The 121,084-nt window shown below is 44.0% G+C and overlaps 9 protein-coding genes, 2 long non-coding RNA genes and 1 pseudogene across 14 annotated transcripts; 2 read left to right on the top strand and 10 right to left on the bottom strand.

Moving 5' to 3' along the window:
- Positions 1-12,561: 12,561 nt before the first annotated feature.
- Positions 12,562-14,262, bottom strand: LOC127766303 (anthocyanidin 5,3-O-glucosyltransferase-like; annotated as a pseudogene).
- A 3,806-nt stretch (positions 14,263-18,068) lies between these two features.
- On the bottom strand, positions 18,069-18,530 carry LOC127753079 (UDP-glycosyltransferase 13-like). The gene has a single exon (XM_052278575.1). It carries the CDS (start codon positions 18,528-18,530, stop codon positions 18,069-18,071), a length of 462 nt encoding a protein of 153 aa, XP_052134535.1.
- Positions 18,531-21,482: 2,952 nt separating this feature from the next.
- LOC127755492 (anthocyanidin 5,3-O-glucosyltransferase-like) lies at positions 21,483-23,345 on the bottom strand. The gene has a single exon (XM_052281168.1). It carries the CDS (start codon positions 23,298-23,300, stop codon positions 21,825-21,827), a length of 1,476 nt encoding a protein of 491 aa, XP_052137128.1. The 5' UTR covers positions 23,301-23,345; the 3' UTR covers positions 21,483-21,824.
- Positions 23,346-38,178: 14,833 nt separating this feature from the next.
- Positions 38,179-39,914, bottom strand: LOC127763359 (anthocyanidin 5,3-O-glucosyltransferase-like). Its single transcript, XM_052288411.1, has one exon. It carries the CDS (start codon positions 39,787-39,789, stop codon positions 38,353-38,355), a length of 1,437 nt encoding a protein of 478 aa, XP_052144371.1. The 5' UTR covers positions 39,790-39,914; the 3' UTR covers positions 38,179-38,352.
- A 5,901-nt stretch (positions 39,915-45,815) lies between these two features.
- Positions 45,816-48,754, bottom strand: LOC127765378 (anthocyanidin 5,3-O-glucosyltransferase-like). Its single transcript, XM_052290266.1, has 2 exons — positions 46,149-48,754; positions 45,816-46,053 (listed from the first exon to the last, which is right to left on the bottom strand). Exons 1-2 carry the CDS (start codon positions 47,574-47,576, stop codon positions 45,889-45,891), a joined length of 1,593 nt encoding a protein of 530 aa, XP_052146226.1. The 5' UTR covers positions 47,577-48,754; the 3' UTR covers positions 45,816-45,888.
- Positions 48,755-56,488: 7,734 nt separating this feature from the next.
- LOC127773830 (respiratory burst oxidase homolog protein A-like) lies at positions 56,489-68,901 on the bottom strand. Its single transcript, XM_052300022.1, has 14 exons — positions 68,079-68,901; positions 67,828-67,987; positions 67,661-67,709; positions 66,393-66,506; positions 59,796-60,218; positions 59,160-59,543; positions 58,980-59,075; positions 58,790-58,905; positions 58,468-58,635; positions 58,222-58,381; positions 57,870-58,067; positions 57,634-57,762; positions 57,393-57,471; positions 56,489-57,056 (listed from the first exon to the last, which is right to left on the bottom strand). Exons 1-14 carry the CDS (start codon positions 68,722-68,724, stop codon positions 56,947-56,949), a joined length of 2,832 nt encoding a protein of 943 aa, XP_052155982.1. The 5' UTR covers positions 68,725-68,901; the 3' UTR covers positions 56,489-56,946.
- On the top strand, positions 61,730-64,592 carry LOC127773838 (uncharacterized). Of its 2 annotated transcripts, none has more exons than XR_008017645.1 (4): positions 61,730-61,865; positions 61,944-62,054; positions 62,132-62,242; positions 63,270-64,592. It is a non-coding gene; the product is annotated as an uncharacterized LOC127773838 (long non-coding RNA). The 2 variants fall into 2 exon arrangements; XR_008017646.1 differs by having other exon boundaries at positions 62,126-62,242.
- A 9,953-nt stretch (positions 68,902-78,854) lies between the features above and the next one.
- Positions 78,855-80,582, bottom strand: LOC127763186 (uncharacterized). The gene is made up of 2 exons (XR_008015684.1): positions 80,029-80,582; positions 78,855-79,062 (listed from the first exon to the last, which is right to left on the bottom strand). It is a non-coding gene; the product is annotated as an uncharacterized LOC127763186 (long non-coding RNA).
- A 2,067-nt stretch (positions 80,583-82,649) lies between these two features.
- Positions 82,650-86,733, bottom strand: LOC127769290 (probable WRKY transcription factor 24). The gene is made up of 2 exons (XM_052294829.1): positions 85,824-86,733; positions 82,650-83,190 (listed from the first exon to the last, which is right to left on the bottom strand). Exons 1-2 carry the CDS (start codon positions 86,408-86,410, stop codon positions 83,013-83,015), a joined length of 765 nt encoding a protein of 254 aa, XP_052150789.1. The 5' UTR covers positions 86,411-86,733; the 3' UTR covers positions 82,650-83,012.
- A 9,126-nt stretch (positions 86,734-95,859) lies between these two features.
- LOC127760798 (NADPH-dependent diflavin oxidoreductase 1) lies at positions 95,860-101,416 on the top strand. Of its 3 annotated transcripts, none has more exons than XM_052285094.1 (12): positions 95,860-96,181; positions 96,282-96,359; positions 96,450-96,554; positions 97,163-97,254; positions 97,431-97,612; positions 97,702-97,793; positions 98,359-98,433; positions 98,531-98,641; positions 99,011-99,136; positions 99,251-99,370; positions 99,522-99,738; positions 99,936-101,416. In XM_052285094.1, exons 1-12 carry the CDS (start codon positions 96,029-96,031, stop codon positions 100,463-100,465), a joined length of 1,881 nt encoding a protein of 626 aa, XP_052141054.1. In that variant the 5' UTR covers positions 95,860-96,028; the 3' UTR covers positions 100,466-101,416. The 3 variants fall into 3 exon arrangements, with proteins under 3 accessions (XP_052141054.1, XP_052141056.1, XP_052141055.1); XM_052285096.1 differs by having other exon boundaries at positions 96,165-96,181; positions 96,431-96,554; positions 97,163-97,222; XM_052285095.1 differs by lacking the exon at positions 95,860-96,181 and having other exon boundaries at positions 97,163-97,222.
- Positions 101,417-102,338: 922 nt separating this feature from the next.
- On the bottom strand, positions 102,339-105,019 carry LOC127760799 (BURP domain-containing protein 3). Its single transcript, XM_052285097.1, has 3 exons — positions 104,888-105,019; positions 104,217-104,325; positions 102,339-103,734 (listed from the first exon to the last, which is right to left on the bottom strand). Exons 1-3 carry the CDS (start codon positions 104,924-104,926, stop codon positions 102,593-102,595), a joined length of 1,290 nt encoding a protein of 429 aa, XP_052141057.1. The 5' UTR covers positions 104,927-105,019; the 3' UTR covers positions 102,339-102,592.
- A 6,097-nt stretch (positions 105,020-111,116) lies between these two features.
- LOC127760800 (heat stress transcription factor C-1b) lies at positions 111,117-112,482 on the bottom strand. The gene is made up of 2 exons (XM_052285098.1): positions 111,977-112,482; positions 111,117-111,867 (listed from the first exon to the last, which is right to left on the bottom strand). Exons 1-2 carry the CDS (start codon positions 112,223-112,225, stop codon positions 111,364-111,366), a joined length of 753 nt encoding a protein of 250 aa, XP_052141058.1. The 5' UTR covers positions 112,226-112,482; the 3' UTR covers positions 111,117-111,363.
- Positions 112,483-121,084: the final 8,602 nt, after the last annotated feature.

Here is a 121,084-nt window from a genome sequence, read left to right as displayed (position 1 = left end):
TCAAAAATATTAACACAAGATGAGGCCATCACGTGCTGCTTCTCGCCACCTCGCTGCAATGGAGGTTGCGAACTCGGGGGGGGGGGGGGGGGGCTAGATTCTGAACCGATGACCTACGCTACGGCGGGGATCCGATGTGCCAACGCGCCACCAAGAAGCTTCGTCGCCGTTGCTCGGTGGGGAAGGCCGCTGCCGTCATCGCCTGTTGGAATAGTCGCCGCCGGCGCCATTGCTTTACGAGAAAGAAAGAGAGAGAGAGAGAGCGTGTTAGGGGATCGAGAGAGAGAGAGAGAGAGAGAGATTTTAGGGTTAGGGTTAGGGTTACGGGTATTTATCTAGGTTAGGATCAATCGAGCCTGTTCATCAGATCGGACGGTCCATGCTCCTCCCACGTCGGGCCGGGCGACGTTTTAGGTCGCCGCGCTATTGGGCCAACCTATAGGGCCGACCGCACGTGCGAAGCATAGAAGGCCGCTCTATTGGGTCGGGCTTAAATCAGTTTTTTCTCTCTTATTGATTTTAAGTATTTTTGTAATTTTCAGAAATAACATTAATACCATTTTAATTGTTTATGACTGTTTATTTTCAAAAAAATATTCTTTTTTATTTTGAATTTCAATTCTTTTTTTTAAATTGTATTCCTATACGCACTCTACCCTCTTTTGGAGAATATTCTAGACTTCTCATCCAGTATAATTTATAATTTCTATTATTTCTAAATTTTATTTCTATATGAACTCTAAACCCATCTTTCAATATTTCTTATATTTTTAATTCCAAATTTCATTTGTTTTTCTAAATCTTTCCCGTTGCAACGCACGGGAATTTTTTCTTAAAAAAATATACTAACTCCAACTAAATAATCTATTTTTATCTGCATGTGCATTGTTCGTCCATCCATTTTTTCCCATGCTAAAAATCATCCAAACTAAACATCATGTATATTCCGCAAATATAAAGCATATTATTTATCTAAAAACAAACAATTCTTTTTTACCATATTAGATGTCTAAACCAAACAACACTTTTTGTTCACTGTACACACTTCGTAATCACCCGGTGCAACGCACGGATATTTTTGCTAGTAACTACTTAAAAAATCCATAATTTTCTAATCGTCACCACTCTTTTTTGTCCACAAGTCCGAGAATCCCGTATCACATTTTCTATTTTTGTTTCGTCCGTCGTTGCTCATGTCGTCGCGCGCATCATCACGTGTTAGGCATGCAACATCCGGTTTCCTTATGGCGTTAATTCACGAACCAGGAAAAAATGGTGTTTGATTTAGAAAGGAAAAATACACGACCAAAAAATTTCGCCACTTGACATATGTATATGAAAATTTTAAAGTAATTGAACTGAACATATCCGAACAACAACTCCTAGGCGATTCAAAATTTAAGATCTTAAACTCCAATAATATGGTGATTGGAAGCGGTAAAAATAGGAAAAAAAATAAACGAAATTGAGGGGGAAAACCTAAAGCAAATAACAAGATTAAATAGGATCCAAGATTAGAAAAATTAGCAGCAAACCTAAATCAAAACGTTAGAACACCGCTTAGCTCCTCCTACTTCTTCGAGGAATGGGAACGATGTGGGACGATGTTCCAAATGTGGATGGATCATGTCCCGACATAAGGAGGTAAGAAGAAGGAAAATCTGAAAAGGGTTAGCTTTAGGAATGGGGAATGCACCGAGATTGGTACCGCAACGGATGAGCGATGTTGTTGCTCCCTCCTTCCTCATTGCTGTTGCGCCTGAGAGCATGGAGCGGTGCCACCACCGTCCCGCTGAGGATGGGGGAGCGTGGCCGTGGTCGTGCCACGCGCGGGGGGGGGGGGGGGGGGGGGGGGGGGGGGGGGGGAGAGGGGGTTGGGGGAGTGTAGTCGTCGTCACGCCGAGGGCTTTGGGGGAGCATCGTCGACGCCATTTGGCCGAGGGGCTTGGAGAGCACCGTCACTGCCGTCGTGCCTGGGAGCATCATCGCTTTCATCACCATTTGAGTGGCTGAGAACAACTGGATTCTTTCCATCGATCAGATGAGACGGGTGTGTTTGGATAATGGAAAATGAGAGGTGGGATTGGGATTGATAAATGAATGAACGGCCTGCTTGGTTGGAGGGAGTTTTTAGGAGGGATTGGGAGTTTAGAGGAATGAGGCTATTAAGTGTTTTGTTTGGTTGGGAGACATGGGAATTTTGGTGGATGGGGATGGGGAATTGAGGAAGTAACTCTCTCCTTTTCAATACCTGGGTAGGGGCAGGTATTTGGGAGGAAATTCCTCCTTTACTTTGTCTAAGCAAATCTCATCCATCCGTTTTTATTAATGATCTAATCTCCAACTAAACTTCCTATCAACTTCCATCACCTATACTAAACAAGATATTGGGATTAAAAATCAAATTCTCATCTTAATCTCGTCATCAATTCTCTCGTGTAGGCCTGTTTGGTTGGTGACCTGAGCACCACGCCTGAAGAATTTGCACGCCTGAGAGGCATCCAACAAACTCATGGGTTCTACCTGACCAGGCAGCCCGACGAGTTGCTTGTTTGGTTTGCTGTTGCTGCCTGAGTAGATGATTACTGCTAACTCAAGTATTAGACGGGAAGAAAAAAAATCTCGAGAAAATGGCTTGGCGTCTCAGGAAAAATCTCACAAAATCCATATGCTACCTAGCTTTCCATTAATAAATCAATCACCTATACGAGGAAAATAATCTCCAAATCGCTTCTTTCCCCCCAAAAAAGAAAAATCCCCAAATCCAAACATCCAGCAAATTGCACGCATACAAACAACAAAGTCACAACAATGATCCGCAAAAATCAGCAGCATCAGGCATCAGCGGAAGCTTCACTCTAAGCTGGATCTGGCAAAGGGGATCGCGCGAAGCTTCACACAAACTCAACCAAGGCGGGGACTTCGCTCGATGACGACCACGGCAGGGGCTTCGCTTGCCGGCGGTGGAGGCTTCGCGCGACGGGCGCGGTGGCGGTGGATGCTTCGCGCGACGGGCTTCACGCAGTGGCGGCAGGGGCAGCCTCGGGCGATGGCGGCAGGAGCTCCGCACGGTGATGGGCTAATGGCTATGTACAGTTGAGATTTTGATGGTAAGCACGCATTTGTTGCGCCTGGAGCCTCAGGCGACCCAAAACGGTCGCCTGACTCAGGCTAATTGCATGCCTGTATCCGTCAGGCCAGGCTAGTGGAGAATAGTCTCACGGTAGCAACCAAACAAGACCTATATTTGGTCAGGCTTGTCTAAGGCCAGGCATGCTTCTCTTAGGGTAGCAACCAAACAGGCTCTTAAACTCCCAATCCCTTTCCCTCGAGTTACCAAACAAGCCGGAAGGGTTAGGATTAAATGAAAGATGTAGAATAAATGGTTAGGATTTAAATATGTCTTTTTTGGGTGGGAAATCATTTCCCTATCCCATTAGCTAGTACTGCCTGGGTGTATAAGGATTCATTTTTTTTCATTTTAGCCCTTTGACTTTGTGAATATTACAATAAGTTCCTTTTTAATTGTTTTCCCACGATGAGACGTGAGTAGATAAGTTTCATATTCTTTTAGTTTAGCCCTGTAACTTTTTTAATATTACGATAAGTTCCTTTTATATTGATTTTTTATATAAGCCCCCAAACTTTATATATATATATAGGGAATATTCAGTACCGTTTGCATAACAATGGCTTTCTAAATTCTACTAATGGAACGTGTTTCGTCCTTCGAACAAATGTTTTAGGTCTGATATTTGCAGCTCGTTAGTGCGCCAACAGAGAGGGATTCTATACCATTATACCACTTATTACACAGTTGAATTCTATTTTTTTTACATATAGAAGTGATTTAAGATTTTGAGTCTTGACTACATCTATCCATCTATGTCTACCTACACAAAAGTTGACACTAGAAGATTCCGCATCAATCAGACAAGCCTAGCATTAACACTTACGTCAGTCATAGGTATTTGATGTTCAACCAATATTCGGTTAAACTTAGAGAAATCTGATAATCAATTTTATAATAAAATAAGTTCATAAAATCTAATTAATTTATTATATTACAATAGTACATTTTGATGCAGCTGTAGATATACCATATATTTTGTTTGAAAACTTAGAATTAGAGAAATTATTAATGGTTGGATTTCAATAATTCGACCTTGTCCTAACATCGAATATTTATGATAAGAGGGAGTAGAAGAGACCCTGTTAGTTACAAATTTATTATTGTTATTTTGAAATGGATTAATAAGATAATAAATTGATAGTTCAAAACATGGACAACTTTATATTTATTATAAGATAATAAAATGTTATTCTCTAATAAAATACCAGTTTTTGGTGACGTTCTCTAATCATGGTACATTTTTGCAATGACCATCAGCAAATTACATAAACTATAGTGAACTTTAAGTTTGCACATATGAGAGACTAGGCGATATATCTTGATATTCATGTACTAAGGCGGAGGCTCAAATTCAGTGGACATGTCCCACTACAAAGGAATTTTATCGACAAAGCTAGCTTGATAGTACTAATTTTAAATCATATGAATTTTGTTGAGTTGTGATCCAAATTCATTTGCACTTAATAAAGGCCAGCTTCTGCCGTAGCGGAGCGAAGGCTGAAGCTGGCCCATTGGGCTGTGCGCCTGGGGACGCCTGGGGGTGCGGGGGCGGAGCCCCCGCGGTACGGATCATCATCCCTTTTTAGGGTTCCACTATATATATACCTCTTGTAAGCTGCCGTGCGGTGATGTAACCTCACCTCAGATATAGTGAAGATATTTTGCTGGCTGGCGCCCGTGGTTTTTTTCTCTCCTATTTTGGGAGGGTTTTCCACGTTAAATCTCGTGTCTTTTGTGATTGATCTATTGTTCTTTATCGTTTGTTCGCCTATCGTTTCCTAACAAGTGGTATCAGAGCTGGTTCCCAGATTAGGGTTTCGCGATGGCGTCGATGAAGTATGATCTACCGCTGCTAGACTACAAGACGAGATTCTCGCTGTGGCAAGTCAAGATGCGGGCTGTTCTGGCGCAAACTTCGGATCTTGATGAGGCGCTGGAAAGCTTCGGGAAGAAGAAAACGACTGAGTGGACCGCTGAGGAGAAGCGGAAAGATCGTAAGGCTCTGTCGCTAATCCAACTTCATCTATCTAATGATATTTTGCAAGAAGTGTTGTAGGAAAAGACTGCCGCAGAACTTTGGCCGACAAGGAGATCGGTCTTCAAGGAGATCGTTGCCGACCTAGTGTCGATGGAGGTACAGTTTGATGATGAAGATTTAGGTCTTTTACTGTTATGCTCACTGCCTAGTTCATATGCAAATTTTCGTGACACCATACTTTTAAGCCGTGATGAACTAACCCTAGCGGAAGTTTATGAGGCGCTCCAAAATAGGGAGAAGATGAAAGGTATGGTTCAGTCTGATGCGTCGTCCTCTAAGGGCGAAGCATTGCAGGTCAGAGGTAGATCTGAGCAGAGAACCTACAACGACAGCAATGATCGTGACAAGAGTCAGAGTAGAGGCCGTTCTAAATCCAGAGGTAAAAAGTTCTGTAAGTATTGCAAAAAGAAAAATCACTTCATTGAAGAATGTTGGAAGCTGCAGAATAAGGAAAAAAGGAAATCTGATGGTAAGGCCTCTGTTGTTACCAGTGCTGAAAACTCTGATTCAGGAGATTGTCTTGTTGTTTTTTGCTGGTTGTGTTGCTAGTCATGATGAATGGATACTTGATACTGCATGTTCGTTTCATATCTGCATTAACAGAGATTGGTTTAGTTCTTACAAGTCTGTGCAGAATGGAGATGTTGTGCGCATGGGAGATGATAACCCACGTGAGATCGTGGGCATTGGCTCCGTTCAGATCAAGACTCATGATGGCATGACACGCACGCTGAAAGATGTGAGACACATACCAGGGATGGCGAGAAATCTCATCTCTCTCAGCACACTTGATGCAGAAGGATACAAATACTCCGGTTCAGGTGGAGTTATAAAGGTATCGAAAGGTTCTCTTGTTTACATGATTGGTGATATGAATTCTGCAAACTTATATGTCCTTAGAGGAAGTACATTACATGGTTCTGTTACCGCTGCTGCTGTTACTAAAGATGAACCTAGTAAGACTAACCTGTGGCACATGCGTCTTGGACATATGAGTGAACTTGGTATGGCAGAATTGATGAAGAGGAACCTGCTGGATGGCTGCACTCAGGGTAACATGAAGTTCTGTGAGCACTGTGTTTTTGGTAAGCACAAGAGGGTAAAATTCAATACCTCAGTTCATCGCACCAAAGGTATACTTGATTATGTACATGCTGATTTGTGGGGGCCTTCTCGTAAGCCCTCTCTTGGTGGTGCTCGTTATATGCTTACCATTATTGATGATTACTCTAGAAAAGTGTGGCCCTATTTCCTGAAACATAAAGATGATACATTTGCTGCTTTTAAGGAGTGGAAAGTTATGATAGAAAGGCAAACTGAAAAGGAGGTAAAAGTACTTCGCACTGACAATGGTGGTGAATTTTGTTCGGATGCTTTTGATGATTACTGCAGGAAGGAAGGCATCGTTAGGCATCACACCATCCCGTACACTCCACAGCAGAATGGTGTAGCTGAGCGCATGAACCGAACCATCATCTCCAAGGCTCGTTGCATGCTGTCCAACGCTCGCATGAACAAGCGTTTTTGGGCAGAGGCTGCTAACACCGCCTGCTACTTGATCAACAGGTCGCCTTCTATCCCACTTAATAAGAAAACTCCCATTGAGGTATGGTCTGGTATGCCTGCTGATTATTCACAGTTGAGAGTTTTTGGATGCACTGCTTATGCTCATGTTGATAATGGAAAATTAGAGCCTAGAGCTATTAAGTGTCTATTTCTAGGTTATGGTTCAGGAGTAAAAGGATATAAGTTATGGAATCCTGAAACTAACAAGACCTTCATGAGCAGGAGTGTTGTTTTCAATGAATCTGTTATGTTTAATGACAGCTTGCCCACAGATGTCATACCAGGTGGTTCAGATGAGGAGCAGCAATATGTTAGCGTGCAGGTGGAGCACGTGGATGATCAGGAAACTGAAATTGTTGGTAATGATGTTAATGATACTGTTCAGCACTCACCTCCTGTTTTGCAGCCTCAAGATTAACCTATTGCCCATCGCAGAACAAAGAGGAGTTGTGGAGCTCCAGTCCGTCTTATTGAGGAATGTGATATGGTTTATTATGCTTTTAGTTGTGCTGAACAGGTGGAGAATACTTTTGAGCCAGCCACATACACTGAAGCTGTTGTTTCTGGAGACCGTGAGAAGTGGATCTCAGCTATGCAGGAGGAGATGCAGTCTCTTGAGAAGAATGGCACATGGGAGCTTGTGCACTTGCCAAAACAGCCTGTTCATTGTAAATGGATCTTCAAGAGAAAGGAGGGTTTATCTCCTAGCGAGCCTCCAAGGTTTAAGGCAAGGTTAGTAGCAAAAGGTTTCAGTCAAATTGCTGGTGTTGATTATAATGATGTGTTCTCTCCGGTTGTAAAGCATAGTTCAATTCGCACATTCTTCAGTATTGTTGCTATGCATGATCTTGAGCTTGAGCAGTTAGATGTGAAGACAGCATTTTTACATGGAGAGCTTGAGGAGGAGATATACATGGACCAGCCAGAAGGGTTCATAGTACCTGGTAAGGAGGATTATGTTTGCAAGTTAAAAAGATCTTTGTATGGTTTGAAACAGTCTCCTCGTCAATGGTATAAAAGGTTTGATTCATTTATGTTGTCACATGGCTTTAAGAGGTCTGAATTTGATAGCTGTGTGTATATTAAATTTGTTAATGGATCACCTATATACTTGCTGTTATATGTTGATGATATGCTGATTGCTGCCAAGAGCAAGGAACAAATCACTACATTGAAGAAACAGTTGAGTAGTGAGTTTGATATGAAGGATCTTGGTGCTGCTAAGAAAATTCTAGGTATGGAAATCACTAGAGACAGAAATTCTGGTTTGTTATTTCTTAGTCAGCAAAGCTACATTAAGAAGGTTCTTCAGCGTTTTAACATGCATGATGCAAAGCCTGTTAGCACTCCTATTGCACCACATTTTAAATTATCAGCTTTACAATGTGCTAGTACTGATGAGGATGTAGAATACATGTCTAGAGTTCCATATTCTAGTGCTGTTGGTTCTTTGATGTATGCCATGGTTTGCTCCCGGCCAGATTTATCTCATGCTATGAGTTTGGTTAGTAGATACATGGCTAATCCTGGTAAAGAACACTGGAAAGCTGTTCAGTGGATTTTCAGGTACCTCAAAGGCACAGCTGATGCTTGCTTGAAGTTTGGCAGGACTGATAAGGGGCTTGTTGGATATGTGGATTCTGATTTTGCTGCAGATTTGGATAAGAGAAGGTCACTCACAGGTTATGTGTTTACCATTGGTAGTTGTGCTGTGAGTTGGAAGGCAACATTGCAGCCTGTTGTTGCCCAGTCTACCACTGAAGTAGAATACATGGCTATTGCTGAAGCATGTAAAGAATCAGTTTGGCTGAAAGGATTGTTTGCTGAGCTTTGTGGAGTTGATTCTTGCATTAACTTGTTTTGTGACAGTCAAAGTGCTATATGCCTCACCAAAGATCAGATGTTTCATGAGAGGACAAAGCACATTGATATCAAGTACCATTATGTTCGTGATGTAGTCGCGCAAGGTAAGCTAAAGGTATGCAAGATAAGTACTCATGATAATCCTGCTGATATGATGACAAAGCCTGTTCCTATTGCTAAGTTTGAGCTTTGCTCAAGCTTAGTTGGTATAGTGGTTTAGCCCGAGAGGCTATTTGGCGCCGAAAGTGGTTTTTTGTCTTTGTTGTGTTCAGGGTGAAGGATTGATTCATGTTACAAGAAGGAATTTGTCTCAAGGTGGAGTTTGTTGAGTTGTGATCCAAATTCATTTGCACTTAATAAAGGCCAGCTTCTGCCGTAGCGGAGCGAAGGCTGAAGCTGGCCCATTGGGCTGTGCGCCTGGGGACGCCCGGGGGTGCGGGGGCGGAGCCCCCGCGGTACGGATCATCATCCCTTTTTAGGGTTCCACTATATATATACCTCTTGTAAGCCGCCGTGCGGTGATGTAACCTCACCTCAGATATAGTGAAGATATTTTGCTGGTTGGCGCCCGTGGTTTTTTTCTCTCCTATTTTAGGAGGGTTTTCCACGTTAAATTTCGTGTCTTTTGTGATTGATCTATTGTTCTTTATCGTTTGTTCGCCTATCGTTTCCTAACAAATTTAAATTGTTTATTATTAGACACTTAAAAATAAAATATAGGTGTAGTAAGTGTAATATAAACATGCCACATGGGTTTTGGAATAGGACAACAACGTTTGAATTCTACACTAGCCGGAAAGTTGGAATTCCAAAACCCGTATCGTGGTAATATCATGGAATATTCGAAAACATGGAATAGTACCACGATAGCAACATTGTACTGGTCCAAAGTTCATAATTCCAGCAGGTGTCCTGTTCACAGTCGTTGTCATCCTATTCCAAAACCCATGTGTACTGTCTATATTACACTTACTACATCTATACTTTATTTTTAAGTGTCTAATAATAAACAACTGTCCATAGTCCAAAATGTATATGACGTTTGGAAGGTGACATGCTGGAATTTTGGACTTTGGACTTTCCGCTAGCTAGTATACTGGTACATAAGAGTACAAACTACTACTATTACTATTACTATCAGTTTGTAAGTGAAAATCACGATCACAATATGTACTACACCTACTAAGCCGTAACACATATTAGCAATCCAAAAGTATTTTTAAGGTAAAACTTATATATTTTATATGTCTTCTAAAGGCACCCACAATGTAAGTAAAAAATAGTTCTTATAGATCCATATGAGTACCTTTACTATTGTAAGAAGTGGCATTAAAGATCACCCATATGAATTAAAATGTATTATCTCTCATCTTTCTTCTCTCTGCGTGAGAAAACCATGGCACTTGGATGTGATTTTTTTAGATGTGGGTTCTACCTTGATGTCAAGTACTATCTTTATACATTGTGACAATTGGAATAACAAATTCTCATATATATCTACTTAGTCTATATACATTATTGATTCCCTAAGCGACTTAAAAGCCAAATCTTGAAAATAAACCATGAAAAAAATACATTCAAATCAACTCTAAAAACTAGTAAGGTGAGGAGCAAATGGTGGAGTATTACTTTTGAAGAGCTCGATTCCTCAAAGTTACATCATAGAGTCACTGTGTACAACATAAGGAGTGAATAAGTAAATCTTTTTGCTTAATTTAGACTAGTCTTATTACTCCATCTGTCCCATTTTAAAATACAACTAGTTTCTGCGTCCAACTTTAATCGTTTGTTTTATTTGAAAAATTTTTGGAAAAAATAAAAAATATAAGTTACGCATAATGTAATATTTATTTTTTATCATTTAATAACAATAAACATACTAATCATAAAAAAATTTAAATAAGACGATGATCAAAGTTAGACAGAGAAACTCATGACTGGATTTAAAATGAGACGGAGGGAGTACTAAACATCTGCAGTTTGGGCTAGTGGCCCCGCACATCATTTCCCAAAACTCTTCTTCCTTTTTGGTCCTTATTACCAGCCTCTCAGTTTTTCCACGCTACTGGTGATGACTCTTCTCCTCCGCCACATGGAGATATTTAACTATTTGTAGATTTTGGGCGAAGCAGGCAATGGCGGAGCTCAATAGCACAGGGCTCCACGGCTTGAACGGGACTGCCTCAAGGTATGAAGGGAGCTAGAAAAACGAGGATACGGAGTAATACCGAAGAGATGGCACGTCTCAGCCGGCGGCACGCTACTGCAGAGCCTACCGGAGTAGCAGAATCCGATGGTACCATCCGCCCGCCCATCCCCACGCGCGCGTCGCGAGCTCGATCTCTTCTTGTGCCAACTGCCAACCATGTGGCTAGCGTATTGCAGACATCATGGCGAAAGGTGGGTTAGTTGTACCGGCAAAGGCATCTTGTGGGCGTTGCGAGATGAGCAATTGCCGAGTTGACGATGCAAACAAGCATGAACATACGCTGCTCATTGCCAAGGACCAACTTGGTCAGGTTGTTACCATCTCCTCCCAATTCATAAATCCATAACAGCTAGCATAGACACGAAGGCTTAATTGATGGTTGAATTCTACTCATGCTCCTTTGGATGGAGGAGCAGCACGCGGCTGCCCTCACTGACTCTCCAAGTTCGCCAAGAGAAGAAAGAGCAAGGAGAGGACTAAAGTGGTGTTTAGTTCACGCCAAAATTAGTAGTTTGGTTGAAATTGGAACGATGTGATGCAAAAGTTGAAAGTTTGTGTGTGTAGAAAAGTTTTGATGTAATGAAAAAGTTGGAAGTTTGAAAAAAAAAGTTTGCAACTAAACAAGGCCTAACACTGGTGGAGAAACCATCTTTGATCGGTCGTCCCAAATCTACAATAATCCCGGTTTCATTAAAAACTGGGACTAAAAACGATTTTTAGTCCCGGTTTATAAGAACAACAGGACTAGATGATCTTTATTCCCGGTTTGTGTTACCAACCGGGACTAAAAATCACCTCTAGTCTAACCTACCAACCGGGACTAAAGATGATTTTTAGTCCCGGTTGGTTCAATGTCAGACCGTGTTAGGCGCCTAGGATCTTTAGTCCCGGTTGGTGTTCCGGGACTAAAGATCTAACTTTAGTCCCGGTTGGTGTTACTAACCGGGAATAAAAATCAACACATACTATATAATCCCTATTACTTATCCTCTTCTCTCATCCACGCAACAAACTCTATCTCTTTCTTTCTTTCTTCCTCTCTAACTCCTGCCTTATCTCTTTCTTCCTTCCTCTCTTTTTTTTTGGATCGAGCGAGATCGAGGGCCGGGCGGCGGGCGGCGCGGCGGCGACGCGCAGGGCCGTGCGCGGGGCGGCGGCCGGTGCGGTGGCCAGCGCGGCGGCACGGCGGCGGGCGGCAGCGGGCGGCGCCGCGCAGCGGTGACCGGCTGGCGCGGAGAGGAGGCGATAGCGGCCGGCCGAGCGGCGCCTATGTGGTTTTTTTCTTTTTTTTTTTTAGAATTTGTGATTTATTGCATGATTCTGTGATGTATTTGATTTGTGTGCGATGTGAACTTGTGATGTATTTGCGATGAATTTTGTAGAACTTGTGATGTAATTTGATTTGTGTAATTTTTTTTAGGATTTGCGATGTATTTGATTTATGTGTATAAGTAACTTAAATATTTGTGATGTGGATTTGGGATGTTAATTTGATTTGGGATTTGGGGATATGCATGTCACTTGATTCGGGAGAAAATAAAAAAGAAAAAAAAAGGAAAGAGGACCATCTGTACTGCTGTTATTCCCTCTTTAGTCCCGGTTGGTAACTCCAACCGGGACTAAAGATAGGGATCTTTAGTCCCGGTTATTTCACCAGGGACTAAAGATCTCTATCTTTAGTCCCGGATTCGTAGTCCCGGTTGGACAACCAGGATTAAAGGGGGGTTACAAACCGGGACTAAAAAGCACTTCTCCACCCGTGTAAGCAGAAACCTTTTGCAAGATTACCCGGTTAAATGTTGAAAATATTGTGTTACCTCTAGTCTAAGCTACAACATTGATAAAAATAAATGATCCAGCATGCAATTCACTCCAACTTAAATATTCTACAAGGATTTTGACTACTCTGGCGGAAATATACTATAGTATGACCTGGTATGTTTATTTTGGACCAAACGGTGCAGAAGGCTAGCCCGTTAACATTACTGTTCATCTCCCTATCCGTCTCCTTTCAGTCACTTTTCCACTGGCTTACGAGTTCTAACAACGTCATTTTGGACTCACCTTTGTCACTTGGCGCCTCTTTCACCTCTCGCATGGCCGCCAAAGTCCGCTCCCGGAGCTCTCTTCCACCGTCAGAATCCATGAGCCACCTCGCCTTCTCCTGAATCTCCTCCGCCGTAACGATTCCTTTGTCATAGCCTTCCACCCCCACGGCCAAGCGCATCTCTTCCACCAAGAACACCTTGTTCATCCTCTGCTCCGCGTACAACGGCCATGCCAGCATGGGCACCCCCGCTGTGACCGCCTCCAACACCGAGTTCCATCCACAGTGTTCACGAACCCGCCCACCGCGCCGTGCTCCAGCACCTCACGTTGCGGTGCCCACGATATGACCACGAGCCCCCTTCCCTTGGTCCGGCGTAGGAAGCCTTCCGGGAAGATGAGCGCGTCGAGGTCAGGCCCGGTTACGTGCTCCAAGCCAGGCGGGGGACGCACCACCCACAGGAACCGGTGCCCGCTCGTCTCTAGGCCGACGGCCACCTGCTTGATCTGCTCCACGCTGAACACGCCCAAGCTGCCGAAACAGAGGAACAACACGCTGGCCTTGGGCTGCGCGTCAAGCCAGGCGAGGCACTCGTGGCGCTCTGCGCTGTCCTCCTCCCGCGGCTTTATCAGTGGCCCTATGCAGTGCAGCGGCGGCGTTCGACGCCCTGGGAACGTGCAGAGACCGGCGACGATGGCGTCGGCGGCGCGCCGCTCGAGGGAGTGGCAGCTATTTACCATAACACCGTGCGAGTTGCACACCTGTTCGGACAACGCGAGGAAGTGCCTGCTGCTCACGCTGTCGCGGTCTAACTGAGACATGGGGAGGTGATCTGCCGGTATCGGTGGGATACCCGGCGCGTGCACGAGGTCACCACTGAGATCTCTGAAGCTCATGGTATTCTCCTCTTGGATGACTGGAAGGTACAGCAGAAAAGCGAGGCTAGCGATGCAAGTGGTGAGGAAGAAGTACGTCGGGATGCGGAGCTCGGCGCCGACGTCGAGGGCGCTGTAGCAGAAGAAGTCGATGATGAGGACGGCCGGGGAGGTGGACCGGAGGAAGTCACATAGATCGGGGCCGGAAGCCCGTGCAAACTCGAAGACCCGAGACACGTAATCATCAGCGGGCACGTTGCAGGGGAGCGTGGGTTGCGGGAGGCGGTGGAAGGAGAGCTCTGGGTTGGTGGCGGCGGCGTCCGCTAGGAAAGACGCGGTAGCAGCGGCGCCCCCGTCGTCCTGGCCGCCGAGGACGATGGTGACATCGATGCCGTGCGGCACGAGCAGCTTGCCGAGCTCCACCGTGGAGACCAGGTGGCCGATCATCCCCGGCGGCGGGTAGATGACAGCCAGCTTCTTCGGACTCATTTCGGGATAAGAGCGTGGACTCCGCGACTGCGATGAGAGGCTGCAGTCTCCTAACTAATCCATCACTCAACGGCGGCTCAGCGCACTTAATTTCAGCCTAGTGTTTTTTTTATATAAAATCTATTTGAAGAGGCCTCTCAATTTTGTCTTATCTAGCCACGCCTAAACATGGAGAAGTCTAGCTACTGCATGGTACTACATGCATGCTTTTTTAATATATATGTACCTCTTTTTCCTCTTCAAACAAAGTTTTCTCTCAAATTACTTATCCGATCTATAATCCGATTACACCATTGTGTTCGTTACAATTAAATCTTCACAACAAGATCTTACATGAATATATTACGATGAAAAATATTTATATTTGTAAATTACTTAAGTTATTTTTATCATATATATATATATATATATATATATATATATATATATATATATATATATATATATATATATAGTTACTTTTAGAGTTGACTAAATTACTTCTTAGACATATAAAAGTAAATTTAATAGAGTTTAAAAGTAATTTACACACACATATATATATATATATATATATATATATATATATATATATATATATATATATATTATAAAAGTAACTTAAAACAAAACGGAAGTAATTTTGTCAGGACGTTAGAAGTAAATTTGTTGTAGGGATAAAAAATATGACTTTATCTAGAAATTAAATTTAATTAGCACAGATCAACACACATAATAAGTTTAACAATTTTTTAAAAGTAACTTCAATATTAATTGGAAGTAACTTTTGCATAGTTCAAAAGTAACTCTCTATAAATCTGTTTAATCATCGATTTTTTTTCTTTCATTTTTATTTTTCATGTAGAATGAGAAAAGAAGATACTATTGTATTTTTCAAGTTGAAAGAAGATACTAGATGGAGTACAAACTAGCTACCACTAGCTGTGTAGTCACATCAAATTAAAAAAAAACATTCATTAAAGTTACTTTCTTTTTGTTACAAGTTACTTCTATAATATATGTAAATTACTTTTAGGCTTCATGAATTTACTTTTACATGTCTAAGAAGTTATTTAGTGAAATCTAAAAGTAATTTAGATATATTATAAAAGTAATTTATAATTTTATCAGAATATAATCATGTGAGATCTTGTATAAAGATTTAATTGTTACAAACACAACGGTGTAATCGGATCGTAGATCGGATGAGTAGTTTAAGAGAAAATTGTATTTGAAGTATTGGTGGATAATGTCTCTCATAGATGGAGTGGTAGCTGGTTTAGACAAACTAGTTACCACTAGCAGTGTAGTCACGTTCTTTTTTTTAATACTCGCGTGTCGCGTGTGCTTCACTCTAATTGGAACCTCAACTGTTACAGTCTGCTCTCGGTTCCCAACTCTCTCTTTTATTTTTCGCGCGCATGCTTTTTAAACTAATAAACGGTACGTTTTTTAAAAAATTTTCTATACGAAAGTTGTTTAAAAAATCAAATTAATTTATTTTTTTAAAAAAAATTAGCTAATACTTAATTAATCACGCGCTAATAGTATGCTCCATTTTCCGTGCGAAGAAAATGGCTTCCCAACCCCAAATTACAAACACAGCTAAACCAATCTAATACTGAGGCCATGTTTAGTTCCTCCTCTATTTTTTTTACCTATACGGACGCACATTTAAAATATTAAACGTAGACTAATAACAAAACAAATTATAGATTTCGTCTATTAACTGCGAGACGAATTTATTAAGTCTAATTAATCCGTCATTAGCAAATATTTACTGTAGCACTACATTGTCAAATCATGGCGTAATTAGGCTCAAAAGATTCATCTCGCAATTTACATGCAAACTGTGTAATTGGTTTTTTGTTAACCTTTAATGTTCCATGCATATATATATATCCAAACATTTGATATGATGAAATTTTTGGAAGTTTGAAGGAACTAAACACACCCCACCTAAATGTGATTTATTTTAGTATTATAAATCTGAACATACATCTATTCAAATTCATTATACTAGAATATGCCATATGCAATTCTATATATTCGTTTTTTTATCAGAGATGTCCCGACTGGCCTAGGAATGAACTTCTCTGGTCCATGAATCGATTGCCCAAGGAATGAACTGGGTCTGGTCCATGATTCGTTTGGCCAATAGTAAATGACTATTATTGTTTCGACAAAAAAAATAAATGACTATTATGACGCGGCCACGTGACTGATGGGGTCTGGAGGAAGACACGGCACATGAGAGAAACAAGCGTTCTGTTCTGTAATTACACGTATGAAAATGGAAGAGTCAACTGGCAGTTGTGGACTCGTGGTGCAGCACATGACACGTGATTATTTACTATTTCGGATTTTACCTAATCTCGTGTTGTGTCCTCTGTGATCTTTTCTTTAAAATATTTTCATTATTTATCTTAAATTTAGATATTTCTAAATTGTATTTCTACTTAAACTCTTATTTCTATTTTTCTAATTCCAGAATTTACTTATTATTTAAACTTTTAGTTAATATCGTCTTGTGTTTTACATGGACAGTTGTTTCAATATTTCTTGTTTATTATTCTGAATTTTAGTTAACTTTAAATTGTATTTCTAAGAAAATTCTTATTTTCTTTTTCTAATTTTAGAATCGTTTTATTTTAAATTTTAGTTAATCTTGGGTTGTATTCTAGATTGTATCATGTTTCAATATTCTTTTTTTATTCCGAATTTTAGTCATTTTCTAAATTGTATTTCTAGTTGGACCCTTCTTTTTATTTTTTTATTAATTTTGGGATCTTTTCTATTTTTATTTTAAATTTCAATTAATCTCGTATTATGTTCTACATGTTGACAAACTATACCGCGTACTGGACTTGTACGGTACGGGAATTATTGGAACTATGGTGTACACAAGATAAAGATAAATAGAGATGGGGGATATGGATTTTTATATAGGTTCGGACACCTTAACTGATAGGTAATAGCTCTAATCCTATTGGTCGAAGCCGGTGTTTCCTTTATATATCAGTATCACATGAGTACAATACTTGAGATGACCTAATCCAATCTCTATCGGCTTGGCAACATGGAGCTCTCATACGTAATCGACGGGTAGTATAGTATTCTCCCTCGAATATGAACTCGGCGAGATTGGAGTTATCTCTAGATTCCTCATGCCAGTCCCTGTGGCTCCTACATTAGGTTTGGTTAGATCTGTATTGGCTTGTGTTGGTCTCTCCCCTCTTTCTAGAGGGTCTAGTATTTATACCTCCCCTTTTCGAATAGAACTACGGAGACAAGTGCAGATACAATATATCCGAGCTGTCTTTGTAGTGTCCGAATAAAACTCTGCTTTTCCTTCCTTGTCCGGAATAACTTTCATAATTGAGACATGATTCCGTATAAAACTTGATATATGGTGGGTCCCGCCAAGTCTAATCCAAGATTATTGGGTCTGTCTTATTTATAACGCTAACACTACATTAGACATTTTTAATTATTCCTTATATTTTATTCTAAATTTTAGTTATTTCTAAATTGTAATCTTACTTGAACTATATTTTTTTATTAATGTGGGAACTTTTAACCTCAACAACAAACGTGGTGTCCACTTTCAAGTTTGTTTTAATAATACCATAGATAGATAAATGATATAACATGCAACTCACTCTAATTTAAATGTGCCACTATACTCTACCATACCAATTGTATTGAATTTTACCACCCTCGTAGAAAAGAAAGCTAAAGCGAACTACTGTAACATGTAACATATGACCTGGTCTGTTCATTTTAAACCAATTGGTGGAGAAGGCTAGCCCATGAACACCACTGTTCATATCTGCATCCTTCTCTCTTTCATAAGCTTTTCTGCTGACTTATGAGTTATTGTAGTTTTTCCACTGACTTGTGAGTTGTAACAACGCTATTTTGAACTCTCCTTTGTCACTTAACGCCTCTTTCACCTCCCACATGGCTGCCAAATTCCGCTCTCGGAGCTCTCTTCCACTGTTTGAATCCATGATCCACCTCGCCTTCTCCTGAATCTCCTCTGCTGTAACGACCCCTTTATCATACCCTTCCACCGCCACGGCCAAGCGCATCTCTTCCACCAAGAACACCTTGTTCATCCTCTGCTCCGCGTACAACGGCCATGTCAGCATGGGCACTCCCGCTGTGAGCGCCTCCAGCACCGAGTTCCATCCACAGTGTGTCACGAACCCGCCCACCGCGCCGTGCTCCAGCACCTTGCGTTGCGGTGCCCACGACATGACCACGAGCCCCCTTCCCTTGGTCCGGCGAAGGAAGCCTTCCGGGAAGGGGGTTTTTTCCACGCGCATGCTTTTTAAACTAATAAACGATACGTTTTTTACAAAAATTTTCTATACGAATGTTGTTTTTAAAAAAATCAAATTAATTCACTTTTGAAAAAAATTAGCTAATACTTAATTAATCACGCGCTAATGATATGCTCCATTTTCCGTGCGAAGAAGATGGCTTCCCAACCCCAAATTACAATCACAGCTGAACCAATCTAATACTGAGGCCATGTTTAGTTCCTCCTCCATTTTTTTACATATACGAACGCACATTTAAAATATTAAACGTAGACTAATAAGAAAACAAATTATAGATTTCGCCTGTAAACTGCGAGACGAATTTATTAAGCCTAATTAATCCGTCATTAGCAAATATTTACTGTAGCATCACATTGTCAAATCATGATGGAATTAGGCTCAAAAGATTCATCTCGCAATTTACATGCAAACTGTGTAATTGTTTTTTTCGTTAACATTTAATGCTTCATGCATGTGTCCAAACATTTGATATGACGAAATTTTGGAAATTTGAAGGGAACTAAACACACCTGAATGTGATTTATTTTAGTACTATAAATCTGAACATACATTTATTCAGATTCATTATATTATAATAGAATATGCCTTATGCAATTCTAGATATTCGTTTTTTTTAACAGAGGTGGCAACTAGACCGACTGGCCTAGGAATGAACTTCTCTGCTCCATGAACCGATTGCCCAAGGAATGAACTGGGTCTGGTCCATTAATCGTTTGGTCAATAGTAAATGACTATTATTGTTTCGACAAAAAAATAAATGACTATTATGACGCGGCCACGTGACCAAGCGTTCTGTTCTGTAATTACACGTAATGAAATGGAAGAGTCAACTAACAACTGGCAGTTGTGGACTCGTGGTGCAGCATAGGACACGTGATTATTTACTATTTCGGATTTTACCTAATCTCGTGTTGTGTCCTTTATGATCTTTTCTTTAAAATATTTTCATTATTTATCTTAAATTTAGTTATTTCTAAATTGTATTTCTACTTAAACTCTTATTTCTATTTTTCTAATTCCAGAATTTATTTATTTATTAAACTTTTAGTTAATATCGTCTTGTGTTTTACATGGACGGTTGTTTCAATATTTGTTGCCTATTATTCTGAATTTTATTTAACTTTAAATTGTATTTCTATGAAAATTTTTATTTTTCTTTTTCTAATTTTATAATCTTTTTATTTTAAAATTTAGTTAATCTCAGGTTGTATTCAAGATTGTATCATGTTTCAATATTCTTTTTTGGGGCTGCTATATAACGGTATCCCGTTTTTGAACGGGATGATCCACGTTTCAGGTATCAGACGATTCTACACACGTTTCAGGTGATACCTGCAAGTATCATGTGATACTTATCAGGTATCATGCGATTTTCTACCACGTATCGCGTGATACTCGCGAGGTATCATGTGAAACCTGTCAGGTATAAGATGATTTCAACCACGTATCGCGTGATACTCACGAGGTATCATGCGATACCTGTCATGTATCAGACAATTTTTACCAATCACGTGATACCCGCGAGGTATCAGACGATTTCTATCATGTATCACGTGATACTTGCGAGGTATCGGATGATACCTATCAGGTATCAGGTGATTCCTACTAGAAATAGTTGGGCATCCCGTTGGGGGAGGAGCACCCCGAGGACGGTGACGGCGGCGGCAGAGGACGAGCGCAGCGGTAGCGGGGACGGGCGCGGCGGCGGTAGGGGATGGGCGTGGCGGCGACGGCGGCGGCGGCGGCGGCGGCGACGACGGCGGCGTCAACGGGGGATGGACGCCGCGGCGGCGGCGGGGGACAGCGACGGCGTCGACGGGGGACGGGCATGGCAGCGGCGGCGGTGGAGGAGGAGGCGACGGGGACGGGCGCCGCAGCGGAGGGGGGACGGCGACGGCGGCAAGTGAGTGTATGGATAAGAATCGCGTGTGGAGAGGAGCTATCCCGTCCCCTAGCATTGCTGTTCTTTTTTTTTATTTCGAATTTTAGTCATTTTCTAATTTGTATTTCTAGTTGAACCCTTCTTTTTATTTTTTTATTAATTTTGGGATCTTTTTTATTTTTATTTCAATTTTCAATTAATCTCGTATTATGTTCTATATGTTCACAAACTATACCCGCAAACTGGACTTGTACAGTACGGGAATCGTTGGAACTATGGTATACGCAAGATTGCAGTAATAGAGATGGGGGATATGGATTTTTATATAGGTTCGGACACCTTAACTGATAGATAATAGCCCTAATCCTATTGGCCGAAGCCGGTGTTTCCTTTATATACCAGTATCACATGAGTATAATACTTGGGATAATCTCTATTGGCTTGGCGACATGGAGCTCTCATACGTAATCGACGGGTAGTATAGTATTCTCCCTCGAATATAAACTCGGCGAGATTGGAGTTATCTCTAGATTCCTCATGCCAGTCCCTGTGGCTCCTACATTAGGTTTGGCTAGATCTGTATTAGCTTGTGTTGGTCTCTCCCCTCTTCCTAGAGGGTCTTGTATTTATACCTCTCCTTTTCAAATAGAACTACGGAGACAAGTACAGATACAATATATCCGAGTAGTATTTGTAGTGCCTGAATAAAACTCTGCTTTTCCTTTTTTATCTGGAATAACTTTCATAATTGAGACATGATTCCGTATAAAACTTGATATATGGTGGGTCCCGCCAAGTCTAATCCAAGATTATTGGGTCTGTCTTATTTATAACGCTAACACTACATTAGACATTTTTAATTATTCCTTATATTTTATTCTAAATTTTAGTTATTTCTAAATTGTAATCTTACTTGAACTATATTTTTTTAATTAATGTGGGAACTTTCAACCTCCACAACAAACGTGGTGTCCACTTTCAAGTTTGTTTTAATAATACCATAGATAGATAAATGATATAACATGCAACTCACTCTAATTTAAATGTGCCACTATACTCTACCATACATACCGTATTGAATTTTACCACCCTGATAGAAAAGAATGCTATAGCGAACTACTGTAGCATATGACCTGGTTTGTTCATTTTGAATGGGTAATTTGGAACCATGCCATTATAATTTTTTAAAGTTTGAGATATGCCATCGGTATCTCAATGATATATAGGACCCACACGAGTCAATGACATGTGGGTCAGGATGACATATCTCAAATTTTACAAAATTATAATGGCATGCTTACAATTTTCCCTTAAATCAAATGGTGGAGAAGGCTAGCCCATGAACACCACTGTTCATATCTCCATCCTTCTCTCTCAGAAGCTTTTCTGCTGACTTATGAGTTATTGTAGTTTTTCCACTGACTTGTGAGTTGTAACAACGCTATTTTGAACTCTCCTTTGTCACTTAACGCCTCTTTCACCTCCCGCATGGCTGCCAAAGTCCGCTCTCGGAGCTCTCTTCCACCGTCTGAATCCATAATCCACCTCGCCTTCTCCTGAATCTCCTCTGCTGTAACGACCCCTTTGTCATACCCTTCCACCGCCACGGCCAAGCGCATCTCTTCCACCAAGAACACCTTGTTCATCCTCTGCTCCGCGTACAACGGCCATGCCAGCATGGGCACCCCCGCTGTGACCGCCTCCAACACCGAGTTCCATCCACAGTGTGTCACGAACCCGCCCACCGCACCGTGCTCCAGCACCTCGCGTTGCGGTGCCCACGACATGACCACGAGCCCCCTTCCCTTGGTCCGGCGAAGGAAGCCTTCCGGGAAGATGAGGGCTTCGAGGTCGGGCCCGGTAACGTGCTCGAAGCCAGGCGGGCGACGCACCACCCACAGGAACCGGTGGCCGCTCGTCTCCAGGCCGACGGCCACCTGCTTGATCTGCTCCACGCTGAACACGCCCATGCTGCCGAAACAGAGGAACAACACGCTGTCCTTGGGCTGCGCGTCCAGCCAGGCGAGGCACTCATGGCGCTCTGCGCTGTCGTCCTCCCGCGGCTTTATCAGTGGCCCTATGCAGTGCAACGGCGGCGTTCGACGCCCTGGGAATGTGCAGAGGCCGGCGACGACGGCGTCAGCGGCGCGCCGCTCGAGGGACCGGCAGCTGTTCACCATAACACCGTGCGCCTTGCACAGCTGTTCGGACAAGGCGAGGAAGTGATTGCTGCTCATGCTGTCGCGGTCGAACTGAGACCTGGGGAGGTGGTCGGCTGGTATCGGCGGGATCCCCGGCGCGTGCACGAGGTCACCACCGAGATCACTGAAGCTCAGGGTATTCTCCCCCTGGACGACGGGAAGGTACAGCATGAAAGCGACGCTGGCGATGCAAGTGGTGAGGAAGAAGTAGGTCGGAATGCCGAGCTCGGCGCCGATGTTCAGGGCGCTGTAGCAGAAGAAGTCGATGATGAGGACGGCCGGGGAGGTGGACCGGAGAAAGTCACGTAGATCAGGGCCGGAAGAGCGTGCGAACTCGAAGATCCGAGACACGTAATCATCGGCGGGCACGTCGCATTGGAGCGTGGATTGAGGGAGGCGATGGAAGGAGAGCTCCGGGTTGGCGGCCGCGGCTTCCGCCAGGAAAGACGTGGTAGCAGTAGCAGCGGCCTCCTTTTCGTCATGACCACCGAGGACGATGGTGATGTCGAGGCCTTGCGCCGCGAGCAGCTTTCCGAGCTCCACCGTGGAGACCAAGTGGCTGATCATCCCCGGCGGCGGGTAGATGACAGCCAGCTTCTTCGGACTCATTTCGGAACAGGGGATGGGACTCCGCGACTGTGATGAGAGGCTGCAGTCTGATGCGCTCATGGAATTGGGAAAAGCTTGTCAGCTTGCGTTGACTCTCCTCACGGCTCAGGCGCTCAGCGCAGTGTGCTGCTTAACGATAGCGTAGTGTGTTTCCTCTTGTAGTCTCATGTGCTTCACTCCGAACCGCAAACGTTACCTAACCTGGCAATCTGCCATCAAGACCGACTGGCGGCCTAGGAAATGACCTACCCTGCACTACAAGAAAAAACATTTTTTCAGACGGTCAAAAGCAATTTTTGTAGGCGGAGGAGAGGACCGCCTGCAGACTGACGACGGTGAAAATCATCCATTTTTGCAAGCGGGCGAATGGCCCGCCTGCGAAAATCCAATAAAAAAATCGCCTCCCCCGGCCTCCCTCCGGCCGGATCTGGGAGGGGATGCCGGAGAGCCGCCGCCGCCGCACCAGGAGAGGGCCGCCGCCGGAGGGGAGTCGCCCACGTCGCCGCCGCCGCCGCCGCCCTCCCCCGGCCTCCCTTCGGCCGGATCTGGGAGGGAGGAGGGAGGCCGGGGAGCCGCCGCCGCCGCGTCCGCATGCGCCACCGCCGCCGCCCTCCCGCGGCCTCCCTCCGGCCGGATCTAGGAGGGGAGGCCGGGGAGTCGCCGCCACCCTCCCCCGGCCTCCCTCCGGCCGAATCTGGGAGGGGAGGCCGGGGAACCACGTCGCCGCAGCCGCAGCCGCCCTCCCCCGGCTTCCCTCCGGCCGAATCTAGGAGGGGAGGCCAGGGAGCCGCTGCCGCTGCCACACCGGGTCGCCGCCGCGTCCGCGGCCGCCTCCGCCGCTGGTGGAGGGAGGGAGGGGAGGGGATGGGGTGCTGAGAAGCCGGTGGTAGAGGGAGAGAGAGTTGAGAAGATAGAAATGAGTGGTGGGAAGGGGGTTGGAGCAATAGATAAGGATCAAAGTTTTTTTTTTGGTAGGTATGATTTTTGCAGGATTTTCGCAGACGGACAACGAATTTCACCCCGATTTATATTTTTGTTGGCGGTCATTTGACTCCCAGGCTCATGTCCGCCTGCGAAAGAAAGACTCCTACGTTAAAAAAAATACTTTTTTAGTAGTGCTGGTACGTGAATTAAGGCCGGGAAATGACTATTATGACGCGGCCGCGTGATTGTATCGCTGTCTGGAGGACGACATGGTAGAGGGGAGAAACATGCATGCCTGTGCTACATGAAATGAGGCAGTTATGGACTTGTGGTGCAGTCTTTGACACGTGATAATTAACAAGTGTCCTTTGTCCACCGTTGTTAAATCGAGATGGAGGAAATCGAAATAGTGGTGGACTCCAGTTTTAGGATATCTCCAACCCAGAAACTATCAATTAGTTTTCATATTTACCATGTCACATAGATATTATGTGTAGAAATTATATATTCAATGGATAGTGTTTTCAAATTAATTTTCATCTAGTTTCCTCTTTTCTCTCTCCTTTTATCTATTTATCCCTTTATTTTCTTTCTTGATTCTTGTGTAGATATGGTTTCTTCTTCTTTTTTTTTACCCATCTTCTCATTAACTTTCTTGCCATTGTAACAATGTATTTAATGTTATGGACACTAGATGACATGGAGAACTGGGGATGTCGCCCTTAGTCCTTTACGGTAGTAGAGACAAGGAGAATCGAAACATACGCCAATGGCAGCAGCATCGGTGTCGACATCATGTTATTACACTGTAACTATCACTAACTCAGGATTACTCGCAAATATTTTTTTAATTAAATTGCACCTAACGTTACAACAATGTATTCCTTCCAAGATAAATCCAACTATAGAGATGAATATGGACACGAGTAGTAGATAGGGGTAATCTATTAAATTAAGAATTTTACTATAAATGCAATAACTTAGCAAATAGACATGTTTTAGTTAAAAGAAAAAACTTAACAACTTAATATTTGGTACAAGAATTTGGCTAGATATGTGTTGTTCTTGTTAACAAGTACTAAGTGAGATTTTTCACGATGTCAATATACCATCACACAGAAATCATATGGATATTAATCCATTACAATATCTATCTATCTATCTATTATATTATTAAAACAACCTTGAAAGAAGTCACTACGTTTGCTGTGGAGGCTAGAAATTACCACATTAATCGGAAAAAAAAGGAAAATATACACCATTGAATTATGATATATTGATAGATCTATAATTTAACCATTGTGATTGATTGGACAAATATAAGTAAGAGTCCTACTCAAACTTTGTGAAAAAAAAACTGTGCAGCAAAAAAAAAAGTCCAAGTTCTATTCAGACTCTCAAGTCCCAACCGGACAACACTGACATCTAACACGTTCTTTTTTAAAAAATCAGAGAAGCTCAGTAAAACAAAAAAAAAATCAATCCTCTTGCTTGGCAGTCTGCCAAATATTATATACGGACATAAAAAAAAGAAAAAAAATCTGCTCCAATTCATGGTGGACATACCTTATCTTTACTATTATAAAAATTGAATATGTTTTTGCCGAGATTTTGGTACGTCATCCATGTCTGAGTTAGTTTCTAATCTCTACCATTATAAAAATTGAAGATGTTTTTGCCGGTACTTTGGTATGTCATCCGTGTTTGAGTCGATTTTTTAATTTTATGTTATCTACTAAAATTTACGTTGTCTGTTAAAAAGAAAAAAAAATGTGTCCGACTCAAAAGCGATTAAAAACAACCTTCTGTCGTCACTCGTCAGTAAAAATAGAAAAAAAAACATCTAGAGTCCGACTTCGGTAAAAAGTTTCGCCACTTGTATTTTTCCGACTTTTTGCATGCGAAAGAGTTTTTTTTTCGCACGCACTTAGGCTCTTGGTTTTTTTTGTCCGTTTTTTAATCCGATCGCGCCTCACGGGCGCTTTTGTTTTTTTTTTTGTCAATTTTTTATCACCGGTTTTTTCTCCCGTGCGATTTTTGTTTTTCTCATCTGGTTTTTTAATCCGATCATTCGCCGCACGCCACCCGAGTTGAACCCTGGCGCCGTGCCGCCACCATATCGATTGTGCGTTTTCTCCTCCAATTTGATTGCAAAAATCGATTCCTCGTTCCTCCCTCATTATTTTCTCTATTATTTTCCCTTTCGATTTGGTTTTAATTTGTCGGATTTAATCTCCTTTAACAATTGCTGATGATGACGGCGATCTTCCCCCATCATTTTTAGCCCGAGTTTTGCACTATGATTTTAGAAAAAAAATGAAAAGAGGAGATCGTGGATAAAAAAACCTCAACCAATTTTGGGTGATCGAGAAAGATTCGGCCGGATTTCCGGATTTGATGGGGAAACAAAGAGTTTTACACTCTGATTTTGGAAAAAACGGGAAGAGAAGATCGAGTGGATTAAAAACCCTCGATCAATTTTGGGTGATCGAGAAAGATTCGACCAGATTTGATGGGGGAGATTTGCTCCGGCAACCGTACGACCACGGGACTAGCAACCGTACTGCCACGGGACTATCTTCGGGAGACTGGCCTAAGGCTAAAATGGAAGGAAGGCTATTGACCCTAAACCCATGAAAAATTTTCATTAACTTTTTCAATTATAATGTATATAGCGATCCCAATATTTCAATTTATTGCTCAGCTCTTAATATATTAGTGAAAAAACGTCTTTACCAGTTGCAACGCACGGGCATTTTTTCTAGTAATTATTAAGATTGATCATTGCCCAGAAATAAGTACCGGGCAAATCCTACTCACAAGTGGTAAAAATACTAGAAAAATATAAAATAAAACCCAAGAACAAAACATGAATCTATCTATTTGAACTCCCTATCGGGCAAAGACTGACAACTGACAAGCTCTTCTTTTTAATAGTATCTAGTTATTTTTAAAAAAACATATTAATTGTATTCAAGTATGAATACAATTTACAAATAACTGAAATTTAAAATAAAAAATAGAGTAAATTACGAAATTATAAAAATAAAAATAAAAGTTCAAATAGGAATAAATTTATAAATAATTGAAATCTGAAATAAAAATTATCACATTAATTGAAGGAAAAAATAAAGTTTAAGTAGGAATACATTTTTTAAAAATAACTGAAGTTCAAACTAAAAATAAGAAATTAAATCATAGTCTATCTAGAGCATAACATGATATTAATTAAATTCGAAATAAAATAAAAATAAAAATTAAAAATAGAAAAAGAATATAAAAGTTCAAGTACGAATACAACTAAAAATAACTAAATGAGAATAAAAAATATTGAAAGAAAACTACTATGATATAGAATAAAAGATAAAATGAATTCTATTGTATTATAAGAGGACAAGACGAAGCTGGCAAAGTATATGGGCACCGACGGCTAGCAAGACTTCTATAAACTATAGAAAGAAAACCAAAGAATAATCATGTTCGATTTTTAAAATCCCAATAACAATGAAGAGTTCTAATAGGAATAGAACTTAGAAATAATTAAAATTCGAAATAGAAAATAATGCATATTGAAAGAATAGTCTAGATAGGGTACAACACGAGATTAATTAATTAGACCCCGATGATAATCATATTTGATTTTCAAATCTCAATGACATTAAAGAGGGGAGACAGCGGGCAAGCCGTAGAGGATTCCAGTGAAAAGCCGCTGATGGTTTGGCAGGACTTCTAGAAAGTTAAAAATGAACCCAAATGGTTTGATTTTAAAATTTTCAATAACAATAAAGAGAGAAGGCAGCGGACAGACCATAGAGGAGTATAGTGACGCATTTGACAGGACTTCTAAAAATAATAAAAATGAAACTCAACGAAACAACAAACAATAAAAACTATAAAAACTACAATGTCCAATTTTTAAAGATCCTGACTTCTAAAAAGTAAAAAAAAAAGACAATGATAATCATGTTCGATTTTATATATTAACGACAATAAAGTGGGGAGGCAGCGGGTGAGCAATAGAGGAATACAGTGGCAAAGTCGCTAACGGTTTGGTGGGACTTCTAGAAAGTCAAAAAATGAACTCAAACTATAATTATATTCGATTTTTAAAATCCCAACGACAATAAAGAGTAGACAGCGGACGAGCCATAGAGGAGCATAGTGGCAGCGTTTAACGAGACTTCTAAGAATTAAAAAAAAACCAACGAAGCAATAAACTCTAAAAACTAAAATGTTCATTTTTAAAGATTCCAAGGAGAATGAATAGAAATAGTAGTAGATCAAGCAAGCAAATAAAGAAGGGTGACGGGAGTAAGGGGTAGCAACTGGTATGACTTTTAAAATCTATAAAAGTAGAAACACGGGGATGATAAGGTTTGGCCTTTGAAAATCTTAACACAAAAGATAGCTATTGGAAATTTTTAAGTAAAAAATAAATAATTTTGTATGGGTGCTAGCCACGCAATTGCCAAGACACCCAATGTAACATCCTGAAAATTCCTGACAATAAAAATCACTAAAATTTTGAACTTTTTAAAACTTTTTCATCATGCTGGTTGTTATGAGTGCTATTGCTTGCCAATCCGTAAATGATCACAAGGAAAGTAAAGAAAGGATCTACATTTAAGCAATAAATATAATTTACGAGAATATGTTATTTATTATTAACCATACAAATATTAGTGTGCAAGAAAGCAAGCCAAATCAAGTATAAGTCAAATATTAGTTTCTATTATAAATTACAAATCAGACATTAAATGTTCGAACCATGGTTGATAGCTTGATATCACAATTAGCTAAAGAAATAGCAAGATTAGATCTAATTCATTTGAATCCAATCTCACATAAAATATAAGAACACATGAAATGATGATCACCACTATAATGATCGTGTTTATAAATAAGTAATTCACCGGAATATATAGGTTGATACTTACAACATTTCGCCGAGTTCCTCGTGACATGAAAATCACTCATATAAAATAATGGTCGTATAAACAAATTAAGCTTTAAGCTTTATATATAAATAAGAATGCGTTGGTGTTTAATTAAACAATTATATTAATGTTGTACTGAGTCTCAATTTATGTTTATAAAATAAATAGATTCAACCTATCCGTGTAAAATATATTGCTATGCAAATAAGTTCAACCAATGTGCTATTATGTCAATATGGATCACATTAAAATATTTTAGTTAATTCTATAACTATTAAAGCCTAGGAGTTATATAGGATAATTCTAGGATAAATTAATTGAAAGCAAATTCATTTAGGATGAAACAAATAAATAAATAAATAAATATTCAAATAAAATATTTGAATGCCCAAAACCAAAATGTATAGATTGCATCTCAAATCAAAATTCCAATCCAGCAATTTTTCACTTTGGCCCCTCCATCTTTCCCTTTTTCCTTTTTTTTCCTTTTTCCCTGATTTTCCAGCCGATCACTGTTCATCGTCCGCCATCTGCTCGATCTGGGCCCAACCCGACCCAGCCGCATCCGCTCTTGCCGCATCATGTGCCGCATCGTGCCCGCGCGCGCCGTCGCCGTCGCCCTCGCCGTCTGACGCTGCGCGCCCGCCGTCCCGTCGCCGCGCCGTTCCATCGCCGCGCCGCGTGTCGCGCGCCGTCGCCATCGCTATCGCCGCACCGCGCTGCTACCGCCTGCCGCGCCGTCACCGTCGCCGTCGCATCGCCGCGCGCCGTCGCCATCACATCATCTCGCGCCCCGCGCCCGCGCGCCGCTCGCCCATTCCATCGTCGCCTCGCGCCGCGCACCGCCGCTGCCCGTCGCGTTGCCGCTGCCGCGCCGTCTCCGTCGGCCGTCGCCGTCGCCGCTCGCCCGTCGCATCGCCGCCTCGCGCCCTGCGCCCCGCCGCGCTGCACGCCCGTCGCGTCGCCGCCTCGCGCCCCGTGCCGTGCCACGTCGAGCCCCGCGCCGCGCCACCCCGCCCGACACCATGAGGCCGCCGCCCCTCCCCGCGCCCTTATAAAGCCGGCCCCACCCCTTCTCCACCCCACACCCATTCCCCTCCATCTCTTCCCCTCTCCTCCTTCTCCCCCGCGCCGCCATTGCCGTGCCGCCGCCCCGACGCCTTTGTGCGCCGCGCCGTCACCTTGAAGCCGCCGCGCCATGCCAAGGGTGGTGCTGAGCGCCGCCGCCTTGAGCCGCCACCACTGCCGTCACCGGTGAGCCGTCCTCTTTTTCCCCCTCGCGTCCACCGCCGCCACCGTCCGGGTGGGAGGGAGCCGAGAGAGAGGGAGGAAGGAGCCGGGAGGGAGAGAGAGAGAAAAGAAAAGAAAAGAAAAGAAAAGAAAAGAAAAGAAAAGAAAAGAAAAGAAAAGAGAGAGAGAAAAGAAGAAAAGGGAAAGAGAAAGGAGAGGAGAGATTAGAGTGGGCCCCACGTAATTGGTGAATAGTAATCCCCTTCTTAATCTTTATTAGTTGTGTCTATTACATGTGGGTCCGGGTGGTTAAAAATCTAATTGTAGAAGTTTTATGGTCTCGAGTCTATGACATGTGGGCCCCACTTGTCATTAGCTCTTCCTATTTCTCCTTTAGAAAATAATTCGGTAGGAAAAAGAAATAAACCTGGGGTCCCACTTGTCAGTTGGTACAAGGATGTGGATATGTCTTGGATTAAAAATAAATCGTTTATGAACAGTAGCTTTTCGCAATTTCTCGGATTAATTCAAATTTGAATCTTTACACTAGCATAACTTATTCATTTTAACTCGGATTTGAGTGAAACTTGAACCTAAATTCATCTAAATTCATAAGCTTTCCAATGATATATAATTCACTATTTAATAAAATATATTTATAATTATAAATTAATTCATATCAAATGATTAGATAATAGTTAACCTAAATAGTGTGCCAATAAATAAAAAAATGGATATTGTACAGTAGCATAATTATCTTTAATATGTCTTGTCACTGTAGCAACCAAATAAATTAGTTATAATCAACCCTTCAAACTAATTGGTATAAAGGAAAATATTAGTGCCAATTACTAGTCTATGTCCAAATATAACTAAATCCATGACTTATAAATTATTTACATAAAGTTTAGCCTCATATTTTGTAACTAAAATATAAACACACATAGATGAATCTTTAACCTGTTTAGGAAAATAATAACAGAGCTAGATGTGGAGGAATCACTAAGTAAATTAATCGATGCAATACCATATAGAATAGCATATATATGCCTAAATTGATTACCACTTATTAGTAACCCAATAGAACCAGTGCTTAAACTTGTCGCATCACATATACAATATCACTCATAGAAACTAGCTAAGGTATAATTAAACTACAATATATTCAGAATCACTTGGAGCATTGGGTAGTACACGTTCTAAATAAGCTCATGTACAGTAGGCGACTAAAACCTTATACGTTGTTGCACACATATATTGTACATCCCATTATAGTTATACAATTAATTTATCTTTTTCATATATTAAACTGGGGAGTATATAACAAACATGAATAGTAGATAAGTACTAATTATAAATCTTGACCTCATATGTTCATAGTTCAATTGTAACTCCGGATTGTTCATTAAGAGATAATCTGTAACTATAATATTATAAACTTCCCGAATTTAACATATAGAGCATGGATAATTATTAGCCCTTTTATAATTTATAATGACAAGTAAAATACGTTCATAATTAAAGTAAAGCTTCCATCAATAAAATAATAATACAAATAATTCACTGTAATTGTTTGATTGATCCTAAATCCATCTAACAACAGAACCTCTAGTATATAACCGTCCTATTTAGATAGATGCATACATAACCATAACCCTTCCATAGCCATTTGATAGACTAAACCACCGATTAGCCAAATATATATGTATCTCATAAATGCTATGTTGGTTAACTCCTAAATAGGCCACGAGGACAATAGAAAGATTAAGAAACTTTAGCCTTAGCATGATTGGGATCCATTAGCAAACACGAATAGTACATTTTGTTGCGCATATTTGATTGTTGTTTGAATATTGGTTTTTCTCGCGTATTATAGACCTTGTGTATCGGTTAGTCGTGAGGCAACGTCTGCAACTTCCAGGAGGTGAAGGTTGATCAAGATTATATCAATAATAAGGATTATCCTGAGCAAGGCAAGTCATCACTATTCCTTGAACATGTTGATCCCAATTGCGAAACTGTTTTGTTTACAAATAAAATTGCATGCAATGATGAACATCCCACTTGTGATTATGCCATGCCTTGATTTTTTTTTTACCCTTAAATCTTTGTAACCATGTTTACGTATGAGTCCCTAGTCAACTATGACAATTGCTTAGAAATGCTATTCTAGAATCATGCATACTCATATTTATCAAATGCTATATGCTTGGGTAATTACCTTTGGGAAGGTAATTGAGATGCGGCATGTGGAGACATGAGCGCCATATTGCCATGAAATTGATGACATGAATTGTGAAAGGAAAATAAAGTGAAAACAACTGTTTTCGACTGGGGCGGACGGAGGATTTGGGTGGTATCTGGAAAAGGCTAGTACCGTCCCCGGTCAATTAAGGACCGAGCCATGAAGTTAAGCATGAAACGACCCCCGTACAACCGTACTTCTCGAATGGGTATAGACCTAGCGGATTAGATAGCCGAGCAGAGGCAGTATCCCTGCATAGATGGTTCACCCCTGAGTGAGGCAGGTGCGCTACGATGGGACAGCCGTTGAGGTAGGGCCGAGAGGCGTGCCCTACATCGGTGTCGCCATTGGTAGGACTGCCATGAGTGTGTGTGAGAGAGAGAACTTAACTTGAACTATAATTTAATATGTGTGTGAGACTCCTCTTTCCCGGGAGCGCCAGAACTCCTCTCACTGCTAGAAACATGGACGCCTAGAGTGCATGAGGATTTAAGTTCATGGAGCGGGTACTGCCAATGCGAGGTTATCAAAAGGCTTTGCCGTGGCGCGTCTCATGTGTTGGGACGAGGCTCATGTGTTGGGCAGTCGCGGAGTGCGGGTAAAGTGTACATCCACTGTAGTGTGAGTAAACCAAATCTATTCGAATAGCCGTGCTCGCGGTTATTGAGCACCGGGACATGTATTACACTTGGCTAGACTCTAAAATCTTAACTTGTGTGGGATGGGATATTGCATGATGATTTTTATGCTGATGGAGCCACTTCCCGAGAGGAGGGAAGGTGGACGTCCTCAGAAAACCATGACGACTCAATAGCGGGAAGCTATCCTTGGGATCATAATGGATGGTGGACAGAACCGTCGTTGTTTAATGTGAACACTGGAACTAAAATTTGATCAGTCTATGATAGGTCTTAGGCTTGTGAAAATATTTGCAAAACTTAGCTTTATGCAAAAGAACCTGAAGCCATTCCTTGAATACCCTTTATCATATGCATTGTTGTTGTGGTGGCTTGCTGAGTACGGTTGGTACTCACCCTTGCTATTTATATATCTTTTAGGGGAGTGTTGAAGAGAAGCCCTTGTCGGTACACTTGCGTATCCAACAAGATGATCGGAGTGCGGTCTTATTCTAGGTCTCGTTTCCCCAGTCGACTGCCTGTGGCATGTTAACCGGGCCCTTATATTATTTTGTCTTCCGCTGTTGTTCTCTGATAGTTGTTGGCCTACCTGGCCCTAATGTAAGTATTTAACTCTTTTAGCCTGAATCATTCGTGATATGTTGTGATCCAACTATGTATGTGTGTACCAACTACTGATCCAGGGATTGGTACGGATAAACACAGAAGATTTCCGATTTCCAAAATCGGGGGTCTACACCCAACTAGTTGAATTTAATTAATCTATAATAATTATGTTGCTTGTCAAATTTTTATCATTGGTTTGGATATTTTTCTTCACCTTCTTAAATCTTACCAAATTTTCTAGTAAATAGTAAAATTTAATTTATTTTTAATTACTACAATGATAAAACAAATTAAATATGTTTTAGTAAATTTGCAAAACTATATGGAAAAAATAGGAACTTAAAAACTAAATGTGTATAGAAAAAAACTCAAAATAACTAAGTTGTTGCAACACATCATAACTTACTATATCAAAATCACGCACACCTTACAAATTTTTGCATCTGTATGCTCACTAATTAAATTATTCTACTATATTGCACTCACTTGTTAAGTTGTTGTACTAGTACGCTCACTTTTTAAGTTCTTACAGTAAATTACATCCTCATATTAAGTTGTTGTATCACAAATATAATTTACTCCGGAAAATGCTATAGGACGGTATCCCGTTCGGACGGATGATACATCTGAGGTATCATATCCTGATACCTAACCGGTATCAGGTGATACTTAGCATTCCCCTTTACTCTTTTATTTTAAATCTTATAGATTTTGCACCGTTAGATCCGTGCCGAAATTAGTGCCTAGGCTCCTTGTCCTCCAACTCCGATGAGTTCCTTCTATTCTTCGACGTCAACGCCCTAACTTTGGCAAAGGACATACATGTTACGGTTTAGGATTGGGGTTAGGGTAGGAGGAGGAGGAGAGAGGAAGAGGGAGGTTTTGCAGTGGCCTAGATGGATGGTCGTGGGTGGTGCAGAACCAATGGTGGGCGAAGTGGACATGGACGGGTGGTGAGGTTTCCCTTTCTATTTAGAGGAGGGTTATCGCACCCCCGCGGTAAGGCTGTTACTGTGGTAACCATGTGAATTCGTCGGCAAACATTTGAATTCAAAATTTGGCGGTTTCGCAGTTTGATAGCGGTTATCACACGGTTTAACGCGGTAATAGTGATATTTATACTGTAACCGTAAGTTGTGTTGCTAAACAAAACAATGCTAAAAAAAATCACTTAAATGTGTGTAGATATTAGAGATAATTAGAAAAAAATATATAGGATACTTGTAAACCTAACTTTTGGATGTCAAAACACAAAAAATGGGGCTTAGGAGATATTTTCTCCTCTATTGGGCCTCAATGGACCGGTTGCAGATGCAACTTAAGGCCCAATTTTTTTTCTTTTTCCCATTTTCTTAACTATCATCAATTTTTCCCTAAAATTTGATTTTATCTTACTCTTTTTCATAAAATTTCTTCACCATCTACCATTAAAATCAAGAACTATGTTCACGATTATTTTTTTTTTGGAAATTTTGAATTTGGTCAAAATTCTTCAAACTCTATTGCAGGTAACTATTACCGTACCCCGCGGTAATCGCGCGGTTACCGGTGGTAAGGAAAACTATGGTAACGAGGTGTTAGAGTCGTATGGTCGGTGTCAGTAGCAAGGACAAAGAAGTGCAACTGGTTAGGAGGCAATGGTGATGATGTATTTGATGACAGGAAGACGACGTGGATAAATGTTGGATAGTATAGGGAGGAGAGGAATACTGTGAATATTTGACACGTTGTATTGAGCCTCGGGGACCGATGTATATAGGAGTACATGTATTGGATCTTAAGTAAACCCAGAAAGTCAGAGAGATAGAGATGGAAACTAAACCTATCCTACCATAACAAACCGGATACGATACGATCTTATCCATATACTCTAACATCCCCCCGCGGTCTAAACGTGAGCAGCGCAGACACTTGGACTGGAGAAGAAACTAGCAAGAATGCTTAATACGGATGATAGCCCTTTGTGCCATAGTCGATGTAGCCAAAGCGAAGGATGTGAGGGACCCGTGGTCAATGAAGCCTGTGTAAAGTAGCCATGATGGATGTAGCCAAAGTCGAGGTTGTCGAGCCGCAGGGCGCGCATGGGGTGCCGTAGAGTGGTCGTGGATGCACGGGAGGGCGTCATGGACCAAGGTGCGCGAGGACGCGCTGGAGACAATGACGGTGACACTATCGTGACAGTCGTTGAGGAAGATGACGCTGAAGAGCCGATATAGTCGAACCGTGAAGGATGAGACGTCATGCCGGGTTTGCCAGACCCGGGGACAACTTGGGATGAACGCTCGTGCCGGTGTTGCCAATACCGTGTGGGCGAGGCAGGGACCACCATTAATCATAAGCCAATGTCGGAGGAGACTAGCAGAGAAGGCCTCCGGGATGGTCGCGGCGTGAGAACGGAGTAGAGGGAGAATTGCCGGAGCAGCATGCGGTTGTCGGAGAAGAGCATAGTGTAGTCGAGAAAGATTCGGCGACGTTGGCAATAAGGCATGCTGGACGAAGACGAAGTAGTGGAACCAACGGCCTGAACAGCGACGTCAGTAGCCATGTAGAGGTAGCTAAACCACCAGCCTAGAGAGGCGACGGTGGTAACTTGGAGACGCGGCGGCAATGCTCAAAGTAGACAAAGAACCCGACAGCTAAAGATGACTGATGCAGAAGATGAGGGTGTTCAAGCGCGAACGGTGATGAAGAGGACGAAAGCGGTGAAGCGGCGGTCTGAGAGGACAACACAGCTGCAGCTCCATGTCGATGCAGTAGCGAGAAGTCCACCGGTGATGTAGCCATGCTGAGGAGGGTGTCTCAACACTGCAACAACTAGTGGAGGTGTGGACCACAGGCAGCGGCATGCGGCCAGAGAGGGCGACGCAGTGGCAACCCGAAGCTTGATGACGTAGATGCGTAGTCGAAGACGATCGGCGGCAAGGTGTCATCGTAGCCGGGCGCTTGAACAGGTGATCAAGCCGATGATGCGCACGACAGGACGACGAAGTGGAAACCGAGTCGATGTCGATGTTGGAGACATGCAGATGCCGACGAGGCGATGGGGGACGCAAACCCAATCTCTGATCGGGGAAAAACACACACACACAGATACAAGCGGTAGCACACAGTAGCAGCAGTCCACGCCAAAACGACACAAATACCACCGAAACTCCATGGCCCAACCTCACCAGTCCACCCCTGCAGCCACATGGGAAGAGGAGATAGGGGAGAGGCAGAGGACAGCGGGCGTGGAGAGGGACGACGGCCTTGACGAGGACTGGCGGGGTCGGGGGCGTCGTGAGGAGCGGTGCGGCATTGGGACCCAGTGGTCGGCGGGCGATAGGCTCCATGGGGTGACGCGTAGGACGGCTTCGGCGGTGGATGGGGAGCCGGAGGTAGGGCCTTGGCCTGGCGGCCGCGTCGGAGGCGGCGCACGGAGGGAACGACGACCTCGGCTGCCCACCGGCGATGAGATCCCCCAGGTGACGACGTCCCAAGCGGCGGAGACGAGTCCGGCCCAATGCCGCGCCGACGACGAGGACCCGCGGTGGAGAGGAACCGGAGGGAGGTAGTGGTGGTGGCCGGTGCCGGCGGGGTCGAGCCCCATCCCTCCGGCGGCGACGTTCAGATCGGGAGCCGGGAAGCGACGCCGACCGTGAACCCTGGCACGGTGAAGAGGCGGGCGATGAGGTCACGAGCGTCAGCGTCGGTGGGGCCGCACAAGCCGTCGGCGCCGCCGCAGCGGGAACCGAGGCGGGCGGCGAGGTCCTTGGCGAGGAGGCGGGCGACGGGTGGGGTCCCAGATCCCGACGGCGTCGGCGAGGCCGGGGCTGAGGACAACGGCAGCCTAGGTCTCTGCGTGGCGGGGGGTCCTGGGTGGCGGGGCAATGCCGACGAAGAGCCGGAGCAGGCCGGGGGTTGGCCGTGGGGCGCCGCTGGCCTCGACGAGGTGCTTGTGGCGGCGGCCACCTAGTGCAAACCGATTTGCTACTGAAGCTGCTTGACGATGACGACTCGACGAAAAACGGTCGTGAAGTTCGATATCTTCAAAACAACGAGGACAGCGATGAGGAAGAAAACAGAAAAACGGGTGGCTGCCCTCAGGAGCGTGATCGCCTCCCAGAGGCGACGGCAGCAGAAGCGGTGAACGGCAGCTGTATGTCGCCCGCTCCGATATCATGTTAAATGGTATAGGAAGAAGAGTAATACTATGAATATTTGACACGTTGTATTAAGCCTTAGGGCCGGTATACATGAGTACATAGATTAGATTTAAATTAAACTTAGAGAGACAGAGGTGGAAACTAATTATATTCTACCATAACAAACCATACAATACGATTTTATCCATATACTCTGATAATAAAGACAAGGGATAAATATCATCGCGGCCATTCTAGTACGTTGCTTTATTAACAACAAATAAGGTACACAAGTAGTTCTTAAATGATTATCGTTGAAAGGGCCCCCGGTCCCCAGGCAAATAAAGAGCATCTGAGAATTTTCGTCACTTGTGGCCAAGATGCTGGGCATCTGCAAATTTTCGTCAGTTAGTTCTGGACAAGATTCTCCACATCGGACAGGAACTGGACGAACGCAGCGTGCGACGAGCCCCCTTCCTCCAGCGCCGCCTCTGCCTCCTTTTTCCGCGCAGCCGAACGAGCCCTGAGCTGCTTCCCTTCCTCCGACTCCATCACCAGCCTCACCTTGGCCTCCAACTCCTCCGCTTTGACAAAGTCCGAGTTGTACCCGTCCAGCTCCACCCCGACGCCCATCTCCGCCGTCATGAACACCTTGTTCATCTTCTGCTCCGCGTACTGCGGCCAGCACAGCATCGGCACCCCCGCCGTGATGCCCTCCAGCGCCGAGTTCCACCCGCAGTGCGTCACGAACGCGCCGGTCGCCCGGTGGCGGAGCACGTCCACCTGCGGCGCCCACGTCGTGACGATGAAGCCACGGTCCTTGGTACGCTCCACGAACCCATCCGGGAAGAGCGCGTCGAGGTCCGGCGCCGCGCGTTGCTCGAAGTACTTCTTCAAGCCTTCGGTGGTTGTCGGCGGCGTGCGCACGACCCACATGAACCGTTGCCTGGAGTTCTCCAAGCCGACGGCGATCTCCTTGAGCTGCTCCGCGGAGAACACGCCCTTGCTCCCGAAGCAGAGGAACACGACGCTGTGCTCCGGCTGAGCGTCGAGCCAGACGAGGCACTCGTGCCTCTCGGCCGCCTCCTCCGCGCCGCCGCCGACCAAAGGCCCGACGCAGTAGATCGGAGGCAGCACCTTGCCTGGGACGCAGAGCGGGTCGTCCCTGAGCGCCTGAGCCGCCCGGCTCTCCAACGATTCGAACGAGTTCACCAGGACGCCAATGGTTTCCGTGTTGCGCTCCCAGCGGTTCACCATGGCCTTGCACAACTCGTCCTCCGGATGCTCGAGCAATTCCTTGACGAGATGAGACGCCGGCATCGGCGAAACACCGAGGAAATCAAGCGGCGTGTCGCCAAGCTCCTTCAGGCCCGTCTCCCTACCGGCAAGAAACGGTGGGAGCTGGGTCAAGACGGACAGCACCGAGACGCCCGAGGCGAAGAACGTGTACACCGGCACGCCGAGCTTTGCGCACACGTCGATGGCGTCGACGCAGAACATGTCGATGACGAGGGAGTGCAGGCGCTGTCGAGGGATGGAGAGGAGGAAGCTCTCGAGCCGCTCGTTGTACTGGCGCAGGAGCTGGATGACGAGGAGGAACGGGTGCTTGCCGAAGCTGGCGAAGTCGGGGGCGGGGAGTGGCGGGAGGACGTGGAAGGAGACGGAAGGGTTGGAGGCGACGAGGCGCTCGACGGCGAGGGCGCCGGAGTCGGACGACTTGAAGGGCGGCTCCAGCAGCACCATGGTGACGTCGTGCCCGTGCTTGACGAAGACCTTGGCGAGCTCCAGCATGGGGACGACGTGGCCGACGCCGCCGCCGGGGTACAGGACGACGGTTTGCTTCATGACGCCCAAATGGCCGGAGGTGTGTGCAACACTGGAACAGAAAGTAATGGTTGGAGGTGTGTCAACTTCAGATGTCGCGAGTCGTGACTTCAGTTTGGCTGGAAGGCTGGAACAGAAAGTAATGGTTGTGGCCGTACTTAAATAGGCGTCATGCCTTGCCGGGGAAGCAGTGGACTTACTTCGAGTCGCGGGAATCAAAGTATCCCTCCGTCCAACGGTATATGGATTTTGAGTTTTTGTCTGTAAGTTTGACCATTCGTCTTATTTAAATTTTTTTTTGCAAATATAAAAAACGAAAAGTTGTACTTAAAATACTGTAAATAATAAAGTAAGTCATAAATAAAATAAATAATAATTTTAAAAAATTTTGAATAAGACGAATGGTTAAACGTTACAGGCAAAATCTTAAAATCCCTTATATTTTGGGAGAGATGGAGTACTAATTAAAAGTCAAGTGCGGAGATACGTGTGGAGATCTGCCTCGGATGAAGCTTGATTAGATTGTGATACCTTGTGGAAGAAGACTACACTTGTGACAACGAGTGGCAGATCGAATGGCGGTGCGGTGGGAATGCGTACTGTAGGAGTTTAGTACTCTGTCGGAGTATTTATCTTGTCCGGCTGATGCCTCTGTCGGACATTTACTGCTACCCGGCTCTTATTGCTGCTTTAACGTGGGGGTGTGTCTAGTTCACGCTTAGAAGTTTAATTGAGGGTATATTTAGTTCACGTTAAAATTAGAAGTTTGGTTAAAATTGGAACGATGTGATGGAAAAGTTGGAAGTTTATGTGTGTAGGAAAGTTTTGATGTGATGGAAAAATTGGAAGTTTGAAGAAAAAGTTTGAAACTAAACACGGCCTGAAATTGGAACGATGTGACGGAAAAGTTAGAAGTTTGTATGTTTAGGAAAGTTTTGATGTGATGGAAAAGTTAGGAGTTTGAAGAAAAAGTTGGTAACTAAACCAGGCCGTGGTGCCAATGTCCTCATTTATCTAAGGCTGTGTTTAGTTCACACCAAAATTGGAAGTTTTGTTGAAATTGAAACGATATGACAGAAAAGTTGAAAATTTGTGTCTCTAGAAAAGTTTTAGTGTGATGAAAAAGTTGGAAGTTTGAAGAATTATTTTGGAACTAAACACGCGTAAGATTTTCTACACCTAGAATCGTACTCCCTCGTTCCTAAAATAAATTAACCTATTATGAAACATGATATATTTATAAATCTGAATATTCCATCCAGATTCATAATACATGTTAAAGATATGTCATATCTTATAATAGATTAATTTATTTCAGAACAAATAAAGAATCTACATAGTACTCAATCATAGAGACTATTAAATAAAGGATATAAGATGTTTTGACCTTGGTCAAAGTCAAACTGCTATAAGTTTGACTAAATTTATAGACAGAAATAGTACTTACTTCGTTTCATATTATAAGACTTTCTAGTATTGCCCATATTCATATGGAGTAGATGTTAATGAATCTAGGAGTAGATGTTAATGATGCCTAGATTCATTAACATCTACTCCATATGAATATGAGCAATACTAGAAAGTCTTATAACCTGAAACGGAGGTAGTAATATTTTCGACCCAAGATAAATTTATTATAAAAATATATTTAATTATTAATTTAATAAAACTATTTTGGTAAAATAAATATTATTATTATATTTGTCTAAAAACTTAGTCAAACTTGAAGCAGTTTGATTTTGATCAAAGTCAAAACATCTTATAACCTGAAATAGATGGAGTATCTATTATTTATATGTGCTTGCTCCCTTACTAGACGAACCTACCGTGTGTTCATGTGTTGCTGCGGGTATAATCGTGGGGTTTATGATTATGCTTTTATTGACATAGGTGTGTTTAGTTCACGCTAAAAATGGAAGTTTGGTTGAAATTGGAACGATGTGACGGAAAAGTTAGAAGTTTGTGTGTGTAGGAAAGTTTTGATGTGATGGAAAAGTTGGATGTTTGAAGAAAAAGTTTGGAACTAAACTCAGTCATGCTCACAAAATTGTCTATTTCCACATTTAGGCTGCGTTCGGGAGTGCTAGTTCCCAACCCCTCTCCCTCGTTTTCCGCGCGCACGCTTTTTAAAACTGCTAAACGGCGCGTTTTTTTTGCAAAAAGTTTCTATACGTAAGTTGCTTAAAAAAATCATATTAATCTATTTTTGAAAAAAATTAGCTAAACCTCAATTAATCACGCGTTAAACGTTGCTTCGTTTTGCGTGTCGGGGAGTGAGGGTTCCCGAACATAGCCTTATTAGAAGATTTAGGCCCCCTTTGAATCATAGGAATAAAAAAACGGAGAAATAGGAAAAACATAGGATTCTGATAGGAATACAAGTATAAAACAAAGGATTACAAAACGCAGGAAAAACATAGGAGGAATGACCATTTAATTGAGCCATAGAAAAAACAAAGGAATTTGAGGAGAGATAAAGACTCAAAGGATTCTTAACATGAGGTTCTACCTCATATTAAATTTCCTCTAAAACTTACATAGAAAGAGACATTCCATAGGAATTTCATATAATTTCATTGAATTCATTCCTCTGATTCAAGAGGCTATTCACGGGGGGGGGGGGGGGGGGGGGGGGAGGGCTTACATTGCAACTGAGTCTGAAAGATAAAAAGGAGGATCTATGAACCAATACACGTGTTCTTTATTTGCACCATGTATCTTTCCTCACTCTTTCCCCTCCATATCTGTTCTATGATTTTTCTACGAAGAATTATTTCCCTTCTCTCATCCGCATGTTAGTACCATTGCTACTTTTCTTCACCGCAGCCGACTCCCGACTCCCGAGCTTTTACCGTGCTTAAAAGCTTAGTCTTTGTTTGGTTTGAAGGGATTAAAGAAAAATAATTTCACATCATAATATATGTAGAATAAATCCTCTTTAATCCTCTCTTTTGAGGATTAACTGAATATGGCTTGAAGAAAGTATTTCTTGAACATTGTCCATCCAACAGGATCTTGAGAGGGGAAATGTTCATGGCCGCAGCCACCGGTCACTTGCCATGAGGACATGTACAAAGGTAGAGTCAGATATGAGCTCTACATTATCTAGAGACAAGCATCCTACCACAGTTAGAGACAATATAGTCTCTAATCATTAATGTATCAAAATACTTTTTCTTACTCTTCTTTACTTTCTTTCATCACCATGCAACAAAATCTGCTCTAATAAATGCTAAGAGTCGACTCTGAGCCGTTGTCATGTATAACAACCATACTCCTTTCTCTTTCTTCCATGCCATCAAATTTACTTGCATGGCAATAGAGAGATACCACTAATAAAGACCGTTGTACTTGCATGTCAAATTTACTTGTTGTCTTCCTCATCATGGTGGAGACTCAAATTTTAGTGATTTAGAGATTTCGGTTTGGAATTCATATAGAAACCAATTGCTAGTTTTTCTATTTTATTATTTCTTAACTTCAATTAATCAAGTGAACTCTTCATTAAATATTAGTTATTTATTATGTATTTGCAAACAATGATTTAGGGGTGCAAGTGGGTTTACCCGCGAACCCGCTTATAGGTAAAAATAGTGCGTAACCCGCCGGTTTGACTAACGGATTAACTATGAATTTGATTTATAGATGGGTTTATAGATCGATTCACTTGTATATTTAGATGTGGCAAACCGGGCCACGATGTGAAAACCCATAAATTATTATTTAAATAAACTCGCGGGTCGGCCCGCTTGCACCCCTACAATGATTCACGACTGCCTTTGGGAAACCAAGCAATGACGTCCGTCCATTGCTGCATATGTTGATCTAGGATGAGTCTCCCTTCGGTACTATTCTCTGACCTGAGTCCTGACATATAGATTCTTTGATGTGGGTTCCACATGTCAGCTACTCAAATTGAAAGGACAGTATTGTAGACGATTTGTTTCCGTTGATTTGTGCATTCTGCGCGTGCACGGTGCTTGCTTTCAATCTTCTTTTATATTGTTTAATTTTTAAATCCAAATTTAGCCATTTATAATATTTTTTTTCTATATAGGCTCTTTTGTTCACTTTACACAATTATAATATGGATTAGATATTTTTCTCTTTTTCTCCGATCAATATGATAATTTTTAGATGCCTTTTTCTCTGGCATGCCAATGTGTGTAGGGAATCCACATAACATTTTCTTTTTTTTTTGACTATTTTCTTTCCTATTTTGGATGTGTACATTTTGAAGTCGAGCACACATGATCTCAGTAAAAGTAATATATCAGCCCTAAAAATGTATACAGCTTTATGTGTAAAAGCTTTATATATAGGAACACGCTTATACATACATAGAAATATCTGGTATATAAAACTTCACAAATATAAATTTTCGACATAGAAACTTATACCTAGAAACATTTGGTATAGAATCTTTATACATATATTTGACATAGAAATTCTATACATATAAACATTCCATATAGAAACTTTACACACATAAATGTTTAAATTAAATAAAGAAGAAAAGAATACACAAACACTTAATTAGGCCACATGTTTAGCCTAAATTAGATTTGGACCCAACACATGCTAGAAAGAAGGTAGCAAATCAACCCCACAAAGGAAATTTCCTTGTGTCCAATCTATGAAAGTCACAAACAGGTTTCGATTTTACTTAGAAATTGCTAAAATAGAAAGTGCTGATAAAACACCTCCCAAGTAGCCAAGCAGGGATAGATCCAACGTGGGCGTTGTGGGGACTCAAGTCCCCTCTGCCCCACTAGATCACTATTGATAGAAGGAGATCCGAAGGGGGAAACAGAGTATGAGGTAAGATCATCTCCAACAGTCTCTCCATCAAACTCTCCAAGTTAAATTTTAGCAACTTTAGTAGAAAATAGCACTCCAACAGACTCTCTACTCGGATGGCCAAGTTAAATGACTGGCCAAACTCCTCTCCCAACTAGCCAAATTTGGCCATCCAAACAGACTAGCCAAACATGGGCCCCACCATCTCTCTCCTCTCTCACGCCCATCCGTGGGACACGTCGCTCCCTCTCCATCGTCGTCCCCAACTCCGCCCGTGCCAGCCATCGCGCCACACGAGGCCGAGGTAGGGGAAGCGACAGCGGATGGGAGGAAGGAGGCCGAGGTGGGGGAGGCGGCGGCGGATGGGAGGAAGGCGGCCTCTCCTCACCGGCGATGGGGAGCCCCCTCCTACTCCTCCCTGCGTGTCGCTTTCACCGAGGTGGGGGAGGCGGCGGCGGATGGGAGGAAGGCAGCCGCTTCTCACTGGCCTTCCTCGCTCCTTCTTCGTCAGCAATAGGGAGCCCCCTCCTCCTCCCCGCGCGTCGCTGTCGCTGCCGGAGGAAGGAGGCCGAGGTGGGGGAGGCGGCGGCGGATGTGAGGAAGGCGGCCACTCCTTGCCGGCGATGGGGAGCCCCCTCCTCCTCCTCCCCGCGCGTCACTGTCGCCGCCACCGGCTTCCCATCCACCGAGCACAACACCGAGAGAGGGGGAGAGAAAGAGTAAAGTCTGACTTGTGGGTCCTGTTGTTATAGACTTCAAGTAGAGAGTGTAGATAGAGATGCTGTTGGAGTAACCTACAAGTTTGACTCTTCAAATCAATTAGAGAGTTGGCTATATAGGTGTTTGGAGAGTCAGATTTGGGTAGTCTATTGAGATGCTCTAAAGAGGAAGAATGGGAGGGGCTGAAGGAGAAAGCAGCATAGCATATGAGTCTGTCCTATAATGTTTTTATGGATCCGCTCGTGCTCCAAGGAAAAAAGAAAAGGAACCTGATAAAATCAATCTGCGCTCAGGCACACATACATCCACGCGTTAGCCTTTTAAGTTCGTTTAAACATACTCTCTCCGTCTCAAAATATTAGAGTTTGCTATGATCTTTAAGATGTTACTTTGACCAACAATATATTTTTATAAAAGCAAGATGTTTTAAATAAAAAGAGTTACATATCACTTGTTAATGATAAATCTAGTAATATCAATTTTACATGATTGATCTTTTTTTATTTTTTTGCTCCAGCCAGCGAGCGTAAGAATGGAGCGAGCGAGCCAGCTTAATAATCAAAGTTAAAAATGTTTAACTTATCACTATGCTAAAAATATTTATATTTTGGAATAGAGAGAGTAAACAGTAGAAACTACACAGTACACACTTACATGGATGACTATGCCGAATGTCCACCGATAACAGTGTACTCTTACATGGATGACCATGCTCAGTGCCCACCGATATCTCGTGTTATCAGAAAGAACATCCATTATCCAATCCTAAGAGAACCATACAGTACTCAAATTATGTTGCTCACTGTCGCAGGTAAACACAGTGCCCGACAAATTACCATGGCTCGAAATCATGCACTAACCATGCCTCTGGAGACCTGCAGCGGCAGGTCCTCGAGGAACTTGAAAAACGCGGCATGAGACGAGCCCCCTTCCTTGATCGCCTGGGCCGCCGCATCCTTCACCGCGGCCGCGCGCTGCCTGAGCGCCTGGCCGCCCTCGGACTCCATCACCCACCTGACTTTCGCCTCCACCTCCTCCGCCACCACCACCTCCTCGTCGTAGCCCCTCATCTCCACGCCAAGCTTCATCTCCTCCACGACGAACACCTTGTTCAGCCTCTGTTCCGCGTACAGCGGCCAGCACAGCAGCGGCATCCCCGCCGTGATCCCCTCAAGCGTCGAGTTCCACCCGCAATGCGTCACGAACGCGCCGGTCGCCCTGTGGCGGAGCACCTCCACCTGCGGCGCCCATAGCTTCACCACGAGCCCTCTCCCCCTTGTCGCCTCCATGAACCCGGCCGGCAGGAGCGCGTCGAGGTCTGGCTCCGCCAGCGGCTCGAACACGTTCTTTTCGTCGATGCGCGGGCTCCGCACGACCCAGAGGAACCTCTTCTCCGACTTCTGCAGGCCAATGGCGATCTCCTCGAGCTGCTTCTTGCAGAACCTTCCCAAGCTCCCGAACGAGAGGAACACCACGCTGTTGTCCGGCTGCGCGTCCAGCCACCGGAGGCAGTCGTGATCCTTGTCGCTGCCACCGCCACCCGAGACGATTGGCCCGATGGAGTAGACCGTCGGCGTGGCACGGCCGGGGACGCAGAGCCCGTCCTCCAGAGCGCGCAACGCGCGCGTCTCCAGCGACTCGAATGTATTGACAAGAATTCCTCTCGACTCTGGATGCCGACGGAACATCAGTAAGATAAGCCTGGATGCTTCGTTGTCACTGAGAATATCTGATGGTAACTCTGAAGCTTTGAACGGAGGACAGCCCGGGATGTGGATCATGGAGTCACCGAGCTCCCCGAAGCTTGTGTTGATGCTATCTCGCATGCTGGTTAGGTGGAGGAAGACGGCGAGGTCGCTGGCGGCCGAGGTGAAGAAAACGTAGACCGGTAACCTGAGCTCGGAGGCGACGTCGAGAGCGTCCGTGCAGAACATGTCGACGATGAGCGCGTCCACGGAGGGCAGCGAGCAGAGGAAGTCGCGGAGCGGCGCGTTCATGGCGTTGAGGAACCCGAGCATACCGACGATCGGGGACGCGGACTTGCCGTCGGAGCCGGAGCCCACGGGCGCGGGCGGTGGCGGCGGCGGCGGCAGCACGTGGAAGTTGATGGCGGGGTTGCACTCCGCGAAGCGCGCGACAGCGGCGGAGAAATCGGGAGAGTCGAGTGGCGGCTTGACGGCTGCCACGGTGACCGCGAGGCCGTGGCGGAGGAACACCTTGGCCAGCTCAACCATCGGCACCAGGTGGCCGACGCCGAGGCCGGGATACAGCACCACGGTTCTCTCCATGGCGTGGCGTGACTCCAACGCGGCGCCGCGCGCTCAGTCTCCGGGTGACACGCCCGCGAGGCCGGGGCCGCGGCCGGGATGTGGTGTGGCGGAGATTCGAGTGCCAAACTGCCAATCGAGATCTTGAGGATGGAAGGCGCGATCTTATCCCCGAGCGACATAAACGTGGTGTTGGTGACGAACTGACGACTGGCTACGTATGTGCGAGTATCAATGCATGTTTGGCTACGGGAGCCTGTTGGACTCAAACGACTCGACACCACATACGGAACGAATGACCACATACGGAACGAATGAACCAGCTCACGGGAGCCTTTCCAACGACGCTAAGGCTATTGACAGTGCGTCTCGAATTTTTGCTCAGCCTGGAGTGCCACGTGGGATGAAGCTCCTACAAAGCAACTCATCCCACAGTGCAGTTACTACTAATGGGTCCCACCACCAAACACTTTTTCCATCCCTCCTCTCTCGCACTCCCTTTACCTTTTCTCTCACTCCTTTTACCCTTTCCAAATCCACCCCCACACGGCCACACCAACCGGCGCCCCTCTCTGACGACGGACATGGCCGGAGCTCCGGTGGCGGTAGACATGGAGCTCGGGCGGCAGAGGTCGTGGAGGTCGCCAACTGACCTCGTCTTCCTCGAGGACGACGGGTGGGAGCACGGTCGTCCTCGCGGAGGTCGCCGCCGAACGGACTCGGGCGGAGGGGCGGCTCAAGCAGCGTCGGCTGGGTAGCCAGATCCGGTCTCCACCGCGGCCATCCACCTTCCACGGATCGACCTCGAGCTCAAGCAACGGCGGCTCAAGCAGCGGCGGCCGGGCAGCCAGATCCGGCTCAAGCAGCGTCAGCCGCGCTGACATGAACAGTCGGCGACGGCGAGCTTTGGCCACGTCTCCTCTCGCGTGTCCCTGCCGCCTCGTCCGCGTCTTCCTCGCGCGCAGCCGCCGCCGCCTCGTCCACGTGGCGACGGCTCGTCGGGGCGCGGCGCAAGGATGGCCGTGGTCATGGCTTCGTCACCGCCGGCGTGGTCGTCGCCGCACTGCCCTCCTCGCCTGCGCCGACGAGTCCCTCCCCCTTCTCTCTCTGTCCTGCTTTCGCCATGGGTGTGGATGTGATTCTCTGATTTCTCTGTGAAAAAGCTGTTTTCCACTGACGAGGTACTCGGAGCCAAACGCGAATCTGGTTGAGCCATGGGCCCCACCTCCTTTTCCCCTCGACGTATGTAATCTGGCTAGTTGGAGAGTTGAGGCCAAAATGCCATGTAGCTGGTGACTTGATGGAATGGGACAGACATTGCTACTTGAATGGCGTGCCTGGAATGGATTGCTGGAAGACTCCAAAGGACTCGCATTTGGTCCTGGCAGGCTGGCAACATCGTACTTCCTCCGTCCCACGAAGGTTTTTTTAAATATTTGTGTCCTATCGCCTATCTTACTTAAAAAAATATAAAATACTATTTATATTTATCATCTAATAATAACAAAATATTAATCATAGAAAATTATTAAATAAGACAAAGAGTTAAATATTCTATAAAAACTGAAAAATGAAGTCTTCGTGGGACGAAGCGAGTAGCAAACATGCAGAGGGATTTCTGTTCGAGAGGATATCTTTTCATTTTATAGAGGACAAGAACAAAAACTATAAAATCATAATTTTTTATAGAAAAGATAGGGGGATAGAGCAATGTATATTTTATTGAACATGCAGACTCAAATTTAACTGGTAGAGATAGAAAAGAAGTATTAACACGACGGTGTGAATTTGATGTTCACGATTGAATTTAGCATTTTGGTGCTTTCTTTTCATCATTCAATGACTGAAATTTAGTCTGGCATATTAATCATCCATCTATATTTGTCCTTCCATCTACAAATTGACGCTAGGGAAAGTCTGCAGATCTGCTTAAAATCAATCTCTCTTGGCTCTAAAATTTATCCGTGAACCGAAATACCAGATATAGCGCGCCCTTCAACTCCTTAAACCAATGCAAACTTAATTCCAATGCGGTTTGGATGATGGTTTCGGCTGGCGTGACATCTACGTGGTTAGTTTGACTGGATCTTCATCCCACGTGGCACTTGCAATCTAAAAAATGGTGGGACCCACATGTCAGTGAGTGTCTAGTTATAGTTAAAAATAAAAAAATCACAGTGGGGCCCACTTTGAGGCGGAGGCGCCCTGCAGCCCCAGAGGTGCTGCCGACACAGCAGCGAGGGTAGGGTGTAGTGAAGCGAGGCGCTAGGCAGGAGAGGTGGTGGTAGAGGAAGGAGGACGAGACGAGAAGGTTGGGGCACAATGGCGAGGAGGAATAGGAGGTGCACGACGGGCTATCGTCGTGTGGCGTCCTCCTCCTCCCGAGCTACCAATTGCTAGCCTTGGAGACAACCTCCTCGCTCTGCCCATCCACCCACCATCACGTCACCGCCCATCGGTCTTGCTCGCCGCCAGCATCCCCACTATCCCGACCAGGGCACCACCACGCTTAGCCACGGCGGCCCCCGATGATTCCTTCTCGTGCCACCTCTCTAACGCTCCCCACCGCCATTGCGACCGGCCGCCTTGCCACGCTGGCATTCTCCCTGAACACATTAGCGAGAAAGGAGAATTGGAGAAGAGTTGAAGAGAATGAGGAGAAGAAGCAAGAAAGGAGAAAATAAAAGGAAAAAATAGAAGGAAAGAAAACAAAAATAAGATGGGACCCATTGTACTTTTTTATTTTAATCGGATAATCATTGACATGTGGGTCCCACCATTTTTATGATTGTAAGTGCCACATCAACGCTACATGGAACGAGGATCCGGTAAAAAAATAGCCATGTTAGCCGAAACTGTTATCCAAACCGCCTTGAGATCAAGTTTGCACTGGGTTTAAAAGTTGATGAACGTGTTATATATATGATATTTCTGTTTAGGGATAAAATTCAGACTGTGTCAAGTTGAGAGATCTAAAGTGAACTTGTTCCTTGGAAGAAAGGCCTTATCAGTTTTGCATGTCAGCTGCCAGACCGCCACCAAAAGTGACCCATCGCACCTCATAGCCCCATGGGCGTGTCCACACAGCCACCGCGTCACCGTCACGCCCCTATTGGCTATATACCAATCGCGTCCGCACTTTACCCCCCAGGCCCCAGCCGCCGCACCGCCCTCATCTTCTCCGGCTCTCCGCGCCACAGTAGCGTCGTCACCGGACTCGCCGCACAGCGCCGCGGCGCCGGTCCGTGCTGCTTCCTCTTCGTGCTGAGGCGGAGCACCACGGCAGCCATGTACGCCGTCTCATCTTGCCCTATCTCGTGTCCTGTGATTCTCTACTCTTTTTTTTGCCGGATCGGCGGAAGAAACGCCATCTAAATTTCATTAAAATTGGAAGAAAATACATGAACCTTGACATTAAACTGTCCAGTCAAGGCGAGAAGCCTTGAAAACAAAGCAAAAGGAAAAAATATGTACATAGGCAGAAGCTCTAAAGTCTATTCCTCGATAAACTGAAAAATACCAGCAGCTTCTCCAGACCATCACTTCCTCTTTGATGTCTGCAACCAACAGCTCCACAGATTTCTCTTTTTGGTCAAAACCTCGAGCATTCCGTTCCTTCCAAACACGCCAGCAAACCAGCATGAAGAAGGAATAAAATGTGCTCCTGTAGCTGGACCGACAACAGGCACGCACTTGCTGCCACCAGCAGGAGCGAAGCCAGGATAAATGATCGCCGGGGTCTACTAACTAATGATACTAACAATAGACTATAGCTTGTAATAATCTAAGGTCCCGCTCTTTTCTCCAAGAAAAGTTTGATGAAGATTAAGATTTTCGTGGCACACTTTTCAAACTGCTAAACGGTGTGTTTCGTGTGAAAACTTTCTGTATGAAAGTTGCTCTAAAATACCATACTAATCTATTTTTCAAGTTTGTAATAATTAAAACTCAATCAATCATATGTTAATATCACCTTGTTTTGCGTAAAAAACTTAATCTTCATATCATCTTCAGAAGAAAAAAACACCAGACTATACATAAGATGGTACAAAATCAATTATGGCATATTTTTTTTTTAAAACAAGTCTTGGTTCGGTAGCGGTTACTTACAAAATCTTGTCTACGCCTCCAAATTCATCGCAATGGAGGAATACTGGAATATTACATCAACGCAGGGGAATTTGTGGAGACGGCTGCCAGCCTTGTGGGCTCACATCCAAACATTGTCTCATTACGTGGGCTGGGCTGGCATATAATGCATACGAGCTAGCTTAGCTATTTTCTGTTTTGTTGTGTCATTCTTTGTTGTTAATCACAATTGCCTTTAACTAGTCAATCTATCGAGGTCTAATGGTATTCTACGATTTTGCTAGATATTTGTCATTAAATTTCTCTCCTAATATTTGTCGTTTTTCTGACCGTAGGATTTGCGCTACGATTCGTGCGCATGCGGGGGTGGGGATGCAGCTGCGTCACATGTAATCAGACAGCGCCTGTAGTCAAATGTGGGCCATCCCTCTCAAATTTCGGGCTCCGCGCTTTTCTGTCTGTACTCCGTAGCCGTTGTTTTTCCTCAGCTCTCTTCTCGCTCTCTTTCCTTCTCTCTTTTTTTCTTTTCTCTTCATTGTTTTCTCCGGAGAGAGAGAGAGAGTCATCTCGCCGCTGAGTGAGAGCTGGCTTGCCGGCGCGCGCGACAGAGAGGGCTTGCCGGCGCGCGAAAGAGAGGTAGGTCGCCGTGGTGATTCAGCTCGCCGGAGAGTTTTCTGCTGATTTTTCTCTCCTTGTCTCCTATTTGTTTGCATCATTAGTTGATTTTTTTTTTCAATCTTATTCCGGCTAGGTTTTGATGCTTCAGGTAGCTCTTAATGTTTGGATCTGATGCTTGTTTAACTGTTTTAGATTTTGGAATCGGTAGTTTTGGTTTAGTCCCCTGATCTGTTGATTTCTATGTCATGGAACCTGAACACGCGGAGCACTTCCGTCCTGCCCTTGTTTTGATTAGTCCCCTGATCTGTTGATTTCTATGTCATGCCGATGAGATTGCCTAGCTGTTGATTTTTTATTTTGTTAAGTTCCAGGTGAGTAGTGCTCTGATCTGTTTATTTATAGGTAAAGCTACACACTATTTGAAATTTTCTAGGTCTGATCTGTTTTTTAAGTACATCTGCTTTGTGTGATTTGGGAATAGAATAAATTGTAACCACCAAACTAGCCAAACTAGCCATCGGTGGAAACGATGGCTGGATTTTTTTTTTTTTGGTCTTGTCACTGAGCTCGATTTTGTGTCTGGTAGATGGGGATTTTTTTTTGTGTGATTTGCATTTTTCGGAGTAAATTGGACATGCTTTTGGCAGATTTACAGGTTTGCTAGCATCTTTTCCCCCCTCTGTTTTGTTCTGTCCTGTACAGGGGATTTTGTTTTTTCCCTCTGTTCTTAACATGCACGTCTCCTTCTGTGTTTGTTAACAATAAATTGTAAATGTGTCCACCTTAGAATAACAAAAGCTTTTATCATGTTCTTTGTTTTATGAAACAAAGCAGTGTCAATTATACACCTAAATCTTGTTTGAATGGATCACCTGGTTAAGTTGCAAGCACCTTTAGAGCTCCATTCATTGTGTCCTATACGATAGAACCAATGAAGATCCCTTCTACAATACAATCTTGACTGAGCAACCCTGTGCAGGTTGCAGCAAGCTTACATCTAAACTGTGCGTTGATTAAAGATATATGTTGTGTTCAATTTGCAAAACAAGGTGATGTATGATTTCCATGTGCTTCTGTTACAATTCCCTTCTGTTATTGTTCTATATAAAGTTCAGATGTACTTTCCTTCATCATTCAGAACATCAGCAGCATTCATGCTTGCATATTTTTTATTCTTTATTATGAATGAACCATTGCAATATTGTACTTACTTGGTAAAGATTGATAGTTGTATACACTAGTTACGTGAAGCTTGCCATTTTGCTAGCCCCACACCCATATACTTTCTCCTGGAAAATTAATACAGCAAAAGTGATTTAAGTTTTTTCAGCAATTAGAAGTTATTTTTGTCCTTTTTCAGTATTTTTAATTCTTTATACTTGATTTTTTGCTGATGTTGTTGCATGAGTAATGAATTTTTGGAGAAAGTTAAGCATGATTCCAGTTATAGTCCAGTTACAGTCCATATGCACTATAGTTACAGTTGTAACTTTTGTAGTTTCTCACTGTAACTGAATGTAGGTAGTTAGATTATTTTTATTTATTACATGTGTCATGACTAATTTTTTATATATAAATTTGTGCTAGATGAAATTTTCTACGAAGATCAGATATGATGCATAATAATAGGTAAGCATGATATTCTAACCTTCAACTGTCCTTGTTACTTGAGCCTTTGTTCTATCAACCCCTACATGTAATTTAACACAAGTATGGTTGGTGTATGTAATTGAAAGCATTAGAATCATGTTGTAGACTATCTAACTTAAATATTTTGTGTTTTATGCAGTATGAAATTATAGTAATTCTAACTTAAAACATACTTAGAGTGCAACTCATCACCATTTACAGTGCAGTTACAGTCGAAATATACCTCACTTACAGTTGTAATTTCTGTTATACCTCACTGTAACTGACTGTTGGTAGTTAGATTTTGTAATTGATTGACATTGGTTTATTACTGATTTGTGTGAAAACTAGGACACTTGTTGTTTGGGAACCCTAGGGACTCCTTTTGTCAGTTGTGCATGCAAAAGTTAGAATATGTGTGAGTTTGCGCTGCTTCCCCTTGTGTTGTAGGTTTTTTTCCAATCAATGCTGTGTAGGGTCATCATCCATTTTTGAATTAGTTATATGTTTTTACTGAAATTAGCTAGGCTTCTTGCGTCATTGCAAGTGTGAGGCCACTTCATTTATGTTGCCTGTTAGTGTATGCAACCAACATTAACTTTCTTTTCTTTGTCTTTGCGTAGATTCTGCTTGATTTTTGCATAACAAGTGTTGCCTGGACATAACTCTTATGTGTCTATTAATTCCTTTCATTCAAACAGAAAAGGAGAACTTGTGCCTTTTATGGTTTATTAGTGTTTTTTTTTATTTCTTTTGCAACGTTTAGATGTTTTCTCTTAGGAAAATACCCCAGAAAAAAATATCTCTTGAGGCATTTGAATGGCTGATCTAAATCTGTATTTAATGCCCTCTTCTTACATCTGGTGATTTAGTTAAGTTTTCAAATGGTATTTTTAGTTATGAATTTTGTTTATCAGATGAAGTCAATACTTTAGGTTTCATGTAGTCTTAAAACACACTTACAGTACAACTCATCATCACTTATAGTGCAGTTACAGTGGAAATATACCTCGCTTACAGTTGTAATTTATGTTATCTCTCACTGTAACTAACTGTTGGTAATTAGATTGTAACTTTTTTGATATTGGTTTTATCAATGAATTGTGTGAAAACTGAGGGACTTGTAGTTTGAGGAACCCTAGGCATCTTCATTTTCTTAGGCACAAACTTGTAGTTTGAGGAACCCTAGGCACAAACTTGTTTTTGCTAGTTAGTAATGTAGGCCAAGTTTTGTACCGTTATTTTCTATTATCTGTGTTGCCTTGTGTTTCATGCAGCACCATTCATCACTAGTATAACTTAGATCATACTTACAGTTCAACTCATCACCACTTACAGTCTAGTTACAGTGGAAATATATCTTAGTTACATATGTAATTCTTATTATTTTTTTCTTGTAACTAACTTAGCTATTGGTAGCTAGATATTCATTTTTTCTTGTAATTGAACTTGTCACGGTGGAATGTCTATGTTGAATCTGGGGAGGCTGATGCCCTGCTAGATGGGCATTTTTATAGTTATTATGAATTTTTAGTTCAGAGTTAATTTTGGCATAAAGGATTATATGATTTCAGTTCTTTGGTTCACAAAGAAAATTTCGTGCACAAAGAAAATCCCCATTTTTGCAGATATCTCGTTGTATATCCTAGCAGTTTACTGATGCACTGTTTTCTGCAATCGTGACATGTGCTGTTCAGGCAGAAGCTGAGTTTCATGGTGGCATTTCAAGCTCAACATATGAGATGTGCTCATTTGATCAAATCGGTTGTTAAAGGTATTAGAGAAAATATCACTGATTGATACATGTTTTCTCTGCAGTGATTTCTGCAGTGAAAATATTACTGTTGAATCTGTTTTCTACACTAGTATAGAGTTTTTTTTTGGTTTGTTTTTGTATGGTTCCGACCATTTGTATTGTGTCAAAGTTTTGAATGATAATTTCGTGTCTAATTTCTATTGGGCTCTGTGTTTTGGGCTTGTTTTTCAGCCTAATTATTGTTTATTTTTGTTTCCTAAGGTCCAGACGGTAAAAAGTTTGTTTGTAGTCATTTTTTTCTATGCATTGGATCTAGATCTAAAGGCTGGAAAAATGTGGGTGATTTTGCCCCAAAAACCTGTCGACAAACAGATATGCAGTTCCGGTATTCTATACCGAGGTCATGGCTGGTAAGATAAACGGGGTATACAATGGTTGTGGAAAATCGTCGGGGTCTACTGACCCCGACGCTTTGCTGTAGCTTCGCCCCTGGCCACCAGACGCCCAGTTCTTCCCCATTGCGCCCAGGTAAATCAAAACTGATTCTCAGCCATGTTCTCAGCAGAGACCAGACCCTGTTAGTGTAGAGACATCGGGTGAAAAGATGGTTGCAATCTTCAGGTGCCTCGCAGCTCATTTCGTCGTGAACTGAATGCAGTATATGTCGGTATATGCTTATACGGGCACATTACGATCCTCAGTTTCTTTTCCCGGTCAGCACTGACTCACAAATCACAGGAATGAACAGAGCCGAAATGATGTGGTTGGTGCGCGGTGCGCCCAACCTGGAGCCAATAAAACTGCCAATGCACTGTATAAATTACAGATTACAAACACTCAATTCGAGTATACCTTTCCCTTTTCACTTTTTTTTCTCGTTTTCTGTTATGTATAAATACAAAAGTAAAACGTGCTTCTGGCCTTAGCCAGACACTCAGCTGCATGAATAATATACAGTTAATTAGCCTTGTGACCTTCCTATGTGCTATACCATCCTACTTATAATCTCAACTAAAATCAGTTGAAGCTCAAGGTCTTCAAGTGAGCTCTGTACATTCATGACTGCATAAGACATGCTGCAAAAGCCATGATGGACATCGCACAAATTTATATGATTATCCCAAATCACTCTTGTTGTTGCTCCTTTTATTGATTGGTAGCAAGAACTGTTGGGCTAACTATATGCTTGCTTCCTCACCTTGCTATCTCCTGTCCATTATAATGAAGAATATACGAAGACAAAAATGCTATACACATAACATAATCTATCCTTGTTTCCCCTCAAGTATTTACTTGATTTCAGAAATGCTCCTTATGGAATTCGAACTTCGTTGTGCATTTCCCGTTGAATTCATGGCAAAGTTTGCTTAGTTCTTGTGCCAGGACTGGAGCTCCACAGTAGAATACACCTGTATGCAACACAAATAAGTACTCAAACCATATATAATGTGTCTACGATATCACTATATTAACTATATAGATCAAATGTTGATGAGTAACTCAGCCCGAGGTGGTAACTTGTTTACAGATCTGCTCATTTACAACAGAGCTGAAAGTGTAGAAGGCGTGGAATTTCAAGTTTTCCCCTTTCCCATTTTTTATTATATATCATTGGAAGTTTTGCATTTCTTTTATGTAGTACTCAGTACATCTAATAAGTTATATATGCAGAGTTAGGTAGTAGGCATGAATGACCAAAGGAAATCAAGATAAAGATTAGTTAGACTTGAAGCATGTAAACTAACCTATTTTGGCATATGGATGCTTGGAGGAAATTTTAGAAAGGACCTTTCTCCAATTTGGTCGTGCAAAATGTGTCCGGACCTGAAAAACAAGTGCAGTAACAATTAAATGGACAAGGCAAATGTGATTTCTATTAACTTTGAGTTCTTTACGATAATAACCAGTGAGGTGAAAAACTTAATATCAAACAAAACAGCTTTACAGCATCCGTGTGGAGCTGTTAAACGTCCTGCCAATACTTACTTTTGTCCCAGAGACAATATCAACTCCATTCTTGGCATGGTTCAGAGCTTGGAGCATGGTGATGAGTGCTGACCTGGCATCCCCCTCCTCATAGACGCTTGTTAGGTAGTTGTGCATCTCAATGATATTCTAGCATGAATCAAAGGCAACCGTAACTACAAGTTCACAAGGAAATGCATGGCAAATTTCTGAAGACAAACAAACTGCACTGGAAAAAAAACAATTGGTCTATTTACCCTTTGATCCAAGTCAGCAATTTCATTCATGACTCCTTTGAACCAATCAAAAGAGCCTTGCTCACGTGTCACCCAGTAAAAGTAAGCATTTGTGGTCTTCAAGATCTTCTTTGGTCTTGAGGTAATCGTCATAAGTGTGCCCAGATCAACATGTGGCTTATTCCGACCAATTGGTGGATAAAGATCAGTAGAAGCATCCTGCAAATACGGAGAAACAGAGGACACTGAAAACGTAAGGCACAGCTAAAAACGTAAATGGTTACTATACTACACAAAGAAGATAAGCATGATAAGGAAAAGAGTAATATTTTATTTACTTGCAATACTAGGAAGACAACTGCAGAAAACATACCTCCTCTTCCTCCATTTTGATGATGTTATTCAGAAGATCTTTTAATATGCTAATAAAGGGTGTCGCACCAATTCCTAATCCAACAAGTAATAAAACATCATACTTGCTGTAATCCTGAGCAGGAGAACCATACGGTCCATCAATCAGAAGCTTGGGTAAGCTGCATAGCCAAAAGGACAAAATTATAAATGTTAGTGCACACAAAGTACAAAATTTTGTTGTGGTAAACATAGGGAGTGTTCATACGTTTTCTTAGTTGTCTCATCTGCCCTAAGAAGGCCGCTTTTACCACCCGCTGGGGGCTCACAAGCTGCAGCAAATACTCTCTTGAGTTCTCGTGTCCAATCACCAAGTTGTCGAACATGAATGCTGAGGTAGTCATCCCCAGGTGCTGAAGTAATTGAGAAGGGATGCCTACAAGAGACAATAAATGTTAATGTTAGATTAATTGCCCTGAGTTTGCCTTTCGTACATATGCACTACACATGAAAATTAGAAGTAATCTATGTTAGCAATGTTATCCAGTGTACATAATTCAATTAAATTTCAGCTGAAAAGCACCAAGTACCATTCAAAGGGAGACACTGCTGGACATTGAACAAACATATATTGTCCACTCTTGTAACGGAACGTGGGAGGCTTGGACATTTGCAGTGTCAAAACATTACCTGGATATATGGCCACCTGCTAAGAAAGTTACTGAATTAGTACAAGGCACAAAGTATCAATGCTCAATTTTGTAATGTCTTTGGATTGACCTTCAATAGCCGGACAGAATAACTGCCAGACCTGAAGAACCTTAGAATCCTCTCCCCTACATACAAGCAAACAGGCACTGAAAGATACATCCATGTCTGCATTGAAATAAAAGCATGAGGACATTAGAAATTCGAATTATCTTAGACCAATGAATGAAGATAAATTCAAAAATATCTTACCGTTCTTCTGTACCAGACATGAATAAGGTATAGACACTCTCCATGAACAATGAGCGCGATATACACAATGATGAACAGATGATGAGAATACCAAAAGGCATTGAAGCCAGTCAGTTTGTCAAATGGCCTTGGAAGCTTAACCAAGCTACGGCGGAACCACCGGGTTGCTAGAGTAAAAGCAATTATCATGCATACAACCATGATTACCCCAGTGATGCCCTCCACTCCTTTGACCAATGTAAAATATGTTGGCTTTATTTCCCCAAAATACTGGCCCAAAGGAGCATACTTCTCATCTGATGACTTTATTAACCGTGGAAAATCGCATACAAGGTGGTTCCCTGCATGGAGGATTATACCAACCACAATTGCTGCTGCAATAGTCTGCCGTTACAACAAAAACACAAGTTGTTAGTTTCTTTTTCGAGTTTGTCAGCAGAAGAATGTTCAATATATCTACTTATATTATAAGTTTTTCAGTTGTGTCATGACCCTATTACTTGTGCTTGTATCTCAAATGCAGCATCTACATTCTAGAGTACTGGGTCAAGGTCTAAATTCATTGATTTCAATACAGATCACTGTGCTAGATTGTATCAAGGGGATAACAGAGGCAATGACAGACTATTTGCTAACCTTGTGGAAGTTGATGTTGTCATCAAAAGGTAGTGCCCGTGCAGCCCTTGTACTTCGCAACCAAGTAATGGTGTTACGGCATACTGGCAGGAGGATAATTGCCATATTCAGCTTTAGGGTTTCAGCAGCTCCTTTTGCTGTTGTGACACAGTAGCCCATCACATCAAAGACATATCGGTTACGATACTGCATGAATTTCCAGGTGAACAGTCCAGCCATTATCCCAATCCACAATGCAAGCACCCATAAACGTTTCCAGTTGTCCTCGAAATAGTAGCTTAAAGAGGTGCTTATTTTGCGGATTGAACTCTTCTTCCTTAGCCCTGCAAGATTCTGGCTCAGTGCTTGGCTTGTGTAACTAAGGGCTTGACTATAGTTCATATAGGTATCTTTCTGCAACAGAAGTGTCTCCAATTGCCATAGCTGTAACACAAACAAAAAAAAAAACAGTGTATTTTTCAGAAGTCATGTCATTCACATTTCATTGATGCAAAACTATAAGCACATTTAGTTGATTTGAGGATAATATTCTATGAACAAAACATAAGCTACTCTCTCAAAACTGGTTCCTAAAGAAAGAAATTGTACTATGAAGGTCCATAAGCTCAACCACTGGGCCACTATACATGTACTACACATGGAGGATACTGAATACATAGCACAAGACCGCCTAAATTAATATATATAGTGTTCTGTGATATTAAAATGGAATTGCTAGAAAACTTCCACAAGTTCTTTTGCCCCCAAAACTTTCGGATTTGTAGCCATCGGATTGCCTCGAGATTTGTGCATGAAGGGAAAAAATTGCTAGAAAGAAATTTGCACACATGTCACGTGTAATATTCCGGTGCTAACCAATCAAACCATAGTTAAATACAAGTTTTATATAAGTTATATCATAGTTACAGTATAGTTACAATGCAGTTATAGTATAGTTACAATGTAGTTACACTTCGATTATACTATAGTTACATGTGAAAGTTTTTCACTCAAAAAACTTGCGGCAGTTTTTTAGATACTCCCTATTAAAAATGAAAGTTGGTCCCTTCCTGTAACATACCCAAGCCTATAAACCTGAGAACTAAATTTAATTTAAATGCATCATGTGGTTGTGGAGTGATTTTAATTGTTTTTGGATCTTAATCATCTCATCATCACATGCATCTTGATAGGCCTAGAGTCACAAAAACAATTAATCTGGTAATTATATGCATCCAAAAATTCCACAAAAATTCTCAAAAATACCTTGATATGTCAGAAATCAACCCACAAATTTTCAGAGTTTTTCAGTAAGGTTTGCTAACTTGTTGATCTACTTTAATCTCTCCAAAATCCTGAAAAAAAAACTGCTTAGCAGATTCAAACTTGCTCTCTCTGTAAAATTTATTTCAAAACCTCTTTTTGAAGTTTGGTTTCAGCCAAAGTCTTCTACTAACTTTCTTCTAACACCCTGAGGAGTGGCATACCCTGGATCACTCTCTAACCCTTTCTTCTCTCCCTCCAAAAATCCAATCAGCTGCTAACTGCACTGTCAACTGCTGCTAACCAACACTGTCAACCCATGTTCATCACTCCATCAAACCTAAACCAGAGACTTCTAACCTAACCCACTTCAGCACATTTAGTCTCCACATCACCCCTGACCAAGAGGATATCTAGCCAGATTTCTTGCTGCTCAAAATCCACCTTGAATCCCCTCCAAAGATCCTTGGCAGGCAACCCTCATTGACTTAGCCTCCAAGGCTATTTTCGAATTTCTTTCACTGACAGTGGGCCCCACACCCCCCGGGACCCACATGACAGCCTCCCACTCTCTCCTCACAGCATCCACCGTTCCTCATGCCCAATAAATGCCCAAGGAACACAATGAGTGCACCAGCCACCTCTCTCTCTCTCTCTCACTCCCCCACTCCACTCTTCCTTATTTCCCAAGCCAAAGCACCAGAAGCAACAGCACACTCCCCACATCGCGTTCCAAGTCCAAGAAAACACACCCCACGCACAAAATGCCCAGAGCTCGGCCATCTTCCCCGGCTCCGGCGACTTAGCCGTCGTCGCCGTGCATCCCCGGTGAGTCCCTCTCTCTTCCCTCCTATGGAACGTGACCTACGCATCACGCCGAGCTCACTCGTACCCCTTTTGCCCTAGGACCAATCTGTCGAGCACGTGGTGGGCGTCACCGTCCTCGCCGCCGGCCACCCGAACCGCCGACGCCGCTCCGGCCGCCGTTCCTCACCACCGAAGCAACACCAAGCTCCGGTGAGTTTCCGCCGGATTCCTCGCGCATGCACCCTCTGTGGCTCATCTCTAACACCCCCGTACTCTGGAAGTTACAGTTCGCGCCTTGAGTCGACCCGGCGACGTCGACGCCGGAGTTTTGCCGCCGTTGGCCATCAACCACCGTTTCCGCCGCTCCCTGGACCTCGCTGCCTCCGTTTGTCTGCTTGGTGAGCACCCTGGTACCATATGAGAGCACATGCACTAACCCTTTGCACTAACCAAGCCTCTGCATGCACATACATGGGCATACCGAGACACACCACCGCTGTAGCTCATGTTCTATGGGCTACAGACCACCATTTCCCTCACCAGCACCACTCACGGATGCGCAAGAACGTTCTCTACATTTTCTCTTTTGTGCTCGAACCGATTCGATCCACCGATCGCCGCCGGTGAACCGTAGACCGAGCTCAGCCATGGCTGCTTCCGATGTGAGCTAGCTGGGGACTTCATTTCTTGAATTTGATCGACTCTAGGGTCCAATCTGAAAACTGCCATGACTCATATTACTATAGCAGGACCTTGATGGAAATAAACAAAAGAATAGAGACTCTTAATAAAGTTTGCTGTCTAGGTGGCAGAAGAAGTGCGGGATGATTCCCCCAACTTCCGAGGGCCTCTCTGCAAATCTCCTTTCACTGACCTGTGGACCCGGCTGGAATGCAATTTCAAATTTTGATTTCTATTTTGGTTTAAAGCAGAGAATGAGCAGAACTTCTAAAATCTGTAGAAAATTCATTTTAACTTCAAAAATTGTGAAACCAGTTTTTTTAGATCCATAAAGCTGTGAACTATTTTACAAAAATATAAAACTGGGTACTTTCTGTACAAACTTTTCCTTTATTTTTGTTTTGCCATAATGTTGCCTAGAAATTGTTAAATCCATAACGAATTGAATATAGCTCTAAAAATTGTGAAACCACTTCTGTTAACTTTCTAAAATCATGCTCTATAACTTTGTAAAAGGAATTTTGTTCACTTCTGTACAAAAATGTTGCTTAATAAAACTTAGCCCTTTTAAACCTTTTTAATTGTAAAATGCATATCTCTGTAAATAAAAAGTGACAAAATAAAAATTCCTTCACCAGAGACCACCTGAGGCCAGCACACACTCACTGCATAAATTTCATGCATTTTCATGCATTTTGGTTTTTATGCATTTTTGTATTTATCGTATACGCGTATTTTGTATAGAGGAAGAATACGTCGAAGAAGAAGAGGGTGAGTTTGTTGACGACCAGGCTCAGGAGTTTGCAGACGAAGGCAAGTTTGCCCCTCCTTTGATCACATTGATCCTATGTTCTATTGGGCTAAATGATTATATTGCAAACATGCATACGTTAGCTAGTATTAATTTTGGTAAAAAAATATTATATAAATGTGGGAATGGTAGATATGACCTAATTGCTGCATAATCCACCTTGAAATATTGAACCCTTGCTGGTTGTAACCATAGAGTGCTTTTGAATACAATTATTGTGTTCTTTGGGATTATACTATGCTTATATTGCTGCTATATGCTTATATTTGGTTACCGCCTTGCAAATTACTCGTTTTGATAAATGTTATATGTGAAAATGGTTATTTTGATGTTGCTGGACAGAAATTTAAGTGTGTGAATATTGTGAACTGAAAATGGAGATAACTTGTTTTTAGACTTGGGCGGCGAGTGTACATATGGTGGTAGTTGTACACCGATAGGGGGAGCGTTTGCCCGGGTCGATTAAGGACCCCACTCTATGTCACCAACTAATGAAAACAGTACAAACCACATGTGCTAAGTATGGGCTGGCCTCAACCTATTAAGTTGTTTAGAGTTTAGCCTTGCATCTTGGTAGGCCGAAGGGTATGGGTTACCGGGTTTTGGTAACTTATCGGAACTTCCTATGATTCGTGATATGATGAAATTGATTAATGATATGTGGTATGTGATGACTTGAGGGGTAGATGTGTATTATTTATTCATTCACATTACAAGTTTTACTTACTCTATACTATTGTTATAAAATTCCGTTGCGAAACATGTTGTGAACTAAAATTGGCATTTATGCAAATTAACCTATACACAGCTTATCCTTGAATATGGCCAACATGTAGTATGCTAGGATTGTTTCCGACTTGCCAATACATTAATTTGATTAATGTACTAATTTCTTGCTTTCTTTTACTTGTTTATGCTCAGACCGCGCTGCAGGTAATGACTGTTTGGATGAGGAGTTTGATGCAGCTTGTGATGTTGCAGATTTCCAGGATGGTTCTAACTAGGGATTTACCCTAGTCGGTTTGCCTATGGGCTTTTGGGTAGCACGCTTACCGCATGAACCAATATTTATAGCTTGTCGCCAAGTACTACCTAGAACCTTATTAAGACTATTTATGCTTATTGCTTAGAACCAATTATTATTTGGATATCATGCTTGAGATGATTTATGTGAGACTATGTTGCATTCTTGGGCGACTAGTCCCACATGAGGATGGGTTTGAAATGGTTGAGATAACCGGAGAATATGCCTCTGTTAAGATCGAGTCTCTGGGGTACGTTTTTGGTCGCCACCATCGAGTGGTTGACGGGCGTATGACGTAGATGACTGGTGTGGCTATTCCAACAGTTGTGTCTTCTATTTCATATCCGATGGCTTAGAGCCTATGTAGTGCACTCTTCAAGACATGCCGGGGTCTGCGATGAGGTTGGATGGTTACCGTATTTATTTGGGCTTTATTTGAGAACCCATCCATCCAGATATTTCGCGCTGACATGCCTTGGAGCGTTGCACCACCTAGGCTTTGGGACGTCCTCACACTTCCATTAGCTCAACAAATTGTTTGCAAGAAACACATGAGCATGTCAACAACAGCACATCAATTTTCACCATCCAATACATAATAATATCAAGATTATATAACAACAGAATTATGCTGCAATGGCAAAAAATAAAATGTTGCACTACTAGTAGAGATCATTGTAAAACACCTCCTTTTTTATATATGAAAGGACTTTCATGTAAAAAGTTGTGCAGTCATACCAGATGCAGTACATGGTACTTGTGATTTGTGAATAGATGCAACGCTTCTCATCAAGAAGATATCAAACATTTTCTTCAGATGTATATAATTCATAGTTCAATAATTTATTTAAGAGAAACTCGAATTTACAGTTTGCTGCTTTACTAATATTGGCAAATGTGTCCTGAAATTACCCTATGAAATATGTATATGAAGTTTCTCAAGCTTAACTAACCATTTTGGACAAACAAATATTAAATCAGTGTTGACTCAAATGAAACAATTGTGTCAACTAGTTATCTCTTGCTATCTTTTGAAAAAGAAGCGTCAACTTATCGAACATGTAAAGTTAATTTACTTCAAATACTATGAGGGTAAAAAAAGTACGAGACAAGTTAACACTACACGGCGATCTAATTGGTACGGTTGCACAAAAATATGAATCCCCACCAAACTGAAGTTGTAGCTATCCCACTGCTAGAAAAGGTGGGACTTGAATCACCTGGTGAACTAAAACCATAACAAATGAGGCCTAACATGGATCATGGATGGCAATCACCAAAGCCACTGGCTGCATGGTCCAGATAAACACCCTTGATTGACATTCCTACTAGTACATGAGCGCATGGGTTAATCCTGGTTCCTAAATCCCTAGTACTTGCTACCCTGCTTATTAGTTACTACATCAGCTTCCCTACCCTTGCACCCGGGCAAGGCAGAGCAATGCACGACCAAGAGCCATGGAACCGTGATGGAACATTTCTGGCATTGTAAATGATTCCTTTGTAAATGGTGCGGCAACAAGCTGTGGGCAGCAAGGATGGCATTGAATTAGGCAGGGGAGCGAAGCGAAACTGTTCCCAAACTGAAATGGATGCTACACAGCTACACTGGTCTACGTCTGCTCAACAACTTCGATATAAATGATGATGGGTGGGCAAGAAGTTTGTGGGGTACCAGCATCATCTTTTTGTTATGAATGATGCGTCCCTTTGCAAGTAGTTGGCCTTGACGCTGTGACGGACAAATTTTTGTTTAATTATCATAACAAGCGCGCTTGGCCGGTTGGGGGACACCCATCACCGGAGCAATGTGACAGATAAAATAGAACTGCACGAAGTCATCAATTAGGCTCTACTGGTACTACCCCACTACAGCACTACCATCCCAAAACAGACAGCTTCAGTCAACTATTCCTAAAGGTTTGGTGGAAGTAAATAGTGAGGGTTTACAGTTCATGAGTACAACTATTACAGATATAAGCGCATTATGAGGGTTTACACCAGCTTAACTGCTTAAGAACATCGAGCTTACCTCAATGTAGCCGAGCCCTTCAGGATCAAGCTCCTCCATGATCAAAGCGGCGTACTCTTCTGCTTGCTCCTTAAGCCTCGACAGTTTATTGGCAGACGCGCTCAACATAATAATCTGCGCGTAGGTGAAAGGAGAAACACGAGCTGAGTCAACATGATCCAACATCTTCCAAACCTCAAGAAAGCAACCCAGAGCAGCCAAAAAAACCCCTACCAACTCAATTTGCTCCGCAGCACTGTTAGTGACATCAGTGAGAGGCAAAAAATTAGCGAATCGTTTTTTTTTAAAAGGCTACTTTATAACTCATCTTGTCAACGCATCGTTTGAGCTGATCAGAGAGCATTAGGGCAAGTACTATGGGCATCCAAGCACAAGCCCTAAGATGCCACATAGGACTAAATAGTGAGGTGGAGGAGAGAACAAGGATGAGAGAGAAATAGTCACCCCTCATACAAGGGACAACCCCTACACAAACTTCAATAAACATGCGAGAGTGTTAGAGATATTGGGGATTATGTAGTAGAGGTAACCTATTATACATATCACCTCTTAATTTAATTATATATGTCATGCATGAAATTGGATGTGGTTGTCACCTCTACTATAAAACTTGCCCTTAGTGGGTTTGACAGAAATGCCCCTCACCTACTGCCGCTTCACAGGGCTTCTGTAAGCCACGAAGCCCACCGGATTACCGAAACTGCCCTCACACGTTCTAGAAAGGGTACCCCTTTTCGGCTTTTCCTAAAAGTTAAAGAAAATGAGTGTCCCAAAACTGGCAGGTAGGAGTTGGTGTCGCCGTGATGCTTTCCCCGCCGGTTTCGCTCACCGACTCCGATTGGAAGCCAAGCATTTTTTCTTCTTTTCTCGTACCTTTGTACTGCATGCCTCTCTCCTTTCCCTGCGTAGTACGCTTCTGATCTAAAATGTCCTCTCTTATCGGATTGTTACGTGTTAATTAAGAACTGTTCTTCCCTCTAATCAGAATTAAGAAGTAATCCTATCCGGTAAGGTTGCGAATCGCGACTTAGATGTGTGCATATTTTGGAGGGAGAAAACAAATATTGGTGTGGCCCAAGCAAGGCGAGGACAGCTCAATCGACCAAATATACAACTACGGTTGTCAAAACGGTCTAAATTATTCGATTTGATATCCTGAAATAGCAAATTTAAAAAGAATGGAGAAAAAAAGCACAGAAGAACTCGTACTGCTGGACCACCAAGCGTAGGAACAGCATAGACATGGGCGTGGATTATGTTTTGCTCACCTCTTTCACCTCCGCCTCCGTAATCCGGCCGTCCGCGTTCTTATCCACCCTGGTAAAAATGCAGACGAAAATCGCCACAAAATTTAGCAGAGTTGATACTCTGTTTATCTAGTAGTACTAGTAATAATGGCAAAATTGCAGAGATAGTGGATTGGGTAGCTAATTACATTTCGAAGAAGATTTGGAGACGGGAGTCGAAGCTGTTATCGGTGATCTGCTGCCAGATCTCGCGGAGCTCATCCTTGTTAATCGTGTCCACCTTCATCTGTCGTCGCCGGCTCAGCGTGTCGAACAGCTCGAGCGCGAACTCCTTCGATTCCGTCATCCCTGCACGACGACAATGTCGCGGATGCTGCGTGAGAAAGCAATTCGGTGGGGGGAAAAATGGTGGTGGTGGGCGATCGGTGGGTAGGGATACCGATGCATTCGGCGAAGTCGGAGCGGGAGAGGTAGCCGTCGCGGGCGAGGCGGTCGAAGTTGGCCTGCACCTCCATCCAGGCGTTGTTGGCCTTGTTGCTGCTGATGAAGCGGAGGCCGCGGAGCGCCTTGTGGGCGCCGGAGCGTGTGCGGTCGAGCTGCGCGCGCTGCCGCCGCGCGGCGCGGGCGGCGAGCGCGGACTCGAGGCCCGACGGCGCCTGCGCTTCGCTGCGGCTGTGGCTGCGGCCGAACCGCTTGGTCAGGTCCTGCGAGAACTGCCGCGCCCGGGCCATGGCCTCCGCCTTGAGCTCCTGCGAGAACTGCAGCAGCCGGTGCGACGAGCTCCTCCGGATCGACGGCGACCTCGACCGCGACGACGACGACGACGGGCCACCCGTGAGCTCCCCCCGCGCCGACGCCGCCCCCGCCCCCGCCCCCACCCCCGCCGCCGCCGCCGCCGCGGGCTCGACGCTCCGAAGCACAATGGTGTCGTCGTCCTGCAGGTCGAGCGTGACCTCGACCAGCTCCTCCCCGTCGTCGGAGCTCCGGTCGTCGGACCCGCGCGGCGACGAGCCCGTGCTCAGCGACCGCGGTGTCGTCCCCGCCGAGCCCCATCGCTGGGGTCCCGAGGATGCGCCGCCCCTCATCACCGCCGCCGCCGCCGGGCCAACCTCTCCAGCTCGCGTGATGGGCCAAATGCTCGCCGGCCGCGGGCTGGATGGATGTGGAATCTCTGGGAAAAGGCGCCCTCGCGACGCGTCGGAGCGGGAGAGGAGACGAGCCGAGCCGAGGAAAGAGGAAGAGCAGCGGGAGAGCAATATATGGGTGACAGACAGGTCGACCAAAAGCACAAACAATATACAAAATTAACAAAAGTGAGTTGAGTTAAGTTGAGTACGCTTAGCTTAAGTACTGGGATTAGGGTCGCATAAACCTTAGTTGGGGGAGAAAGGGAAGTCGAGTGCTGGAGAAAATGACAACCGCCTTTTTTTTTTTCTCTCTCTCTCTTTTCTGCTTCGATTCGTTCATACAACAAATCTCATTTACAAGTACGCTTCTATCTAGCGGTAGACCGGTAGTTTCTTTTTTCTTCTTTTGTCTTTTTTTCTCTTTCTACATGCATTATAACCCACTAGATTTTTTTAGTCACGCAGTAAGTTACAATTATACCCTTCAAAGTGGCACAATAAAATATGCCCCAATATTACTTTCTTAATAAAATAAAATATATAGAAAACGATCAATTTACTCTGTCAAACCAATTTATTTAATCACTTAATCTCAAAACTATTTTTAGCTCATTTTATCCTCTAAACTATTAAAAATGATTCAATAATATTCTCTTTTTTTTACTTTTTATACGGGGGCGTACTTTAAGCTGAAACTTTTTTAGACCCGTAAATAGCATGATTATCAAAGTTTAAAAATATTTTTAAATTTTATCATGGTTGTTTGCTCGAACTTTAAAATCTTGATGTTTTAAATTGGCCTCAGGTACCTCCAAGCTCCAACCTACGTAAATAGTGAGAAAAAATCTAAAAAAAATGTGTAGGCATAAATTGTAACATATCTATTACCCTACCAAAAGTCTAATACTAAAAAATATAATTTACTTAGAGAGAGAAAAGAGAGATATATCACATTAGAGAGTAAATTGAACCGTTTTCAATAATTCAGTGTGTAAAATAAGTTTTAAAATAGTTTACGGTGTTAAGTGTTTCGGTGAAATAGTTTCCTGGGTGTAAAAGGGACTTTTTTCAATAAGATATCATGATATATTAGTTATATTGTGAATATATGTCCCCAAACATAATTTATGGTACAAAACATTGCTCGTTCACCAAATTTCAGACGTCAACAACAAAAACATAACAAGGTATTGTACGAAACAATCTCAATACACAATTAGTACAGTATTGTTTAGAAGGATTAAACTACACTGCTACAACTTAGGCCACCAACTGATTATCAAAAACCTGATTCTCAAGTGCATGGGTCCAGTGGCGTAGCCGTAATTTTCTCAAGCCTAGAGCTCATCCAGCATAATTTACATAATTTATCTTTATTTTTCATATTTTGAGGTTTTCAAATGTAAATTTTAATGAATATTTAGGCTTATTAGCTTATCAGACACTGTTTCCGCCACTGTTTCCGCCACTACATGGGTCCCTTTTCATCTGCTTGTTAGCTTATCAGACACTAAAGAAAAAAGAATTTTGAAACTTAATAGTGAACTTCATTTTGTATTTTTATCATCATGGTATATTTTTCAGCATCAGCTTTTAAACCACATTACGTGGATATAAACATTTTACAACCCATAATATTTTTTGTCGTTTCATTTTTTTTCACAGCTTATCAACCATATCTATACTTATCTATAAACTAGTCATCCAAATTTTACTTATACGTAATATCCAACTCTCCCGAACAATACATCGACACATTGTTTTTAAAGATAGATGCAATAAGTTGATATAATTTTCGATATGGGTACCTTTTTTTTTCTTTCTATCTACCCCTCCTTGTACAACCTAGCTTGTTAATACACGTTGTGTCTTTCCAACCATACACAAAAACTAATATTTTTTCCTTAAAAAACAACAATATATACTTGGGGTAGTGCAAAGCGTAGAAGGCAGTAAAACGCGTATGTTAGGGGTGTAGTTTGGGCCTCTTGGGCCACATATAAACAACAGTTATGTCGTTGTAGCCGAGTCAACTGCTGCCCTTCTCCTAACACTTGATCGTTGGCTCTGCCTGCGTCGTAGGGGAACCGGTTGTTAATGTGTGCTGCCAGAAAAGTTCACAAATCAAACATTCTTAGCATAAACCCATTGGCTCCAATTGAAGGTCTTTTCCTCAAGGAAACAACTCCATGTATCGTGTTTGATGTGTACCACTTCACCTACCAGATCGACGGAAACTTAGATGAGTGTACGTAGGATCTAGGGGATCATACGTGTCTCGTGTACCGGAAGATTATCAATACAGCATTCTGTCGCCAAGTTGAAGGAAGCCGTCGTCACTGGAGAAAGATGGGTTTAATTTGGCTCGAAAGGCAAGGAACAATTTAAGGTGCATGTTTTAGCCATACTAGCTTAGCTTGCAGTGTCGACCTGCCTTTGAGACAATATGAGAGCGAAAAGACATGGCACCAACGCCGTGTTCAGGGCAGCCGTCGCTTTGTTTCGTGCGCACACGTGCATATCGATCCTACTTACCTGCTCGGTGTGCGTACGTACGGCAGTAGCTTAGCTTCTAGATGGATCAAACAGTAGTACGTATTCGTGTCAATTGCCAAGCCATATATATGCAGCTTTTCCGTTGATTGATCTCAGTGGATGGGGCCAATTGAAGAACCCGAATAAGGCACGTTTAGTACGATGATCAACATCCAACAACGACCCATTTTTGTGTCTCTGTTTTATATTTTATATATAAGTTGTTTCGACTATTTTTAGTTAAACTTTTCTAAATTGAACTAAAATTATAGAGAAATTTAACAATATTTTCAATATTAAATTAGTTTTATTAAAATTAACATTTATTATCGTTTTATATGGTTTGATAATATGTTTGTTATATGTTAGAAAAGTTGCTATATTTTTTTATAAACTTAGTTAAATGTAAAAAAAAGTTAATAAAAAAGTCAAAACGATTATAATATGAAACAAACGAAGTAAACAAAGTACTTCATACATTTCATATTATAAGACATTTTAGCACCGTCCACATTCATATAGATGTTAATGAATCTAAGTTGTGTTTAGTTCCATGTTAAAATTGGAAGTTTAACTAAAATTGAAAGTTTAAAGAAAAAAGTTTGAAAGTTTATGTGTGTAGAAAAGTTTTGATGTGATGGAAAAGTTGGAAGTTTGAAGAAAAAGTTGGGAACTAAACTCAGCTCTAGACAAATGTATATGAATGTGGGCAGTGTTAGATTCATATGAAACGGAGGAAGTAGTATATGCAGAGTGATTAAATCAGTTAATTGCTAATTAAGCTGTAATGATGCAGCAGTATTATATCTAATCGCCTCATGCGTGCAGACGCAGTGCACCGATCGTGTGCATATGTTACTGTATATGCCGTACGTAGCTGGAGAACAGCACGTACGGTGCAAAATTGTGCTTGCATGGCGCGGACGTGACAAAGAAATATATATATACTGGTCGCTTATTGACCGTTGACTGCATGCACATGTCCATTAAAAACTAAAAATGTAGTAATACTAAAAAAAACTGTCAAATGTGCATCTATATGTACGGTGATGAAGTTGCTTTCACGTACGTGCGGAGAAAATGTATCTTTTTCAATTTTCAGCGCGGCGAACTCGTCCAAGTTAAACCAAAACGAATTTCTATTGAAGAAATGCATGTCATATATTCATATTGTTAGCGGTACTACTCTGCTCAACGCCTCAACTGTTCAAAGTTTGGGGGATTGGGGAACATTGGCCACTTAAAATATTAAGCTGACTTTATAAGGAATTTTATATGATACTATTCCCATTTAATTCCGGAATTTGCTTACAAGTACTAGCATATTTTGGCCAATTTATTCTAGCATGCATCACATTGAACCAATCCAATCAGTGAATGAAGAGTTGGTAGCAAACTATGTGCGCATCAATAACTAATTCTCGACGAAAATGAGCGGGCACTGGCTGGCATGGTGAACCGCTGGTTCCCCCGGATTGACGAGTTCAATTAGGTTAACTACTCAGCTTCAAATCTAGCTATAACAAAAAAAAAAAAAAGGAATGGAACAAAATCCCAACCGATTCCCAGGGGAAAATAAAATGGAATCGCAACCTACTCCAAACCTTAAAGCCAGCTCGAATCGAGAAAAATCCAAACGCAAACAACAGTCCTTATCTCCAGCCGAAAGGGAAGAAAGAACTGAAGAAGCGACTGGACCGTGCCTCCGTTGCTATGCGACAGTGCGACACCATGAAATCCAAGCAGGGGGAATGATTGATTGATCTGGACCTGGAATCTCCTCATGTGTGATGACTGATATGTCCGTGTGTTCCTCAGGTTAATAACAATCAGCACTGCAGCCTTGGGCACGAGTGTACTTCAACCAATTCTTGTCGGCAACAGTATTATTGTGTAATCCTAAATAGCAATGTCAAATGCAATTGCTTTTTAAAAAAATATTATTCATAAATATAAACAGTATAAACATTACAGATTGTTTAGCCAAATATTAAGTTTGAGAGGAAAAGATACCTTCAATCTCCTCATTTGTTAAATTTTAAATTTTGAATTGCTTAGATTCCAAGCACTTGGTTGGCTGGATTACAGTGCAAAATACTTGGATTCCTCATGTATTGTGGCCAATGTCCCCAAAAAATGTTTATATTATGTGTAAAGTTTAAATCCTAAAAATTGATTATATCTAGGAATATAGGGATCGTTAGTTACTTTTGGTTTTTAAGGAGGTATAATGACTTAAAATGTTCTACATCTATTTTTCAATATAGGACGATGTTAACTTTTTGACACACGTTTGATTATTCATTCTATTTATTTTTTTTACAAACCAAAATAATATAAGTCATACTTAAAGAACTTTTAATGATAAATCAAATTATAATTATATAAATAATAATTATTATTTTTAATAAAACAAATGATAAATATGTTTTTAAAAGTTAACGATGTTACGTATTTTTAAAAAAGTTTAAGTAGCAGCAGCCGCACTGCAGCGGACCAGCGGTAGACGTTGGCACGGACCAGTGACCAGCCGACGTGAGTCCAGCTGCAATGGATGGCTGGAGAGTGGAGACGGAGTGGACGCGCATCTTGTGTGATGGACAAGGGTGACACCGGGAGGGCATATGGCGAGCGCGCGCGAGGGGGTTAGCAAGCAAAGCAACTCTGCTTTTGCATTTGCGGCTCTGAAGAAAATCGGCGACACCTGTTGCTCATCTCGGCACCTCTCCTCTGGCAGGTTTGGTGTCCATGATAATCCAAGGATCTTACGTGATACTGACCATAAGGCCCAGCATCACATGATCCTTTTTTGTACGCAAAGTGTGTGCATGCCATGAGCTCGTACAGTGCACCCAACGATCGATCATCAGCTTTGATATAAAAGGGATATTATTGGTACTAGTGGCCACAGCATTACAGATTTACAGGGTCTTTTGAATGAGTGATTGGTCTGGAGCTGGTTGACTAAAGAGGCTAAGGTTGATTCCATCATTAGAGTACTGCACAGGAACAGGAATGGCGATGCATGCGCGTTTGACTTGCAGTTCAGTAGTAGTAGAAGCAGCAGTATCTTCTAAGTCAAAAGTCAGCTCAAGAATAGAAGTATATAGAATTGCACCAGGCAGATGATTTACGGCATATTTCAGGCTCAGATCAATAAACAATCTTCTCTTGCCTTCTTTAGCGAAGCACGTCATGCTGATTACTGTCGTAGGTCAAATCAGACAGAGTTAACTAGTACTCATTTAAATGAAGGAATGCAATATAATTTTTTTTTTGATCAAGAGGCGTGAAAGCCTCCCATTTCCATTACTAGAAATGATAGAGTTTACAGAGAGTTCAGAACAAAGTTAAGTAGCAGACATAAAACCCACATTTTGTCGGGCTAAAAACAGGACAACACTCAGCAAGGTTTCTAAGAGAACCTGCAAACATCCTCCCAATACAACATTCACCCAGGTGAAACTAAGCTAACTATCAGACTAAAGAAGAGCCTAAAGGAGCTCCAAGCCCCAGATCCTTTTTTCGTTTTCCTGCATATCCAAGTGTTGTCAACAGCAGCCAATTCTTCTTGCCCCAGGCCTCCATCCAAACTTGGAGCAGAAGATATCATTTGCCACCTGTCTTAAGAGCTTGGCACCCAAGAGCAGCCTTCTTCGATCGGCCTCCGCCTTCTGCAAAATAGCCCAGGAGTCCATCCAATGACAGACCGAAAAAATAACATCAGTAGGATCATTTGGCAATTTTTTTGTCAAAACAGGCTTTGTTTCTTGTTTTCCAAATGGCCCAAATTATAGCTGCCCCACCAACAACAATCAAGTTCTTCATTTTTTTTCCCAAATGCAGAGATCCAAGAGCCAAAGAGATGGTTGCTGTCTGACACAGGATTTATATCAAAAGCACAGTAGACAGTGTTCCAGATTAATTTGGCAATGGGACATTCAAAAAAGAGGTGCTGGATAGTCTCACTTTTGTCACAAAACTGGCAGTTTAAACTACCCTTCCTCCACCCTCTCTTGAACATATTGTCTTTAGTTAAGATTCTTCCCCTGAGCAAGAGCCAGAGAAAAACTTTAATTTTCAGGGGGATTTTGTAATTCCAAACCTTTTTCAGAGGTGAGCTGGCCCGTTGAACACACAGAGCCCTGTAAAAAGATTTCACAGAAAAGGTTCCATGTTTTGTCAGAGTCCAGCTAAATTTATCTTTAGCCCCTTCCTGAAAGTCCAACTCCCCAAATTTTGATTTGATCTTGTTCCAGTCATGTAGCTTATCCCCATATAAGGATCTTCTGAATTTGATCACCTCCCAGCCTTTCTCTTTTATCTTGGCTAAGGTAATGTGTTTAGAAAAAGTGATATTATACAGGGCAAGGTACTGGATGTTCAGGGGTCTGCCCCCTAACCAACTGTCTTCCCAAAACAAAATAGATTTCCCATCTCCAAGTTTCTTAGTACACAAAGAGTAGAACTTATCTTTTATTTCCATCAGCCCCTGCCAAAAATGTGAGTCACCAGGTTTGTTTTTTTAATTGACATTGGTTTCTTCCTTGAGTATTTATTTTTTAAAATATCTTGCCACCAACCCTCCTCATTTTCGAGTTTCCAGATCCATTTCCCAAGTAGGGCTTTGTTCATAAGGTCTAAATCTAGGACTCCCAAACCACCCTGGTCCTTTGGAGAACAGATCACAGGCCACTGACCTAGGTGATACTTTCTAATCCCCTGATCCTCCTGCCAGAGAAACCTTCTTCTAAAGAAATCCATTCTCTCTTTCACCCTAGTGGGAAGTCTGTAAAATGATATCATGTATAAAGGTACATTGCTAAGGCTGGAATTGATCAGGATCAATCTCCCCCCAATGGATTGGAATCTGCCCTGCCAGCAGCCTAACTTATGTTCCATTTTGTTTTCAGCTGCCTTCCAATCTTCTTTCAATATCCTTTTTTTATCAATGGGAACTCCCAAATATCTCATAGGCAAAGCACCTATGTTGCAAGTGAAGAGTTGACCATACAGATTTTGTTTCTTTCTTGCCTCACCAAAACAGAAAACCTCACTTTTGTTAAAGTTAATTTTAAGTCCAGACAACTGTTCAAAAAGGCAAAAGATATATTTCAAATTTCTAGCATGTTCTAAGTTGTCTGAAAGCAGAAAAATAGTGTCATCAGCGTATTGTAAAATGGAAACCCTATTGTCATCATCAGTTCCCAGACCTTCTAAAAGGGAACTGATAGATTCAGTAGTGAAAAACTGAATCTGTTCACCTCTCCGGCATATGGCTCAGTTTACTGTTAGATACTAGTCCTGCCCATGTATAACAATAGTCAAAATGGATGTTTTCAGAGTAAAAATGGTGGGGAAAGAATGATCAAGTTGGCTATCTGACGATCAGAAAAGCCAAAGGGAGTGATGAATAAAGCAAAATCTGTACTAATTGACTAAGCTGCCATACATGTGTACCCGTCTGACTTTGCAACGAAAAGTAGGAAAGGCCATGAATAAAGCTAAATATGCATTGTAAACTCGACTACAACGCAATATGCTAGATCGTCATAAGATCCTATTTATACATTCTTGAAAAGTTAGCTTTTTCTGAGAGCAGGTAATGATCTGACAGCACGGATTCTTTCATATTTGTCATTGTAATCACAGTTTGGGAAACACGGAAAACTTCTTTCGACGAGATGAACACTTGTTCCAATATCTTTTGTACGATTTGAATGAGATCTAAGAAGAGGAAAAAAGAAAGGCAAACATGGTTGAAAGGAGAGAAAAATCAAAAGGTAATACATATTGTCAATAGAGTATAATTGCTTTGGAAGGCAGCTATAGCTAACTTGCACATGAAGAAGCAAATTTTTCCCAGAAAAGATCTCTTTGACAGCCAATCTAACTACATAAATGTTTCATTGAAATACAACCTCTGTTATTTTTCTAATAAAATGGTACCCTTTCAAAGTATCAATGCATTCTACGTGGATTCCTTTGACGAGTTTTGCACGTCACTTTCTCTATGATCTCACGATTTCCCCTTAGTTCCAGGGATACCTTATTAGTCAATAAAATGAATAAGCTACCTGCCCCTTTTCTCATCCAGCCTTTTCAGGAACGACCTGCCCTAAAGAAACACAAAAAATATTGCAACTAGTTGGGGCTTTGAGAGATGAAAATTTGACAAAACATGGATGACTTCAAAGGCCGAGTCCAAGGCTAATTAAGCTGCGTATCCAAACTCCCTCGAAGAAGCGATCACAATCGAACAACGCAAGGGAGAAGATCAACCACCCTCAAGTAAGAAAATGAAATGCTACAGCGAATTCTAAAGGAGATGCCTGGTTCTTCCTGAAATGTCAATTTTGTCATGTCATCGACCTACCACCTAACACTAGACTAACCTCAGATGTTCAGTGAACTCATTGTCTACTAGGCCTGGTGATTTGATAATTAACCTAGGATAAGGCACGAGTGGACCGAGACAAATTGACAGTGCAGTACAATAAATGAAGAATTACAGGGCTGATTTGTAACGCGTCTCACCAAGGCCGAGCAAAAGCATCAAGAAGTAAAATAGGTGTCAACTACTCTACTTAATGAATAACACCAAATGACTTTTTTTGAAAGATCAACACCAAATAACTTCATAACATGTGATCTTGAACTGGACGGTACAGAGAGAACAGTACTATGAAAACTCGAAAAGCAACATTCGAAGCAAGACTGCAAAAAAATGTGGAACATATTGCTGCAACGCTCGAACGTTTGAGCTGTGCTTCTAGAGGAAAGGTGATGCAGCGAGGGCACCATCTATTAGTAGGTCGCAACCTGCAAAGTCAGGAGCAAAAAGGTCAAATCTCTCTTTGTCAAGCCTCTCGAGTAGACGTGCTCAGATGAGCATGACCATTATTTTTCCAGAGATGGCCACCAGTCTCAAAGACTCCATGACAAGCAGGTCCTCTCTGCACCAAGAGATCATCATCTTAAGCTTACATCCTTGATTGTAACCTTGGGTTGGTATATTCAATGAAATGATTCGGTGGTAAAACTTTCTGCAGGTTGAAACAGTGATCACTTCTCTGCAGGTAGCTGAAAGTTTCAAAATGTATCTTTCAAAAGGATGTAGATCCCATTATGCTGAACAGTCCGTTCCTTCACTATAAAGTTGTCTAGCTACAATATCCAAAAGTGAAGAACCTGGCTACGACCCTATTGCCTGCTGTACACCAATGGAAGGAATATCGATACTCCAATGGAACATCGATGGAATGACGGGAACATCTTTGACAACTTTGCTTCATGCAAATGCTTCCGTGGGAAGCTTGTTGATGTATTGTCCTCAGATACTAGATTCTTCACGAATGTTCTGTGTCGTTCACCTACTGATGTCTCCGTCATAAAACTGCAAGTTCATAGCAATCCCAACTGAAAACATCCAAGCACTCTAGTGAAAACTTGTTATCTAAGCAGTGTCGTGTGAACATCGGAGCTTTCAGAGGCAGCACATCTGACAGCGAATTGGTTCCACGTTCACAGCGCGTCAAAAAGATAGTGTCAAGGGAGCAAATACGATTTTATAGATAGCAATATAAACTACAAGAATGTATCTTGTAAAATGTCTTAATCAAAAACAAAGGAAATAAAAATCATATCTTAGGATGAATGGTAGGACAAGAGGAGCACGAATAAAGCGAACAGAGAATTCCATCCAAAGCTCACACAATCTTCGGTTCCAGTTCAGACATTAATAAGGTCCTTTTCTATAACCTGTAAAGAAGATGAAAAATTGAGTTTTTCAGAAATGCATTGTTGATAATGCAACCACGAACTGCTACTTTATTCTCCCAGTTGATAAATACTACTCTACTATGCTAGTGCAATCCAGCGAAGAGAAAATAGAGACCCAAAGCGCAACAGCTGCATGGCTTTGGTTGCTCCAATGAACAAACCGTGTTCACACTTGCATGGAGACAAAAGTGATGTGCGCATTGCTGTGCATTTCGTTATAGACTTGGAAAGGGAACCAACATAATCTTTGTGCAGAAGTAAATTCCTCGAACCAAGAATATATGTCTTTGCTTTCTTCTTTCTGTTCAGAAAAAAAGGATAGCTCTAGGCCAAGTGGCCAACACCAAAAAGTTTGCCTACAATTTATGTACACACCGTAGCATTGTGACTTCTATCCGTAGGTTAGAAATCATTGGCCAGATGACATATCCTCGAAAAATGTCTTAGTGCAAGTTTGATCTGAACCAAACTGGCATGGCATAAAACATCTATTAGCTAGTCCTGATAGCTAATCAATCCACTGGTAAGCAACATGCATCAGAAACATAGTGCTTATTTTCTGGATAAGCCAACTATTGCTATATTTTTCTTTTTAAAAAAATGGAGTCTACTTTAGCAGAACTTGAAGCTCAGCACAAAATATGTATCAGATAATCTGAATCCAATAATGCACATATATACACTTTATAAGGATAAAAAAGGTGCTCCTAAAAAAAGGAGGATGAAAAGGATAGCTCTCACCTCTCAGGAACACACAGTTATTCCAATACATTATGAAAAGTAAAAGCCGAAAATGGACTATGAATAATTAACTTGAGATTTGGAGGATTGAAGAATTAGAGCTTCTGATCCGAATCAATATAAATGTAGTTTGCTAGACCGATTTGCATGAGTGGTAGGAAACCTGAATCAGAATAAGGGTAATGCATTAGGCGATGAACTTACTGTGATTGAGCTGGAAGGTATCATTATCCTTTAAGTGGGGAAGTGGGGAACTTTGACTGTCATCCTAAAGGAATTGTCTGAGCACTATTCTTTTCTGTTCTTCTGAAAATCAAAGCATTGTAGAAGTATATATGCATTTTGAAGCACAGTTGCTTTGTTAACTACAAATCCTCCAAAGTAATTTCAAATAATTACGCAGAAATAATAAGAAACCAAACTTGCAAAGTTTGATAGGCAGCATGGCCACCATTATAAGGGAACAAGTAATGACAAAGTCATGACTCTTTGCATATATTATGACCAAATCCATAGTACTGTTGCTGAAATTGTCAACAGTAAAGGAATAACACTCTCCATAAGACTAACAGAAAGGGGCCAGATAAACAATAATGCAATTAGATGTTTCCTGCTACAGAGAACATCACACAAAATAACATAAATATTTAATATAGGTAAGGGAGAATTACATGAGTCACCTTTGAGCTAAAAGACAATAATAGTAGTAACTTTCAGTTGCAACGGCCATCATGAGTGCAGTGTGCGACTGAACATAATCATTTCACAGGATGGCTGCTAGACCCTCCTTTTTAACAGGCGGCCTGTTCCCTGGAAATGCACTGCGGGATACATCAACAAGTGCCTTGAAGCTGTAGGGCTCATGCATAGAAAGCTCTGAGAGCACCTTCCGGTTGAGCTGGATGTTCTCCTTCATCAATCCATGCATGAAATTTCCATAGTTCACCTGGTAGTCAAATGCAAGAAAAGAGCTACTTAAACTCCAAGATGTAAGTCTAGTAATGTTATCTTGAATTGTTTGTTTTGAAAGGCTCAAGCACAGGATGGAACGGCGTATGATTAGATCTTTCCTAGCAACTACCAATGATATTTCCTTTTTGACAGCTTGAGTGCAATGGATACATACCCCATGCAATCGTGTACCAGCATTGATACGCTCTATCCAAAGGGATCGCATATCCCTCTTCTTGTTACGTCTATCCCTGTAGGAATATTGCAAGGCTTTCTCAACCCTCTCCCTTGCTATCCTTATGCAATTTTTCGCCCTGCCTCTAAATCCCTTTGCCAACTTGAAAATCTTGCCCTTGTTCATTTTCTAATAATAGAAGATTCACCCAGAAGCCTTTTCTCCCTTCCTGAGATGTGAAATAAAAGTTAGAAGTATAGATATTTCCTTCGTCCCAAAATATAAGGCATCCAAATTTTCAGGAAAATCAATGGTTGTAACATTAACTAAACTATAAACTAACAATATATATGTCCAGCATCACGGATGTGATGTCATAAGATATGTATTTAAAAGTACTTCCATATGTTGTTCATGATATATTATGAAGGAAATTAATGGTTGAAGCATAGTGTTGGAGATTGTAAAAGTCTAATGTGCCTTGTATTTTGGGACCTAAGAAGTAATGCATAGCTAGAAGCAATATTAAAGTAGGGCTCTCCTGTTCTCGAAAAAATAACCACAACTCTAGAAGCAAGCTCATGTCCCCTTATCCTACACTAGAAAACGAACATTGAACGAATTGTACAATCACACAAATTCATTTATGAACTGCGGTCATGCACTGCAGGAAACTAATACTATTAATCGAATTGACAGAGCTAACAGAAATAAGCTACTGTAAGAATTAAGATAGAGAACTATGGCACATCCAGAACCCTGCTAAAACAGCACTGAGTATGAACTCGCGCAAATCACACTGGATCATATATTGAAATTAAGAGGAGAGAATGAAATTAACAGGGACAATGACAACACATAAGAATCACAAATTAAAATTGAGTAATAGCGAACAGATTTTTTTTTGGTTGTGGGGGGGGGGGGGGGGGGGGGTGAGAAGAATACTGAATAGAAATCGATCGAGAACAAGGGGAACAGAGGAAATGGGGGTCCGAAGAAGATCAACATGAGTCGCCGATGTTACAGAAGTATAGAAATCGAGAACGGTGAAGGGATTGCCGAGGGTGCAACAGTGCAAAGTCCCCATCGATCCACTCGGCGGCAGTCCAGGGGACGTGGGGGAGGTTTCAACGTAGGGGCGCTGCAGAATGGTGGCCTCGAGCGAGTAAGGCCCGACCTCGCCGCCGCCGGAGTTGTGAGAGGACAGAGGAAGGGCGGATCGGTGGATGGAGCCGCCTCCGGCGATTGGGGTAAAAAAAGAAAAACAAAGGAAAGGGGAGCAACGGAGAAGTGCGTACCCGACCGTCGAAGAGTCACTGCGTCTGCGTGGTGGACCGGCCGCCGGGTGGCTGCTGCTCGCCGGAACGAGGCGGCAAGGCTAAGGCGAGGCGGCGGCGGCGGCGGATGCTCGTGCTGTGTGCCTGCGAATCGTAGGCTTTTTCTCCTCCACGTCCTTAGTGGGCTCATTTATGGACTGGGCTTTTTCTCTACTTGTTGGGCCTTATTCTCTGCGTTCTTAGTAGGCTCAAATGCACTGGGATCAGCAAAGGAATGGCCTTATTCTCTTCTTGGTCCCAGTTTACTGAATTACTGTGAGCAAGCGTGGCCAGCTTGAGCTTTCTCATGATAAATAAAAAGCTGCATAGCTTGAAACTAAAATACCCATACTGTTATCATGAGCTGATAGTAATACGCAATGTTTGAAATAAATAACAGCGACATATTTTAACTTTCCGGGGGCATTATTTGTGTCACATATACAATATATGCGTAAGCTTAGCGTACATATGAAAATATACAAGGATACACGTACAGGGAGTACGTATATACAGTATGACGACATACATGATCAACTAGCAGTATATTGTACTGTATTGACGGGAGACGGGGGAGGTAGGCCACATTGTTCTCCTTTTCTTCCCCCCAAGCTAAACAGAGAGTTTAATTTGTTGCAGGTATATATGTACACGTGAATGTGTGTTATTGTGTTTGTGTAGTAACTTGAAAGATCGATCATTTCAGAGTTTGAGACCGACCGAGACCGATCGATATGGGTCGTTAATTAGAACTGGGAGAGGAACTGGAGCTGCTTGAGGATGGGGGTGAGGGCCTCCATGAGCTTCTCGCAGGGGTGGTTGTGCACGCCCTCGTACGTAGTCACCACGATGCTCGTGTCCTTGGCGAGCCGCTGCACTTGCTTCTTCACGTTGCACGTGTGGTGCGTGCACCGGTAGTAGCTCCTGCATATATGTTGTAATACGTGCACTTATGCGACAGGAAATGAGTATATATAAAGGAAAAGTCCATTTTTATCCCTTAAGACATCTACTTATATATTGCATGTCCTCTACATAGTTACGAAAAACTATATAGAAATTTGACAATACACATATATCAATATATGTGATATACTAGTTCACAAATAAAGTTCAAATTCAACTTATATATATTAAAAAAGAACAACAAATATGACTATAAATAGTACATGTTATTTTTTTATATATAATAGAAATGGATTATATATCTAGCCTTTGCCATTGGCTAGCTAGTTAGAGCTTAATCTGTTTATTTTGTTTCTAGTTGTATAGATTAATTTTTAACTTGCATGTTTGTAAGAAAAGATATATATCACATATTGATATACTTCATCAAGTATTTTTATTCTTTTTAACAATTTGGAGGACATGCAATATTTTCACGTAAAAAAGAAGAGGGTATTCAGGGGACAAATATATATACATCTCTGTCTTGGTACTACCCAGTTATTAATCGCCAAGGACTTTTTTTTTTCTTGTTTTTTAAACAAACCGCGCGCACAGAGTTGTTTGATATCGTTGAACCCACGAAATAACCGTTTGCTACAACATTTGACTATGAATGCACCACACATGCCTGCACTGTAATCATCGTGCATATGTATTCAGGTATGTTTGCTGTGGGGTGAGAATGAAATGAACTGTCCATGGACCATGGTCTTATATATATGCATGTTCAAAATATATATTGTAGTTTTTCCTTGAATATGTCCCGTCGTTTTTTTAATAACACTTGATAGTGTGTAACACATATATGTGTAAATTGTGAAATCTACTCATACACGCATAGGCACATGGCAATTTGCATAATTATATCAAATATGTAGTTTTTTCTACGCCACTATCAACAGTGAATAGGCTCTTGAGAGGCTCCCAATTTGCTATATATAGTGTAACAGTGCCCGCCATCGCCCCTCCCCTACGGTTCACGCTAATTATATAATCCAGCAAGCTTAGCCAATCATAGTCATCAGTGTCCTATCGCGTTATCGCCTTTCTCAAGTTCTCGCTCGCTAGCTCCCTAACACACCCCACACCCCCCTCCCCTTCCACACGCTGCTACCTTGTTATATAAATGTGTAAGTTCATAACAAATTACAATGTCATTATCGTGGTTTTACAAAAAGTAGATTTTATTAAATATATTCTAGAACTAACAAACTATAATTTTGTTTGAATCTCAACAATATGTAACGGGGTGGTAGGAGGTAGATTCCAGTCAATGCGCTTCTTAATTTTCTTTTCTTTTCTTTTTTTTTTGCATTGCTGGTTGATATAGTAGAGATGAACGCATGTAGAAAAATATGAAATGTCATTTATTCAGAGCGATGGCCTTCTTGGATTTTTAATTTCACTGAAATCAATATTCATTGAAACATAGTTCAAACATTCCTAATTTTAAAATTTCTTGAATTTACATTGCAAATATTAATTTGATCCTTAACATTTTAAAATATGAATTGTACATTACATAATTTCTGATTTCCTTATGTTACAATTCTAACTTTTATTTTATTAATTAACATTAAATTGACATCCTAAAGTGTAAATTAACTATTAGGCCATAACTTTGTTATATTTTGCAATTTCATTCAAATTTTGTAAGTTCTTAAGAAACAACATTTATATCACTATGAATGTATATATACTTATTTTAATATAAAAGGACATGAAATTACCAAAACCCCAAGGGCAATATATACAAAGTCATTTTAGGGACCGTTGTGTGACCAAGCAAACATATGAGAGAGGGGATCCTAAATTCCAAGATATTGACTTTTAAAATCCGTTCTAATTCTAAGTTGGAAGCATGGAAAATACAAAATTCTACCTAAAATTTCTTTGTAGTTAAATTAATTAAAATGCATATTTTTTCATTGATGTTCCTAAAAATTAAGGTTCAGACATTAATTTTTATTCATTTAAAAATCGTGAACATTGGATGAAACTGGTTCATCATCTAGATAGTTGAAGCTTTCAGATCATTAATTGTTTGAGTTGACCTTTTTTTTTTAGAATGGTGATTTTGTTGAATATGAATTCTTTTTGCGAGGAATATAAAATCTTATGTTTCCAAAAGCTTGACGTTGTGGGCAGTTATTAGAATATAAATAAACTTGGATTTAATAACGAGATAAGTTATGTGTTGTCACTATAGGCGAAGAGAGATTTGGCGAACAAGAACAGAACGTAGCTCTCCTAACACAACCTGCGTATATAATCCGACCGAGCTATATATCCAAACATAGCAGGCACGTCATGCAGCCATGCATGTTGGCTCATGCATTAGTTAGCTAGGGAGCGTTGAACCTCCCAGCTGTTCTTAATCCACGGTCAAAATTACATGCCCAAACGTATATATTATATATAGATTCAATTTTCAAGTTTTGATTTTGAATTACATGTTGTAAATAATTTAAATTTAAACGAAATCTCAACACTCTCAGCGCATGCAATCAGACAATAATAAGTTAGAATTGTTATTAGCATGAATTAACCTAGCCGGTCGAAATCGAAAATATGTAGAGAGATCGAAGAACTTAATTAGCCGATCGAACCTGGGGTGCTTGCTGTTCTTGACGGCCTTCTGCCCGTACTTCCTCCATCGGTAGCCGTCGTCCAGGATGTCGTTGTCGCTCCTCGTCTGGAACGCGAACCGCGGCCGGCTCGCCTTCTTCTTCGTCCCCGACGGCCTCCCCGCCCCGCCCTTCGCCATCACCTGCTTCTCCTTGTTACCTGCCCCGCTGCTCTCGGCCGCCTGCAGATCGCCGTGATCGTTCTCCCCGCTGTACTGATCCGCCTGCGCCGCCGCCGCCGGTTGCTGCTGCTCCAGCACCGGAGGCGGCACCTGCAGGCACGTCTGCAGGAGCGACTGCCAGTCCAAGGACGTCATCGCCGGCAGCATCATCGGCACCGCCGTCGTCGCCGCTAGCTGAGGGCCATCGACCAGGCCATCGGGATGCAGGTTATTACTACACGGCGGCTGCTCGAGCACCTCGAGTGGGCCGTGCTGGCGACCATCCGACGTCGTCGCCGATGCCGCCGGCGCGACGGCGAGCGGCGGCGGTGACGGCACCGCGAAGTAGGGGAAGTGAGGGAGCGCTTCGTCGTCGTGATCATCTCCCTGGAGCTGGAGGTTCTCCATATCTCGATCGGCGCAGGTTCAGGCGGCCGGACGTGCGCCACGTTACCGGCGATTTTATACCTGGTGAATCGATCGAACAGCTGGAGTGCGCGTGTGGAATAAGACGCTAGAAGCCAAGGGGAAGTTGGGCAAGCGTGCACGCTCAAAGCCAAGGGAAAAGATTACAAATCAGACAGAGAGATGGAGATTGGAGAGAGGGCGAGAGATAGAGCACAACCAGATCACAACCACCCTGTATCTAAGGTCGCTCACCTGCCCGTCGTCTCGTCCCTCAACGAGTCATAGAAATTTTAACTTCGCCGATCCATGCATGCATGCATGGATGGAAGCTTGTGGGATACGTTGTTGCATATTGTCCCCTCTCTGTTAATTAGCCTTGTCTGATGTCTCCATGATAATATATATACTACTCGTGGATTAATAAGAGAGCTATCGCCTCGACCGTTTCACATAGGTTTGGAGACGAAGTCAAAAGGTGTTCCTGTCTGTAAAAGTTACAGTACGTATACGTACATACTCTACTGGTACGTAAAGTTAACTAGAAAAAGTTCTGATTCACGGCAGGACGGCACGGTTCGTTCTAGATCGTTTCTTCTCTTGGGTCGTCTTTTGCAGTTTTAAGCTGATGAATGATGACCGGTCGAGCGCTTGCAGGTTGAATGGCCGATGGAGGTGGTCGATGCAATGGTCGCTTTGCGTTTGGTGGGGTCAGGTGCATGCACACGTTCGTGCAAAATGCCAGCACTCAGCAGCAGGTTAATTAATATATCCAACTGTTCATGCAAATTTATTTACGAGCTAGAGATTATACGTGCATCGTCGATATTTACTACTACATCCGTTTCAGGTTATAAGACTTTTTAACATTATCTATATTCATATAATTGTTAATAAATCTAGATACAATTTGTTAGAAAGTCTTATAACCTGAAACGGAAAAAGTAGAAATTAATCTGGTCTCTACATTAAATTAATCGTGATTTTTATATTCAGTATGAAGAATAAATGCGTACTCCCTAATTACGACGAGAAGCTTAACGCAGAAACAACCTCTCGATCGACGATGATGTCAGACATGGATATTCATCATCGATCTTTAATTTAGGATCGACGTCGTCTATCATCGATCATCATCGTGGACAGCGATTGATCCATATATAACCACGCAGCTTGTCCGACACTTCGTTGCTAGGCATATAAATTAACGCAGATTACGTGTCGCAATTCGATTGCCACTAATTAATTAAAGGCGCTTCCTCGTTACGCGACGTTTCCGATCGACACATATATATACACACCCATATACATATACATACATACACACACTAGCATAGATGTCTGTTCGTTGCTATGGGTGTTTAAATTATATGACTACTACTTTTATGCATTGTGTTTTTTAGATGGTGGAAAGCAGATGTCCTATAATGAGATTAATTTTACGTGAATTTATAATCTATCTTCGTCAGAAAATAAATCCATATAATAAAAACATCAAGCTAAAATTCTCACTAGTTCCATTTAGCTAGAATTGAATTAATGAATTGTCATAATTTTTTTTCATAATTTTTCAGCAACATTAAGCAGATGGAGTGGCGATGGTGGTACCTCGACGGCGGCCAACTCATGTCGCTCGTATCTCTGGCGAGGTCCGACGCCAGGCCAAAGTCGATTGAGAGTGCATGCGATGAATCATGCCATGTACGGCCGAAGATCGAAACCGATGAGACCATGATTCAGGTGGCTGAAATTTTGCTGGATTTGGGTTTTTTTTTCTTTCATAAATTATTGTATTTGGGATCTAATTTAAGGAAATTTTGTAACCAACTTTTGTATGTTGTATATGCAAGCTCTCGTAGTATAACACAAACAGTTGTATATAACCAAATTGTTTAATTTTAGTACCATATATGTAAAATCCCCATCATAACCGATTTGACACAGACTCGGGATGATTTTTGTGTGTTGGACTTGGAATGTTGCGGACGAAAAAAATTAGGTGACGACGAACGAATTTTTTTTAATCCATATGTGTTTTTTATTATATAATATTATAGGTATAGATTTACAACAACTGAAAATCGAATACATCTTTGTTATTTTTTTCTACAACCTTCTCTAAGAAAAGGAAGCCTAAGATCTCCTTGCTAGCTAGCCATTATTTGCATCAGAAAAAGAGGAGTCCAGTCGTGATTTGCATGCGTGTCAAATCTATTATCCACGTGAAGTAAAAGAAGAATCTATCCACATGCAAAGATAAATGTTAGTCCATCTTGACTTTTTAAAGTCTTTCATCGCTGGCCCTTGTTCTGGATGGAAAGCCAAGTCTCAATGTGAGTCGCGTAGAAGTCATAAAGTTCCTTCTTCTCATGTTCCCCTTCTCTTGCTACAGTAACTCTCCCAAATCCCTCCCCTCCAGCCCCTCTTCCCCTTCGATTCCGGTGGTTCGCCTCCGGCGAGGGCTAGAGTAGGGGTCCGGCCACCTTCCCCCCTACTAGCATAGTGTGGTCAGGTGTCTCCTGTAGTTAGGGTTTGTCCCTTGTTGGTTGCTTTTGCCGGTGAGTCCCCTGTGCTGATGTGGTCGGCGACGGCGACGGTTGGCGGCGGTGGAAGTGCGAGATCCGAAGCTCTGTGGTCGATTCGACGGATGAAGATGGCTCCTTGCGGTGGTGCCGGTTGCGTTGCCGTCTTAGGCCGGGAGGTCACCGCCCTGCTCCTTGCGATGTGGTCGACGACGGCGACGGTTGGCAGCGGTAGAGGCGCGAGATCTGAAGCCCTGTGGTCGTTTCGACGGAGGGAGGTGGCTCCTCGCGGCGGTGCCAGCTGTGATGCCTTCTTCGTCTAGGAGGTCGCTGTCCTGCTCCTTGCGACGGTTGCGGCGGCTCCTTGTGGCTCCCGTCGGCTAGGTTTGCTGTTGCTCGGCGCGCGCAGCTCGTGGTGCGCGTTGACTTCCCGCCGGCTTTGTGGCAGTGGTTTCTCTGGTGCATGTGCTTTCAATGCAAAGGTTTCCATCAGAGATTTGCAGGATTTCACTTCCCCTCCCCCATACGTCGCTCCTAGAAGATATCAGTTCGTTTGCCACCATTCAAGTTCTTCAGTGGTTTTAGGGATCCGGATTTGGGCTCCTTCTTCCTATGTGTTTCCTCTAGCTTGTTCCATGCAAGGTTTGTTGTTCGAGTTGAGTTCACGCTCCTCAGATTTAACGATGAACTCTGTGGACATCTTAAGCTTGCTGAGTCCGGGGATGCTCACTCCAAAATCTACGGCTCAGCAGCAGACCTCCATTTGTGCCGTCATCGTGGAGGCAACCGGATGGGGATTCCGGTTTGTCAAGCGTTGTGCACGCCGAAGGAGGCCCAAGGTTGCATTCGTTGCGGCATTGCCGCAGCTCCCTGTTGATGTGCACCTTCTCTGCTGTGTGGTTTCTATATGAAGTTGGTGGCCTTAGTGCAGTTTCTCGTTTCTTTGGAAACGGATGGCATTATGCTTTCTCTTTAACCTTTTAGCAATGTACTGAGATTTATTCCCGTGAACTTTGTTGTTTTATATTAATGGATGTTTAAGTTTCAAAAAAAATGTGAGTCGCGTAACTCGCATTGTGTAGACCCCGTTTTTATAACAGGAATCAATCGTGTAAACAGTACCATTTCCCTGGATCAAGTAGTCTGGTACACACGAACTCATGGCTGAAATATCAAGTGCACATACACGAGAGTCTAGTATGAATTATTACATCATAAGCCCGCAGGCACAGTCTTAAATCATCGGACCAAGCGGTCCGGAATACATTCCAAAAACAGAAGTAGGTAAGGCAGCGGAGTTAAGGCAGCGGCACGCCATTGCCATAGGCAACGACCGTAACTAAGACCTACTGAGCGCCATCGTCTTCATCTCCCTCCTGGTAGTAGGCATAGAGATCCTCCGAAGCTTCATCTCCCGCTTCTGATTAATTTTATATTTGCAAGGGTGAATACCAACCGTACTCAGCAAGTCATCACAGCAAGAATGCACATGATAGGGGTATTCAAAGGATGGCTATGGTTCTTTTGCGCAAAGCCAGTTTTGTAATTCTTTTCACAAGCCTAAAACCTAGCACAAACTGATCAAATTTTAGTACCAGTGTTCATATTAAACAATGACGGTTCTGTCCACCATCCATTGTGATCCCAAGCATAGCTTCCCGCCATTGAGTCGTTATGGTTTTCTGAGGACGTCCACATTCCCGCCTCTCAGGAAGTGGCTCCATCAGCATAAAAATCATCATGCAATATCCCATCCTACACAAGTTAAAGAATTTAGAGTCTAGCCAAGTGTAATACATGTCCCGGTGCTCAATAACCGCGAGCACGACTATTCGAATAGATTTGGTTTACTCACACTGCAGTGGATGTACACTTTACTCGCACTCCGCGACTGCCCAACACATGAGCCTCGTCCCAACACATGAGACGCGTCACGGCAAAGCTTTTCGATAACCTCACATTGGCAGTACCCGCTCCATGAACTTAAATCCTCATGCACTCTAGGCGTCCATGTTTCTAGCAGTGAGAGGAGTTCTGGCGCTCCCGGGAAAGAGAAGTCTCACACATATGAAATTATGGTTCAAGTTAAGTTCTCTCTCCCACACACTCATGGCAGTCCTACCAATGGCGACACCGATGTAGAGCACGCCTCTCGACCCTACCTCAACGGCTGTCCCATCGTAGCGCATCTGCCTCACTCAGAGGTGAACCATCTATGCAGGGATACTGCCTCCGCTCGGCTATCTAATCCGCTAGGTCTATACCCATTCGAGAAGTACGGTTGTACGGGGGTCGTTTCATGCTTAACTTCATGGCTCGGTCCTTAATTGACCGGGGACGGTACTAGCCTTTTCCAGATACCACCCAAATCCTCCGTCCGCCCCAGTCGAAAACAATTGTTTAATTTTATTTCTCCTTTCACAAATCATGTCATCAACATCATGGCAATGTGGCGCTCATGTCTCCACATGCCGCATCTCAATTACCTTCCCAAAGGTAATCGCCCAAGCATATAGCATTTGATAAATATGAGTATGCATGATTCTAGAATAGCATTTCTAAGCAATTGTCATAATTGACTAGGGACTCATACGTAAACATGGTTACGAAGGAATAAGGGCAAACAATAATCAAGGCATGGCATAATCACAAGTAGGATGTTCATCATTGCATGCAATTTTATTTGTAAACAAAACAATTTCACAATTGGGATCAACATGTTCAAAGAATAGTGATGACTTGCCTTGCTCAATGTCTTGCGAGTCTTGACCTTCGCTTGGATCCGCAACTCCCTCGGGCTCTATAGTTATGTGCGAAAATTGATTTGAATTCGGTTAGAATTCAAATAAAAATCCAAATAAATCCAAATGAAAGTCGAATGCGAAAGTCGATTTCTTTATATTAACTTTATTATTCGCGAACTAAGACAAACCCAATTTCGATTCAAACTATTTTGCGGGTATAAATATTTTGTTGTCATAAGTTTTTAATTTAATCTACCCGAGCATTATATCCATATAATAGGTTAGAAATTTCTATCGCGAGCTAAATATCGGACGGAATCCTAGAAATATTATACGATTTAATTTAGTGTATGACTAAATGATTAAATATAATACACGGGTAAAATCCCTAGTAGTTAAATCCGAATTTCTACCGTAAACCGATTACTTATAGGGATTACCCAAAAATAATCTATAATAATCTATAAGAATTCATCTATTTGTTTAGTTATTAACTACATCTAAATTATTACCGCGAATTGATTTCTTATAGAAATTGCCAAGAATAATCCATAATTTATATTAATTTTTGCAATTCTATGACTATAATTAATCTATAATTAAATTCCAATTATTTTAAATTTTCTAAACCTCCCTAATCTCCCTCTAATTTCCTATTTATTTCCTTTTTCTTTTTCTCCCTTTCTTTTTCTTTTCTTTTTCTCTTTTTCTTTCTCCTTTCTTTTCTTTCTTCTCTCCCGGCTCCTTTCTCCTTTCCTCTCTTTTCTTTTTCTCTCCTCCCTCCCGGCTTCTTTCTATCTCTCTCTCTCTCTCGGCTCTTTGCTTCCCCGGGCGGCGACGGCGGTGGGCGCGAGGTGGAGGGGGGGAAGACGGCTCACCGGCGGCGGCGGTGGCGGCGACGACGGCGACGGCGGCACAAGGCGGCGACGCACGGCGCGGCGGCTCCGGGGCGACGGTGCGGCGGCTTCGAAGGTGGCGGCGCGGCGGCGGCGACGCGTGGAGAAGGGGAAGAGGGAGAGGAGGAAGGAATGGAGTGGGGTGGAGAAGGGGGATTGGTCCGGGGTTTTTATAGGGGAGAGGGGAAGAAAGAGAGGGGAAGGAGGGGGAAGGGTGAAACGACGGCGGCGCGGCGGCGCGGGGCGCGAGGCGGCGGGCTCGCGGCGCGAGGCGACGAGACGGCGCGCGGCGCGGCAGCGGTGATGGGACGCGCGCGGCGACGGGACGTCGATGGCGACGGCGACAGCGGTGGCGCGCGGCTCGGGGCGGGATGCAAGTGGGCGGCGACACGACGGCACGGCGCGACAGCGACGGCACGGCGCGGCGCGGCGCGGGCTTGACGGCGACGGGCGGCGACGGGACGGCTGCACGGGGCTCGATGCGACGCGGCAACGGGACGGCAGCACGCGCGGCACGGGGGTGGCAATGTCGGCGCGGGCTCGGGGCGGCTCAGCGACGTCGGCGTGGCGACAGGCGGTAATGGCAACGGGCGGGCGGCGAGGTGATGGCGGCACGCGCGGTGATGGCGACGGCGACGGCAGAGGGGAGGCGGAGCGGCGCGCGGCGTGCGGGGCGCGAGGGCAACGCGGCAGAGGAGGGGCTAGGGCTAGGGAACGCGATCGAACACGTATGGGGCAATGAATAGTGACTTTTCCTATTATCCCGATTTTAGTGTATTTCCCATATAAATTTGATTCCACAATTCCTAATTTTTGCATATATGCATTTTACTCAATATTTGTGTTATCTCAACTAATGAATTCACCCTAGATTAATATTACTCATATTTATTTTTATATAATTTATTTGAATTTTTAATTAGGGTTAATTCTTATTCCATCATATTTAAATTTAATTGATCCAAATATGGTCGCGATAATATTTTATTTATTCCTATCCACACCTAATCTTTACTTTAATTTATATTTATTTTACCAATTTGTTTTTTTAAGGTTTATTGCTAATTAACTATTCTTTACTCACGATTAATAAACTTCGAGATCAAATCCAAATAAAATAGGCGGATAAGATCGGCATGATGCAATTAATTTAAAAAGTTTTTGAAAATCCGTATTTTTAGAGTTTAGATTTTCAGGGTGTTACACATTGCCTTGCAATTGAATGGATATTTACAATGTCAAAAGTGGACAAAAAAAAAGAGATAGGAGGACGGCATGATAACTAATGATGCAGACAGATAAGAATTATACTTGAATACAGATGACTTACCAAACCACCAGCAAAAATATCTTCAATTTTTATAATAGTAGAGATAGAGATATATGAAAATTGCATACACAGAAAAACTCGTGATGATATTCTCATGCAACTACATATGCATTTTTTTCACAACGAACGTATAAGATATCGGGCAGCCCTAATGGGCGATCGATCGCCCAGCCAATGGGGGTAGCGATCAGATTCGCTACCCCCCTCCCCCCTCCCTCCCTCCACCTGGTTTCCTTTTTTGGTACCTTATTACTTTCCTATTTTAATAAATTTATACACCTAAAGTTTATATACCTCAAGTTTACACATCTAAAGTTTAGAGACCAAAAGTTTATATATCCGATTCAAATTTGAATTTGAATTCAAATATTTTTTATATATAGTATTTCTATACATCTAAAGTTTATAGACCTAAAGTTTATATATCCGATTCAAATTTGAATTTGAATTTTGAATTTGAATTCAAATTTGAATTTGAATTTGAATTCAAATATTTTCTATATATAGTATTTCTATACATCTAAAGTCTATAGGCCTAAAGTTTATAGACCTAAAGTTTATAAGTCAAAAGTTTACATCCCGATTCAAATTTGAATTTGAATTCAAATTTTTTATACATAGTATTTCTATACATAAATTTTTCTAACTTTTTGTTTTTTTTAATTTTTTTTGTGGTTTACTGTAGTATGAAGAGAAGGGAGGAGAGGAGTAGTATAGAGGAAGGAGCGGGTGGGTGATCGTCGGGCGAACAGGGGAGCGATCACCCGCCCATTAGCATTCCCGTAAGATATCTGACACGCTACGCAGTTTATTTTTTTGTGCATTTATGGCCAGCTTTCAAAGTTGCACACTTGCAATATGAGTACAGAACTGCTGAAAGCCTCGATTACATAGGCCAACACCATGTGACTGGTATAGCTGGTTTCACAACCTGTACTAGGTGGTGTTTGAGTAGTCCCTCCCACTCAAACACCACCCTAGTACTCCATATGAACATCTTGAAGAAAGTAAAAAATATGAATAAATGATCCTACCTAGTCATACCCTTTATTTCCCTTCTTATGATTTCCTAAATATAAAAATAAAAAAACTCAAAGATGAGACGTGACATTTGGGCTGTAGGCTATTACGCAAGACAGAGCCCAACTCCATTGAAACGGAGCGGCCTAAATCAAAGCCCTAGGCTCTCCCAGGTTCTTCTTTTTCCCCCCCAACACGATACGCCGTGCCCCTAAACGAGCTGAACTGAGTTAGCCTAAACAAACGAGCTAGCTTGATATCCAGCCATTTTTCTCACCTCTTCATCGAGAAATTTAACAATATGCCACTCAACAGAGGTGGCTTTAACAGAATACCACCTTTAGAATGTCATTATTAAAATGCTACTAAATAGAGACAGCTTCTTAATAAAATACCAACTTTAAACTGTTTTAAGGCTTTTTTTTTACATTTTTCACCAGGGCTTTGCCCGCGAAATGACCGAAATATCCCTTAGTATCGTTTAGATCAGAACAATGCGTTTTTCCTCTCTTTCTCGCTACTTCTTCTCGGCGCGGTAGGGGCCGACGCCGCCACCGCCGCCCCAGCGCCGCCCCGTTCGCGCGAGCCCGCCCGGCCGCCGCTGCCGAGAGGAGCTAGGCGACGACACCGTCACACCGTCCCCGGTTGGCCGCCGCTGCTGTCGCCCGTCCGCGCGCGGCCGAGAGGAGCTAGGGAACGACCGCTGCCACCGCCGCCCCGTCTGCACGCCCCCGGCCGGCGCCGCTGCGTCGCCCGTCCGCGCGCGCGTGCCCGGCCGCCGCCCCGTCTGCACACCCCCCGGCCAGCCGCCGCTGCCGTCGCCCGTCCGCGCGCGGCCCGACTTCCTCTCGGCTGTGCTAGGGGCCGACGCCGCCGCCACCGCCGCGCCGTCCGCGCGCCACCACTCCAGCGCCAACGCCGGGAAGGAGTCGTCACAGCCGCCGGGGAAGGACACAGGGGTATTTTTGGTATTCTATTAAGGAGGAACATCTATTGAGTCGCATTTTTATAACGACATCTTATAGGGTGGCATTTTGGCATATTGTTAAATTTCTCCCTTCTCGCCGCGCCGCTGCGCCTGGTTCCACAAGGTGTCAAGGTCTACGCCCATGGCGGCGACTCCGGCGGCGGACAGCCGCCTCCTCGTCATATACGCCTCGGAGACTGGGAACGCTATGGACGCCGCCGAACGGGTCGGCCGCCAGGCCGAGCGCGGCGGCTGCCCGGCCGTCGACGTCCTCCCCATGGACAGCTTCGACCCCGTAAGCTTCAAACCCTTGAATCCCCAGGGCCACGGTCCTCTCGCCTGACCTCTTGTGATCACAGCTCGACTTGATGCGCATGCTTTTTTTTTTTTTTCAGAGTTGCCTTCCGAGCGAGAGGTTCGTGGTCTTCGTCGTGTCCACCACGGGGCAGGGTGATCCCCCGGATTCCATGAAGGTATTGGGGATGTGATCCGTTTGGTTTGGTAGGATCTACGTTTCCGATCTGCTAATTGGGTTTTGATTCAGTTGCTTTTGGGCGTGGCAGGGGTTTTGGAGGTACCTTCTTAAGAAGAATTTGGGTGCTAGGTGGCTTGAAGGGGTCAGATATGCTGTGTTTGGGCTCGGAGATTCAGGCTATCAGAAGTACAATGTGAGTCTTATAGCTTAATTATTAGCTTGCTATTGCTGCTGTAGTTTACTATTTTTAGGTATTGTTAGGCAATTATTATTAAGGCCTAGTTTGGAATGTTTGAAATTTTCCTAGTTCCTGTGGCTCTGGGGATTGAACTATTTCCTATGATTCCTTTTCTTCCAAATATGCTTGTGAAGCACAGTGCAGGATAAATGTTATAGCAGCAGTTGATGCCTTTCTCAAATTTTTGGGATCTTGTGAGTATGATTTTGGGAAACCTATTTGTACCTTAGCGATGACTTGTTGCTATGGTAACTGCTTGTAGTGTAATAATACCAAAGGTTTAGAAGTTCCTTTGAGTTACTACAATAGCTTGAGTAAAGAATTTGAAAGCTTGCTGAGGGCTATGGCCTATTTAGTTTGTCATTCTGTACTCTAAATATTACTTCTGTTGCATGTTCCACCATGCTGATATAGTGGCATCTTTTGTTTCCATCAAAATTTATCAAAGCAAATCCAGGCTAGTCCTACAAATGTTTGTTTTTCACAAATCATAATTATTATGGCTTGGAAACTTGTCAAGGGTTCCTGTTTCTGTTCTCTTCACTGATGTTCATCTGCTGCAGTTTGCTGCAAAAAAGCTCGATAAAAGGCTTTTACACCTTGGTGCAGAACCAATCATACAGGTAGGCTTGGGAGATGATCAACACCCTTCAGGGTATGTTTTAATTCCGTTACTTCTTCATTTGCTGTTGTTTCCATACCCGACATGCAAGTCCTGAAGAAGTTAGGTGCCAAACATTTTACTGGTTGCCAAAATTTGTGCATTCTCCTTTTCTCTTCTCAAACGATTCCTCAAGTTTACTAAGCAATTCTTTTGTTGCTGTTTACCAGATATGAAGGAGCTCTAGATCCCTGGTTGCTGTCTTTGTGGGAATCACTGAATCAAACAACTCCATCGCTGTTACCAAGAATGTATGATATCATTAATCCAGATTTGAGTGTCTTAGGAGATGCAAAAGTCGAAGTCATCTATCACTCTTCTGACGAGGCTCAACAAGATTCTAACCTTTTGGGTATGAAGTGACAATCTTTTAATATTTGGTGACTGCAAACAACAGGGTAATATTTCTTTTAAAATTCTAACATCCCGTTTATTCATCAGATTTCAAGAATTTAATTCAGAGAGCGCGCTCAATGTCCCCTTCTCTACAGTTCTATAATAATGACAAAGAACCACATTACATGTTACAGATGGTACGTTCTGTATCCTTTCCAAGAGCTAAAATTTGAGTCACCTTTCATGTTATTTTTTTCATCCATATTTCGATTAATGGTAACTCATTTATAATCTGATACTCTGTATTGAGGTTAAGCTTACTATGCAGTTCTGATTATAGCTATACAGTCATCTCAGGGTATACTCTGCACTTGCACACAACATACTGTCGTATGCTGTGTAAAGGGTAGAAGTTGTAACCCATAATTCAAATATTATATAAGTTCTATTGAACCAAACTGGCACTGACACTTAAAGTTCAATAGTAAACTTACTGGTGACTGCTGAGACACATTTTACGGATCTACTTTTCTATTTGTGCTGAACATATGCTTTCTGTAGTATAAAGGATTATGCTGTTGTTTGTTCTAACTTCTGAGACACCTAGACTAATTGCCCATTGTGGGGATGTCCTACCTGTTGCAGCATTATTGAATAGATTTGATGATGTAAAAATTGTTTTGTGCACTTGTGATTTGGTAGTTTTACCTTTATATGCTTAGTTTTTTGTTGTTGGTTGATGAGGTTGCTAAACTTTTTTAGGTATCAAATCGGTGTTTGACTAAGGAAAATTCTGACAGAGACGTGCGCCACTTTGAACTGGAAAATCCATCTTCTGTATGTTCTTTGTACCATTTATGATGTATTACCACAATCACTTTGTTAGGTGTAATATAGACAGATTGAAATTGTCTCCTTTTTTTTTTCATGTTAGGGCATCACTTATCAAGTTGGCGACGCGCTAGAAATTCTACCAAGTCAGAGTCCATCAGCTGTTGACTCTTTCATTGAACGCTGTAAATTGGATCCAGATTGTTACATAACGGTATGGGGATCTGTATTGTGGTTTCCGTTATATCATGTGGAATAATTACTTCTACCTTTGTGATTTTCTCTGCCACATATGCAACTTTATTTAGTATTGTCATACTTTTACTGTATGATTTCAAATTGGGAGCTTGGCGCTTACTGTTTACTGGGAAAAAAAATGAAATACTAACAGGATTTTCATGTTACTAGCAAGCAATCATCCACGTAGTCATTTTTTAAAAACAAAAAACACGTTGTTCTTGATTTTATCCCCCAAAGAATGTCGAGACATTTAGTTATTTCTTTGATATCTTCTCAATCAGTACCAACCTGTTATAGTTATGTAGCTAACTAGAGAGGATATTTTTCCTTTTGGTCTGCCCAGGTTCGAGCCAAGGACAGGGTTAAAATTTCCAAAGGTTCACTTTTGAAAGATCGTATCAAGTTAAAAACCTTTGTTGCTTTGACAATGGATGTCGCATCAGCTTCCCCTCGGCGATATTTCTTTGAGGCAAGACATCATCCTTAATGCCTTGTTTATGCAACAGCTTTTTTGTTTTTTTTATTTCTTATTGATTCTTGTGATATCCTGATGCCTATAAGGAAGTCTAATGTTTTGCTGTAGGTCATGAGCTTTTTTGCAACGGCTGAACATGAAAAGGAAAAGCTTCAGTATTTTGCATCTCCGGAAGGAAGAGATGACCTTTATCAGTACAATCAAAAGGAGGGCCGAACTATTCTAGAAGTAAGCAATGCATTTACTGAAGATTTTTCCTAATAATGTTCGTGCAGTACATGCCTCAGCTTTTTAGCTGATACATGACAATAGGCCTTCGTCCTTTTAACTCTTCATGGTTCAACTCTGACATGTGTTTTTTTTTTTTTGCTGCTTTTAGGTATTGGATGATTTTCCCTCTGTACAAATGCCTTTTGAATGGTTGGTGCAACTAACGCCTCCATTGAAGAAAAGAGCCTTTTCCATATCATCATCTCCATTAGCAAAACCAAATCAAATACACTTGACTGTTAGCATAGTGTCATGGCGTACTCCTTTCAAAAGGATGCGGCGGGGTCTCTGCTCTTCATGGCTGGCTGGGCTAAATCCAAATGAAGGTATTCCTCGCTTCTACTTAATTACATAGAGACCTCTATGCGTGTGTTTTCTTCTGTTCTTTTTTTAGGTTGATTGCTCCTCATTTTGCGTGCCATAGTATTCTATTCAATTAATCCTAACTCCAGCTCTGCACACTGCCATGATAAAAACGGGTTACAAGTCATTCAATCCTTTCTTACAGTATGTTATTGTGCAGAAAATCTTATACCATGTTGGGTACACCACGGTTCTTTGCCTCCTCCACATCCATCGACTCCACTTATTCTTATTGGACCAGGAACTGGATGTGCACCATTCTGTGCATTTGTTGCGGAAAGGGCTGCACAGAGTACATCAGAAGCAACAGCACCCATTCTATTCTTCTTTGGCTGTAGAAATCAAGAAAATGATTTTCTATACAAGGACTTCTGGTATGCTCATGCCCATGACCAGGGGGTATTGTCCTCGAAAAATGGCGGTGGTTTCTTTGTTGCCTTTTCTAGAGATCAGCCTCAAAAAGTCTATGTGCAGCACAGGATAAGGGAGCAGAGTGCAAGAGTGTGGAATTTACTAAAGTCTGGGGCTGCAATATACATTGCAGGCTCGTCTACCAAAATGCCAGCTGATGTTACAGCTGCACTGGAAGAAGTTATCTGTCAAGAAACCGGTTGTTCAGAAGAGGAAGCCTCGATATGGCTCAGGAAACTAGAAAGGAACGGCAAATTTCACACTGAGACCTGGTCATAGTTATGGTAGTTTCTAATCAAAATGGCTTAAAAATGTACGCATCGTCAGGTTTCCACAAATGTGTGGCAAATAACAAACAGAATTTTGGTGTAGATCAGTGTTGTTAAAATTGGAGAGGTATATTCACGTCCACATACATAAATGAAAAATAATTCCTGGACAAAACAATTATAATGGGAAGACATAGCACGTCGGTTTAACCCCTTCACTTCCGGCTGGATGATGAAGATTTTGGAATGAGGATGAAGAGATATGGTTTTGATTTTGGATACTCTTGATGAATGATGACACAAGAAGAGAACATTTCATTAGAATTCAGGTGAGAGCATCACACACCAGCTCATGATGCATTTGATACCTCTGTATACCTTCGTTTCCATGCAGTTTCTGTTGGACTTCTAAGGATGCAGACTGTTGACACCGGTTGATAGGGATTCTTTAGTTCTTGCTACAATATGGTTAATATTCATTTCAACAATCATTTTGCATAGCGAAATGTTGCTAGTATTGTTGTTTGTCTTGTGGTTGTGAATTTAGACCCTACCTGCCATCTAAAGTATTATCCTCAACCTTAAGCAGACTGTAGATTTGACTTTCCATGGTGATGTGAGATTTATTTGGTTAGTACTGGAGCTAGATGGCGCCGTGGCGAGAGCCACCTAGGCTGTGGTTAGTTCACGCCAAAATTGAAAGTTTGGTTGAAATTGAAACGATGTGACGAAAAAATTTGATACCTCTGTATACCTTCGTTTCCATGCAGTTTCTGTTGGACTTCTAAGGATGCAGACTGTTGACACCGGTTGATAGGGATTCTTTAGTTCTTGCTACAATATGGTTAATATTCATTTCAACAATCATTTTGCATAGCGAAATGTTGCTAGTATTGTTGTTTGTCTTGTGGTTGTGAATTTAGACCCTACCTGCCATCTAAAGTATTATCCTCAACCTTAAGCAGACTGTAGATTTGACTTTCCATGGTGATGTGAGATTTATTTGGTTAGTACTGGAGCTAGATGGCGCCGTGGCGAGAGCCACCTAGGCTGTGGTTAGTTCACGCCAAAATTGAAAGTTTGGTTGAAATTGAAACGATGTGACGAAAAAATTGGAAGTTTGTGTGTGTAGGAAAGTTTTGATGTGATAGAAAAGTTGAAAGTTTGAAGAAAAACTTTGGAACTAAACATGGCCCTAGTTCAGTTCAGTTGGCCTAGTTTGCTACCCAAATGTTTATGCAGGTAACACTAACAAGGAGATAAGAGAAGTAAAATACCAGTGTTCAGTTCCTCCAAAAAAAAATTTTGACGTATACGGACGCATATTTAAAGTATTAAATATTTACTGTAGTACCATATTATCAAATCATGGTGTAATTAGACTTAAAAATTCGTCTTGCAATTTACATGCCGGAATTTTTGGTGTAGTAAAATTTATTGTACTACCATATTATTAAATGTTTTTTTTTTCACATTTAATACTCCATGCATGTGTCCAAACATTTGATGTGCCGGAATTTTTGGAAGTTTGAAGGGAACTAAACACAACAGCCTATGTTTATTATTGCATTCACAGCAGCCTATGTTTATTATTGCATTCACATACTGAACTATGTCGAACAACTAATCCCCTGTGTGCCGGTTTTGGAGTTTCCGGCACCGAGGGACATTATGGAAACTATTTCCTATTTGTTGTACTGTATTAGTGTCCCTCGTGCAATCCTTGTTAACAAAACGAAATCAAACACATTTGACTGTTTGCATTGCCATTAGAATTTAGGTGAGAGCACTGTACTACCATCTTCAGTCTTGGGGTCTTTGCCCTGCTTGATTGAGTTTCCTTAGGAATGATCGAACGGAGCTAGATGGCACTGATAAAGAGATAAGTAAATACTTGTCTGTTTATTGCACCCGCATACTAAAACTATACATCAAACAGCAAGCCCACCCGTATCATCTACTAGCAGGCTGGCGATGCTGGCAACACCATCCAAATAACAAAGAACCAAATTGCGTGCATACAAATATGTAAGATAGTAAGACACCATACAGTATAGCATCTGCATGGAGCCTAGCTAGATTCTAGAGCATAAGCAACCAACTCGATCAGGCGCCAAGATTGGCAGCCGATCATCAGCTAGCCGCTGCGTGTCCAGACGACGTGGTCCTGCGGCAGGAAGTGGCAGACCGGCACCGTGCCTGGCTTCACCTTGAGCACCTGGAACGCGACGTGCTTCGGGTTCCACCCGGCCGTGTCGGCGTGGCACACCGCGACGGCCTCCACGCCCGTGCCGTCCCTGCCGGCCATCGACACCGCGTACGCCCGCGTCGCCCGCGTCAGGTGGCACGCGAACACGGCGTACGCGTACGGCTCCGCGTGGCAGGCGACGAGCTGGTCCTGGTCGCCGCCGGCCGCCGCGCGCTTCACCGCCGTCACGGTGTACTCCTGCTCCGGCGACCCTTCCTTCCCGACCACGGTCGACGCGGCCCTCACGTGGCTGGTCCCGAGGCTCGACGTGGCGAAGTCGACCATGGACTCGAGCGACGTGGCGCACGCCTTCCTCTCGCCCTGCGCCGGCGGCGCCTCGCAGTCGCGCAGCGTCTGCGCCATCTCCGCCGCCTCGACGGAGCCCGGCTTCACGGAGAAGCGGCTGAGGATCTCCGGGACCTTCTCGGAGGAGAACGGCATGGCGTCGGCCTCGCTCCTGGGGAGGAACTTCTCTCCGGCGGTGGTGGCCGTGAAATGTACGGCCATCGTCTTCCCGGGGTGGAGGTCCTTCTCCAAGAAGAAGAGCGCCACGTTGGGGTCGTCGTGCAGCTGCGTCTCCGTTGCGGCGTAGTTGTAGATGAAAGGTGCGACGTTGACGTGGACAGGCTTGCCCCGGGGCTTCACGTTGACGCCGACGCCGCCCTTGCCGACGCCGACGGTGGTGCCCCCAGGCTTGCCGTAGCCTGGCTGCACGTTCACGCCGACGCCGCCCTTACCGACGCCGACGGTGGTGCCGCCGGGCTTGCCGTACCCAGGCTGCACGTTCACGCCCACGCCTCCTTTCCCGACGCCGACGCTGGTGCCTCCGGGCTTGCCATAGCCAGGCTTGACGTTGACTCCCACGCCGCCCTTCCCGACGCCGACCGTGGTGCCGCCGGGCTTGCCGTAACCAGGCTTCACGTTCACGCCGACGCCACCCTTGCCTACATCAACGGTTGTGCCGCCGGGCTTGCCGTGCCCCGCGTCGACATGAACGCCGCCCCCGCCGACGTTCACCGACGTGCCTCCGCCTGTATAGTAGGCAATCAAGGAGAAGAGAGTTCGTTAATAAGTTGATCAAAGTAATCTGTATCCAGAGTGTAGAGGATGGATTCAAATCTATCTGTGGACATCCACCCGTTTCTTATATGCCACCTAAATAATTATGATAAAATTCTAAAAAATTTCACAAGATAGGTTAATATGTAATATAGCACTTCACAAACATGCAAGTTCAAATTCGACTTCTACAAGCTGTAGCAAAAATAACAAATCAAACTCTAACTAGTATACGTATATTCACAGTTAAATTTGTTATTTTTGTCACAACTTGTAGAAGTCGAATTTGAACTTACATGTTTGTGAAGTGTTATATTACATATTAACCTATCATGTCAATTTTTATGAAAATTTTTTACAACCATTTAGATAGCATGCAAGAAACGGGTGGACGTCCACATGAGTGTTTAAAACACTTTCCCCCGGAGTGTATCAAAGCTGTTAGCTTAATCACCTGCAGTGCTGAGAAGCTGAGAGAGCGAGCTCGGGATGGGAGCGTTGGGAAGAGCTGATTTCCAGTATTGCTCCGGAGTCCGAGCGGCATGGCTTCCTACTGAAGCGATCTGTATGCAAATTTACAGGTTACTACAGTTTCAACGTGTTTCAGATCAGTACTCCAGCTTGAATAATACTATACTGATTTTGCTGAGTCTATCAAACGTGAAGCTCAATGGCCATCTCTCAGTTGCTCGATACATTCAGAAAGTGACCAGCTATGCAAATAGTACAGCAAAATCAGAGTAGCTTTGCACCTTGCTGGGTGAACTCGACCTGTCAATGTGCTATATACGTGCAAACCTTCTCATGTAACCGACTACAGCGCCAACTGGCTTTCCACAAAAGTTCCTCTTTTTTTTATAACACAAAAAGTTACTTTTAGGTATGAGCATATACCAGTATAATACATGCTGAGAGTTTGAAACAGAAAAATGCTGTGATTGAGCTGAATCTTTGCATTTGCAACTGGCATGTGGCATGCAACACATAACAGCCATCAAAACAGGGCAGAACAGAGCATTTCCTTACAAAAATAACACCGCCCTATGCATGTACTCCAAGAGGGTCGGAGATGATGAGAAAAATAAATAAATAAACAGACGAGCTGCCTGATAATGAGGAACTGACCAACAGGAAGCCAAGGAGGCAGGCGAGGAGCCTATCCATGGAGACGCCAATGAGCAAAACCTGACGAGGCAAAGATTGAGCTGCGCTTGGAACGATGCAGGTGATGGGCCTTTGCACCCAACACAGATCCGGGTTTATTTATAGAACCGGGACAGGGAGTAGCTAGGGAGTTGGGGGAATTAAATTGGCACAAGCCGATGAATTAATCGCGCTGAGCAATACAGCAGCACTAGCGCCACTGCTACGCCTGTAACAGTACAAGTAACCAGTGTGTTTACTCTGCTCCTAGCTAGAGATCGCTGTGTTGCTGAATGCTGACACGCAGAGATCACCGGAGATGGTACACCTAACAGTTACCGGTGCTAGCTACAGAGACTCCAACGCAGCCACAATTGGCTCAACCGTCCCTGCCTCAGCTGAGCTCGCGTTATTGAATGCCGCCCGCCGGCCATCGCCGTCGCCGTCGCCGTCCCATGCCGATGCCGGTATGCCGCATTGCCAACGCGTGGATCTCCTCCGGTTGACGGTTGCACGGTGAACTCATATCTCCGATCCTTCTAGTGTATAAGGACGCAAGCAATCACCGGACCAATCCATGGACCATATCGAACAGATGAACACCATAATTAAGCGTCCATCTCTGGTGGTTGTAGGATGTAGTTTCAGGGCACATATTGTCCATAGAAGTTATTAAATCTAACCATGCTGGCCGGCATGTACCCGTGTACGTTGTACGGGCTAGATCAAGCGAGTGCGTGTATCAAATGGCGCAACCTAATTAGCTAAACAGTCCTGCGATGACAGAGCAATGCTGTTTGCGACTTTGCGTGCATGTAGCAAGCCTGAATGGCCACTAATGGAGTGTGGAAAACTGGGCAGCTCGTCTCACTTTCGGTTGGGAGTTGGCTGGAGACATGCGCAGGAACTTGAAGAACAAGAGCTGAATTTCCCCTGCCATACGTCGCGCACCCACCACCTTTCCGCCGCCGGATCATGAATTTGACTCATGGTTGGCGAAGGATTCTTTCTCCAGATATATTTCATGGTTCTACTAACCTAGGGTTTAAGCAAATGGATCAGAAGTACGCTGCTGTTTCCTAAGAACACTGTTGAGACTGTTAGTTAATGCACAAAACACTGCTCAGCTGTCATTAGTTAGGGTCAATTACTTGTTATGCATACCCATGTTCTGATGTTCAGATGCTCTTAACTGCTTTCTCCCATGGTGCAGCGCAATGCCACCGTACCAAGCCTGAAAGTGATCGAGATCGAGACTTTTACCTTCCTACTCCCCTGCAGGTACTTAGTTTCCAGAACCATCCCCTCAAATGTGCTACTAGTACTTTGTAGTATGCTTAATGTAATGCGATCTGGATGGCTAAACTCTACCTGCTTGTGTACGGTCCTTTTGCAACGTTGCAAATGCTTCCTAGTTTATGACATACACTGTGCTGATCCATTGAAAGTAGCAACCAATCGAGCTGCACCGACACTAGAAAGAAATGGTGAGTTACTAGTGAAGCGATCTGATCATCTGATCCAGTAGTATGTTTTGGTCGCAAACAGATTATCATGACTGACGGTGAGTTGGTGACGATGGAAGATTTCACCCAAAGAGAGAAAGAATGTACCATTGTACTGGCCAGTAACCACCGAGAGTTGGTTAACGCGCCATGCCGCAATATCAGATTCTTTCCAAACTCCAGAGGCATTAAACCACTGGTTGCACTGCTTGTCTGAAAGACCGACAAATCTTCAAAGACTGCCTGATGAATGATATGGCATCTGAATGCATGCCGTCGATCATAAATACTCCATCCATCTCAAAATATAAAATTTTTTGGGTGGACGAGTCATATCTTAATACTACGAATCTAAAGATGCTATTATCTAGATTCATAGTTATAGCATGTATCTCATTTACCTAAGAATACTTGCCGTCGATCATAAATACTTCATCCGTTCCAAAATATAAATTTTATTAGGTGGAGGAGTCATATCTTAATACTATAAATCTGAACATCTTATTATAAACATCTTATTATCTAGATTTATAGTTCTAGCATGTGTCTCATCCACCTAAGATTTCTTATATCTGGGAATGGAGGAAATACATTACCACATTGCCATGTGCCAATAAGGAAGAAACAACATGTACTAAACACAAAAAGGAAATGGGATTAAATCGGATTTCTTATTTTTGCTGCATCGTTATTTTTCACCGGAGCCGTGTTTTACCATCGATTTGGCTATTCTTCGCATCCACGACGAGACGTTAAACTGGCGGTAAGCCAGTACGGCTCTCCTTAATTACGTCGTGGAGGTTGGACGTTGGTTGGTAGTACGACGTTACGTGCGAGTGACTGCGAAGCCATCCTTAATTTGCCACGGAAAACACCTTTTCTAGATGCGATGGTTAACTAAACTACTCGATCGTTAATTATGTTTTTGCGAAATAAGTTTCAACAATTAATTCTGGTGTGCGTGTCGGAACTATACAAAGATAGTTGAACAAAGCTGGCACAGTGGCCATCCAAATGATTCCGGACTCGCAGCAATGGCCCCATGAGCACCAGCATGGACACTATTCGCAGTACTCGAAGGAGTAATTTGGCCGTTGCACCTAACCTAACAGTCATCTTGTTCATGGCGGGAGGTGAGATCGCCCTGCGGCCCTGCCACATTTTTTGCAGTTGCTTTACTTGCGTACAAACCTTCTTCACTTCTTGTAGTGGGGAAAAATGGAGAAGAAGATCTCTGCAACACCTAGGAAAGATTGAGCACCGGACAGATTGATCGCCAAATGATACTTGCTCGTTAAAGTAGCAGCAGGACAATGATCGCCTTGTGGTGGAATGGAGAATTATTAAGATTCGGATTAATAGACCCAACTTTTGGATTAAAACAGGGCTTGATGGGGTGAATCCTTGTAGCTGAAGCTTTGCTCCATTGGATGTTTTTTTTACTTCTTCATGTTGGGCTTTATGTATTTGTCAGGTCGTAAGAGAGCTATAGTGTGAATCTATTCCGTTCAAAAAAAAATTCCGTTCAAAAAATAGTGTGAATCTATAGTTCGTAGCCCTTCCCTGTATGTGTTCTGTTCGTCTGTTCCTATGGAGCCAATATCCGCAGAAAAACTCGTTCGCAAAAAATATATCTGCAGAAAAACACTGCATCGGCATTCTGTCGGCACTCGGCACCCATGTTTCTCAGTTGGGCCGAGCAGCGTACCTTTCAATAAGACCCAGGCCTACATTGGATTTGGCCCAATGTAGTCGCTTTCGTTTTGAGAGATTCCCAATTGGAAAAAGTACACCTAAGGTCTCTCAACTTGTCATCGAGTTACAAAATTATCCCCGAACCACAAAACCAGGTACCTTCGGTGGTTTTGATCCCGGTTTTGTCCTACGTGGCGGCTGAGTCAGTGTGGAACCCATGTGGACCCCATATGTCAGGACGCCACGTAAGCACACTCTCTCTTCCCCTTCCGCTCACTTCCTCACTCACTCTCTCTCTCTCTCACTTCTCCTCTGCTGGATCACGGCCGGTAGGGGAGGAGTGTCGGCGGCTGGCGGAGGAGGAGGTCCGGCGCGGCAGGTGCGGCGGGCGCGAACGGCGGCCAACAGGGGAGGAGGGCCGGCGCGATGGGCACGGCCAGCGGCCGGCAGGGGAGGAGCCCCTGGCCTGGCGCGTGCGGCGGGGGCGTCTGGTGGCCGGCAGGGGAGGAGGGTCGCACGCGGCGGGCGCAGCTGGCGGCCGGCAGGGGGGAGCCCAGCGGAGAGGAGGGCCGGCGCGACGGGCGGCGGGGAAGGAGCGGGGATGGGCTAACAATGGGCGGGGAGAGGAGCGAAGGTGGAGACGGACGTGGTTGCGGCGTCACCGGCGACGGTCTCTTCCTCACCTTCGCCTCGCGTCGTCTCGCTCTCCGCTCTGCTCGACGGGAGGCGACTCTAGCGGTCGCCCGCGCGTCCTCCTAAACCTAGCGGCGTTGGCCCTCATTGGCGGCGGCGACGCTAGCTGGCGAAGACGAGCGGGGAGAGAAGCAGCGGCCGACGGAGAGGAGCTTGGCGTTGGTGGTGGCGGCCGTCGGCTAGACCCAGCAAGCGCCGTCCTCTGCCAGGAACGCGTAGCGGCGAGACCGGACGTCGAGCCCGGTGGGCTTGTCCGAGAGGTCGAGCTCGACACCCATGGCGTGCGCAAGCTCCCCGTTGCCGTCGGAAAGGAGGAGCACCTCATCACGGCGGCATCATCCGCGACTTTGCAGACTCGCCGGCCTCCTCGCTTCACCCCGTCGGCCTCCTCCCCACCTGCCGGTTGCGGTGGCGGTGGCGGTGGCGGTGGGGGCGGCGTGGGGGAAGGCCCTCCTGGTCTGGTGCTCCCGCGCTGTCGCTTCCGCTCATCTTCTTCTCCATGACCACTATAAATACACAATACACCTTGTCATGCACACTCCCAGGCCTAGCACACAGCAAGCAGCAGTAGCAGCAGCAAGCTCGAGCTAGCTACAAGTACAAGCTAGCAGCCTAGCAAAGCTCGATCGATAGCAATGGCGGCGAAGATGGTGCTTGTTCGGGCGGTGAGCCTCCACACTGTGGCCATGGCAGCGAGCGCCTGCGGCTCCGACTGCTCGCCGGTGCCGAGGTCGATGCCGACGCCCAGTACCGGGTCATCGTCGAGCCCACGCGACACGCTGAAGCTGCGTGTGTGCGCCAACGTGCTCGGCCTCTGCTGCTCCCTGCTGCTCGCTGCTCGACGGCCTTCTCCCGCGTCGCAGCCGCCGCCCGCCACCCGCCGCCTCCTCCTCTTACGCCTCGCCCCGGCGGCCTCCTCCCCAGCTGCCGGCCGGCTCGCCCAGAGAAGAGAAGAGTGAGAGAGAGAGGAGGAGGAGGAAGAAGAAGAAAGGAGAGTCGGAGAGGAGGGGAGAGAGAGAGGATGATGACGTGGCATACTGACACGTGGGGTCCATGTGGGTCCCACGCTGACTCAGCGCCACGTTGGATAAAATCGGGTCAAAACCACCGAAGGATCTAAAGTGAGCGGTTTTGATTAGTTGAGGGACGCCGGACATCTGGTTTTGTGGTTAAGGGACGATTTTGTATCTCGATGATAAGTTGAGGGACCTTTGGTGTACTTTTTCCTTCCCAATTTGCTCTTTTCGCCGGGCCATTCCAGGGTTTCCCAAACCGCCGGAGCCGGGGTCACCGCGCCCCGGCAGTAAGCACGGTAACCGTGGTAAACCATACGAAACCGTGTAAATTTTATCAAAATTTTAATTTTATTTGAATTTAAGAAGGTTATCGTGATTTCCTTTTAACGTACCCCGTGGTAAGCGCGGTAGCCACGGTAACCGCGCGGTTACCATGGGTACCAGCGGTTTTGTAAACCCGCCGTTCCCAATTTGCTCTCACATAGAGAATGCCCATCTCTGTCACTAGTCGCTGAAAAAGAACCAGTTTTTAGTAAACGAATCCAATTCATCTTTTTCCCCAACTCTCTCTCCAAGAGTCCAAATCTGGTTCCGTGAAAATATCTACAAAAAAGGATATTACAGGTTGAATGTCACGAGCACATGTTACCATGTTGAAAGTGGATGGCACCAAAGGTCGGTAATGGACGGGATGAGTTCGAGGCTTCGAGCAGGGGGGTGTTGGTCTTGTCATCGGTGGACATTAGTAGCCAAACCGAAAGGATGGATACGAATTAACCACGCGAATAAGTTAGGTTGTTTCAGATCAGTTATTTCGAAGATGGAATTGACAGACCGCCACCAATGTTTCAAGCTTGGTGGTTTCTTCATGGTACATGGTACTAACTTCAAGGAGACAAATCAACAAACTGTGATTTCTATTGTGATGAAAACATTGGATTAGTAGCCTATTCGGGGTAGTACTTAAGACTGTTCGATGCAAATTCGGGGTAGTACTTAAGACTGTTCGATGCAATTCAAGGGTCTAAACTAATTCTATGTATAATACTGTTCACACGTAGACGTATTGTAGCATCAGATCTTAATTGTTCATTGAAAAATAGATGGCTACGATTGTGTGCTATCTCTAACGTGCAATCGTAGTTAAGACTCTACTGGATCTCGCAGCCATCCATTTTTTAATTGAACGGTTATAAGTCCTGACGCTTCAGTTCTACTATTGCTAGTTTGCTACAGTACCTTCATAGGCATCGCAGAGAGGATTAAGAGCCTAGCTTGAAAGAAGAGAGTGGTCTACTGTCCTGAGCATAAGCCTAACATCTCTCTCTGAGAAGTCGTAAGCACGATACATTGAACAAAATAGGCGTTATTAGCCCCTTGATAGTCGATATATACACACAAATCCAACGATAGCTACTTAGCCAAACTCTCCTATTATGCTTAAGTACACTAACTTAACAGTAGGCAACTAAACCGAGGCGAAGTTACACTGTTGTTATATATACAACGGGGGACTGCGTACGTGTACACCTATCTGGCCCTGTTGCGGCTAGTAGAACACTTGGCCAAGAACAGAGAACGGGAACGGCACGGTGCCTCTGCTCTGCGCCATCTCGGCCGCGTCGCCGCCGGTCGCCACGCCGCCGCGCCCCGTGTCGGCCCCGATCCGCCGCCTCTTGCAGGGATCGGACCCGTTGTTGCCGGCCGCGGCCAGCTCCTCCTTCTTGGCGAGCATGGCGCGCAGCACGACGCCCGGTTCGTCGGCGAGCTTGGCGAGGAACGCCATCATCTGGCCCGGGCGGCTCTCGGCGGCGCGCAGCCTCTGGTCCATGGCCTGGAGCTCCTCCTCCATGCCCTTCTGCTCCTCCCGCAGCCGCTGCACCGCCTCGATGGTGCCCCGCACCTCCTCCCCTTCCTCGCACAGCTCCCTGCACCCCGGCGCCGCCCCGCTCTTCTTCTTCTTGCGCACGATCCGCGGCAGCAGCTGCGCCTGCCCCCGCAGGAACGACTCGTGCGCGAACTCCCACCTGTCCGGATCCACCTTGCGGAATCCCTGAGAGAGAAGACAGCAGCAACGGAAAGAGTTACAACCATGACGACACACGAAGCCACACACAGAGCTATGCACAGATGGCAGAAGCAGAGGAGGCGCATATACATACGTAGGTGTTGAGCTGCCGGACGAAGCTGGCGAAGTTGCGGTGCTTGAAGTAGGAGGGGAGGAGGAAGTCGGAGAAGGCGGCGGGGTCGAGCACGAGGAACGTGTTGCCGGCGCCTCCCCAGCGCACGACGGCGTTCGTCGACGGGTCGCTCACCATGTGGAACGTCTTCGCCACGAACGGCGCGACGGCGCCTGGGCCCCCGTCGCCGGCGGCCTGGAGCTGGTGGACCTTGCACTCGCCGCCCATCATAGTGCCACAACCGATCGTGTAATTCGCAAGTATCCTCCCGGTTCGGTCGTGGCAGCGCGCCCGCGGAACAGGATAAGAAAAAAGCGCTCGCTTTTTCCTCGCTAAGATTTGTTCCGTTCGTCGGTGGGGGCAAGGGAGGGAGTGAGCGCGCAAGATATTTCCGCCCGGGGCGGTGAGGCCTATATAGCGGTTTCGATAGATATATCTCACGTAGGCTCGGTGCGCGCGCGTGCCGACCTTATCGGGGTCGCGTCGCGGTGGTGGCGGCACGGGCTTGGGCCGCGAGCGCTCGGGCAGGTGGGATGGGAGGGAGTGCCCGCTTGGGGGCTCGATCGGGCAAACGGCGGCAACAAATGGAGGCATCCGATTTGCCCCGTGACGTGGTGACGGTGGTGCCTGATTTTGCGAGGATTCGGGCTTGTCGCATACGGGCCACGTGTGGCGACACACGGGCGTAAAGCGTCGCGCTGTCTCCCGCGGCATGGCATCTCCGTTAGGGAAGCTCGCCTCTTTTTTTTTTTTCTTGCTTTTCCTATTTTGGCTTGCGACTTGATATCGTTGTTATTCGACAGGACAGAAGATCGGTCTTATAAATCTCGGTGTTCGGATCACATCCGATCTTTTCTGGTGTTCTCCTCCTCCGTATGAGAGCAGTATGTTTCCTTTGCAATTTACAGTCCATGTAATGCCCCTGAAACAAATAATTTTATGGATGAATTTTATAGGATTTAAACTTTATATTTTTTATATACTAAAAAAAATATCCCTGCTTTACAACAGATAAGACGTTTTTTAATCAATATATGTTATATTTCCTTCTTAGTTTTAGGTCGAAAGCACATCTTTCCTTGTTTTCCAGCATCAACCTAGTATGTTACCTCCCTCTGCTCGGCCCAGCTCACAAGTGGAGCTATGGGTCTAGCTCGCAGTCTTTAACCTCTGCCATGCCCCTACGATGCTGGAGCCCGGAGCCAATTCTCCCCCATCAAATTCGGCCAAATCTTTCTCGATCTTCTAAAATTGGTTAGGGCTTTTGATCACTCAATCTCCTCTTTTCGTTTTCCTCAAAATTGGAGTGAACAAAATTCAAGATAAAAACGGTCTGGCCGGTCATTATTGGCGACGATAGAGATTAAATCCGGCGAATTAAAACCGAATTGAAAAGGAAAATTATTGGAAAATTATGAGGAAGAAGTGATGAATCAATTTTTTAATCAATTGAAGGAGTAAACGCATGAGGAGACATATCGACGTGGCGGTGGTGCTAGGCTTTCTCTTTCCGTTTTCCTCAAAATTGGAGCAAACAAAATTCAGGATAAAAACGATCGGGGAAGCTCGCCAGTCATCATCGGTGACAATGAAGATTAAATCCAGCGTATTAAAACCGAATTGAAAGGGAAAATTATAGGAAAAACTATGAGGGAGAAGTGACGAATCAATTTTTGCAATCAATTGAAGGAGGAAACGCCTGAGGAGACAGATCGATGTGGCGGTGGCGCTAGGCTTTGGCCCGGCGAAGGAAAAAGACGGTGACGAAAAGAAAACCAAAAAACCGGAAGCACTTACCCCGTGTGGAAAAAGAACCGCAACGAAAAAGACGGCGGCGGAAAAAACAGTATGAAAAAACCTGCAAAGGAAGAAAACGGCGACGAAAAAACTATCCGGATGAACCATAAAAAACCCGGAAGCCTTACAATTTGTTTTATTAGGTATAGATATATATTTTGGACCTTTGAAATAAAGGATTTAGCTTTTTGAATCCTATGCAATAGCTTAATACATGTGATTTTGAGGAAAAGTTAGTAAGAGCTCTAATCTCTCGAAAAAAATTCCTTGAAGTGTATCTTTGTTATTCAATTCCTGTGTTCTTTTTGCAATCTATATAAATGAACAGTTATGTATATTTCTTGTTTCCCAATCTTCTGTTATTTATTTATGTTCTTGTTAAAATTATTATTATTATTATTGCTTTTTAATTATATGTTTTCAAGTAGCCCTATTTTTTCTTATATATATATATATATATATATATATATATAAGCACTGTACACACACTAAAAAGCCTAAACAAACTCGCACACGCAGACACGCTTGTTGTTGTTCCCCCTGTTAACCAGTTCTTTACCAGTTACCAGACGCCGATCTCCTCTTCCCAGGGGGCGAAGCCAGGATAAATAATCGCCGGGGTTTAATAACTAATAATACTAACAATAGGCTATAGCTTGTAATAATCTAAGGTCCCGCTCTTTTCTCCAAGAAAAGTTGGATGAAGATTAAGATTTTCGTAGCACACTTTTCAAACTGCTAAACGGTGTGTTTCGTGTGAAAACTTTCTGTATGAAAGTTGCTCTAAAATACCATACTAATCCATTTTTCAAGTTTGTAATAATTAAAACTCAATCAATCATATGTTAATACCACCTTGTTTTGCGCAAAAAACTTAATCTTCATCTCATCTTCAGAAGAAAAGAACACCAGACTATACATAAGATGGTACAAAATCAACTATGGCATATTCTTTTTTTAAAAAAAAGTCTTGGTTCGGTAGCGGTTACTTACAAAATCTTGTCTACGCCTCCAAATTCATCACAATGGAGGAATACTGGAATATGACATCAGCGCAGGGGAATTTGTGGAGACGGCTGCCAGCCTTGTGGGCTCACATCCAAACGTTGTCTCATTATGTGGGCTGGGCTGGCATATAATGCATACGAGCTAGCTTAGCTATTTTCTGTTTTGTTGTGTCATTCTTTGTTGTTAATCACAATTGCCTTTAACTAATCAATCTATCGGGGTCTAATGGTATTCTATACCGGGGTCATGGCTGATAAGATAAATAGAATATATGATGGTTGTGGAAAATCGTCGGGGTCTACTCCCCCCGACGCTTTGCTGTGGCTTCGCCCCTGCTGGCTCTTCCCGTAACACCGACTAGAAGGCTAACAGCCCAACACGTTTCTTCAACGACGATGACGACCCTAAAGAAAAGACACGGCAGATCTGACAGCTGACTACAGTCATGTGAACTATTCGTACCTGTTCTGCCCATGCACACAAAGGTCACACACAGCCACAAGGATCCCCCGACTCCCAAGCCAACCGCTTTAATCCAAGCCGAGCCTCTGAGTTATCATCGCCTATCAACCGGGGTCCGAGCTAGGCTCTCACGTCAAGTCACAGGACGCCGGGCGCAACGGGCCCAGCGACGACGATGGAAGTGAGGAACCCGTCGCTACCGTCGACGTACGTGTCGCTTCCCCCTACGAGGGCGACCCCGCGACCCCGTCGCGTGGCGCGGCCTGTCCCGATCGCGGCTGCGTGCTGGTTCCTCCGCGGCTGCGCTGCCTTCCTCCCTTTACTTCCCCACATCTTAGCGCGCGCGCGCGGCATAGGCGGTTCGCCATCGATCAGTACGTACCCAACTGATCGATCGCCACGGCATGGTGTCCTCAGAACACCAGTATTGCACTTGCACTGGGGTTGATAGCGCCCTCGACGAGTCGGTTCCCCACCGGGCGCGCGCTTTGCGACGATCGTGCCGGCGGGTTAGGGGAAGCAACGGCAGCCGGGGTGCGCGCGCTAGTTGACAGCGCACTCTCTACGGCGACGTCTCACCCGACATCTCACGAGCGTCTCATTGGCTTGCGCTACGAACCTATGGGGGAGTCCGGACTCCGGAGTCGATCTGCACGGCTCACGTGAGAGCATCTCCAATAGTATCTCCAAATTAAACTCTCCAAATATTTATATAGCCAACTCTCCAATTAATTTAGATAGTAAAACTAAGTATTTGCTTCAACAGACTCTCTATTTACATCTCCAAAATTAAAAAGGGACTCACGTTTCAGCTTCCATTCCCTTCTTCTTTCTCCTCTTTCTCTTTCTCTTCCACCTCCTCTTCTCCCACATCGGCCCATGCCCATCGATCCATCCTCGACTACCTCGCGGTGGCGACGGCTCCCAACACACGAGGAGGGAGGCGGCGGCGACGACGTCTCCCCGCGCACGCGAGGTGGCGGCGGCGACGTCTCCCCGTGCGCGCGAGGCGGGAGGCGATGGCGGCGGCGATGGCTCCTAGAACGCGAGGCGCGAGGTGGCGGCGGGCGGCTCCCCGCGCACACGAGGCACGAGGCGGGGAGGCGGCAGCCGGCAGCGGCGGCACCCCGCGCGCGCGAGGCGCGAGTCGGCGGCGACGACAACGGCTCCTCGCGCGGCAGCGGCGATGCAGATGGCGACGGCTCCCCGCAGCGGCGATGGCTCGTGCATGACCGTGGCGCGGCAGCGACGATGATGACTCCCACTCCGACGACGACCTCCCCTTCTCCGGCGGTGGCCGCATGCCGCCCTTCTTGTGGCGCAGGCTGTGGCTGTTCACGGGGCCCGGGGTCCTGATGAGCATCGCGTTCCTGGACACGGGCAACCTCAAGGGCGACCTCCAGGCCGGCGATGCGCTGCTCTGGCTGCTCCTCTGGACCATGGCCATGGGCCTCCTCGTGCAGCTGCTCTCCGCGCGCCTCAGGGTGGCCACTGGAAGGCACGTCGCCGAGCTCTCCGTGACGAGTACCTGGACTGGGCGCGCTGCGCGCTCTGGCTCACGAACAGGAGAGAGAGAGAGGAAGGATGGGGCTAAGAGTGGCAGTGGGACCCATCTTTGGCCAGTGGAGGAGACTGGCTACATTTGGCCAGCCGGAAAAGCAATTTGGCCCTCTGGATGAAGAGTCTGTTGGAGTTTGTTTTTTCTTTATGTTGGCTAAATTTTAACTTAAAGAGCTGAATAGAGAGTCTATTGGAGATGCTCTAGAGATGATAGCACAAGCCACTTCCATCCTTCGGTAGCAATGTTGCCTCCATCGGTCTTAGGCCATTCACAATGGGGATCTAGGTGGCATTCAGCCTCAACCAAAAAAGCGATTATTCTTTTGCCACGTTAGCCAGCCGCGCGCGCGCCTCAGCTCCGCGTAGCCAACTTTGGCTACGCGTTCTTCGTCTCAGCGGGCCCACAGGTGGGACCTACACCGCCGCTAGATGAGAGGGGAGAGGGGAGAGGGGAGAGGGGCGAGGCAGCCGAGCGGCAGGGGAGGATGGCGCTGACCGACGCCGACGCCGACGCCTACCGACGCGCAGCCACTCCTCGCCGGAGCCTGTCGCTTACCAAGGTCGCGCCGATTTCCTTGAGCGTGCGGAGGCTGAAGGAGGAAGGGGGCGGCACGGAGGCCGGACGCCGCTCGCCGCTCGGGAGGATGCCGTGCCGACCGAGCTCCCGCGCCGCCGCCGGCCCTCCGAGCCCTCGATGCTCATCGTCGGCTGGGAGATGAGGGGCCCCGAAGAGGGACGGGAAGGGGAGCGCCGGCGTGGATTTGGTCGACAGCGGTGAAGCGGTGAAGCGGCGGCGCCCTTGCTGGCCGACGCCTCCTGAGCCGCGTCGCCGACTCGTCCGTCGCTGCGTGGGCCGCTCTACCCGGTCGGTGGAGGAGAGGCGGCGCCGCGCAGCCGCCGAGCTTCGCCGCGTCGTTCGCCGGTGTCGATCGGGCCGCCGGTCGAAGGAGCAGCAGAGGTAGCGCCGCGCCGCCGCTGGTTCGCTCGGCTCCGTCGAGGAGTCCGCCACGCCACCGCGCCCCTGCTGGCGCCGTCTCCCGCTCGCCCCCGTCGGTCGGAGGAGCAGCAGAGGCAGCGCCGCGCTGCCGCCGGTCCGCTCGGCTCCGTCGAAGAGTCCGCCGCGCCGCCGTTCCGGCTGGCGCCGTCTCCCGCTCGCCCCCGCCGGTCGGCTCCGTCGGGGAGTCCGCCGCGCCCCGGCTGGCGCCGTCTCCCGCTCGCCCCCGCCGGTTGGAGGAGCAGCAGAGGCAGCGCTGCGCTGCCGCCGGTCCGCTCGGCTCCGTTGAGGAGTTCGCCGCGCCGCCGCTCCGGCTGGCGCCGTGTCTCGCTCGGCCCCGCCGGTCGCCGGGAGACGCTCGACGCCGCCCTCCTCGCTTCCTCCGATGGAAAAGTTAAAAGGCAGTAGCACAAAGTAAAAGGGAGAGAGAGAGTGCTGGGACCCACCATTACGTGTAGCTTGTATTGTGGAGCTGTAAAGAGCATGTGGCTTATACTGTTCCTAGTAAATTGCATTGTGGAGCATGTGGCTTATACTGTTCCTAGTAAATTGCATTGTGGAGCATGTGGCTTATACTGTTCCTAGTCTATGTGGTACGGGAAGAACGGCAAAATGTGGTGACGCATTGTAAATGCCATTACAGTATGTCGTATCAGGCATAGCCAATTAGGATATGTACAGTAGTTTCTTGTCAGAATATTCCTAGAAAGGAGTCAATAAAATTAGCAAAGCCTTACGGAGTACTGCTCTTGAAGTAGAGGAGTAGGAGTACTGCTCCTATACGTGGCACTGCGGGCATGGTTTTCTTTGAGCAAGTTTAACAGTATAGCCCCTACTATCTTCAATTTATTTATAACCAATTTAATAGTTAATTCATACAAAAGTTGCTTACTATACTATTAATATATGGTCTCACCTACCATACACATATTACGTCTTGAAATCCGCGCTGCAGCTGGCTATATATCTATAGCCCGCTGCTCTTCTCTCTCATTTTTTATCTCATTAAAATATGTTTACAGCTGACTAATAGCCTGCTATGCTCTTAAGAGGAAAAAAACAAAGGAGTATGACGCGCGCTTCCCTTTGGGAGACACGTCCTCCAAACACATGGAGCCCTCGTTTTCACGGCGAATCTGCGGCCCAAGTCGCGCGGAGAGCGTGGCTGGGACACATTGTCGTTTGTACTTGATCGTGGTGCAGAGAAGTTAACCCACGTGTATCAGCTACTATTACTTCGTGTACCGCCCCGATCGTCAGAGCATGTGCTCAAGGCCCACCCTTTACGAAAGGGCCTCACACTGCTAGTAGGAGCACGTACATGTACAGTGCCGGCATGCCACGGCAAGGTCCAGTGCTAGCTCCACTTGGCACAGCCGCATTTGCATGTCTGCAGGCATCACTAGTTTTAACTGGCACTACTGAGTTTGGTGAAATTGCCGGCTGATCGAAGCAGCGTTAGTTGGTGTACATCCACCAAAGATTCACATGCCTCGCCTGCCGATGCATGATGCATCACGCATGCGTGCATCGGTGCATGGTTACAGATGCAGTGCGCTGGGCCTATGCGGAGGCGCCTTGTGGCTCCATCGTACTATTGCACGTAGTATCTGTCTTCTGACGGTGGCACAGCGGCACAGCGCGAATGCGCGATGAGCCGATGAGGAGGAATCTGAGGGTGCGTGGCCACCTAGCCGACGCCGATTGCGGAGGACGCGAGGCGGAGGCGGACCGCACAGACGTATTTGGGCTAGAATTTCGCTTGGAAAGATACGCAACCACGGCCCATTTGCCTGTAGCCGGCAAATTACGGGCTGCGCGAAGAGCTATTTGGGCCAATTATAGAAGAGCACACGAGTTTCGTAGTTACCTGGCATGGCGATCCGGCCTGCAGGACCGCGACTTGTGCTCTGCACCAAGTATATGCCTCTAGTACAAGATACATGCTCGATTGTAAACTTGAGAGCTGGATATATACTGTATAGTGCTACTGCTACCGAATCCTAATCAACGTTCTGCCTTGCGTTTGCACATGCACGCGCGGTATAGATGCCTGTTTTCTTTGCTTTTCCTGGAAAGACCAAAAACTCACTGATTTTTACCCTATTAGCGAGCAAGACTTAATTACTGATTTGTGCTAGGGGTGAAAACGGTACGGAAACGGACGGAAACCAAACCATCTTTATCGTTTTCGTTTTCATATTTTTTTCGAAATCGGAATCGGAATCGGAAACTCTGGATACGAAAGCGGAATCGAATATTATCGAAACCGAAAACGGAGCGAAAATAAACCGGCGCGGATACGGTAACGGAAATTTATCGGAATAAAAAATCCCTCAAACTGATAAATCTAATTCTCAAGTCTCAACGGTTAACAATTCATTATAAAACATAATTATATAAGTCCAATTGTTAAGTGTCAACAATATAACACAAAACACAATCTATGAAATAAATTATCTATGTTAAAGAGAGTAATGTTGTTGATAAATCCCAATGCAGGGAAAAATAGTCTTATGTAATTTTAGATTTGCATAACAAATATTTTTTAAAAAAATAATAGCCAAACACCATGGTATTCACTATTTAGTGCTTAAAAAATATCCAGGGTATTTCAGTCACAAAATTTCTGGTAATTCCGAAAAAAATTCTGGAAATTCCGAGAAAATTTCCGAAAAGTTTTCGACCGATTCCCAGTTCCGACGAAAACTGCCCTTATCATTTTTTATTCCGTTTGCGAGAAAATATTTCCAATTTCGTTTCCGTTTTCGAAAAATTCCGATCGACAGATTCCGTTTTTGAAAATAGATCCAGAATCCGGAAAGATTCTGTACGGTTTTCACCCCTAATTTGTACCCTATTAGCGAGCGTATCTAGCTACTTAAATTAATTAGGTAGCATTATTCTGGCTAGAGGGGATGTACGTGATTAAGGATGGTGCATGCATGGGCATATGACACCAGCTAAAATTAATTGCCACGGTAAACCTGTGTGGATTAGCTAGCTTCGTTTGCCTCAGTTGGGAATAACCGAATAAAGGCACCGCCGCGCCGACTTGTCAACACTGCGCCCACCTGATGGAAAAAAATTCTATGCGACGGTGTCGCACGACAACGCTCGTGCAACACCCCACAGACTAGTGACGCGTGTCCGATATCTGCTGCATCTGAGCCCTCTTTGGAGCAGAGCCGAGCCCATCCTGCTGGCGCTGATTACATCGAGCCGCGCCGTTTTGGCTGTCCTTTTGCTTCTGCAATTCAGACCAAATG

This window comes from Oryza glaberrima, chromosome 1 (assembly GCF_000147395.1).
Source record: "Oryza glaberrima chromosome 1, OglaRS2, whole genome shotgun sequence".
In the NCBI taxonomy this organism is placed as follows: Eukaryota; Viridiplantae; Streptophyta; class Magnoliopsida; order Poales; family Poaceae; genus Oryza; species Oryza glaberrima.
The sequence above is the reverse complement of the archived record's forward strand: the minus strand, read 5'-3'. Positions and strand labels throughout refer to the sequence as shown.

Bases quoted from the DNA above. Each gene is read 5' to 3' on its own strand.
- LOC127760799 (XM_052285097.1), bottom strand. From the start codon at position 104,926: ATGGATAGGCTCCTCGCCTGCCTCCTTGGCTTCCTGTTG. The intron at 104,326-104,887 runs GTCAGTTCCTCA...ATTTGCATACAG, and splicing joins GCCTCCTTGGCTTCCTGTTG to ATCGCTTCAGTAGGAAGCCA. The intron at 103,735-104,216 runs GTGATTAAGCTA...CCTACTATACAG, and splicing joins TCAGCTTCTCAGCACTGCAG to GCGGAGGCACGTCGGTGAAC.
- LOC127760800 (XM_052285098.1), bottom strand. From the start codon at position 112,225: ATGATGGGCGGCGAGTGCAAGGTCCACCAGCTCCAGGCCGCCGGCGAC. The intron at 111,868-111,976 runs GTATGTATATGC...CTTCTCTCTCAG, and splicing joins TCCGGCAGCTCAACACCTAC to GGATTCCGCAAGGTGGATCC.
- LOC127763359 (XM_052288411.1), bottom strand. From the start codon at position 39,789: ATGAAGCAAACCGTCGTCCTGTACCCCGGCGGCGGCGTCGGCCACGTC.
- LOC127773830 (XM_052300022.1), bottom strand. From the start codon at position 68,724: ATGAGGGGCGGCGCATCCTCGGGACCCCAGCGATGGGGCTCGGCGGGG. The intron at 67,988-68,078 runs GTATCCCTACCC...GTCGTCGTGCAG, and splicing joins CGACTTCGCCGAATGCATCG to GGATGACGGAATCGAAGGAG. The intron at 57,057-57,392 runs GTTAGTTTACAT...TGTTGCATACAG, and splicing joins GCATCCATATGCCAAAATAG to GTGTATTCTACTGTGGAGCT.
- LOC127753079 (XM_052278575.1), bottom strand. From the start codon at position 18,530: ATGCGCGTGGAAAAAACCCCCTTCCCGGAAGGCTTCCTTCGCCGGACC.
- LOC127769290 (XM_052294829.1), bottom strand. From the start codon at position 86,410: ATGGAGAACCTCCAGCTCCAGGGAGATGATCACGACGACGAAGCGCTC. The intron at 83,191-85,823 runs GTTCGATCGGCT...ACATATATGCAG, and splicing joins AAGAACAGCAAGCACCCCAG to GAGCTACTACCGGTGCACGC.
- LOC127755492 (XM_052281168.1), bottom strand. From the start codon at position 23,300: ATGAGCGCATCAGACTGCAGCCTCTCATCACAGTCGCGGAGTCCCATC.
- LOC127765378 (XM_052290266.1), bottom strand. From the start codon at position 47,576: ATGGAGAGAACCGTGGTGCTGTATCCCGGCCTCGGCGTCGGCCACCTG. The intron at 46,054-46,148 runs GTTAGTGCATGA...TGGTTCTCTTAG, and splicing joins TGCAGGTCTCCAGAGGCATG to GATTGGATAATGGATGTTCT.
- LOC127760798 (XM_052285094.1), top strand. From the start codon at position 96,029: ATGGCGGCGACTCCGGCGGCGGACAGCCGCCTCCTCGTCATATACGCC. The intron at 98,434-98,530 runs GTATGTTCTTTG...TTTTCATGTTAG, and splicing joins AACTGGAAAATCCATCTTCT to GGCATCACTTATCAAGTTGG. The intron at 99,739-99,935 runs GTATTCCTCGCT...GTTATTGTGCAG, and splicing joins TGGGCTAAATCCAAATGAAG to AAAATCTTATACCATGTTGG.